Source organism: Netta rufina, assembly GCF_964035555.1.
Source record: "Netta rufina genome assembly, chromosome: 22".
In the NCBI taxonomy this organism is placed as follows: Eukaryota; Metazoa; Chordata; class Aves; order Anseriformes; family Anatidae; genus Netta; species Netta rufina.
In genome coordinates this window covers 8,940,643-9,072,400 of record NC_140146.1, presented here as the reverse complement: position 1 = coordinate 9,072,400, position 131,758 = coordinate 8,940,643, and the positions used below count along the sequence as shown (strand labels likewise).

Here is a 131,758-nt window from a genome sequence, read left to right as displayed (position 1 = left end):
TTTTTTGGTTCATAAACACCTCTGTCTCCTGCAAAAACACTTGCGAGGATACTTTTTAATATGGTTTGCTAAGTTTTGTTGCTTGACTTCATTGTTCCTGCAAATCAGCAAATGAATTCCATTTGCAGTTCAGGTTTTTTCTGAGACGAGGAATATTTATGCCAGATTGCTGCTCCTACCTTTACCCTTAAGAATCACATGCTACAGGAACTATGTCTCACAGAAATATGCAGCTGTAGCAAAGTGTAGTGTGCACGTGGAAAGATCTGGTAGGGCCAGGCTCTGACATACCATGCTCGTGTTACTCCATGAAGTAACTTCAGGCCTGCATCACTAGCATGTGCCCCGTATGTCACGTTCAACTGCTAATACATCAGCGGAGCTGTGAGCTGTATTTCACAGTCCTTTTGTCTCCACTTGGAATCACAGCCATTCTGATTGTTTTCCTGTGGCTGTTCGAGAGCTGATTTATCCCAAAATGTGGCAGATGAGGCTCTCCAATAGTGATTACAGTTGAACCATTCCAGTTTGATGCTGATGTAAGATGGAACTGGCCTTTAAAGTCAGATTTTTACCCTAGAGTAGGGAAGAGAAACTGTTCTCCTTAGCTAAGGCAGTTGGCAAAGTTTTTTGTTGTTGTTGTTTGATTTTTTTTGTTTGTTTTCTTGTTTATACAAAAGTTCATGGCTTGTTAGTATTCCCCAAAAAATCTGAACAGCCTCCAAGTATACCCAAGTTAGTATTCTGTAGAGAAGAGGGCAGTGCTGTTGCAAAGGACATAACAAAAATAAGAAACGTAGAGCAGAAAAAGTCTAAAAAATCAGAGAAGTCTATGGAGCTAGTGAGAAAATGAGAGGTGACATGAGAACAGGAAGGAAAGGGGAAGGTTATGTCATTAGAGACTGGAATTCAATGTTTTGATGAAACTCCATGGATACAGGAAGGAGCAGGGTGGGTAAAAATAGCTAAATGAAAATGGTATGAGTTCCAAGAAATGAACTCTCTGAAAAGAAAGAAATATATGTTCTTGCTTAAAAACAGGCAGAAGAAGTTACGTGTTTTTACGAACCATTAGAAGGAACGAAGGAGGAAAGAAAGGGGTGAAATTTGCGGACTGCAATCTCTTATTTTTTCTCCAAGCAAGCTCGAAACTTTGTGTTGTTATACGCATTTCATCCAAATTCTCAGTGGCTTGGTTCCCAAGAGAGAGAGAACACTTTTTCAGTAAAACCATCTCATCAGAAGACCTTGGAGGCGATTCAGAGTTTCTGGGCTGAGCACATGCATGCACACTTAGGCATACAGATATAAAATCCACTCCCTGACTGATACAAAACACGACTGGTGGTTGTTTGAGAAAATGGCCATAACATATAGAACAGTTTACTCTGCAGGATTTAAATGTGTCCAAAGCCAGCAAACAAAAAGGTTGAGGTCTCTCTCTTTTTTTTTTTTTTTTTAATGCTGAATTGTATATGCTTGTGTCCCTCCCACTGAGATTCATATCTTATCTATAAACCAGAAAGCTCTTACAACAAAAACAAGAAAGGAGAAAATCAAGCAATTGACTTGGATTTTTTGGTTGTTGTTGTTGATTTCAGAACAGATGGTAACATATCACAATGGAAGTTTTATAAAAATTTCCATCTTTTAACTTTGAGTGCAGGCCTTAAATTTTTCCCTGGTGAAAATGTGGAGTGTGAGTCATTAAGCATGCTATGTTCTGTCTGCATGGGATTTTCACTTACTGCATTCAGAAAAGTCAGAAAGCCGTTCCATTACAGCAACTGAGGTTTTTTTTCTTCTCCACCTGGGCAAACGGCCAATTCCATCATCTCGGGCTCAGCAGTAGGAACAAGGAAGGTACAGACTGAGGAAGGGTTGTAATGCACATACAATGGGAGAGTCCAAGAGCAGGAGTCGATTTCCAAAGCTCAGACAATTGTCAGAAGAAGTTGCCTGAGTTATGATTTCTCCAGTCCTGTCTGAATTCACTAACATAAGTGATGGCCTGGTTAAAGAAGCTTTGGGCCTGGTTTAGCAAATGAGAGGTTGCATTGCCAGCAGAGTGTTCAGCACCTACTGTCCCTAAATTATTGGTGTAGGGATGGACTGAACGTAATCCTTGTTGGGATGCCACTTGAAATTTGGCACTGATTGCTGTGGGATAAATAAGGTCCAGAGGTGCTGTGTGTTATTTTCTGCTTGGGGAGCTAGAGGAGTTCAGCCTCTCCAGTATGTAACAGTGCTCATCTTAATGAAATTATGGAACGTTGCTGGGAGGATATAAAGGGATTTTTACATTGAGGCTTCAAGATATTTGTAAAATCCTTTGGTCTCTCCAGGGCCCTGACAGCAGTCTCTGCTGCCTAGGCGTTAATATGCAGCATCTTCCTGAGGACTGCAGCGCTCATCAGTGGTATCACCCTGCTGTTTCTCCTCTTGGTGTTTGTAACACATGTAGAGCAAAATCAAATCAGCGTCTGAAACTTGCAGCTTGGAATTTCCTTTGTGGCATCTACACCCATTTGGGAGTGGGGATGTAGAAAAAGGCTGATATATGCTGCCCCTGAGTTACGCACATCCATGAGGGTGTTAGAAATGCAGAATGATGGATGGATGGATGGATGGATGGATGGATGGATGGATGGATGGATATCTCATCTTACAAGGTCCCTGTCAGATTAGTTAATTATTCTCAGCCTTTGTGATAGTTACTGACATCTAGAAGGGAGGTGAATGGACCATCTTGTTGGATGGCAAGAATAATATAGAACACAATTTCCCCTGAAGAAATAGCTTGCATACCTTATATAATGAATGAGCTCATTTTGCCTGTGTTTGCCAGAAACAATAAAAGTTAGAAAATGTCCCAGTAATTAAAATAAAGTGTTACCCAGATTTATGGTGAGAAATGTGAAATGTCAGGCAATTGAGTGCAGCTCCACACTCACAAATAAGCTTCACATTCGTTAGAACAGGTTGCATTCATTACTAGGAACAGTGTGGGTCCAGTGCTAGCCCCAGAAGGCAATGAATGGTTTCTCCTGCTCAGGGAAAGAAAGCAGAGGGGAAGGAAAGGTGCCAGCTGGCATGTTAGCTGATGGATTTGGGGTCCTCATGGTAATGCTGCAGTATGCACGGTACAGACATGATCATTGCTTCAGCATGGGTTTTGGATTACACAATGGATAGCAGGAAGGAGAGGGTGCCATTCTCAGGCCTGCTGCATGCAGAAAAGGAATCTAGCAGAAATTCTGGAAAAACTGAATATGAAAAAGGGAAATGTAAGCGAGGCCAGCCCTTCCTGCTACCCCTTCTCTCACAGTCGCTGGTTTTGAATACAAAAGCTATACATGCAAGTTTAGCAATATGAGTTCATTCCTTGCTTAAAATAATCTTAAACCCTAATTATTCCAGAGATGATTTTTTAGTTAGTTTGTTTGTCAAAGGCAACGTAAGACAAGATAATTGGGTCGGATCTATGGAGGCACTCTGCCTGTAGACACAGGGAATATTGAAAGGGGAGGGCTGTTGAAGACAGAAGTGAAATTCACTGAAAGGCTGCTGTGCCAGCCCTTTTGGGCAGTACCCTCGCAAGTCAGCCTCAGACATTGCAATTGCCTTTCTGCTGGGTGTAGCTACAAAGGGGCAGGTTGCTGAAACGTCCTTCTGCTGGGATACTGAGAGCTGCTGCCTGAACATCTCTTGTTGCTAGCCTCTGCACTCCTCTTCTCTGAGATAGCTAATTGAAAAAGGAAAAAATGTGAAATGAAAATGCTTTACATAAGAACTAGCCTGACAATTTAAGCCTAAAATGCCTGGAACCTAAAATGTAAACAACTTTTCCTGTAACAGAGAATGGGGCCATGTTAAGTCACAGACGCTTCAGCGAATGCTGGTGTTACGGAGGACTTTCGTTACCTGAGTTTACCACAGTGGAGGTGTCTGAGGTGTCTAATTGAAAAAAAACAAACAGCCTGTCTTGCTCACTAGAGCATGAAAGAGGTCTTGTGGACCAAAAAAAACAAACCAAAAACAGACACACAAAACTCAGACCATTTAGCACCGAATTCTCTTCTCGCATAAATTTCATTTAGGAATAGTTCTAGGAATATAAATGGAATTTTGTTAGGAAAAAAAACACTTATTAGATGAAAGCAGTCGATTTGAATGTGATAAAAGATTTGGGTTCTGATAAAGGTCTGTAGGGTGACCTTAAGCCAGTTGGATACCATCTCTGTACCTCAGTGCCACATCTGTAAAATGACTGTATGAATGTTTCTTTTTCAATATGTGCTTGTAAGGAAAATCTCATTATGCTAATGAGGTGTGCATATCCTTTAATCACAGGTTCATTCAGAAAGCCCATAAATAAAACAAATACGAGATGAACCCTTGAGAACTTGGGAAAGAGGTGTAGAAATTCCAGATTTTAGGACAGCGTGTTCTGAATCACTGAAGTGATGATGCAAGCACTTATGCCCATAGAGTGTCTAGTGCTGTGTGATATTTATAGGAGACATAGGCCTTTAAAATAAATCGCAGGTTCATATGTCAGACCAGCAGATAGAAGATCGCTTTTCAGCAGACAGTAGATAACATAACTTTCAAGCAGACCGTGGGGCTCGTTCCCATGATGGTTTTGGATCTTAAACTGTTGTAAGGTATGTACCAAAGCCCCTGAGAAGAGATGCTAAAACCAGCAGCCTTCATGAAAGCCCTACTTGCAGATAATAAGGTGTTACAGGGCCTTTCTAGGAAAGGTGCACTTAGTGATACCAATGTTATTTTCAGAATGCGGATACTGTGACGATGAGAAATTATCTTAAAGATGGAAGAGATTAGAGAAAAAGATACGCAAATGCCCCAAAGTCTGTGACAGGCTACTGGGGAAGGAAACGTTTGGCCTTAAAGTTGCATGTGGGCTTCAGGTGAAATGGAAATGAAGCAGTATTAATTGTGCTGTGGTGCAAGTTGATACATGCTAGTTGTAGAGCCCAGCTCTGTTGCCCTTTTACTCACCACAGCAGCTGCAGCAGATCAGATCGGTATTCCCACAGCTTCTCTGCATGATCGAGTGTGTGTGGGAGGGCAGGAGAGGGGTGTTAACCCAGTTTGTTTTGGTGAAGCTCAAAGCTGAGGCTTTGCTAAACAGCAGCTCCTGTAGTGCAAGGTTGGCACACTCATTTCCTTTGATACTGATTGCTTTGGGATAGACTAAATGAGATACTTTGCCCAAGTCTTAGATTTAACTTTGTCTGAAATGTGTTGATTTTTCTTTCCCAGAGTGGTGCTAGTGACTGTTTGGTGATATCCTGCCTGAGAACTGTACTGGGGAGAAATACTGAGGGTGAATACTAACAGCTCCATTACCTTTTCACAGGAATAAGGTTCTGTCTTGCTATCCTTCTCCTTTCCTCTGCTGGCTCTATGCTATGCCTTGTTTGCCTGTTCCTGGGCATGCTGAGCAGCTAAAGATCTGTGTTAATAGAAATGACAAAGCCTCTGGGTGATCTACCAGGGCTATCTTGTGAGCTCCTGTGGAAATCCCAAGAATTCCAGTTTGTGTGTCCCTCTGACTGTTTCCAGTAAATTATTCCTTTTATTGGCAGTAGAAAGCATGACTCTCTTTTAAAATGAGGTGTTTGGCAGCATCCACTGGGGCATGTAGGTACAGTGTGTGGGTAGGAGGGGCAGCCCTGGGCAACATACCAGGCAACTTGGCGCGAAAAAAATCTGAGAGATGGAGAGCTCTTTCATGTGTTTTTAACAACACCTTACCTCTCCTGTATTTCCTAGGATGTCTGATGGTTTCTTGCCATGTAAATGGGAATTACAGGTTGTGAGCAAGTCTTATTTTAACCAGGTCATCCATTCATTACGTGTATTAGCCATGGATGTATGCCCTTCAGTCAAACTTCATGAAGACTCAAGCCAGTTCTTAGGTTCAGTGGAGTCAGACAGCTTTTGTTCTGAATAGCCTTCTGAATCGTGTTAGCGTGCTAGCTGCTCTCCTGGCCAGCACGAGGGACTTCTGAAGAAAAAAAGAACAAACAAACCGTCAGTTGTCTTAACATGAGCTAAAAGGCTGAATCTTACACTAGATAATTTGTCCTCTAAGGATGCGAACTAGAGAGGAATATGAGCCATATGTGGGTTAGGAGGTTCTGTGCTTTGCAAAGATGTAAAAGATACAGGAGACAGGACGGAGAGCTGAGCTGGGACTGAGAATTGTGAATGGAGTTAGGACAATAACAAAAATGTCTTCTGAATCCATGGGATTCTCTGCTTAGTGGTGTCAGAACCTGCTATGAGCACAATGAAACATCATCAGTTAGCTGAACTAAGACCATAAAGTACAGCATGACTAGCTGCCATCACTGAAAAGATCAGATATTAAACCAACCTGTTTTGCAGAGAGAGGAGAAGCAAGACCCAAGAGTGGGGCAGTATTCTGGAGAGAGGCTGCTTTATTGTCTATGCCCAGGTCGCAGATACTAAAAGGGAGGAAGGTAAGAGCTCTTCTGTTTTCTGTACACCTACTTTGTACATGTGCCTCAGAGTATGTTTCTACCATTCTCAAATTCTGCCACTGTGTTTTTTTTTCTTCACTTTATTCCTTGATCTTGAGTTTCTCTCAAACTGTACAAGACTGTATGTGGCATAGTCAAGCTGGTCCTGCCTTCCAGGACTGAGGAGGTCAGTCTTGCAGCTCCCTAGCCTTTGTGGTTCAAAATATATAACCTCAGAGATCTGCTTCCAACGTGGATATTTTCACTGACACCACAGAGCAAGGCTGGAATGGGAATAACCTGTGACAGAGGAGGTCTGCTTTTCTGTCCTCCCTTCATTTGCACCCAACTAGATTTTCGAGCTGCTGAGCAACTAAAGTAGAGATGCTTTATGATTGCAGCCTTCCAATATGCATTGGATTATCCTTTTAAAAATGGTTGCCTTCAAAATTTGGCTTAAAGATACGAATAGCAGAGCCTAGATGGCTTTGTTACTATCCCATAGCACTTCTACATATCACATATCTCAAGCTGCATCTTTTTTTTTTTGATAAAAAAAAAATCTAATAGTTGCTTTTTCCAATAACTTTAAAAAAGAATATTTTTGTTGATGTGGGTTCATTTTTGACATCTTCAGTGAATATTTTGTTTGTTTCATCTTGAATATCACTGATTTATGAAATTTCTTTTTTCTTGTGACTTTCTAGATGTTTTTACGTTCACTTATTTCAGTGCAATTCTAAGAGAAATATGCTTAAAAGGTGGTTTATTTTTAAAAAGAAATGTTTAAACATTTTTTACAGCCAAAAAGGTAAGAAGTCGATACACATAAATAATTTTTTTGTGAGCTGAATTTGTATGTTGATTAAAAAAAAAAAAAAAAAAGAAATACTCGGTTGAAAAAGACTGCCCAACTCTCAGATCAGTCCTTTTCAGTGGAGAGTATGAACCCTTATTCTGTAGGTTCTGGATAGTTTGGCACTCCCAAGTTTCACTGTAAGGGAAGTATCAGGGAAAACACTGACCTTTCGCAGAAGATCTCTAAAGGAGGAGAGGGAAGGAAATATCCTAGCCATGCAGAAATGGTTCTACTTCAGTACCTGAGTGTCACAACTAGGAATTAATATATACAAGGCAGACATGGAGAAATTAGATGCTCGCTGCCGTAAGGAATTTACCATCTAATGGAAGCTACGGTAGGAATTTGGATGGGTCACATCTGCACTGTGCTTTCTTTTTTCACTTATTTTCCTTCTTTGCTATCGGCCCTTCCCAAACGTTTTGTCAAATAGCTTCAATACGCGGCACAGTCCCTGAGTCCCCAGGGCTTCCTGGCCAAGCAGGCATCTGAAACCAGAGGGGGACTGCAGTGAATTTGTTTAGAATATATTTTTCATAAGTGTATGGAAAAATATACATAAACATGCTACCTTCTGCTTGGGGAACACGTAAAGGGTGGGACTAGATACTTGCGAGATGCACCGAGATCCGCAAAATGAAGGCGATGTGGAGGTGTGGGGGGAAATGAATCGCCTGTTAAATATGGAAAATGGAGTCTGCTTTTTGTTCTGGGCCTTTGGAATCTGTGGGTGGATTGGAACTGGCAGGCAGGGAGCAAACACCCACCCACCACAGGGCTGTGTGGTTCAGAAGTTTACAAGAGTGTTTGTGTTCCAGGAGCTATTGGCCTTGAAGCCAATGGAGAGGGGGAGGAGAAAAGGGAGAGAGTGAGAAAAACACTGTGGTGTTGGGGCCCTTCCTCCGAGATATTTTTTCCCTTCTTGTTTCTCCAGCTAGAGGGCTTTGGAACGGGAGCAAGACAAACAGTTACTGGGGGAAAGATTAATAGGATTTTAAGATGCACGGCGCTCACAATCCATCATCAGGGGAGGCAGAGCCTCCAGAAACCACCGCCACCTTAATCCCCAGCGACAGTGCTCCTCGCTCCCCCTTCTCCTGCCTTTCTGCTGCCTAGTCCCACAAAGTCTGTGGGATAGAGACAAACGCAGGCTCTGCTGTATCGTTACTGCCCGAGCTGAAGACTGGTTTCTGTCACGCCGTGAGTTTAGGTTCAGAAGCTGCCCCTCTAATTGGTTGCCATCTGAGCACTGCAGATACAGAAACTGAGGCACGCAGGAACTAAACAACTTGCCCAAGGCAACAGGAAGTCTGTGGGAGATCTGGGAATAGACCCCAGATGTCCTGAGTTCTCTGCCTTAACCACAAGACCATCCTTCCTGTCGTTTTGGTAGTCCCCTCTGCTGCAGGAATTCCATTTCTGAATTGCACCCATGAGCGGTCTCTTGCACGACCCAGTGATTTACTGGCATAAGAGGCAGTCGGAAGGGAAAAAAATACCTCTCTTAAACTGACCTGCAGTTATCACTGTCCTTTCTTTACAAAAGGCAAAGGAGAAGGAGTTGGATGGGAAAAACAAAACAAAACACAACACACAACCAAAACTCCAGCAGCCAGAAGTAAGAGGCTTTCCCATTACTGAGCAGACTTCCTGCAAATGTTAATTTTGCTCTAACAAAATCAGGGGCTCCATGCATGACGGCCAAGTCTATCTGGGCATTTGTATTTCAGCGAGTTAAAAAAAAAAAAAAAAAAAAAAAAGACAATTAAATCCATCTAGGGAATTATTCTGCTGCTATCTGATGATGGTCAGCGTGTGCCTTACCCCTAATGGACTGAGGGGTGTCTGCTGCTTGACAGAGCTGGGGCTTTTTTAAGGTGAGGCTGGATGGTGGGAAGGGTTTCTTCATAATAAAGCACACCGCTTGGTTGATGAGCGATGGAATGGGTGGAATGTCGTGGATGTGCTCCATATTATTCCAGGTGATAGGCAGAGTTGTAGAGGATGTTACTGGCAGGGGTTTTTAACCAGGAGCTCTTTGGTACCCTGGGAGGGATGCTCCTGGCCCTGCTCTGGTCACCCTGCAGCAGCAGGGACCGCCTGGCCTGCAGCGTTAGGTGTGTGCAGTTTGGCTGTGGGGCTTCTCAAACTTTTCTCTGTAACCCCACGGGCCGCACGCTGTGAGCACAGCCCGGGGCTGCTCTGAGAGTCAGGCCGGGAGGCCACAAGCCATGGCTCAACCCCGCCTGGCTCCCCTTCTCTGGCCGGGACGTGGGGCGCGCCGCCTCTTCCCCTCACCAGAAGGGGTCTCCAGCAACCAGGACCACCAGCAACCCCGAGCGGCCCCCCCAAACCCCGTGTTTTTTTGGGGGGGCAGCAGGAGGGGCTGGGGCCAGGCCCCGGGGCCCCGCCAGGGGGCGCCGCTCCCCGCTCCTTTCCCCGCCGGGGCCCCCCCCGGCCCCGCAGCGCCCCCGGTGCCGCCCGGAGGGGGAGGGGGAACCCGTCTGAGGGGGGCGAGAAGCCGTCCCCGGTGCCCCCCCGGTGCTCCCCCCCCCGGCTCCGTGCCCCGTGCAGCCGCCGGGGCTGTGTGGGGGGGCGGCGTTCCCGGCAGAGCGCGGAGAGCTGGGCGCATTCCTGGCCAGGCTCGGCGGCGGAGGCAGCGGGGGGAGGAGGAGGAGGAGGAGAGGAGGAGGAGGAGGAGGAGGAGGAGGAGGCTGGGCCAGCCGCATGAGCTCAGCTCGCAGGCACTCGCAGTCCGCGCCGTGCCGGAGGAGGAGGAGGAGGAGGAGGAGGAGCGGCGGGGATGTGCCGGGCAGGCCGGCAGCCCTGAGGGGCCAGGCGCCCTCCTGCCCACCCAGCCGCCGCGCACTCGGGGCCGCCCCGCTTCCCTGAATCCCGCCGCCCCCCCCCCCCCCCCCCCCCAGGCTGGACCCAGCTTCCCTCCTCTTTGCTGCTGCTTTTTTTTTTTTTTTTTTTTTTAAATTCTCCTTTCCTCCCCCGCTCCTTTCCTTCCTTCCTCTGGGCGGCTATGGACAGGCGGGGGAGCGCCGCAGAGCAGCAGCCGCCAGCGCGCATCTGAGCGCGGCCCCGAGCCGGGGAGGGGGCCGGGGGGGCGCCGGGGGCCGCTCGGATGCAGGCCGGGCCGGGCCGGGTCGCCCTGCTCCGGCCCGCCAGCGCCGCAGCCTCGGGGGGGCCGAGATCGTGACGAACCCGGCGGGGAAAGAGAGAGAAGAAAAGAGGCACGAGTCCGCCGAGGAGCGACAGTGGATTGCTAAAGCCGCGTGGGAAGGAGAAAAGGCGAGGGTGGGTTGGTTTGTTTTGTTTAAAAAAAAATTATTTGGGAGGGGGGGGGGAAATCCCTCGAGTGGATTTGTACCGGCGTGGAAGATAACCAGGGATTTTTGTTGTTTGTTTTGGGAATAGAAACTAAAAAATGGAGACTGTAAGTAGAAGCAGCTTCCAGCCTCATCCAGGACTGCAGAAGACCTTGGAACAGTTTCATCTGAGCTCTATGAGCTCCCTGGGTGGCCCTGCTGCTTTCTCAGCACGATGGGCACAGGAGATGTACAAGAAAGACAATGGGAAAGACCCAGCGGAACCCGTGCTGCATCTGCCTCCCATCCAGCCGCCTCCGGTGATGCCTGGTCCCTTCTTCATGCCCTCGGACAGGTCCACGGAGAGGTGCGAGACCATCCTGGAAGGGGAAACCATCTCCTGCTTCGTGGTGGGTGGAGAAAAGCGGCTTTGCTTGCCCCAGATCCTGAACTCGGTGCTCAGGGACTTCTCCCTGCAGCAGATCAATTCGGTGTGTGACGAGCTGCATATTTACTGCTCCAGGTGCACTGCTGACCAGCTGGAGATCCTCAAAGTCATGGGCATCCTGCCCTTCTCCGCTCCCTCCTGCGGGCTCATCACTAAAACTGATGCCGAGAGGCTTTGTAACGCCTTGCTTTATGGTGGCACCTATCCTCCCCACTGCAAGAAGGAATTCTCTAGCACGATCGAGCTGGAGCTTACGGAGAAGAGCTTCAAGGTGTATCATGAGTGCTTTGGGAAGTGTAAGGGACTCCTGGTACCAGAGCTTTACAGTAACCCCAGCGCAGCCTGCATCCAGTGCTTGGACTGCAGGCTGATGTACCCACCTCACAAATTCGTGGTCCACTCGCACAAATCCCTGGAAAACAGGACTTGCCACTGGGGCTTTGACTCTGCAAACTGGAGGTCCTACATCCTCCTCAGCCAGGATTACACTGGGAAAGAGGAGAAGGCTAGGCTGGGCCAGCTCTTAGATGAAATGAAAGAAAAATTTGACTATAACAACAAATACAAGAGGAAAGCCCCCAGGGTAAGTCACGCCTTTAATTCTTGTTTTAAATAGGGGCAGGGGGGGAGAGAAAGAGAAAAGCAATCTTCTGTAATGTCGCTGACGTCGATGGGTGATGTGTTACCACTGGCTTTCCTTGTAGGGTCGGGGAGCGGTCTCATCGCCTTCCTCGATCTCGCCACGTGTGCTGGGGGGCCCCTGCCCTGCGCCTCTGGCAGGGGCTGCAGGGTGATGTGTGTTTTTTTTGGGGGGTTTGGATGTGGAGCCTGATCCCTGCAACCCCTTGCTCAAGCAGGAAGCGTGTGATTTCAGCTCGGAGGAGCTTCGGTAGGGGTCAGGACAAGGAAGGAGCCGGAGAAAAATCCCGCTGGGTCCTCCAGCCCCAACGGCGAGCTGTCTGCTGCGTGCCTCCAGGGAGGGAGGCAGGGGCTGGGCTGCCTGAATGCTGCTGCTGGAACACAAACGGGGCTGCTGCGAGAGATACTGGCCGTCACACAGGCTGCTGGTGTGCGATGCAGCGCAGGACGGGGATGGAGAAGCGTGTGCTTTTAGGGGAGCCCAGGGAGCCCCAGCTCCCATCAGCCGGGCTTTTTTTGCAGGTTGGGTTGTGGCAGGCTGGGTAAGCGGAGCTGCGCACGGCCAGCTGCAGCACCTGAGGGCACACCGTGCCGGCCCCAGGCCAGCCAGCCCCTGCGGATCGGCTTTTTTAGACGGCCTTTGTTTGCCTTTCGCTCCAAGCTGGATCCCAGAGGTGGGGGGCCAGGATCCTGTGGCTCTGGGGCCGCATCCCGGCTCCAACATCGCAGGCTGCAGGAGTTGTCCTCGGCGTGTGTCAGGAGTGGAAGGGCAGTGACACAACCCCTAACACAAGAAGCAGTGTTTAGAGCCCACGGAGAACGCTCGGTGAAATCCCTCAATTAACTTCATGAATATAATGTTAAACGTGCACACCCGCTTGGGCTCCGACACAGCTTGGAGTTGAAAACCAAACACACAGGAGGCTTGCCAGGCACCCAGGGCAGCAGCTTGGGCCCCCCAAAAAGGACCAGCCCCCCCAGCTGCATGCAGGTGCTCCCCAGGCCTGTCTCTTAGCCCCATTTCAGCCTTTTTCTCTCCTTCTCCTCCCTCCCGGGTGGCAGCAGCCAGAGGCTGTGCGGAGCCCCCTTCTCCCCGTGGCTGGAGGTAGATGTGTTTTTATGGCCTGGCTGCTTGCTGGCAGTCGTGCTAAAAGGGCTGGCAGGGCAGCTGCCTGCAGGTGTCTGCGAGGGGAGGAGAGGGCTCAGGACCTGGAGACGTTTCCCAGGTTGGGAAATGAATTGTCTAGGGCATGCTTTGTTTGGGGGGCAAAATAAAACGATCTCTGCTTTTTTATTTTCCTTCCGGTAGGGTCGCATGGCCCTGGCTTGGTCATTTCCCCAGTTTGATTAAAATGGATGTTGTTAGAGGGCTGAGTGCCTTTCCTTGCAAGGCTTCCGTGGCACTGCTCAGTTGTGTGATCTGATCTGTGCCCCAGGTGAGGGTGCAGGTGGAGAAGAGGAAAAGACTGCCAAGTTTGGGCACTGCCTTGCTCTTGGTGACCTTTTAACAGGTCTTAGCTCAGAGCATGTCAAGCGCTCCTAACCCACCCACCACAATGTGCACACAGCCCCTTGGAGGGTGGCCTCAAGGCACCTCACAGTGGACACCAAAAATGACATAAGAAAATCACAACCGTACATTTTTCCAAAAAAAAAAATGCAAAAGTTTGTCATAATAAAACATTAAAAGTCTCTGGATAGTTTCATTTGGGAGGAGTTTGATGGGGAAGATCCGGCTGGTACGTGCTCAGGGGTCAGGGCACAAATCCCGCATCCGTGCAGAATGGGCTCCCAGTTGCCAGGCTGCGGGGTTGTCCCCGCAGCTCTTATTCACGTGGCGCAGTCTTGAAGAAACCCTGACGTCGCTGCTGGGGCTTTGGATGCTTATCCTGCCTTTTTCTGTGGTCTTTGTCCATTGGCCTTAGCCAGCGGATATCATATGCTAAGGTCATTTGTGCTGGAGCCGTGTGCGCAGATAATTACGGCAAGATTTAATCTGGCTCACAGGCTGGCAGACTGTGGCCATGGGCAAGGAACAGCGGGGTGCCGTTTAGATTCCTCGTAAGGAAACGCAAGGATGATCCCGTGTCTGGGTGTTACGTTAGTCACCGCCGGCCTGTGGGGGGTTCGTGTGTCTGCTGGGCCCCGTGTCTGTCTGTGTCTGTCTGTCTGTCTCGGGGGATGAAAGTGTGAAGTGTGTGCCTTTGTGGTGGGCTTCCTCTCTGATGTAGATCTCTGCCTTGCTTTGTTCTGCTCCATACAGAGGTGGTGGTGTGGTGTGTGCCGTAATCTGCTGTGTCAGATGTTCAGTCTTCTACTTGCAAGAGTTTTTTTTTTTTTTTTTTTTTTTTTATCAGCTTCCTGATTATTTGTGTGTTTGTGTACACATCGGCTCGGGGCTCTGCTGGGATGCTGGTAGCTTGGGATGGATGGGACTGCTGGGCTGTAGAAGAAGCAGCAAGGTTTCTGACCTTTCCGTGCGTCTTTGTGAGGGTTGTGTGGGGAGGTCTGGAGGCTTCTGCCAGCACAGTTCTGCCTTTTAAGGCTCTGACTTCTAAATGGAGGAGCTGGGCTGGCACGAGCCCCCGCTGCAGATTGGACATACTGGCAAAACTGCCTTTTCCTCCTCCCTCCTGTTGGGTTGGTCCGAAAGCGGTGCTGCAAGGCAAAGCTTTGCCTAGATACTGAAGTCTCACCGTGTGCTCCTGTGCAGCATCTGCTGTGCCTATCTGTCCATCGCTGTACTCAGCCAGATAGGTTGGCTCAGCAGGGTTGCTTGAACGAGATGTGTGTTGCCCGGTCTTGCCACTGGCAGAAGCAGCTTCCATCTGCCTCTGGAGCTCTGAAGTCAGCAAAGGGTCCTCACCAAAAGCTGGCATGGGTCCTAACAGCTGGAGCCCCACCACAGCAGGAACCAGAGGTGTCTCAGCCCCATTCCTTACCCCCCTTCAACATTTTGATTTTTGTATCCTCCTCGTTAATCCTTGGATGAGCGGAAGATCCTTTCTTTTCCTGAGCCATATTATAACCTCTCCATCATCCTTTGTATCCTTTGCTGGGTTTTCCACCTTCTCACGAGCTCACACAGGTTTTTTTCTGCTGTGATTTCTGTCCGGTCTCAGAGTACCAGCACTGCTGTTACATGAGGGGGAGGCCCGTTTCCCTACCTGTCTTGCATGTGATCCATGGTTACCAGCATGGAGCCCAACCGATGTGTTCTGGGCTATTTCCAGAGATTCAAAATGTGAAGAACCTGACAGCATTTCAAAACGGGGTCCTAGGAATCCACCATCAGTGCCAAAGCCTTTTTCTTGAGCTCAGCAGCTGGTGCACGTTGTGTCCTCTTGCTGGTGTAGTTGTGGCCTTGGTTTGTCTTTGAGATCTTCTCTCCACCCCACATGGAGCAGCACCGTGCTCTGTACACAGGCATGTCTCTGATGGAGCTAGTTCAAACAAACACGCCCCAAGGCTTTCTGTTTGCTGTTTCCAGGAGAGGAGGGTGGCTTCGCCTCTGCCTATTTTCAACTTTTTTTTCTTTTTAACGTTGAACTGAGCAGAGTTTGGTGCTTCCACGTTTCCTAGCTGTGTGCCAGACATCTGTATGTTTAGTAAAACTGTCTGATCGGGCAGCGAGGGGGGATGAGAACTCTCCTTGCACGCGTGCGAGCACCCCCAATGCCAGCGGGGCCGTGTTCCCATAGCTCGGGGCCCAGCAGCACTCGGGTGAAGCAGCTGGGAGCTGGAAGCAGCCTTCTGGGTACTGACACACAAATGAGCACTTCATTTCTCAATGCCTCCCAAGCCCGGGCTGCCACAACACACGGCTTTCTCAGCTGGAGAGAGGTTTAGCCAGGTCAAGTGTGCGGCCAACTCGAAGAACAGACGCTGCCGAAAGTGGAAGAGCGTGGGGCTGCCGAGCACTGGGGTGGCTTGGGCCTTTCAGGTGCCGTGCAGCGGTGGCTGCGCTGTGTTTTGTGGCCACGTGAAACGTGATGGAGCTACAATGCGGATCTTTCTGTTCCCGTATCCCCAAGTCCTGCCTCCTGGCAGTAGCGAGTTTCTTGATCTGTTAATGGGGTATAGCAGGGAGATTCTCATTTTTGATTTCACAGGCATTGGTGTTCAGGCTGCTGGATGGATTTATTCTTCTCTGTACCAACTGGCTTGATGAATGCTCTTGAAAAACTTTGAGAGCTATGGGTTCAGGTGTTTCTCCATGGAGCACAGAAGTCATTTGCTCTCTTGCTTGCTGCTTAAGAATTCATTAGAAAATACCCAGTAAAAATGTTGAAGTCCCTAAAACACAAGTGTTGAAGCCTTGAAGGAGTACCCTAAGTTCACAAACACTTTACACCTTAGGAATAGGACCTGAAAAACCATGCCAAGCTTAAGTGAAATCCTGTGTACCTGAGGAGATGTCAGTGTTTAAGCAGACATCAGCATTTTTTTGCCAGGAGTGCAAACAGTTTTACAGATGTTGTAGGTCGAGAACAAAGAAGCAGGTACGTGCATGTGTGCGAGACACAGAGTATGCTGCAAATAATGAGCTAATGATGTTGAGTCACCTGTGGCTCTCTGTTACCCCAGAATTGTTCTATACTTCCTGAACTCAGCCCTTGTGAGTTAGGGAGGGAATTACACAAAATCTATACTTCAGACAATCACAGCCCAAAATATTAAAATATATGCCACTGCCTTCGTTGTCTGGGCAGTCTCCCTCGCCTCTCCATCTCAGTGGTTTGGGGCTCGGCCGTGTGTTCTGCCCCAAAGAGCAGCGCGCTTTGAAGGTGGCGTGAACACAGTGTGTCGGTCGGGGAGCCTGCAGCACCTGGCCTGGCCACTGGCAGCCGGGCACGGTTATTGGGCTGCCTGGCGAGGGTGTGTTTTCCTTTGCTGGGATGAGTGTTCACGTCGGCGTTGTAAAAGCATCTGGCGGTGTCTGCGTGAGGTTGCTCAGAGCATGTCTAGACAACGCAGCGGTGAAACTCCTGGCAGCCGCCAGTACCTTATCTGCACCTCGCTAGCAGCACTGCGGCTGCATCGAGGGGGCTGAGCCGAGCACGATTTGGGGACTCGACAAGGTCCATTGTCCATTCTTACTGAAAATCCGTGTCGTTTTTGCCTCCTAGCGAGGATATTGTGCCGAAGTTCAGGGTTTCGGTGGCACCGAGTACAGCAAGGAGTGGGCTGGCTCCCTGCTGCTGGTGATAACGAAGGACTGGAACTCACATTGCTGGCTTAGCCGGCCCAACTGCTTTGCCACTGCACCGAGTTGCATCTCCATGCAAAGTATCAGACACAAAAAACCTCATTACACTCTTGTGTTTTTTTTAAAGGCAGACTGAGTTCCTGAATTTCATGCTGTAATTCTTATTTAGAGGGAGCTCTCATGGAAGAGTTGCACTAAATCTGACGGGGTTCTTGGAAAGAAATTAAAGCATGGACAGAAGGAACTCCAGCTGGGCTGTAGGAAATCTATCAGTAGAGTACTGTCAGTTGCTAAGCTAACCTGTTTCATTTGAGTGGCCATAGAACACTTAAATCAAATTGATTTTCATGTAAAGGAAGCATTACTTTAATGCGTAGTAATATAACATGCCTTTATTTTAAACTTACCAATTATAATGTTAATAATACATTTTATTAGAGAATTGCTAATTTGCATCTGTTTTCTGCATTTTGGAAGTACAGATTAATAAGCGTGTATCTCCGTTTTTACTTTTAGTGCTGTTCCACTCAGTTTCTGCTATAGTTAGTGTGTGTCACTCTGGGGGTGGACAGAATTCATGGCATTATTATCTTCGTGCCCACCTTGGGTAGGCAGGTATGTCTTGTATGGTTCTTGTCTTCATTGCCACTGCAGATTCAGCCTCAGACTGTTACCAAAATCACCTGTTGAGATATTTTCTGGAGCATCCGAGGTTAATTTGAAAGTTTGGGGCTTGGGGCTCGTTCAGCAGTTCTCACTCAGGCAATCAGCAGGCGCACTAATTGGAACCAGTTTGCCCACAAACCACAGCAGACTTGTCTCTGTATCAGACTTCCTCCCGTGCGTGCTGGCGGTGCTTGCAGCCGTGGGGAAGAGGGGCAGATCCTGAACCGACATGCGCCAGGGTTAACACGGAGTGGCTGCAGTGAGCTTGTGGCCGTGCCCCCACCTTTACAGGACTGTGCCAAAGCCGGGAGTGGGCCTGTTTTGGCACTGCAGTGTTTTTGTTTTGCTCAATAACTAGGTTTTGGTCCCGTAGGTGTTTGGGGGTGCTGTGACCTGGGCAGGTCTTACTGAGCAGGGCATTGGCTCCTGCAGCTGGAGCTGCCTCTGGACAGGGAGGCCTTTGCCTGCTGGTTGCTCCATGCACCATTGGGGTTTCAGGTTGCTGTAGGTACCTAATGGTGATTTTGTTCTTTTATGTAGGATTTGTCAATCTCTATGTTTCAGCATTTTAGCTTATTTTTTTCTCCTGATGGGGAAATCTCTGCAGCTGGGACCAGGGCCAGCCTTGCTTTTCCCCAGTGCAAGCTGAAGGGCCATAAACTTAGCCTCAGAATTGCATCAGGTGCAGCTCTTTGAACATGCCTCGTGTGCCCGCGTTGGGCAAACCTGCTGGCAGGCAGCTGCCGGCCGCTGTGTGCCCGGCTCATCGTGCTGCTCTGACCTTTGCTTGGATGAGGTAACGAAAACAGATACAAATTGAAGCCCTGATCCTGCCAGCGTTTCATGGCCAGGGCTCTGGGAGAAGCCAATGGGAATTCCCCCGTGTGGGTCTCTTATCGCTGCCTCCATCTCTGGCTTGGTCGCTGTCACTTTTGTTTGGGTTTCTCCAGGCTGGGTGTGTATTAAAACAACCTGCTAAGCAACATAATGGCATTTTCTGTTAAATGCAGGTGTCCTGCCACCCTTACTTATATTAAGTAGTCTTTGAGTTGCTTAAGCAGTTATACTTAAAGTCAGGAGAGACGTCCACGAGGCCAGAGGTTGTGCAGAAACTGCAGCCTCGCTCTGCATGCTGGAGATAAGCAGCAAAGGAGCGAATCGATAGCCCGGGTTCTGGCTTTGTTGTTCATTGATTGATGTATAGTTACCTTTGCACATGCTTTGTAGAAAATGTGACATTTATTTATTTTTTAATTGAAACCCTTTCTGTTTTGGTGCGACCATCATTTGGACTGGAAGCACGAGAACTGCTGAGGTTTTACAGAGCAGCAGCGCCACAAAACAAAATCCTCAGGTGGAGCAAAGCACTTGGCTTAGTTCTCCTGGGGAAGATTTCAGGGATATGTGCAGAAGACCTGCACCCCTGAGCTTTGTTCCTCGCCCTCTGTTCCGTCAATGGTATCATTTTATAGAATAAGGTCATTGACTTGGATTGCTCATTGGTTTCTCAACCCTTTTCACCAGCCAGTTTGTGTAATGTCTGTCTGAAATGTTGAGTAAGGGCATTGAAAGAGCAGACAGGATATCAAGTGTTAGGAAGTCTGGGTTAAGTATAACAGACAGTGCTGGCTGCTGGAAGGGGAGCAGCCCCTTGAGCTCGGTTACAGATCGGTCTCTGTGGAAACAGCAGGCTCGGGGCTCTGCGTCGCTCTCCCAGCGCTTCCCCCCTACACCTATATAATTAATTGTGTGTGGGTGCACCTCTTTTCTAGAGATGTCTTCCTTGTTTCTTTGTGGCACTGAATTGTCTGTAATGTCTCTTTCTAAGGATTACATAAGTTTAAGATGATTTCTCCACTGGGAGAATTATGCAAGTTTAAACTGAAATGTATTTAGAGAGCTTTTATGGATGTGTTTTCTGACTTGCAATGCAGAGGGTGATTTATTTGCATCCTTAATTGGACAACATCTGCTGGGGTTGGGAGAAGAAACATTTCCTATCTTTCCACTGTCATAACCCGTGTTTTCATCAAGCTCCCTCCGCTTACTACGTGCTCATGGCTCTGACTCTTCATGCCCAGGTGGAATCAGCCAGGAGCTGAAGTTGGACACTTCTGGGGAGGAATCTGCAGAATTTGTAATTCATATCTGGAGACAAAAAAAAAAAAAAAGCGGTATGTGCCAGTGGCACTGATAAAATCAGGAATAGTAACACCTGTTTTCTATCTTTAGATTTTCTCCTTTTGTAAGATGTTGCCTTTATTGCCATTAAACAGAAAACATGGGTGGCGAAGCTGGCCAGCTCCGTCAGCGAAGACAAGGGTCTAAAATATTTCTGTAATGCTGCTCTTAGTGAGCTGTGACCATTGAGTAAAAACTTTCCTTCTGGTTTTCAGCACAGTTAAGCTGTTCTTTGACACCTAATGCAGGAGAAGAAAGCTACTGCACCCACGTGCGTTTACTGAATTTGAAGAGGCCAAAGTAACCTCGTTACTTTAACCTTGGTTAAATGGGAGCTGTGCGAAATCTGGCACCTGACCTGTGCCTGCAGCCCTGATCAGTTTCACTGGGGGAGCTGCACAGATTGAAAGAGCTGCCCATGCAGATCGGATTGCAGAAAGGAGATCCTGATAGTCGTTTTCTTTCTATTATTATGTAATGCAGAAGTGCTGAGTATCTTGGACCGCATACATAATGCTTGTAGATGATTTTTCCAGGATCTAGCTAACAAAATTAATTCCACTGTATTAAAATGTATAGGTTATGTGTGGAGCCGGCTGCTTACTAAAACAGATATTGTAGTAGTGCCAATTAGAAACAGTGAATTACTTCAAATAATTAAAAACCACACTCCTTTACATATTAACTTTTGCTGGGTCCAGTATTTTATTTGACAAGTATCTTTAAAAAACAAAATGGAAAAATCCTCTGGGTTATTCCAGAGGTTTTCATCTTTATAGCAGTAGAATAAATTTTGGAGCTTTTATACAGAATAATTGACCAGAAAAGCAGAAAATAGACAGTATTGTGGTCTGATTTCAGTAGCCTTCATTGATATTATGCATTTCAGATTTACGCTTCTGATATTAAGAATTTCTCATTGTTGTATGTTAAGCACACTTTTCTAAAATCCCTTTGCTCTAGAGTTGACAAACTCGCCTGAGTTCAAAGATAATGGAGTCTCGTGTAAGTTGGAGGGGAAAAAAATAAAAAATTTCACCATTCTTAACTCCCCCCTAGCAGTTTCAGTTTATTTGGTGGGTGTGAATTATCTCACCCATGCTGCTATGATTTAGAAATATGCTTTTGAAATAAATGGATTTAGAGTGGTGCAGAGCTGCTGTGAGAAGTAAATCAGACTCAAAAGAGCCCAGACTGCAGCATTAGGTCCATTATAGATATTTCTTTGTTCCCATTCATTCCCTAATAAGAAACATGCTGTGCAATGGGTTCCTGCACTAATACATCCAGAGATGTAGCTTTGTTTGGCTTTTTGCCTTTTTCTTTTTTGCTACACGGTGTATTTTTTTTTTTTTTTTTTTTTTTCAAAAAAAGGTGGAGGCCAATAAACAGAGGACTGAAGATGCAAGTGAGGAAATCTTTGTATTCAGCAGCAGATAGTGGTATGAGTGGTGTAATGTGCTCGATTATCCCATTCTGGGGGTATGCAGAGCTACTGCTCAGAGGACTTGGTGCATGCAGCATAGAAAATCAGGAGTTCCTTTGCTAAACCCTTGATTTCTAGATTCATATTTAGGTGAACATCTACTTTGTAATGGACTTTCTGATCTGTCTTTAGCCCTTTTGATTCTAGACCAAAGATCATGTGTGGTATTATTAAATTCTGACAAACAAAATAAATAAAATTACTGGAATACAAAGGAAAAAGGGATTTGGTGGGACAAGGGGGTGGAGGGAGTTGGCAGTGCTCTGCTTGTATTTACCACATGCCTTGGTCGTTCCTTATAGCTCTGTTTATCTTACCCATGTGTCTTTCAAGTAAATTAGGTCTTTTTGCAGTTTTTTTAACAATTAACCTAGCCATGATGAGGCTTGAATGAATCTCATCTGCACACCTGTTTAATATTAAAGTTCAAGCATTCAGTGCTTTGTGGCTTTAGCTTGAAATTCAAGTTGCTTTGAGTCATCCCTTTCGTCTTTTGTTTGGGTGGAAAAAAGGAGTGGCAGTAAACGGCCCGCAGCTAAGAAATGAAAGAGTTGAATTAGGTTTTAGAAATGTTAGTCTTGGCATTTGGGACATTTGCATTTGTACAGATTGTCACGCTTCCCTTTATTTGGGATACAGCAGTTCAGTGCTCAGGAGAAAAAATGTTCTGTATCTTTTTCCCAGTGGTGCGACACGCGGCCACTGCACTGGAAGAGTTGGAAGGAGCCGGAGCATGAGCTGTGGTTTCCTATTCTGCCCAGATTGCTGGTCACCCCAGCAGTGGGTTATTGCCCCACCTGTGTTCCCAAGCTGTGGTGCGCGGCTGAGGTTTTTCTGACAACAGCTTCTAATTCTGTGAACTGAGGAACAGCCTGGTCTTTAAAAACAAACAAAAAACCCCAGTCAATTAGACCTAGGTTGGGAAGAAATTGATTTTGGTGGAGTTGGTAAAGCTTCATCAGTTTGGGTGTAGCTATTGGGGAAGCTACACCGATGCCAACTGCAGGGACAGTAAATATGGAGTTCCTGGGGGCAGCAGCCCCTGCCTTACACCACTCAACTGCCAAGTTTAGAAGTGTGTGGACGAGTTTTAACTTTTGCTGGTATATAAAAGATAGTTAAATGATGCAGTGGTTGAGACCTTGGGGGTCTTTAATTGGTTTATTTTGTCTGCTGTCCATGAAGATTAGTCACGGCATCAGCGTCGTCATGCTGCCACGCAAACCATGCCAGGAACTGAATCAAGTAAGGGGAAGAAATAGGAGATGCTTCAAAAGAGACCCCGAAGTACAAATGTAACTGGCGTGCGGTGGTGCCGTGCTTCATGTCGGGGAAGGTCATTCTGGCAATGCTGTGTTTGGGGGTTTGACTCCAGTGAAGTCAGTGGGCTTGGCCCAAGTGCTTCCAATTGCATCTTTGTGTGGAAATCACTTGTCTTAGCTTCTGCCTGTGGCCAGTGTTTCCTCTGTGGTTATAAAGTGGTGGTCAAATTCTGCTGAGATTTTGCAAGGGGAAGTCCCGATCAATTCACGGGAGTTCAGTGGGATTTCTTTCCAGAATTCTATTCTGCATTCACATTCTGCTTTTACAAACGTACATGCAAATTTAACATTTAGGTTTTCTAAGAATGCATCAACTTTGCTCTTGTTAGCTGGACTAAGGCATCTCGATTTGATTTACGTGGATTCACAGTAATCAAACTTCATCTGTTTCTTTCTAAGAAAAGAAATTCTAAGAGGGATGTTCATTCATCTCCTGGCAGAGCAGCTGGATCCCATCTTGGCAGATGTGAAAACCCTTACATTTATGTTGCTCCCTTATTTAGGGGGGATTTTTTTCTTGAAATGAGCTCTTTTATTTATCAGCCCCCTCCTCAAACTTGTGATTCCCTTGGTTAAACCCATAATGTGCAGTCACGTTGGGATCGATCTCTGGGTGGACAGTTTGGGTGTCACCATGCGAGCATTGGGGCTCAGGGGAGAGAAACATGGAGACACATGGATGCTGTTTCCACCAAATTTCTTAACTAGGGGAAAAAAATGCACGTTTTTTGCTTTCCTTTTAAAAATTGCAACAAAATTTGCTTTAGATTATAATTGCAAAGCAACAATCGAGTTGCTCCAAATTCACTCTGCAGTCGACCTCAGTAGCCGTGCAGACGCTCCCCTGAGCCGGCATGCTGGCGTTCCTGTGGTGCCATTGCTGGGGCTGATGCTCCTTTCTGGGGATTACGTTTCTGTAGGACTGAGCTGAAATGCTACGCTGGAAAACTTCTTAAACGAGGGGCACGGCAGATCCGCGTCCTAAAGTAGCTGTTTGCAGAAGTGGATTCGCGATTGCAGCTCCGGGGCTGCTCTTCCTGCCGCCTTGGTGACTGGTTGTGGGGTGGGGGTTGGTTTTCTTCCCAGCTCCTTCAGCAGGCCCTTTGCCCGGGTGCATCTTGGGATTTCCCTTTTGCTGAATGGGCTGCTTGTTCGCCAGGGAGGAAGTGAGGTCCCCCTGGATGCGGCGGGGCAGCCGCCTGCTTCGCATGCAGGGCACACGGGTGGGGGGAATGCTCGGAACCGCTGCACCAAACCGGCCGTGCCTTCAGCCAGCATGGCAGCTGCCCCCTTCGTTGGGGAGAATGTTAGAGTAGGCTTAAATAACATTACAAGTGAAGTAAAGATGGATATATATATATATCAGATGAAGGTTTTTTTTTAAAAAAAGAAAATAAAAATTGTCCTTCTGGGTATGTGACAGGAAGGCGCTGCCGGTGGCTGCCAGCCCGACTTCCACGGCCCCCCTGAGCTCAGCGAGCTGCGTTGTGATGGGCTCTCCTCTCAGACTGGAGTTCAGAAGTGGCCACGGTTCTTGTGTCGCTCCCAGCAGCGTGAGCTCTGTGCAGCTTCATTGCAGTTCAGTTTCTCCTAGGTAGTGCAACAAGTGCCCTAGCAGAAGAGAGTAGCTCTTCCAGGCTTAATGTGGGGCTGCTTCAGCTGGGAGCAGCAAAGTCTGCACAAATGATGAGTGTTGAAAATGTTTTTTTTTTTTACATTGCTGATTGTTTGACAAGGATCAGATGGGCAAGTTGCAGGACCATTCAGAAATTACAGTGGGCAGCTGTGTTTAGCTCTGTCCGCAGTCCTCGTTCCCCTCCCTCAGCAAGGCAGCAGGAGATCAATTCAAAAACAATTTCAGGGTTTAAAAACCACCCAACCAAACCGCTTATGTGCGTCACGCTAAAGAGATCATCATAAGGACTTTTGATAAATCCACCTCAATGTCCATCTCGTCATATAAAAGCTCCATGCAGGGGAGGTGCAGCCCCCAGCTTTTGCTGTTTGAATACTCAGTTGTGGCAGCGAGCCCACTACTTGTTGTGGGTTCATGTACGTGTTCCAGGATGCGATTGTTTCCATTTCTGGTAGGGGCTGCTGGTAGGATAACAAGTTAGTTCTTAGTTTATTGGGTTAAGAAGCCTCACTTGAAAAAGTGGGCTACTCAGAGATAGCTCAGATCACCAACCTTTTTTTGGGATGTTTTACAAGTAGTAAATTTGGTGGTGGTCCTGCAGAATCCTGTTACAGTCACGGTGCAACTCGCTAGGCATCACAAGTGTCCTGATGTTGTTATCAGGGGCTACATAGCAAATCGTTTTGCCCTGAGATAAATGAGACAACTGGGTTTTGTTCTGCTTCTATTTTTTCTAATCCAGCAGATCAGAACTGAGAGAAGTTGATAGTGTACAACACCACTTTGTAGCCGTGGAAGTATCTCTGTTGTGCAAGTACAACATCCAGAGCTGGAAGGAAGTGCTGTCGTGCAGACAGCAGATACATCTGGGTTTCAGATATCTGAATTTGCTGGCGTGCACAGCGGGTTTGTATTCTACAGAGTCCCTTCATTTAAGAAGGGAAGTGTGTTAGCATCATTTCTACAGTAGTAACCTTCCAGGTGGGAGCAGGTACTAACTTTCCTGTGCTCCCAGCCCAAAACAAGGAGTCCGTTTGTGCTGCGAGGAGGTTGTGTTTCAACTCCAAATCCTGGTCCACTTAAACACAATTACAAAAGCATCAGCTGGCATCCTTGGAGCAGGGAAGTTCCATCCTGCATGCTGTCGGTCGTGTATAAGCACTGCAGCTGGCAGCTATGTGCCTGTTTTCCTTGACTCTAGTTGATCTCACAGTCCAAGGGTGCTTTTTTTCTCCCCCTACTATAGGCCTGAAAGTTTTTGCCTCTTGAAGTTCTCACTAAGTTTAGTGGCAGAGAGGGGCCAACATTGTTACTACTTCTTCCGTTGTTAACAAAATCAATATTTTTTTTTTAATGTAGGAATTGATTTTCTTGGGCATAAAACCAGTGCTGAGAGTAACTGAGAGCTGTGCACATGAGCAGACAGCGACGGCAGGTTGAAGTAGGGCAGGAGTTGGCGTGGCTGTAAAACATTTCCTGCACTTCTGGATGTTACGGTTGGAGTCAGCTATCGTGTGCTGATGTTTTAGAAAAAATGTTGAAAATCTGTTGAAAACTTCCCCTTCATTCAGAAACTGTCATTGCTTCTTATTACCCTTGGTTTATTCCTTAGCCTTCTGCAGCACAAGAAAGGGCTTGTGTAACGCCCGAGCCATTCCTGTTCCTCGCTGAATGATATGCAAATCTAGTCAATTAAGCAGGGGGGATTTAATTAGCAGTTTAAGTTCATGTGTGAAGTGTCTTGCCTTAATTACTTAACAGTTTTGTTGCAAATTTGCGAAGTTTTTTTTTTCCACCGAACTATCAAAACTGTGATTTTTGGGGGGGGGTGGGGAGGGGTAACGTTGAACGCTGGGTATTGCCCCGCGGGCCTGACCTCTGCACTGCCGCTGTGTGTGTGCCCCTTTGTTTGCAAAGCTCTTTTCAGAGCTGTGGCGAGAAGGCAGACTGTTTATTGTCTCGGAGTAGAACAATACCTTTTTTTCTTTTTTTTAAAAAAAAAAAAAAAAAAAAAAAGGATTTTTCTACTTAAAATGTGGAGTGAAAGGCCGTCTGTTTGTTCTGCTTTGGGAGCTGGGTGACACCAGAGTTGTGGTATCGGGGTGGCTGCCTCCTCGAGCTGCCCTGCCTTACGCTAACTCGTTGCCTTTGTTGCCAGTTCTGTCTGGGCAGGTCGTTTCTCTGCCCTGCTGCAGAAAGGCAGCGTGGTGCTGTGTCAGCTGCAGAGCTGGGGGAACCCGGCACGAAAACCCAAAATATGGCCATACTGGTGCAGAACTGCGGCTGGATTTTGTATCCCAGCTTCTCACTGGGGATGTGTGAGCGGCACCATTTCGTTCTGCGACACTTCAGGCTGTCCCTGCCATCCCGATCTCAGTACCAGGGCGCTGTTGGCTTGGGGTCTTGCATTTGCACCCTGCCTGAAGGAGCAGACACTTGGGAGCACGTCTGGAGCTGGGTGGCTTCACCAACAGCTTCTTAGGATGGTAGGTGTAGGGCTTTTATGGCAGGAGTGCCCTAGTGCAGCTGGACAGTATCACAGCGACGTGCTGATGGCGACTCCTTCTCCTGCCTGCAGCCTACAGCCGTGGCTCACCGCGTGTGTGTGCACGTTTGTGCCTAGAGGAGAGGCTAGGGAGGAACAAGAGCAACATTTTCACTTAGAGCCCTCTGCACCGCAGCCTTGCAGGTATTTGCCAGCAACTCTTCTAAAGAATTTCTTTAGACTCATAGATAAGCAACTCCTGCACTAGTTGTAGGGAGCAGTTCAGCACCCGTGCTGCTCGCATAGATCTTAAATAATTTACCAAGTGCCCAGATAGTGCCAGCAGTAGCAGTGTTGGTGAAATCACTGCAGTCAGCAGACATCCAGCCTGGGCAACAGGCTAGGAGGTTTGATTAAAGGACCCCGTTTAGAGACTTACGGTGGTACTGTATGATGAGAAGCTCACCCTATTAATAATTCTTTTTATAAAAATGGGGAAAACATTTCTAAACCAGTGCTCTTCGTTTCATGCATCTGCTTTTATGAAATGCCTTTGTGAAACAAAGCCACGTGAGAAATAAATAAACAAACAAATAAATAAATAAAGGTACGCTTCTGACGTGTAGTATTTCAGCCCTGCTGTGTCTGTCCCCCAGTAGTACAAATGGGAATATCAGGGCTTACTGTGGCACTGGGTGCTGCTCCCTTTCCGCAGAGAGCTGCAGGACGTTTTGTACAGTCCCATCTTGCTTGCTGATTGCAGTGTGGGCTGGTCAAGAAAGCAAAAGTTAACAAACATGGACTCTACTGGCTTGCTGGGTTTCCAAACAGAAGTGTAGATGCAGTGATTTAAAAGCTTCATTTTACCTTTAATCATCATCCCGTTTCTAAAAATGTGCTAACAAATAGCATCCAACTTGTAATGGGGAGTGTTAACTCCATATTTTTTTCTGTGGTTTTCTAAGCTAGATTCCAGGGACGTTTTCGTCCAGTTTATTATTATTAATCTCATTAAGGAGCTGTATTAGTGCCATTCTATTTTTAATAGAATCTCTTTCCAGTTTGGCCAGGGCAACCCTTTTGTTGAACCTTCTTTGGGACTGTGTTCCCATGTGCTGTGAAGGCGCTGACACATGACCTCGTTACACAGAGAAAATCCTAAATGACCTGCCCCTTGCCAAACCTATCACAAAGCTACCCATCACCCCCTTTTCAGGATCCCAGATGGTAAATAGCAGCAGGAGGTGAAAGGGGAGCTTTGTCTACATTCTGAGGCCTGTTTTAAGTATTCTGTGTCTGTCTGTTTCCCTCTGCTTTTCCCACTCTGCCCATAAATTAGCAAGCCAGCTTTTCTGACAAGGGAAGACAAAATGTCCACGAGCTGCAGTAACATCACCTACCCGGGAAGGGTTGTGAACATTCTGCGTTTCTGCTCTGGCTGCTTGGGATCTTCGTTTGGGCAGAACTTCTGCCTGGCCTGCTCGCCACAGCATTTAGGGAAATGCAGCATTCCCTAGGAACCAGGCAGCGGTTGCAATTGCTGTCGCACCTTCAGAAGAGGAGGCTTCCCTCACATTCACTCATGCTCCGCCCTGGGTGGCTGGGCTCCAACCATTTAAACATAAAAAATCCTGCAAAGATCTGCCTGTCTCGTTCTGTTGTTTCTGTAAAGCCAAAGTTGTAAGAGAAGCGGTGGTTTCTGCTCGATGGGGTGCTCTGGGAGCAGCGAGTAATGGGGTTTATCAGGAAGGGGACAGAGGGCAAAGCAGGAAACTTTGCCATTTTTTTTGCCATACCGTCGGCAGTTTTCATATTCTGGTGACCTAATGGTTCTGAGAAATGCTGAGATGCGTTAGCTGTGCGTGTACCTGTCTTCACTGGGACAGGTTGGTTGGTTTGCAGTAATTAAGACCCTGTGTTCCCTTTACTCCTTTCTAACTCCCAAACCACCCTGCATTCGTCCCCAGGCTCAGGTCTGGCAGCACTCTGCTCGGATTGGGGCTGCTGAGCCGAAGTGCCCAAGGCTGAACAGAGGCTGTGCATCCCCTGCCTTCCTGGGCATCTTTCTTTTAAACTAATGAATATTAACAAGGAAAGGGGAGTAGGAGTGCAAGGTCTGCTCACTGTCTGGTACCTTGGCTGTTACATTTTGTGTTTGCAGTGTTGTTGTGGAGGTCCTCCTGTAGGATTAGCAGGGCCCTGCCGAGCCTTTGGATGCCAAGTGGGTTTCAGCTGGGGAGCTGCTGGGAGAGAGTGAAAGCAGTAATGCTTCTTCTGCAAGTGCTGGGGCTCCAAAACCTAGAGGGACTTCAGCTTTGACCATTTATTAATAAACCTTCATTTTTAAGTGACGAGAAGGGTTACAAAAAAGCGAGGGAAGAGCTTGTGTGTCTTTTGGCTCTGTTTTCTGGGAAGAATACTCTGTTTTCCACGTTGGAAGTTAATTAGTACAGTGGTTTTTTTTTCTTTTTTCCTCCTCTGGGATCTCCTGTGTGTCTTCTGACCTGTAATTCTCTATATAGTCATCAAGTAAAATGGATGCGAAGGGCTCAGTTCTGACACGTTGTGTTTTGACAGCACATTTTGTTCATACTGAGTCAATACTTCTGAAGCCGTCGTTGCTTGGTCACTTTAATTTGACATGTACCTCGCTGCTGCCAAAACTCCTTTTGGCTTCTGCCCTAACACCAGTCTACTGCTCCTGTCACTTCCTCTGACTGTCAGCCCTGCTTTTATGGCTGCACAATGTGCAACAGCTCACTAGGGAATCGATCTGCCTGAAAATTAGTCATTCTATAAAGGAGAGTCGCAAAAATTAACCCAACAAATGTTCTGGTGAACCAACGGAGTGGGCAGGTCGGGGAGGGTTGGTTGCTTTGCTCCCTGGCATTGTTGAGATTGCCAAAGCAACAAACGTTAAGTGCTGGCCTATGGGCTGGTGCTGTATCATGCAGCCAAACAACACAAGGAGCAGAGCAGTGGTGGGAGGATAGCTTGGGTGGAACCAAACAGTGCTTCTTCAGCCCTAGCTCCTCTAATTTGTTAAAGCCCTGTATAGTAGATGGTAAAGATTAGCTCAGGATATTATTTTTTTACACCTTATTAGGCTGTTGCTCTAAACCAGGGGCTTCTTTGAATACATTTTCTCTCTCTCTTTTTTTTTTTTTTTTTAAGAAGGCTTTCTGGTGGCTGAAGCTCTGAAGCTCTAACATGAATAGAAATAGTGTCTCCCTCTTCCTTTTTCGTCCTACTCGAGGCTCGCACACAGCCAGCCCTGGGGTCTTTTTTTTCTGTGTGGTTGGCAGAACAGAGAGAGGGAGAGCCAGGGAGACCATCCGGGCCCCCGGTGCTGTCACGAGAAGAATAGCGGTGCTGTTACCGCTAAATCCAAGGGGACAAGCTTGTGTATGTGTGCTGCAGCAGCCAGCGGGCTGAATTAGTGGCATTTAGGCACTGCTAAGAGGCTAATTGAGTCACTGGTACTTGCTGATTAAACCAGCAAATCCAATAACATATGGATGTGCATGTTCATGGTTGGGTCTGTGCTCTATGAAAATTAAGCGTGCTGGGTTTTAACTCTTTCGCTTGAGCCCCTCAGTAGCTTACAGAATATCAGAGCGTTTAGATAAATGCCTTGGGGGGATCAGATTTATTTTATTCTTCTCATCGTCCTGCTCTGTGCAGTGGTGTCAGATGGGAGGGCATTAAAGCGGCTCCCTTGCCAGTTTCTCAGCTCTTCCAGTTTAAGAAATGCAGCCTTCACGTGGGACAGCCAGAACTGCGAGGTGACAGAAGGTGAGGAGCTGAGGCCATCCCCGAGGTGCACCCATGCCATGGCGGTGTGACAGAGGAAGCCTTTGTTGGCAGCCACCTTGCACCGCTCCGCCCTCCTCAGAAGTGTGGCAGTGCCATGCAGGAGGTGGGTGCACCACTGCCTCCGAACAGTTCCAGCAGAGGCACAAACAACTCTGCTGCCGTCTGTAACGAGGATTGCAGCATAAAGACAATCCCAACTTCACCTGGGTTGGACAGGGAGTACGGAGAGAACCTGCAGAGCTGACCTGAACTCGAATACACCCTTACAATCTATTTTGCAATGCCTTGTTGCTCCCGAAATCTGCCCACAGATGCAGGCCCAGCTTTGCTTTTGCTCACGGTGGTTTTCATAATGATTGTGGCTTGATTGACTTGAGTGGAGTTATCCCTAATTCACAGCACCATAACCGGAGAGCCGAAGGAGATCCGTGTGTTTTTCTTTGAAGTACGCAGCGCTCGAAGGGAGGCTGTTGTGCTGAGGGCACGTTGCTTTCAGTGCTTCTTTTTAATTTTGTTTTTAACTTTTCAGAAGAATAAGACGCCTCTCCATCTCAACCAGAAGGACGTGTATGAAAAAATAGTGCGACTCACAGAGGCGAGTGGTGGGTTCAGAACCTCGTGAGTCACTGCCGCGAGATTGACAGTTTGGGAACACGAGCGCGGAGGAGTGAGGACGGGATGCTCAGGGGCTGATGAGATAAGGGAATCTATAGAATGTCAGCAGAGGGGTCAGCAGCAGCGTGCGTCTCATTCCAGAGTTAAACTCAGGCATTGGGAAATGGCATTCCTTGATGGCAAACACGATCTGACAGTTCTCAGCTAGCTGCACCGCTCTCCTCCTCCTCCTCTTCCTCCCCCTCCTCCTCCTCCGGCCCCCTCCCTTCAGCTGCATATCAGCGGATGCTTTGGATATCGTGTCTGTTCTTGCCTTCAAAGCAGCAACAAGAAAATATTTAAAGCCACAAGCACACCTCAGAGGCTTTGCAGGGTAAGTCGGGTTAGCAAGAAATTTGGGTACCTGAAAAATCACGTCCCTGTTCAGACAACTCACTTGGTAGGGCTGCCGATCTGTTTCATCTCCCATTCAGAGATTATTAAGCTTTGCTCTAATTTTAGCACCTAAATGTTGTCTCTCTGTCTCCTTTCTTTTTTCCCCCCCATGCATGCGTATGTGAAAGAATTTCCTCCTGTTCGCGGGCAGGCCCAGGCTGGATCCGCTGGTGGAATTACCTCCATAGGAGTTCATTCATTCCTCCTCTCAAATTACTTGGCGTTTGCTAGGGAAAATTTGCTCATGGGTGGTGGGGAAGGAACTGTCCTCCCTTTGTTACCCAGGGTGCAAGGAGGCTGAGGCAAGAGAGCTTTTGTGGCCCCCGCTCCTGGCACCATGTCACTGGGTGACCTTGGGCGAGTTCCTTCACTCCTCCGTGAGACTGGCCCGGCAATGTTTTCCTCACTGCCCGACAGGGCTGTCGAGAGGATTTCTGTGAAGCGTTTTACATGCATGCAGGATTATATTATTATTGCTGAGTGTTGTTTTTTTATGAATATGTATGAAAGGTGCTAAGACATTGCCTCACCTTGGGCCTCACACGCAACTCATTACAGGCTGTGGTTGCTGTGAATTTATGTAATGGAGGAGATGGAAGAGATTAGGAGCGCTATCCCCAGAAACTGTTGACACTCTCAGAAGAGAAAGTGGCAAACCCCATTTCTCCCTCCCTAATTAGCACTGCATTAAAAGAAGAATGTATTTTTTCTGATTACGCAGTGTTTGGGGGATGGGGACTGGGAGGGCTCCCATCAAACTGAGTGCGTGTTACTTCCCCACAGACTTCTTGTGAGACCCTAACTGCAGCTCTTGCTGAGGGAGCAGGGAAGAAATGGTGAAACGTGGTGCTCAAGTTGTATTTCTGAGTCCCGACAGACCACCACAGCAGGGGAACAACCGCGCAGGAACCCGCGAGCAGGTTGCACAAGCGCCGTCTCCAGGGTGTCGCTGCAGCGGTGTCAAGGAAAACTTCCTCTTCCAGCCCGCGCTGCCGTGCAGCTGTGCTCAGCGCTGTGCCTGGGAGGTGGCTAGCCTGCAAGGGGAACAAGGGGTGAGCCCCGGCTCCTTTCGTGTCCTTCCAGAGGGGAGAAGGGGCGGGGCCGCTGCCAAGGTGACCGCAAAAGCCCCGTGGTGCTGAGGGAGCACTTCCTTGGACGAAAGCTGAAAGTCATGTCCACGAGCCTGCCGGAGGTGCTCTTCTCGCAAACTGTGGGGCTCCCGGGATGGGAGGAGGCTTGGAGAGACCTGGTGTGGCCGGCACCTGGGGCTGAGCACCTGGAGGGGCACTGGTGCTGCCATAGACAGCCAGGGCTTCTTTAACACATATATGCTCCAGGATGCCTCGTGAAGAATGAGTTTAAGTTTTCTTAAGGTCTTAGGTTACTCATCCCTGCCAGCATTTCACTCTTTTAGTTGTCCTGTCTACCTGACCCCAAAAACCCCAACCACTGAGCTGTTTTAGGACTTCCTGTTTGGGTTGCAGTCATTGAAAGAGGTGTGTGAGTACGAGGTGCTTTGTAACAACTGGTGTTATTCTGACGCTTTCACTGCAGGAAGATGGGAAGCAATTTGGGCTGTGCTCTTCTTGCTAATGGCTGCTCTGCACAAAATGCATCTCTGCTTCCTGGGCGCAAAGCAAACCGCTCCCATGCACATGCTGCCTACCGAAGAGGAAAGGCTGGCTGCCTTTCGCTAGAGACAGAGGTTGCTGGCTGAATTCACTTTGTTTTGCTGCTCGAGAGGGTTTTGTTACTTGACCCCTTCCTTTGCCTACCTACCCCTTTGGCTACCTCGCTCTCTGCTTTGTGCTGCAAGGAGAGGTTTGAGAAGCCGTAGTGCAACTAATTCACGTTAAGGTTGCACCAGCAGCAGAGCTCCAGGTTGGAGATTGGTGTAAATCAGAGCTTTCCACAAGAGTCTAAAAGTTTCACATAAAACAACTGCTGCATTTCCTTGTTTTGAGCCCGAGTGCACTGATTAGCACTTCCTCTCTGCATCTGTGGCTGCCTTTTCACGTTGTCACACTCATCCTTACAGCGAGACCCGCGTGTCACTTGGCACCTGATCCTTCCGTGCAGAAGGCTCGTTGCACAGCTCTCGTCCGAGGTGGCTTCCTGTGAAGTGGGTACGCTCCAGCGCGCCCCTCGCCATCTCATGGCACGTTTCCATTACCTCTCTGCTAGTGACAAAGGGATGAGAAATAAAAATGAAGATGAGCAATAATCTGAGCTTTGTTTAACAGGGGCACTGCTGCCTTGAAATCACCGCTCGGTTACTGGAAGGATCTCATAGCTGGATGTTGGATCCTTGCCTTTGGAAGTGAGTGGGGAATTTGAGTACGGGCAGTTATTCTGTATGAAATGGGCTTTCTTAATTTGTAAAGCACTTGAAGACACACTGGCCCAAATGGTGCTGTACCAGGGTAGGTTTGTGGCAATAAAAAAGGCATTTTGCAAATTCTTACGCTGCGAGAGGGCTACTTCGAATGTAGTCGAATTGTTTGGTGGAGACAGCTCTCGCTGGAGAATGAGAAAGGCTTCACTCCTGGCATAACAAAATTGGGTCACTGTCTTTTTTAAGTGGGTCACACGAGTTTCCAGCACGGGAGGTCCCTGCCACGTGTGAAGAGCTGAGGCGTGGGAGCAGTCCGGTCCCGCTAACCCTGGCTGCGAGGCTCTCTGTGTCCCCCTGAGGCAGGGTGAGCAGGGCAAGCTGCCAGTCCTGGGCACCCAGTGCCTGGCCAAGGATTCAGGCATCGCTGGAGGAGAGGAGAAATGCAAATATCTGGAGTTGCAGCTTCAGTGCTCATAATTCACTCCCTGATTTCAGTGAGCCCTGCTTTAAAAGGGGTTGTTGCAGTGGCGGCGTGGAGAAGGGGGCTCTCACCCTCCCAACACAGCCTCGGGAGGCTCGAGGAGGTGCTGAGCAACCCCCAGCTCTGCTGGGAAAGGAGTAGTCTCCCCTGTTCGTCTTCTCCCCGTGAAAAGAGTCGGTGTCTGCAAACCCAAACAACAAACCCCAGAGCACAACAACTGGCCACCTTCTATGACTGAGCCCGGTTTCCAGCCTGGCCTCCACAGTACCAGGGGCATGGGGCTGTCACTGAGAGGCTGCTCTTGTGCGCACAGAGAGCCTTGGGATTTGTGTTCGGGGAGCTCAGCTCTGCTGGAACAAAATGTTCGAGACAACGCTGGGGGATCCAGCTGGAGGTGCAGCAGTAACAAAGCATCAGCCAGATGGAAACGAGGTGCAGAGGGGTGGTGGGGGTGGGGAATTCCTCCTCTTTAAAGGGAAAAGAAAAAAACGGTGACTCCGAAATGCTCATGGTCATGTGCATAGCGTTAAACGCTCCTATGGCAGGGCTGCTCGCACTCAGCCCGGTGCCAGTGGGACAGCAGCTGCCCGCCTGTGCTTGGTGCAGTAACTAGGGCAGAGGCTGCTCAGTGAGATCTGGGATGTGCGCTGACAGAACTGGAGCATCGTTTGTGCCTTGCCTCTGATTTTCAAATGACCCTGGTGAGTTTGGGTGTACATCTGGACGTGCTTTGTGTCGGCCTGGTTTTCAGGAAACAAACGGATGCATCCCAAATCTCTGACTGTTGCTGATAGAAATAATTTTTTGAAGTCCTCAGGCTCGTTCCTAGATGGAACGTGAGGCTGGCAAGCAGTGACAGCCCCTGTTCTTTTATTCCTGCTGATGGGAATGGGCTTGCTTGTGGATAGCTGAGTGCAGAGCAAGGTCTGGCAGGCTTTTCAGCCTCTTTTTATGGGATTGTTTTGTTTTGTATAATGGCTGTAGTGTAATGCATCATCATCAGTTTAAATAAGAGGATAGTGAAATGAAGCTTCCAACCCTATTTGTGCGCGTTGATGCAGCTGAAATTTTAGAGAGCTTTTTGCCAAGCAAAATTTGGTATGGGAAATGTAATTTGACATTTGTAGTACCTTTGAAGAAAAATCTGTTCCACTTCTTCATCTCTTGCTTGCTGTACAGCACTGGAAACTGGAAACTCGCCCATGCCACTGAGCCTCTGTAGTCTTGTGAGCATGGAGAAACGGGGAATGATCAGACAGGGGTGGTCCTGCCCAGGAGAGTTGAAAGGAAAATAATAATAAAATAAAGGAAAAAAAGACAGTTTGAGAAGACAAGGTAACTTTCTTCTGTGCCATCTTTCTCAGACACACAGCCTTCTGCAGCTCTCCTGAGATAAAGGAAAATATTCAGCAGCCTGTGCTCTTTCACATCTTCCTTTAAAAGAGCCAGACAATGCGATGTTCATCTAAGGATGCTTTACAGAGCTTGGTAGGCAGATTTTTTCATGGCACTACCGAGGCTGTCCGTATTATTTGTGCCTCTCTTTTTCTACTGGTTTTCCATTTGAATGAGCAAAAGCAGAACTACCTGAATGTGCATTCTAAAAGCCAGTTCTGCTTTTGCCAAAAAAAAAAAAAAAAAGGATTTAGCAAGAAGGATTCTCTCGTAATTTATTGGCATATTTTGCTCTGTGTAGTGACCTAGGATTGAGAAGCAAGGGGAAGTGTCTCTCTCTCCTGGGATGTTTGTGGGTGATTCTCCAAGGGCCTGAAGAGTCCCAGAGCTGGCAGTGGTCACGTGCTGGGTGCTATTACTGAAGTTACCTGCAGCATAGAGCCCTGACCCAAGCCTTCAAAAGCATTCAGCACTCTTTCATCTGTGCCCTGGCATCTCCTGGGAGCAGCTCACAGTTCGGGTCAGATACTGGTGGAAACAGATGAGGTTCTCAGCCAGCGTGATATCAGCGGTGGTGATAAACCAGCGCACGGTGATTTACTGGTGGCGGCAGGCGCTGGGAAAGCCCGTGCCCCTCCTTTAAAAGTCCCTCTGTTCAAGTTCTCCCAGCCACGAGGTTCCCAGGCTCTCATTCACTGCTCATCTACAGAATGAATGTCTCTTTTCTCCTCCTGCATGTGTTCCCGTGGTCTGTGTGATCAGAAGTTGCGTTGCTCTGCTCCATTTTCCGCAGCCTGTGGCTTCCAGGCTTTTGTGCGGCTTCTCCAGAATTTCACAAGTACATCACAAGATGCTATTTTGGGCAGCTGCAGGATAAGGCGTGTTTGAGATCTTCAGGCTGCCCTTTGCCACTTTCCGGTTTGGCTGTGGAGGTACCTGGGAAACAAAACGAAGGCACCGAGCTCTTGGTCCATCTCAGCCCAGCCGGGATCAGGAGGTGTTACTGCACGTTTCTGCGGGGTTTGTTGTGAGCTGACCTACAGCTTTTTGGCTCTTTCACCCCTGAGTCAGGAGCATGTGGTTAAGTAGCCCCAAAACTTGAGCATGTCCATCAAATGATGGATCTTAAACAACTGTGCGTGGGCAAAGGGGCAGGGCCAAGCAGGAGTCAACCTGCTGGAGGTAATTTTTCTGTCTGGGGGCTTCCTGATAAACACAACTGAAGAATCCCGATATGCCTGCATGCTCAGAGGGCTGGATTTTGTGACCTGCATCTCACCTCTCTGACACAGAAGGGGCTGTACTCCCCTCCTTGGTGCCACCCGTGTCGTGCGGGTGGCCAGCCCCAAGTTAGGGTGGTTTAGAGGAGAGTTTTGTGCAGGGGTGCCCGCAAGCGACCGCAAGGAACCCACTGGCAAGCCAGCCCCTGCTTGGGGTGTGCTGCGTTCCTCCTGGCTCCACACAAAGCTTATACAACCCTCTGTGAGGCAGAGCAGGGGTCACTCGAGGCGGCTGTTGTGATCCAGCCGTGGCTCCTCTCCTCTCCAGTGCTGTCGGGAAGGATTTGTGAGATGTGTTTTTGCTCAGCATCCAGGTCGCTCTGACATCACGGGCTGTCAGTGCCACAGCTCCAGCAGCACCACCAGCAGCTCTGCCTTCCCCGGGTAGTTTGCCCGAGACTATTGGGATCATTTACATACGTTAAACAGCCATTGTGTGACCCTGCGACAAAGAGTTTTATTATTTCCTCCAAGGAATAGTAAACTGAGAGAGAGAGTGACCGGGGGCTTGGCTGTGGCCACACAAGGCGTTATTTGGGGGACCTGCAGTGAGAACCCCAGAGTCTGGGGGCTTGGTCAGCTCTTCCCCAGACATGCAGCCTCAGACCAGGGAGTCTTCACCTCCAGCCTTGTGTTGTGACCTCCCCATTGTGCCTCCAGCCCTGCAAACAAGCCTGGGTGTCGTGGCTAAGCAGCAGGCTGCAGTTCGGGTGCCCAGAGGGAACGGGGTGGTGGATGAGGACGCTGACATGCCACCTTCCGCCAAACCGCCGCAGCACTGGTGGCTGACCCGTGGCTCGTCTGCCTCCCTAGGCGCTGCTCGAGCCTTTTTGGCTGCTCTGATCAGTACTGCTCCAGTAAGGACAGGCGTTCTCTCTTCCTGCCCCCTGCCTCCCACCCTTCCCTTTCCCTTTTGGGGTTTTCAGCTTAGGGATACTCCTTAGGGTCTGATTTTCAGAAGGTGGCTGCCCTGCACCCTCAAAGTAAAGTCCTACTGAAACGTTCCAGGGAGAATATCCAAACCTAAAAGCCTTCTAAGATCACTTAGCATTTTAAGAAGTGTTTCCTGGACACTTCTGACATTCCTATCAGGCAATCATGTGCTCCTTGCATAGCTGGAAAGCTACCAAGTATCGTCAGAACAGGTACATTGATGTGTTGCATGGACGTGTCACCTGTATCGGGTGTTCCAGAGGAGCCTTGACGAATGGGCTGGCCATTTCAGACAGAGTACATTACAGGGGGAATACCGTTGAGGGTCTGACCCCTGTATGGATATGGCAATCAGTGGTAAAGCAGTCATCTGGGGTGAGGAAGAGGATAAGAAACCTAAAGAGGGGGCAAGAAACACCAGTACCCGGCTTCTGTCAAAAAGCTTTTCTCTTTAACCATAATTTTGATGCTTTTGAGCGGTTCTGTGCTGCATACAGTCTAGCTCTCAGCTCATCTCTGTATGGCTTTTTTGATAAGTGTATCTAAATAATTTAAAATTAGATCTTGATTTCCGTGTGCTAGGTTTGTATGGGTTCTTAGGAAATTACATTTTTGGTAGCAAATGAAATACACAAACACTTTAGAGGTTCCCAAAGATAAGAGAACCTGAGATGGTGTATAATATTTACGTTGTTTAGATAAATATACACTCTATTGAAAATTATGAGACCAGAGAAGCAAAACCAGATGTGTTTAAGAGGTGGTTTTGTAGTGCACAAGTAGATGCAGTTTCTTTTTCATCTTTGCTTCTTCCTCTCAGTCATTTCCCAGGGGTAAAAATAGATGTTACGCCATTTCACTTTGGAGATCCCAATTAACTGGCATATAAAGGAAGCTTTATATCGGAGATCTCATCTGGTGGGATGTAGGCTTTCCTCTTAATGGGCTCCAAACTTTGTTATTGCCCTTCCTCAGGAGGCTGCTGGGGCTGCTCTGAAGCTGGATGCGTGCAGCAGCTCAGGTTGTGGGAGCGACGTCTGGGCGCTGCCCAGCGAGCCCTGCTGTGGTTCTGGGCCAGATAGGCTGACACGTGGAAGTCCTCCTGATGACACCTGGAGTTCTGTGTAATTTTATTTATTTTTTAATGGCTGACAGTATTAATGAAATTCTAGGAGCACCTAGGGCAGGATCGGAAAGTCTCACCCTAAGAGCAGTGCTGTTCCACATGCTCCTTCACAGTGCTTTTGCCGTGGCTGACAAACTGTAAACTGCTAAGCAGATAGCAAAATTCTCCAGAAATTCCAGGATTTCATGAACACCATGAAATTATGAAAGCTTACCTTGTGTCTGGTTAGTTTTGAGCAATGCACAGCTCTGGCTTTGTGTTAAGAAATCTCTCCAATGAAGTTTCTCTCCCTTCTGTGTCGCGTTTGCTCTCTTGTCCCCAAGCCTGCCTTCGTTATTCCAGTGAGCGCCCGATTTGCGTGCCGCTCTCGGGGGTGGTTTGTTTGTTTTTCTTTTACCCATTTGAACAGCTGCAGATGGACTTGGGAAATGCTGCACTGTCGTGACAGGTGAGAGAGCAAATGCAGTGCTCCGAATTCCTCCTGCCCCCAGCGCCGCGACAGGCAGCCGGATCAAGGGCTGGCTTGAACGGAGCTGTTAGTTGGGAGCACAAGAAAGATAGACCTTAAAGAAAATCCATATGACACCTTTGGCCCGGTGAGGTCTTGGAAAGACTTATTGTTGCCCTCTGTACCCACAAAAAGATTGAGCAGGATCCTGTTTGGTAACATGGCGTCTCTTTAGAGAAGTAAAAAGCCCAGAAACCAGCCCTCAGTGTAGGAGACAGATAAAAGTTTGGATGGCTATCAAAATGCCCTGAGCTGCATTCAAAGCAGAGTTGCTTAGAAATGTAAATTACAGGGGGTAATTAAATAGCTCTAGACTGACAGGTCACAATACTCGCTCCCATATACAGTGTTTATTTGTAAAATGGAGGCTGTGCTTAGCGTTGGAGCTCTGGTTTCTCCCCAGATTTCATTTCAAGTTGGTGTGAGAAAAATATCTATGTGGCATTACATGTTGTGAGAGCTTTCCATGGAAACATGCTTTGCAAACTGGAATTTATTGTGGTGAAAGATGCTTACAGGATGGTACTTCCATAGAGAAGACACTGAAGGAAATACCTAAGTGGGCCTCTTAATTTTAGCAAGAATTGACAGTAAATACACTGAAACTTAACCTATCTTACCTGTAGGAAGCCTTGGATTCACATCCCTTTCCTCTCGTTCAGCTGCACATACTATGGCTGAGCAGTGTTCTTTCGAATTTGGACCGGATCCTGATGATCTGTCACTTTGCTGAAGAAAAATGAGGGGTGGGTGTGTAAGTGCCTAACTTGTTAAAGATGGAGAGGCCGCTGGTGCTCAGGCGCCGCTATAAAAGGTGGCCGCATTCCACATGCCCCTCTCTCCAAATGTTTCCCAGCACATTGTTAATTAATAAAAGGCTTTTTTTATTTTTCCATGGTGTTAACTTATTTATAGGCAGAGTACATGTTAAATTCAGTAAATAACTTCTACGTTTTTATAAGTATTTGAAAAGTATCAGACTTTTTGGCACTCTTGGGAGGACTCATGTGGTCTTTGTTTAGCGTTAGGATGTAAGTTACAGGCATGCAGTAAATAAGGGGGATGTATCAGCCCTTCTGCTAACCAGATGTCAGATTAAAAGAGAAAATACAAAATCCTATATGGAAAAAGACAAATAATTCAGAAAATCGGTGTGCTAAGAATTTACTTTCCAGCTCTGTCTAGGTTTTACAAAAAATAGCAAGAGAGCTCAGAATGGTCAAAATAACGGATCCTTTGGTACAGAGGGTAATGGAGAAAACAGGGGAACAGAATTAGAGCTTCAGGTCTCTGGGAGTGCGGAAAGGGTAAAAACACCCAGATAAAGCCGAATTTCCCAAAGAAGTGAAGACAAATCCTTAAGGCCAACAAATGTTCTCTTCCACAGCAACACACTCCCCAGGTAAAGCGATTAGCGAAGTTCCCAAACGGAACAGTTGGGAAAACTGTCTCATGTTCTTTGGTTGCGGTCATTTGTTCAACAGATCTCATTTTGGGACTCATTCAGGAGTTACTCACGGTTTAATTCAGTTGTACAACATCTACAGAAATCTGTAGAAGCTGTCTTTAGCGGACTGTGTTTGTATGTTTGTTTTCTTTGGTGTTGGTGGGTGTTGTTCGCAAAGGACTCCGATGCATTATTATGTGTTATCTTGAGGACACCTCTGACATTTGGGCTTGTTACTTAGCAGGGTTAAGACGAGGAGCACAAGGGAAGCAGGAGCAGTGAGCACTGCAATCTTCTGGGACAGTGCTGTGGGTAGAAAATTGTATCAGACCAGGATGAAGGCGTGCAAGGGAGCTAACATTGAAGCGATGATTGGACCTGAGCAAGTCTGCCTGTGAATAAGAGACTCTACCTACAGCAAGCTTGGGCGCTTGTTCCTCTGTGACTGTGAGGCTAACTGCTGGCTCTGGTGAGGCTGTGCTGCTGTGCCAGGACACGTACCTACTGCACTGAACAGAGAACTAAGGGACAAGAGAGTCCCTACAAGCACTAAAATCCAGCTGAAGGTACACGAGAGGGGAATCTGTCCCCTAATTAAACCTAGGTAGGCAAAATTAAGATACCTTTGGAGTTCCTGCACCTGTATTTCCTCGTAAAGTTCCCGAGAAGTTAAAGAAGTGGGTAATTGAGAGGAGCAAGGAGCTGTGGCTTTCTCTGGTTTTGAAAGGCCGAATTCTTTTCATTTTCTTCCTTTCTCTCCCTTCCCTTCTCTTTAAAAAGGTGCTATTTGTGGTCATTAGGAGGCACCCAGAGCAATTAGATCTAACTGACCTTCGTGATGGCTATTCAAGACAGAAGCTGAGGCAGGATTGTGCTGTAAACAACAACAGAAAGGGGGGCGCACTAAACTTTATGGCGTGTTGGTATGTTGGGGGGGAAATTAGAGGCTTATGCAGTCAGCGTCCCTGTAAATCTTATTTAGCACCGATGTGGGGGAGGACACCATATCTGAGGGGAATCCTCGGACAGCGAGGTTGTGAACTTTAGAGTTTTCTCAGTTAAAATGGCAGAGGGGGGAATGGACGGAGGGAATGTGGTGGCAGGAGGAGGTCAGGCACCTCGGCTCACCACACAAAGGCAGAATGGGGGCTGAGCGTGCAGCTGGGCTGGGCTCGTGGCTCCGGCAGCAGCGTTGTGCTGCATTTGCCAGCTGGTTACAGCAGTGGGGTAGAGCAAGAGGAGAAAAGGATTTGGGGAAAAGACAGCACAATGTTACAGCAAACCCAGCTGTGTGCAGGAGCAGTGCCCTCGGATCGGAGCCAGTCCGTGGGGGTCAGAGGGCTCACTGCCTCCTCTGCCTCGGTGTCCTCCTCTTAAAACCCATGACACGTTTGGTACAAGCAGGTTTTTATGAACCTGCTGCTAAATCCAGGCCTGAATTCGTCAAGCAATTGCAAGCGTGGAGATACAAACGGGGTCGGCTCAGGGGTTCGTGGGCCTCCGCATCCTGCAGCGGGGTGGGCACTGCAGGGTTCAGCCCGTCTCGGTTTTATGTGGGGTCAGGCAGTCACCGGGGATGGAGGGAGCTTCGCAGTCAGAGAGCCCACCATCTGGCAATCATAAAACAAGTCATCAACATTTTTTGGAGGAGGATGGTGAGGAAACAAGCTGCAGACGATTGTCATGAGCTCAGGGCCCTACATAGACACCTTTATGGCCGCTCTCTGTTCTGGTTGGGTGTCTGCACCACGGGTCAAAAGTTCAGGCCGTGCCCCCCCCACACTTATTTTTTCCTCCAAAAGATGGGATTTAGGCAGGGACTGAGACACCGAGGGGCCGTGTGGGGGCTGGTCCTGGGCAGCCCCTTTCCCCTTTCTCCCCCTCTGTCCATCGCTGCCTGCCTTACGAGCACGGCCTCGGGTGGCTGCAGCAATGGGGAGCAGAGGAGTTGGGCATGGCCTGAACTTTGTGAAACGCTGTACTTCGATGGAGCGGCCAGGCTGCCTCCCAAACAATGAACTGGCAAGTTCTGCTTTGCAGTTACATTTTTTTTCCCCCCTGAACACAATTAGTAGCTTATAAAAGATTGTTACGTGGCTGTAGCAGACCTCGGAGGGGAACAACCAGCTGAAGATCTCCAAGGCTGCTGGTTTGGGAAGGGGCCGAGGCATTGTCAGCACAGCCCTTGTGGGGAGCGCGATGGCAAAAGCAGGTGGCATTAAGGGGAAGGCAGGTCGGTGATTCAGCAGGTCTGCTGCTTCTTTGAGTTATACCATTGGAAAGTAAAAGTTGCAGTAAGTCTATAGTGCTGACTTGCGCGTAGGATACGATCCCACCTCCTCCTTGCAGCCACTCGGCAGCGGTGTGGGTGCCCTCGCTTGGAGGCCGACACGTCCCAGATGTGGCAGCACGCATCTGGCAGAGACTTTGCACACCCAGAGCACGCCGTGAGCAGCGGGCCCAATCCTCACCCTCACGCCTTGTTTTTGTTCCGAGCAGATGAGTGAGGACAGGAATGTGCACAGCTACGCCCACTGCCGAGCCAGTGGGCAGGCGGATGAGGTGCGAGGTATTGTTCTGACAGCAGCAGCTCAGAAACGGCTGAACCAGGAGCAAGTACAGGACACAAGGGAGGTTGCCGTGAGCTGAGCTTCAGCTGGGGATGGGGAAGGTTCCTCGGTGATGGAGGAGAACCCCTTTAGTTTCTTTTTCCGAGCAATGAGGGCCATTCTGAAGCAGTCGGACCCGGTTAATGTGAATCATCCCATAAGCTTTCTGCCCCCTCTCGCCGCAGAACCTCCCGGTTAACACACGCTCTGGAATGCAGAGCGCACATCTGGTCTGCGTTACTGCAGGCCCGCCTGTGATCACATGGAGAAAGCTACCTTGGGTTTTATGTAGAAATGTTTGTATTATACAAAACCCCCGTTGCCAAGCAATTTTTATTAAAACGGCCAGTTTATGCTCAATCTAGTGTCCTGCTGAGGAGCTCAAAATACCATAAAATCTACGCACAGCTTCCCTCCCATTGTTAAAGCTCCACGGGCTGAGCGTGAGCAGTGTGCTAGGGGATGGGTTGGGGCTGTCTGGGCTTTTGTCCACCCTCTTCTTGTTGGGATAGCCACTCGTTGCTGCCATCTTGAGAGCTTTTGCCAGGGGGCTGGTAGCTGGAACCATAACCACCAGTTGGCCTGAATGCTGCAGCAGATCTGAGCAACATGGAACTTAAAATATCCCTACCCAGACTAAGCTAGTAGTCAGGGTGGAGCTGGGCTCTGAAATCAGTGGTGGGGACTTAAACCAATAGATAGTCAAGGGGAGCATGGCAGGGGTCACTTTTGAGGGTTGAATGGTTTCTTAATGATATGTGGAAGATTGGAAATGCAGACTTTGAAATCCTAATTTGCAGGACATGGCTGTAGAAGTTGCCCAGGATAACTCTCTCAGAGCCTTAAAGGCAGTGAGATTTACAACATGCTTTAAAGGTGCTTCATGCTAGAACACTGGTCTGGCCTGGCGAGCGATGCTTTCCCCCATTTGGGTCTAAAAGTGGGAACTTGGGTCTAATATAGACAGAAATCTGGCTCAGCGAAACATGGATTAAAAAATAAAAGTGCAACTTCTCTACATGAAGATGCCTCTTCATGTAGACGTACTGGGGAGATGTCTAGCAGAAAGTTAGAAGTAACTGCTAGCGAAACTGTACTTCTATTAACCTCTTGCAAGAATTAAATGAGTTGTTTTGGTGGATGAGGAAAACTTCTGCAGCATTTTTCAAGAAGCAGTGCTTGAAGTAAGTGTGTTGAGCTTCCAATTAAAGCACGCTTCCTAGCTGCTTAGGTACAGTAAACCCTAAGAAGTGGCACTAAAGGTCATAAGACAGGAAGGGGAAGAAGGAGGGCTGATTTCTTAGCGTTGTGTCAGTCACAACTGTCTGCCGGAAAACCGCAGAAACCTTCCTTAATCTATGCAGACGTACAGTCACAACATACTTTGTTGGCCAAGTGGTTTTTTCCTGTCCAGCAGTTCTGCATGTCCTCATGCAAAGTGCTCTCCCTACTTACCCAGTGTTAATGGGGGAAATCAGGAGCTATTGCGGAATGTGCACGGGTTTATATCCTGCTCTGGCACAAACTGCCTCCTTTTAGTTTGTTTTAAAATGCTGTCGCACAGAGAAGCAGGGACTCGGAGAGGCAGAGAGGCTACATGCAGGTAGTTCATCTCCAGGACCTTTTCCTTTGTTTCACAGCAGAGACACATTTGCATGCAGATGAAGGAAAACTGACGCAGTTCCTGTCTGTCCTAGCCAGAAGAAACCCAATGTTTTTTTCAGTTCCCAGTGACTGTCCTTCATGGCTTTCCTTGCGGGAGTATTTCCTGCAGCTTTAGTACATAATGGGCTGCCTGATGCTGGGAATCAGTTCGATCTGGAGGGCAGCACGTGAGTACCGCACACACGTATGCAGAGAAATGAACTTGTCCCACTGTTACTCAGTTGTGCCATAGGGGAAATACCCCCCTGCCTCTTAGTGGCAGCCTGGTAGGTCACAGTCCCGCTCTGCATGTGAAACACGTGCTTTGACACCAAAGCCAGTGGAAAATGGCTGTGTTCTTCTTGTTTCAACAGTGGGTACCCAAAACTAGTTTGCTGGACTAGCTCGCAGGTTGATTTGGTGTAGTCTGTTTCTAAGAGCACTGAGGAAGGAGCACCAGCTATAGAATAACACAAAGGCAAACATCCAGAACCTTCCTCGCATATCCTTCCAAGGTACTGCCTGCAGATCCAGAAAGTCCTGACCCTTTTTATTACATCTCAGTGGATTTTTTCTTCCACAAATTTCTCTGATTACTTTTGTAGCTTTTAGAAGCTTTCGGCATCCGCTGTACCTCGTGGCAGTGAGTTCCCCAGCTGTGTGTGGTGTCTGAAAAACACCTCCCTTTGTTCCTTCCCCTTTTTCCCAGATGTCAGAGAACTTAGCAGTAAGGGAATTTCTGGTACCTTTGCCTTAAAACAAAACAAAAAACAAGCCACCCCCCTCATTTTTACTGTATTTTCTGTAAGAAGTAGCCTTTAGAAGCTGGTGCTTACTGTGCTTGTAAAAGCTGTGCTGCAGCCTGTGTTTCAGAGTGGCAGATGAAATATTTCATCTTACTAATTTTAATGCTTGTATGGGGTATAAGAAGTGCGAGCAAAGAAAAGAAAGAGAGCGTATTGTGTGCCATTAAGCACAACAGCTTGGGATAACAAGAACTCCTGTGAAGCCTGCCTTAAATAAAGTTTCAGATTTTTTTTATTTTTATTTTTTAGCTAAGAGGAGCAAACAGCATTGGTTAGCATCCCAGCTGACACCGAAGCTCAGAGTGGGCTCCGGATATCCATAAAGCGTTCAGCAGCGTGTGGAGTCAGGCCCTAAGATCCTACACATCTGGGATCCACAGCGTGCTGTGTCCATATGGAAAATTGGCGTAATTTTGAACCTAGTGGGTGAATTTAATCTCCTACTGCTAAGTCAGCGCAGCTGTACTTGGTATGTGCGCAACCAGGCCTGATAAGAATGGCCTTTTTGTTTAGGTTTGTCTGTTAGGAACATCTTAAAATCAAATATAAGCAACACAAACTGAGTCCACTGGAGCTGACACCAGTTTAGTTTGAAAGTAGTGCAGCTCTTCAGTGCAGTAGTGACGTCAGTGTCCTCTCCTCATGCACGATTTAATTGCTCTCCTTTAAAAAGGAAGTTTATATCTCCAGCTGAGTGGATGCCAGCCTCCTGACATGCATGACAATTGAACTGTCTTTTTCTGCTGGCTATTTAACAACACTATTGGCATACAAAATCACTTAATTTGAATGACTTGGCCTAGCTGAAAGTGATGTTAAGTGCAGAGATGAAAATACAGCTCTCTGAAGTTGCCTTGTTAGCGTAAAACTGCATTTTGCCCTGATACTCCTCCTACAGTGATTATTTAAAGAAAAAAAATTACCCCTCTCTTGTAAGCCTAGTTTGTATAGCTTACTAAATCCAATTACATCAATGCAGCGAGGTGCTACTTTCTCTTCTTCTGCACTGAACCTGCTCATTATATTTAAATTTTTTTTGTTGCTTCTGGAGCACTGGTAGAGCTTCAGATACACCACTTTTTTTTTTGAACACATTTTCCTGGCATAAATTGGTGTGTTTTCTTGGTCTGTCACATCAAGCAATATCCTTGTCAGTGCCAACTAATTGCTATCAATCAACTGCTGAGCATGAAAGGCTGGTCGGAATGTTTATTAAAGCACGTTAAAAAGTACAGGACGTATGATTTCTTGTAAAAGACGAGCCTGGAATGATGGCTCTGTGGGAAATAGGCTGACACATCCCCATTTTGCAGCTAGGAGCTGCTATGCAGGTGGGTAGATGAAGCAGGCGTGAGTGATTTATGTCAGGATTTTGTGCCTGTCGCTGGGGAGGGAGTGTGAAAGTGGTCAGGAAGGAGCCGTGCCTCCTCGATTGCTGCGGGGACCATCAGGTACCATCTGCTTGCTCACGAGCTCTGCCGGCGTCCTCGTAACTGAGGGGAGGATGGCACAGGGCAGGAGAGGGACGCAGGTGACACTTGGCATCACGTAGCTAGAATAACCCATGAGGTTATTTATGGATAATCCACTCCACTGTGAATGGTCCCTGTTAATGGACCCATTTGTGGGCTGTTGGTTATGCTGTGCGTCTGCACCCCTGGCTGTCTTGGCATCAGGACAGCCTTCCTGCCTGCCTTGCTCCCAGGTTTCAAACCCACCATCTCCTCCAGGACTCACAAGCGGCAGGAGCGAGGGCAGCGAGCTCGCAGGTAGCCTCTCCCAGCAGAGCTGTGGTGTCTGGTACCTTTGTGTAGCCCCCGAGCTCAAAAGGTCACAGCTCCTTTGTGTGCATGCGTTTATTGCCTTCGGTTCAGTTCTCAGGAGTCCCATTTCATGACCACCATCAGTCCTGGCCAGGGCATCAGACAGGTCAGGGGTGTTATCTCTTTCTTTATGACTCTTGGATGTTTTTTTTAGGAGTGGTAGTCATTCTTTCTCTTTCTTACAAGCTCATTTGAAAGTTCTATAAATAACCCTGGCTATCGACTTCTTAAACATTTTTATTCTTTAAGGAAAGCCGAGTATTTACCTTAACTTTAAAACAAGACAAAAAACTTTAAAACCCAAAGCAATTGAGAGACTTCACAGCTGCCTAGAATAACAGCCTAAGTGTAGGGGAAATAGCAGGGCTGAAAACAGGGGAGAAACAGCTATGCATCATTTTTGCCTTTCCTAACAATAGGAATCCTTCGTCCTCCCAGTGAAAGGTTCTGCTTACAGATGTCCAGTAAATTCATAAAGCATTTGAAGAGCTCTCAGGAGTTTGTTTTTTTTTCTTCATGGAAATTGGAAAGTTAATTCTGAGAATGGAACACAAAGAAAATACACCTAAATTCTGGTGAGAAGTGAACAGTCTTGGGGGGAAGGAGCAAGAACTGTGTGAAAAAAATAACATAGAAAGTTAAATCGGTGACCTGATTCCAAAAAAATAAATAAATTATACATCTATATATATACATATATATATATATAAGCTGAGAAACCAGCAGATTCCTGTTGATTTCAGTACCAATGGTGAAAATGGGATCACGTCGCAGTTTAGGAAAGTACATTCTGAAATTGCAATGCGTTGCCATTCGTGCAGTGCATTTTCAAGCATGTAATTTAAGGCAAAACCTTGCAAACCTTTCTTGTGGGAGTGGTGTTACCCATTTAAGTGAAATTACTGCTGGAAGGACCGGGGGCTGAACTTGCCCCTTCATTTTGTTGAATGCTGAAGCTGTGATTTCTTGGTGGTGCACTATAACACTGTTTGGTCTTGCCTCCTTTTGTTGCTCTGCCTCTACTGGATCATACAATATGTAAGTAAAGCATGTTTTGTGTCACCTTTACGTTGTGATGTTGGCTTTGAAAGCTCCTAGCCAGAAAGCAAGATGTTTACTGAGAAAGAAAACACGTTTTGTCCTTACTGTGACCTTTCAAAGGAGGAGCCGGTCTGCTCTGTTTAAGTATCAGTGGTGTGTTGTTGCATGGGGCACTCCTTGTGGGTTTCAGACCCTTATTTTGTACCAGAAAAAGGTTCGTTTTTTGTTTTTTTCCCCAGTGTATTTAAACAGAAAGGAAACAAATAACCACTGAAGCACTTGAACACCAGGGCTACATATTCCCGCTTGTTAAAGACATCCGTCTTGCCATTCCTATGCATTGTAATCAAATTATTTTAATTTTCTTGTAAATAGTATAGGAAAATATTTTCCAAATGGACTCTTGTGTTGATAAGAGGCAGTAACGGGTTGTTTTTCTGCAGAGGTACAGCAAAGCTGCTGGGCTCTATAGACAGAATTTGTTTCACTGGAGAAATAGCTAAGGGCACTGATAACTCTACCCAGGTGTTTGAGAAGTGCCTGCTACTGAATTGCTTACTAGCTTTTGTAATTCACTAGGATCTTTTCAAATCCATCAGTCACCTTCCAAGAAACACCCTGAAAAGGCAGCAGAAAGAGAATCTGGTCTTTCGCCGAGGTAGCCAGACTAAGTAAGTACATAACGAAAAATATCCTAAATGTTGGCACAGGCCTTAGTGTTTCACCTGCTACTTCAGAAACAGGTTAATGTTGAGTAAGAGCATTTTTACCTCAAAAGCTAAAAACCACAAGACCCAAAGAGAAACAGTCGCTCATCAGAGTGGGAAAGTATTACAGCTGTGAACAGGCAGAGGATGAAGGTGGGTTTAATTACAGCATAGATCTCCTGAGGGAAAGCAGCGGGTGTCCGCTGCTGGTGCAGTTTGGGTTTTTGCTTTGTCTTCTGATACTTCCAGGAAAACCTCCGTCTTGTTTATGAGATATGTTGCCTTTCTTGTTCAGTAACGTTGTGCTTTGCAGGTGGCAGTGCAAGAAAAGGCTTTGCTGAGGTGCTGTCAGAGCAGCGGTGTCCTGGAGAGGAGAAAGACGTGCCGAGTTAGTCCCTGTAGCGCTCCTGTTGTGGTATTTTGGGTTTTCGTAGTAACCCATCTTCTTGAGGAACACGGCTTTGAGACGGTCGACTTTAGGCCACAGGGCTTGTAATATGGGCTTTTCTGGGGTTTACCACTGCCAGATGGAGCTTTGTTTTCTGCATGCATGAATTTCGTATTTGTAGAGAGACTTCTTTGGAAGGCCTTAGAACATACTGGTTATTTCTGCCCAGCGAGAGCGGGGCCAGCTCCAAGCTCGTCGGACCCAGCCTTGCCTCTTGCCACCTCCTGTCCTCCTGCAGGTAGTGGCCGCAGGGCTCCAAGCTCAGCGGTCAGTGTTGAGCATCTTGACTGCTATTGAATTGTCCCCTTTGTGTCACCAAATGTGGAATTGCTCAGGCTGTGCTGGGACCAGGCCGACCTCCTCAGTGAAGCCCCACAGATGTCTTTCCTTCCGAGCAAGCCGAAGGTCTTTGGAAGCGGCTTTTCAGAAGGCTCACAGACTATATCTGTCTGTGGCTGTCCAAACCAAAACCACCTCAGAAGGGTTCCATTTCTGGGAAGCAGTGAGCACTTTGTGTATTTAGGTATTTCCACAAAACGTTATTTGAGCATTGCACATGGTTTTATTCACAGGTTATTACTGTAGAAACTGGAAGTCCCCTGGCCATGGTGTTAGCGTGAAGGGTAGACATTGCCTCTCTGGAGAAGTTCAGTGTATGTGACCAGAGCGAGCTGATGGATGTGTGGGATGGGTGGAGGAAGAAAAAGCAATTCCCCAACGTGTAGTGGTGTGTGTGTTGTAAAAACAACCCGAATGCTCTCCAGGTTCCCTTGGCTGGACTGCCAGACTAGAGCAGCTTTACCAGAGCGTTGGGAGCATGCTGCCATTGTGTCCAGCAGAATAATAACAGCGCAGCATTCAGATCACATCAGATCTGCCTGTCACTGCTTGAATACGGAACAGATCTCATCCCCAGCTGCACTTGCAGAGGAAATTTGAAAAATGAAGGGTCACAGGGAGATGTCCCTGTTGGCTGCCTAACTAGTTACCAGATTATTTGCTTGCTTTATTGTGGTGCACCCAGTGACAAGTGCCTGGTCTGGGTCTGTACACGACATGAAAGCGGAGAGATTTGCATTAGATAGCACAGACACACAAAAAGGAGGGCACATTGTTTTGAAGGAAGTGAGAATTGGTTTGTTTCTACAAGCTGGAGCATTTTTAAACGTCATCAATTTTTTTTCCAAAGCCACTCTTCCGACAAACAGTTCTGCGAGCGTGTGTTTAGGGGTTAATGGTACAGGCTGGAGGGAGCTGAGGCCGTAAGAACCCTTGGAATGTGTAAAGAGGGGAAGGATTCCATAGATAAGGCTGAACTCTGAACCCGGGGCACAATCCAGTTTATACCTTAATCTCCACCAATAAAAGCAGCATCAGCTGTCTGACGGAGCCAGGGCACTGCTCCTCCTGGTAGAGCTGCTCAGACAAAGCAAGGAGGCCGCTGCGCCTGAGAGGAGGGCCAAGAAGGGGCAGCGTGTTAGTCCTGTGCTGTGAGGCACGTAGAGCAGCAGTGTTAAAAAATAAAAATAAATTGAGGAAGTGCTCGTATGAAGGCTGTGTAGTCAGTTCAGGCATACAAAACTTGGATCTTTGGCAGGGAAGATTTGTTGGTGTAACTTTTTCATTAGACCCCTTCTCTGACACCTGACTCCTCCCCCCATTGCTCTTTATTTAGGTACTGCTGTTGGATCAGGAGTTGTGTTAAAAATTGTATGAAGGGAATAAAAAACATTTTTTTTAACTTGATGCTTGTGCCGAATGTCACGAGGGAATTCATTTTCTCAAAGGCAGCCAAAGAGACTCGTGCCACGGCTGCTGGATGGAAGGTGAGCTCCACCTTCCCGCTGCAGAATCGCATCTTTTGGTGCCATTGGGGTCAGGCCTGGGGACTCTCTGGCAGCTGTGGCAGCAGCTGATGAGGACCTGCCTGCTTCGGTGCAAGCCACAAAGAAGGGGAAGAGCGGCATTGAATGAAAGCCTGGTTCAATCGGAAATATTTTAATGTCAACATGGAAAATTCTGACTCAGTCGTGACTGCGGGTCTGATATTGTATCAGCAGAGGCCTGTTCCTGCGTTTGTGTCTTGACTTGCTTTCCTTTTCATGGTTGTTGTTGTTAGCTCTTTCTGAGTGTTCTTCCCAAGAAGTTGTCTGTGTAGAAAAACAGGGGAAGGGGCAGGGTTGTGTAAGTCTTGTGCAATTTTCTTGAACACATAACTTGGATCCTTTGAACATATGAACAAGACTGCTGGTTTTAGGTCTTTTATGTGAGAAATACCTCTTCAAGGAGACTTCAGAACGTAGAAAAGATGATTCTTGATTATAATACAGCAGTAGGATGAGACGTCTTCTTGGATTGTAATTATATCGTGAAAATAGTGGTCACTGAGTGAACCCCAGGGCATTTGAAATGTGGAATTGCTATATGAAAATCTGCAAGAAAAAAAAATGAAATTACAGTAACTTTCAATCCAGGAGCTTTCATTATTTTCTGAAAGTGCCTTTTGAATTTGGGCTGACTACATGAAGCCTGAGAACATTGATTTTCAAGAAAGTAAGGACCGGGCAACTGTTGGAAATCAGATTTCTCAGCCTTGACTTCTGGTAGTTGATTTTAGGTTAACTTCACTGTTGCCCCCCAGAAATGAAGGCACGTTGAAATCATCCTTTGTTCTTAACGTTTTGAACCAGCCCTACCAGCAGCCCTGACTGTTACGTGGTCAGTCTACTTGGAGCAACATCTCAACGACCTTATGAACATCGGGAGGCAGCTATGTCACTGCAATTCCCGTTCACTTGCTATCTGCCTTTTTTACATCATTCCAGCTGATTTTCTGACCTAGGACATCACTTATTTTCTTACGGTCAGAGTATATGATGATCTTAAGAACTGGGCACAGGCATGAAGGTCAGAACAATTGGTTTCTATTTCTGTCTGTTGCTGAGTGATGGACTCAGAATCCTTGCCTCTGTTAACCTATCTGCAAAAATGGAGATAATGCTGCTTATAGACTTATACGAAGCACTTAGAGGGTTATCTTTTTTGATAGGCTGCTTGTTAGAGAAGGATAAAATGACTTGAGTGCTTGTGCCAAAACTAGACTGCACTGAACATTTGGAGAAATTGATTTTAATTTAAATTTTCACTCTTGTTGCTAGTGAAAGCCAGAAGGGAAGCAGTACTTCAAAAAGCAAGTCTCACTCGCGTTTTTTTTTTTCTTGTAGGGCTCGTGGAAAGCAGTAGCAGCTCTCATGAAAGAGGTGCAACCCTTGTTTTTAATGAATAAGGCTGGAGAATCACCAACAAGACTGCATTCTTATTTAAACGAAGCTTTAGGCCCCAGCACTGATATTTAAGGACAGTCCTATGAGGTGCTAAAAATACCCTGTTCCTTTTCAGCCAGGGGCTGCTCAGCACCCTGCTAATCTGAGCTAAAGCTCTTGTTTAGGAGATTCCTAATGAAAGGGGTTGGGAGCGAAGGCAGGACCAGAAAAATATACTCAGGACCCTGAGCTCTGCAGCACCTTCCCGGTGGTGATGGCAGAGGTCGTTGGTGTCCAACAGCAGATTGATGGAGGGCGTTTCCATCGGGAGTGAGCTCTCGGGAGTCCCAAAGCAGGTCCAAATCACTGCCCCACTGGAAGCGATGCCCGTAGTGCCGGGGGATGTGTGAAGAAGGGAGGAGCTGGGGTCAGGAGAGGTGGCAGCTCCGGAGGGAGTGCCCGCTGGCTGCCGTACAGACCTGCCCTTATCGCCTGCCACCGCAGCTTGGCAAGTTGCTAAAGGTTTAAAGTTCTGGGTTTGAGCAACCAGTCTGGCGTAAGACGTGACAAAAGGAAACAAAGGCTGAATGCAGTGCCATAAACGCTGCCACTAAGGAAGTGGCCGGGCCTGCCTGAGTTTACAGCCTTCCCGAGACCATGCCAACCGCGCCGCTTAGAGCCTGCCTTCGAAAGAAGAGCGTCCCCTCAGCTGGGTTCTCAGCCCTGGTTCTTCTGCCCACCCCCTCCATTTTTTTCTGAAGCCACCATTTTCTTCCTATGCTTGTTCTCAAGGATTTTTTGTCATTATATCATGTTTCTCAGAGGAGTTGCCTTTTTTTTTTTTTTTTTTTTTTTTTTAAAGCAGCCTCTTGTCAGAGGAATGTGCAAGCGGAGTACATTTAAGAGCCACATTCTGTGCTGCCATGGCAACCAGAGTTTTAAAAATGATACCGTCGGTGTTCCAAAATGATGCAACCTACAATGAACATCAGGAATAATTAAGAAAAGTGGAGTGTGCTCTATGCTAGAGAGAAGTGGTGAGGGGGACCGTTTCTCTGTCGATAAGGGGACGTTTCGCTAATTTTTCTCCTTTCCCTCCTCTAAGTGACACCTCTGCTGCTCGGGGTTTGTTGTGTGTGCTGGTGGCGCTCCCTCCGTGGTCACCGGGAGGTTTGTTGGAGCCCGTGTCGTGTTGGCCCTGAGTGGTCCTGCCGACCCTGCTGCAGAATCAATTTCTTTCTTTTTTAATACCTTTGGTGTGGGGATGCAGCTCTGCGAGGCAATAAGGGCTTGACCCAAGGGCCCAATGCTCGCCTTCTTCCAAGGCATTGCCGGCCGTGCGGGTCTCGGCAGTGAGGTGTTTGTGCTGTAGCAGAACCTCTGCCCTGATGCCAAGGCCACGCGTGTGGCATCGCCGCTTCCCGGGCCGTGTCCCCAGCTCTCGTTGTGCTGCCAGCCGCGCAGAGGGAGCGGTAAAAAATGGAAGTCCCAGGGGCAGGTGATAGTGCGGGAGGGAGTTGAGAGGGCTTGAAAATGGCAAAGGTCACAGGTTAAGGCCCTGTAGTGGAGAGAACAGAAGCAGTCTGGACTTGTTAATGAAATGACTGGGATTCGTAGTGGTGGGGAGAGAAAGTGAGGAGGCTGGGGAAGGAGAGCAGCCCAAGCTTCCAGGAAAGGCTCATGAAGCTTAGTTGTGAATATTCCTGCTAATCCAATCAACCGGAGACCTCTTTCTGCCTTTTTGTTTTTTTTTGACCAAGCCAAAACCTAACGTTCTTTCTGGATAAACTGTTCAGTCTGTTTAGGAGACTAAGATTGAATCCTGCTGTTTCCAGGAAACCAAACAAGAAACCATATCTGCTAATTAAATTACTGAAATCCAAATAGCCACAGAACTTCCACCCAGGGCTGCTTGCTCTGGGGAAAGTTACCTCTTGGTTTGAGGATGAGCATTGCTTTACCGGGCAGTGCGAGGTTCTGCTTTTCTGCTGGTACATCAGGTGTGGTTACCAGCCAAATTGAGAGCCCTAAATATAGGTCCCTGTGTGTAGGTAAGACAACGTATCTGCCCCCAACCTAACTTCCCAAAAAGCAGTAGTTGGTGGGCCCGGTTCCTGCTCTGCACGTATTACAGTTTCTGTGCCCTAGCAGCCCAACATGAGAAGCCTTGAGAAACAGATTCTGTATTCTTTCGAGGTTGTGTGATGTATTTTAAGCAGCAGCAACAACAAACTAAACCAGCCAGAAGGGAATAGTGCAAGGACAGCTCCCCCCTCCTGGCAGGGACTCGGTGACACCAGCCAGCAGGGCAGGGGCCACCCACAGCAGCACCCCACCCGCAGAGTGAGACAAGCCTTCGAGTGGTAACGTGGCGTTTCTTGTGATTAACTCTTCGAGGTGAATCTGCAGGAGAACACGGAGTTCATGCCCCAACCGCTTCCCAAGAGGCTGGTATTATAAGAATCTGATTGCTTTTTTTTTTCTTTTGCTGATGAGACAGATTGAAAGTGTATTTTACGGGCACACCCTTTCAGGTTTCTGTATCTCCTAGCTTGCATTAATTTTTAATCACTTCCTCCAGTTGGCATGCAACAACGCCTCTGAGGACGGGCTGAATTTATTCTCAGGCAAGCACTACTCAGCCTTCTTTATCAAAAAATCTAAGGTGACATGACCTTAAAAACTTCAGAAAATGGATTCTAATTTCAGATACACTGGTATGCACTGGCTCCGGGGGAGCAATACAAGCCTCACTGAGATAGAATCTGCCTGCAAAAAAAACCTTACAGTGTAGAGCAAATTTGGGCTTCTGGATTTTCTGGACTGTTGTGTGCATCTGCTAGCGGAGGATTCGGTGTGCATAATTCTGGACTTGCTCTTTTCAGGCATGGGAGAAAAACCCTAGGGTTTCATTTAACCTATTGTTTTGAGGTTTAAATTCATGGTATTTCAGCAAGCAGAATGAATGCTTAGGAGGATGTGGATGGATGTATGTGGATGCGTATTCAAGATGTCTCTCTGAAACGCTCTGTGGGTGATTAAACATGCCATTTCGTTTCCCAGATGATGTGCCAAATTGATTCCAATTAGAAAGTGTAACTAGAAAAGTAGCTTGGTTTCAAAACTATTGAAGGTGAGTAACCTTCCGTGTGAAGTGGATATGCCCATGTTTGTTTGTTTTTAAGCAGCAGGCCCTACATTTACAGGATCCAAAAGCTCTTTTGATGCATTCCGTTCCCAGGCACGAGGCTGGCAGTTTTCAGGGCTAGAACCGTGCTACCAGCCTCTGCTGCTGAGCTGTAGGCTGGGAATTCAGGTCAGAAACCGAAAAGAAGCTCAAGGTAAAGTTTGGGGTGGAGCAGCTGTGTGCTTGCATGCAGAGAAATGCAGAAAGCCTCTTCCATGTAAATGCGCCTTTAAGCGGCTGGCAGGGGGTTGCCTGTCCTGAAGGCACAGGAGGAAGTCATGCGGGGCTGCTGAATGGGTTTGCCTTGGACCTCGTCCCAGCCAGGGAAATCGTGCGACAATTTTAGGGCAAAGGTTCCCCTTGGGTGACATTTTACTGTATTTCACAGGCACGGAGCGCGTTCCTGCACCCGCCTGCGTTCCTCCTCTGCCCTGAGACAGATGAGGCTTTGGAGAATCGATGTGCTCTGGGGATGGCTTGTTGCTGAATGACAAAGGCTCAGGTCTGCAGGCTGTGGCAGGGCAGCACTGCACGAGCAGCTCAGCAGATCTCGAGGCAGGCTTGCCCCCAAAGATCGCTGTTCCTTAACCAGGTACCCGCACTCAGAGCGACGCCGATGCCCGCGAACGCCCGGTGAAGGCCCTGTGACATGCGCCGTGCGTACCGGTGTGTCCTGCCGGAAAACCACCCAGGGATTTACCAGGCCACCGAGGCCGAGCTGCCTCTCGTTCCCGGGCCTCCCTCCTGTGGCTGGGAGGATGCCTGCGAAATGCGTCAGGCCTGGCGCGGCGGCGAGCCGGGCAGACGGGGCGGCCGCTCGCAGGACGGAACAGCCGCAGTCTGGGCTCCCAGCCTCCTGGCTAGACTGGAGAAACTTCTAATTGAGTTCCTGAGCCTCCCCTCCCCTCCCCTCCCTGCAGCTCGGCTGAAAAACACCCTGGCTCCCAGCCATGCCCTTTCGCAGTGACCTTGCCTGCAAATAGCGCGCAGGAATTTTTACAGGCGCTGTGCACTTGGAAAAAGGGCTGGGGGCGGCGGTGGGGAGCTGGGCCGGGGGCAAGCCCGTCCTCTGGGTTTAAAGGCTCAGCGGCTTCCCTCGTCCTCCGCCCCCACACCAAAAACCACCCAGCCTGTGAATTGCAAATTTCATTTCTTTGTGCTTGCTCTTTTTTTTTTTTTTTATAACGCTGTAGACTAATTTCTCTCTTCTGATGTCACGACAACTTACAAGTCTCTAAGGATTGCGAGAGCTGATTGGTTTAAGGGGAATCGTTTAAACGACGGGGAGGATGATATACCATATGCTTGGGCTCCTTGCACGTGTGATTATTCTCCAGCATATATGTTAAAATGCATAGATAAAATAGGGAGGGAGCGTGCGTATGTGTCTATCCGTGTGTATTTATATAAGGCCATATATCCAGTTATGCACGGGCACAGTGTAAAATGATCCTGGCAGTAGCTGGCTACTCAGTGTAGATATACATAAAAAGCAGCAGCAGCCATTGGTTAAAAATAACCCCAAATTCTTCTCTCGGATTACATCAATTAAACTTAGAACATTTGATGTAAAAATGTGGACCCTTCAGTTCTGTGTAAGAATTAATTATGGCTCCTTGGGATCCAGGCTGTAGCGGGCGCTGGCTTAGGGACACTGGAGCCATGCGTAGTTTTGTGGCTGGCCACCTGTGGGATGTTGAACTGAGCTGCCTCAACTCCTCCACCTTCTATCCACAAGATTACATCAAATTACAAGATTTTTGGGAGAATGAGCCTTGCACAGAGCAACCAGGGTAAGCACAGGTGGTCCCTGAGCTGCTGGTGGGCCCCTGAAGTGCTGCTGCAGTGGGGTCACCGCTCTTGCATTTCCATCTCGGGCTTTGAAGGCAAGGCTGAAATGCTCCTGGAGTCCTGTCGCTGGTGTCACTGGCTGAATTCCTCCCCCAGCTGCACTGAGCAGCCTCTCTGCTTTGAAGGTGTTCAGCACTTTGCAGGATCAGGCTTTTCACACTTTGCCACCTTGCTCTCAGTCACTGAAGCAGCTTGTGCAGTGTGTCAGTTGTATCAGGCTCTTCGGATGCATATTAGGACTTCATGATACAAAAAGGAAAATTGATTATGTAGAAGTGGCTTTAATTAAAACTTGTTTTTCTTGTCCGCTCTCCTGTGTTTATGTCTGTGGCAACCCACTCCCTGTAGTCAGCAAGCTTCTTTTCACTGCTCTCAAAAGTTCAGCTGTTGCAATCAAAGGTAATTCTGTTTGTGCAAGATACTCATCTGCAAAGGAAGGGCCAAGAAGAGGGGTGAAAGAGAGGACAGGAGGCAGATAACTTAAGTGTTTCTGCTAGGCCTTTCTGACAACCCCAAGGATTCTTTAATGGCTTCCTAATAAAGTTTAACATAATTATGTCTGAGAGTTTTTTTGGATCACTTTTCTACTCATTGGCTTAAAGGGTCTGAAAGGGAAGCAGTGAAAAGGAAGCTGCGTTGGTACCGTGCTACGGCAGGCTCTAGGTTTTTATCTTGTATACAGAAAGAGAGTAATGGACTAAATATCGCCACACGTACACTCAGCTATAAGGTTTGTCAATACATGTTACATTCCTGGCACCTTTTCCCTAAGAAACCCAGCGTCTCAGGGGTTTGATACCTAAAGAAAAAGGGATTCTTGTGTCACAGGGCAGAATTTGCTTAGCGTGACTTTCCCTGAGACATATGGCATGCCAGCACCTGTTTTCTGAGCATGATCTCGGTGCAGGGAGCGCAGCTCCTCAAGACGAGAGGAAATCTCATCTCTCCTTCCCCTGGTTCCACCTGGCTGCCACCTGCTCTGCGCCGAGCTGGCCCTGGGCCCACGCCTCGCTGGCCTCGGGAGGAAGTGGCGGCAGACAGCGGGAATGCAAAGTGTCCCAGGGAGGCAACAAGGGCTCCGAGAGAGCGGCCAGGAGCCAGGCTGCTCCGTGTCAGGTGGGTCAGTCACCCAGGGGTGCTGACTGGCCTAAGTGGCACCGGGTGTCCCTCGGGGTGAGGGCACGGCGGGGCTGCTCTGCTACCTGCACGTGGCAATCACGGTGACTGGTGTAACGTTGCCTGGCAGTTCATATCCGAAGAAAGATCCCTTGCTGTTTGATAACGGCCTGGCAGCTCGGAAGTTTCCATCCTTCCAGTTTCGTAGTGCAAAATAACGGTGATAACAGCTGGGAGTATCCAAGTGCAGTTGGCAGTGATGTTCACGCACCAGGGATAAACATCCTGACAAAGCTGAAGTGTTTATTTCCATGTGAATGTTGCTGCTTGGTAAATTCCAACACATCTGGTTATCACCACTGAGATTTGCCAGTAAAAAGGAGGGTATTTTGCCTCATTTTTCACAGAACAAAGTGAGCGTGGCTGCATATAAGGAAGGTTTGAGAAGGTACCAGACTATTCCTCCTTTTCTCCGCTCACCTCACCTCTCCCGAGTTTAACCACTTTTGTTCCACTTACTTGCTATGACCACAAATTTTTAACCACAGTTTCTTAACTTAATCTAACCACACTGGTAATCGTGGTAAAGACTAGCAACTTTGGAAGGAAAAGCTGCAGCAGCGTAATGAACCTGCGGGGACCTGCTTAGTTCGAAACTTGCCGCGTGACCTCGGGGTCGGTCGTGAGCAGTGCCTTCGGCTTCGTTGCTCCAAAGTGAGTTTAGAGGTATCAGAATGTCAGGCTCTGAAGCGAGTTCAAAAAGTCAGTTAATGATTTTTAAGCCTTGCCTGTTGCATGTCAGTTTTGCAGTGGCAGGTCTCTGTTACCCTATTTTTGCTCTGGGAAAACTGAGGCAGAGGGGAGCAGCCCGAGGCCCTTAATGAATTGATGTGGTGGGGAACCTCCAGCAGCTTTGTCCTCACACCACTTCTCCCTCTCTTCTGCCCATGGATGCTGGCCCTGGTGTGTACGTGACCAGTTATAAGGAACTGGAGTTGAAGGCTCAGGATGCTTCAACTCCTAGGTGGAGCGGCTCAAATTAATTCTTAGTGAAGGCAAGGCAGCATCAGCCTTGTGCTGTAGTGAGCAAGTGTCCCAGTTTCGAGTGAGGCCTCCAGTTTCTCACTGTCCGTAGCAGCTTTGTGGTGTCCTCCATCCATTTCTGTCCCTGAAAATGCACAGGTCTGAACTGTTCTGGGTTCCTGAATGCCAAAATTTCACCTGTACGCCTCAGGAGCAGCCTCTGACTTTGGGGTTAGTTGTCTTTTGCTGCGTAAGGGAGCTCTGCATTTCCACCTGGTTGGTGCTTTGTGGCTGGACACCTTCCCCCTCTAAACATGCAGGGAAGGGGAGGAGAAGGACATCCACAGGAAGAAAGTTACTTACATGTTCTTGGCGTGACTGCGACTGTCTGCAAAGAGTTTGCTTGAAAATACAGTGAGCTGGAGCCAAGAGAGCCAGCCAGCCAGTGTGGTGCAGCTCTTGTTGATCTGCAGCATTAATTTAAGCTTCTTTCCATGTTCCTGCATTTTCACTTCCTTTTCTAGAAAAACAGCAAAGCGTAGATAAATGCTGTTCTTGCTGCCGGTATGCCCCGCATGCGTGCTTTTAGAGCCAGGGCTGTGCTGCAGCACGGGGAGAGTCGGTGCGAGGGGGAGAGAAGTAAACCACCTCTGTTTAATGGGAGTGAATTACTTTTGCTTTCATTCCAAAATGTTCTTTTCCTATGCATAAAGCTCTAGTGGTTGCCTTGATATATGGAGGACCCTATGAAATTGCCTTTTATTCATGGTGGGTTTCCTTTTATATGCGAGGAGGCTTTGAATTGTCCTTAATGCATGCCTACAGAAGATGTCAGAAAAATACATAGAAAGCCGGCTTTACTGAGCTTTCATATAGCCTGTGCTATTTATATTAGGGAATATGCACACTGTCCTTCAGGTACAGGTCCCAGTGTGTGGGATGCTGTTGGATGTAGTGGAGGAAGAAGAGGCCAAGATGCCCCTTGTCAGTTGCTCTCCCTCAATGATCTAGCTTGTAGCTTTGGCCTCTCAACCTCCCCTGAATTGATCTTTAAGCATTATAAGCATTCAGAAAATGATGGATGTGGGGCTTCAGATGCCTGCATACATAGAGAAGTGGACATCCACCAGCAGTCTTGCCAATGTGAGCTGTTTTTCTTGGTAAGCCAGAACTTGAGAGCAGCCTGAGCAGCCTCGTCTCTCAGCATAGGCATACCCTGGGAGTGTGCAAGCCACCAGCACAGTGCACTGCTATACCTGTGGCGGGACTGAAGCAGAGCTCGCCCCATTATAGAAACCATTTGTTTAAGATCTATTCTTATGGGGCCCTTCTTGTTTACTTTGAGGCTCCTTTATGCTACTGTAAAGAGGTTTAATGCAATTTTAATGCAATTCAGAATGCACTGCGCAGTCCGTCACCAGCTCCCGAGCACACAAATGAGGGAATTAACAGCTGTTCGAGTGTGGCTAACTTCCTGAGGACCACCTCCCTCCCTCCCTAATGGAAGGCAGAGAAGATGGTGAAATGCCCCAGCAGAGCAGACAGGTAGGGGCTGACCCTCGGAGTCATCTCCAAGTCCAACAGTGTTAAACAGCTCCCGGCGCCGCCTGCCAAGCCCGTACTGCATTGTGTCTCCACAGATAAGGAGAGGTTAGTGCCCTTGCTGGTTACAAAGCTGTTGGTACCAATTTAGTGAGTCGTTACAGGAGCTATTTCTTTGCCTCTTTTCCAGCCCGGCTCCAGGTAGGGCACTTCTTGCGCTGAGCAGAGGCCGGCAGCATCCGCAGGTGGCCTGCACGTGGTGCTGGTATCTCCTGGCTCTTGCTGTATCTAGATGCCATCTGCGCGTGGTACTGGAGCACAGAGGAGAGTCACAGGCACTCCAGCAGAAGCTGGGACTCAGGATATATCCATTTTGCTCCTCTGCCACATAAATCCCCTCTGAGCATAATCCAGATCTGTAGAGAGGGGTCTGTCTTTTCTTCTTTGGATTGTAAACTCTTTGGGACAGAAGTTGCTTGTGTATGCGTGTATTTGTAACACTGTGCCCTTGTTTAAGATACGTGGAAACTTTTGCAGTGTTACTACAGGAAGAAGAGGATAAATTCAAAGTTTTTTGAGAGAGCAAGGTCTTGTCAGTGAACCGAGAATTCTTCCTCTCTGCCAAGGAGGAAGAAAGGGTATAGATATCCTCGGACTGCTAAGCGATGATTGCTGAACAAAGAAGGAAGTAATTAGGCCACACCCTTTATACGTTCCCTTGCCCTGCGTGGCTGTGGATTTCAGGCCGAAACTTAAAGAATCTCAAAGGTAGGGGTGTCCTCTAGAAATAACAGAGGTACCAAGCACATGGACAGTGTGCACCAACCCAGTCTGCTTTTCCTGCCATGTGAAACCAGAAGTCATGTACGATTCTGTTTTTCTCCTTCCCATATTTCTTTTTCCCATTAGCTTTAGAGGCAGTTAATGTTTATACAGCCTGAGTCACCCATCCCTACCCAGCCACCAAAGAATGCATTTAATTCACAGCTCAAGAAGCAAACTGAATGTTTAAATTGACTCAACCTTTGTGAAGGCTTTGATCCATTCTGGAGAAGAGTGACTAAGTGAAACCAGGGGAAGTCAGCTTGCAATGCCCCAGCTTAGGGCCCTTGCTGTAGGATCGGTTTCACAAAGCACACTGAGTGTTAGAGGCAGCTTGGGAGTGGCATCGTGAATTCTGGAGCCGGGACAATGGCTGCTTTTTGCAGCGCACAAAAGTGCAAAATGACTGGGCAGCAGCCAGTGTCCCAGCACATGTGGGGCTCCTCAGGCCGTTTCGAGAAGTGCCAGCCCCTCCGAGTGCTCGGATGTGGATAACTTAGAGGGATTTGATTTTCGTAAAGTGCTGAACGCACACATTCTGAAAAATGGGACGCATGAAACTTGTCATATGAAAAACCTCAGTTGTTGCCTTTTGAAAATGTTTGCTCTTTGGTTGGTTTCTCAAATGCCATAGCGATGATATAAAAAAAGGCACTCAGATATGGTCTCTGTAGCATTAAAACATGCCTTTTTCTCCCTCTTTTTTTTTTCCTGCATTATTTGTTATCCATTTGGACCGCTGAAGGGTTTTAATGCAGCTGGATTTCAGGTGTAGGTCACTGAGCTGCGTGTGGCTGGTCACGGGCCGTATCCTTGATCTCTCCTCTAGGGACTGCAGTATCTGTTAAGCCTCCTTTCCAGGGTGCGGTGCCACTCGTGTCCCTCACCACCACCCCATACCGAACCAGTGCCTCATCGACTGGCGTTCAGAGCCACGGAGAAAGGGGGTAAATTGGCTCTTTTGATTCGTGCGATTGCTGTTGTACATTTCTTGGGGAGCAGCCAGAAATCCCTCCACACTGCCTCTCTTTCTCCCGCGTATGCACACTGTCTCTTTAGCTTTTCCCTTCCCTTTTGTGCCAAGAATGTGGCAGGGGGAGGGGGAACCGCACAGGAAATGCCTCTTCTTTTCTCTAATGACATTTCCAGCTGCATTTGGATGGGAGAATTCGAGGAGGGGGAAAGCATCAAATCAGTGGAAAGTTGTGCAGCTGCCAAGTCAAACTGGTACATTTTCGCTCTGGAGACAGTAGAGCCTTTTCTCCTGAATTTTGGCCCATTTTGAAAGTTCCGTTTTTGGAAAAGCAGGGGGAAAAGAAGTTAGTGACATCAGTGCTCCTAGGTTTTATTTACATGCAGATTTCTTTGCTGGGCTAGATTGGAGCTCGACTTCTAAAAGTTGGGATTGAAGTCGGGCTGGGGAGGCTAAGGAGGGTGGTTTATAGCAAGGAGTGCCTGCCTGCCACACCGGCCTCTGCTTATCTGCAGCCACCTCCACGCCCTGCCACAGCCTCCTTCCCCTGCTGCTGTTATTTAACGACCTGCCCGTGGCACCTGGTGCGCACTGAAGCAACACCTTGTAACGTGGGATCAGCCCTGTGCCAAGGAGCTCTGGGGACTGATGGGTGCAAGGACAGCCTCACGATTTACGAGGTGCCGAGAGCGCAGGGGGATTAGTGGAGAAGCAGAGAAGTGGGAGAGATGGAGATAGGAAAGGAGATGAAAGGTGTCCTGAGCAGACTGCCTCATTTCTCGTCTCCGTCTCAGCCCCAGGAGGAGGAGGAGCTCTCCCCAAATTGGCCAAGTGTTTCAGGAGGAGATGGGCTTTGCCTGTAGGATGCTAAATTTGGACTTTAGCTGGTGTTGGTTCAGTGCCCAGCATCCTGAGAGCTTTTGTCCGCTTGATGTTCCAACAGAACAGGCTTGCGAGAGGGAAACGTGTGGTGGACCTCATCGAAGTGGCAAGCGAGGAGTACAATCTTTGTGGAGTGAACATTACAGCCTTCACCGCTCGAGTGCTGTAAATTTTGCAGTTGTTTGCCACCTGAACTGTGCTCCTTTGGGTAAGGTGCAGCAAGGCATCAAAGCTCTGCAGCAGCTTTACCTTGTGAAAAAAAAAAAAAAAAGAAAAAAAAAAGATTTAAAAAGGAGGAGGAAAGGGGAAAAAAAAAAAAAAAGCTTGTCATTAGCAGCCTGGTTGTCTGCGTTTAGAAAACCTATTAAAAATGCATCATGCTGAGGAGACAGTCTGCGCAGTGTGTAAAAAAGACGGGTTGCAATAACTCTGTCTGGGTGTTGGAACCGCAGTCTCAGACAAAATACACAGGACAGGGAAGGGGGGGTGTGGAATAAAATCCTGAGACGAGTTGTTTATTGCTGGTGCGATTGCATGCTGGACTCCAACCAAATGTGTGACTGTGCAAGGGTCATGGCAGCAGCGGGCAAGAGGGAAAATGGGAGCAGAATGGAGATGGCACAGGAGGGGACCTCTCTTGGTGTTGGGGTGAAATATCAGTGGTGTTACCGAGGGAGGGCCACTCTTCACTCGGCTGGATTGATCCTGAGCTCTCTCGAGCTAGGGTAAATAAAGGCAGCTTGCTGGAAGTCACATGGCAGAGCGCTGATGGGAATCTCCGCTGTGACCTGAGCGAGACACCGGGGTTGTTTGGTGCTTCTGCTCCTCGCAGCTGCTGGGTTAAAGGAGCGCAGAGGTGGCGGTGTCTTGAGAGGCACGGGGGGCACGGGGAGTCTTTGATTCAAGTGAGTCTGCACCTCTGCTTCGCCCAGCGCATCGTGGCATAAAGTCGCAGCTGGCCACCAACACGGGAAAATCAGCAGCAGAAAACAAAATAACCAAATCTGGGACTTGTACCAGGATGCGGTCAGAGCCCACTCTGGGCTGTTTCACTCTTCAGGGAGTTCCCTTGGCTTGATCCTGTGCGGCGCTGAATTGGTCACCGGCGTCACCACATTGTCACAACGGTGTCCTTGATTTGGTGCTCATGCCACCAGGAGCCCGCTTCGTGTTCCTGCTGCGTGCAGCTGCAGCTGGGTTGCCCAAGTGCCGGGCACGGCGCGCAGCAGCTCGCAGGGTTCAGCTGGTAGTCCCAGGGCTTTGAAATCCCCCAGATCTGCACTTGCTGCATTTACCTCTTACCTGTGTATTTCTCAAGCAGCATGGACGAGCAGATGGGGTCCAGTGGGACGCCAGCTTCCCCGGCGGGGCTCTGCAGCCTCCCCTTGCAGCAAGGATGGGGCTGGAGCTCCCTCCTTCCCATCTGCCCTGGAGGAGCCCACAAAAGCAGCAGCCACCAAACTTGTCTGAAACACGCTGTTTTCACAGCCTGCAGGATACCGTGGTTGGCTGTGAGCAGTCCCAGCCCCTTTCTGTGCTCTCCCAAGAGCTGGATTCCTTGAGCTTTGTGCCTGCGAGCCTCCCGTGGCCTCTTCTGTCCTCCCTGTTCTGCTTCCCGTGGCCTGGGGGGGAAGCAGCACGGAGGGAGCTGTGAGCCTGCCTCTGAGTGCAGGAATGGATTGCGCTTGGCGTTTCCATACTGCCTGGCCCTCTTGGTTTTCTTACCTGTCGTTGCAAAGGAATCACTGTAACGCTGCGAGGCTGGGAGCTCGCTCACTGTGACCTCTCCGAAATCTTCCACTTCAAAGCTTTGAGGCTTCTTGTGTTGAAAGGCAAACCAAAAATACTACAGGAGCCTTAAACTGCGACAGAACACTTCTCCACTTACTGCTTCTTTGTCCTCCCCTCTTGCCTCACCCTGTTGGATGCAGATCATTGACTGCGGTGCTGTACAGCGGTGCACTTCTGTGCACTTCATTCTTTCTGTCGTGTTTGGATTTGTTTTTAATTACCTATGCTAGGTAGTTTCATGATATTACTACGCTCATTTTATATATGGAAAAAAACATGCTAGGCAGGTTCAGGACTGTCCAACAGCAGGGTGGAAACAAGCTCAGAGGTCTGGTTCCCAGTTTTGTGGGGTTGGAGGCAGCAGGATGTGCCACCTGCTGCCCTGGGCACCCCTGGGTTCTGCCCATAAGGCACTGTTTGAAGGGGGAAGCCTCCCATGTCCCATCCCCCCCTTCCATTATTTGCTAGCTGCAGCCAGTGACTCACTCTAAGCTGTATTAGAAGGCTGTGACCCAAATAAAACAGCAATTTAAGGTCAGTTGGTGATTTACAGTGTCCTTTTGGATACTTAGTGTAAAGAGATTTGTTGCAGCAGGACAGCGTGTGGCACACAGGGCGCGGAGCTGCCAGCAGAGCTGCAGAAATGCTTCAAAGGCAACCGAGTGCCGGCGTCGGTGGGAGATGCTGTGAGGTTCACCGTGGGCCAGCGAGCGCTGAAGAGCTAAAATGGAGACTCCAAGAAGCCTTCGGTTTACTGCGCCTTCAGTTTTCTTCCACATTGTCTGTGTTTTGGAGCGAGCTTTTATTTTTATTGGCACATGTGGCTCTAGAAGCAGGAGTGCAGGAATCATGTGAAGAGGTGCTGGAGGAATTTTTCTTCTGCGTGCAAAAGTGATCTCAGTCTAAGGATGGCTTGAGGTAGAAAAAGCTGCAGAATCAGGTAGTCTGCACATAGTGGTGGAGCACAATGCACATAAAAACCTTTGACCTCTCACTCCACTCACCTCTACCTTGGTACCGTAAGGGAAAGTGGGAAGGGAAAGGAACAGAGACCACTGACTGTCGGGACAAACATTTACTGTGTCTGGGGTGGCTCGTGGTGGTGCTGGAGTCCAGAAAGAACCTGCAGAAATGTGTGAGCACCTTCCAGGGCATGGGCAGGGCCAGCAAGCATCTTCCATTGCTTATGAGTACAAAAAACCCCGAAGAAATGTCCCATGTACAAGAACAAGCACATCAAGAGCGTTACATGAACACAACTAGATGAACCCTAAGTTTCCCTACAGGGCAGAGGGAGTCACCTTGTCCTACCTACGGACATTACCAGGGTGTCCCAGAGCGATCCCATCGGGGCAGCGCTGCCAGAAGCCTACAGGACTGAAGTCTGGGCTCGTGGATGCCCCTGTGCAGGTACCCCAGGCTGTGGGGTTTGTTTCCCTTACCAGTGGGCAGGCAGCACCCACACACTGTGTGCTCCCAGAGGCTGTCCCGTGGGGGAAGGGAGGAGCGGGGCTTCTTCTGGGCCAACTTCATGCTGGAAATCTGTGCCCGTCTACCATGGCCTCTACTTTTTGTTCTCTTTGGAAACCAGCATAGCCTTTTTGAGAGTTGTTTTTGTATTTATCCCATGCCACAGATGCCTTTTTAATAGGGAACAGAATGTATTTACGTCCATTTTTTGTGCAAATCCTATTTGCAAAGGAAAGTGAATGGGCTGTTTGCTTTTCATGGGGGGGGTTTATGATGCTGTGGTCTGCTTGTTTGGACGACCCTCCAAGCCTGCTGCAGGCCACGTGTGGATCCCTGATCCCCCTCTCCTTTTGGAAGAGCTCATTCTGCTGGAGAAAACCAAAAAGGCAAGTAAAAAGCAACAAGTTAGACCATTTGGGCTGAAAAATGGCGTGGCATGGAGGGCACCGCATGCTGCTGCTCGCAGGCCTGCTGCCTTCGTCCCGAGCAGCCCAGAACAATACCTTGACGGAGCCCATGTGCTTGGCAGCCCCTGGCTCTCCTGGACATTTCTTTCCATGTCTTCGTGTTTCTCTTGAGTCTGCCTCAGGCCAGGCTGTGTTTGTGGAGCTGGAGGCTGGCTCGGGCTCGCTGTTATGGCGGTTTCTATGGAGGAAAAAAAACACACGGGTTGCCAGACCTGAGCGAGTATTAAAAAAGGAGAAGGAGAGAGTGGGGGGAGGACGGGGTGGAGAAGAAATGTGATCCTGGCGTGCCGGGAAGGTGAAGGCTTGATCCTTCCCTCTCCTCCCGGCAGGGGATTGTACCTGCTGGCTTTTGTCTTCTCAGGCTGGCGAAGTCGAACCAAAAGGCGTGTCTGTACCGGAGGTGTGCTCGGCACAGCTCATTTCTGACCCCGCAGCCACTGCAGGGCTGGCCGAACCCTGCTGGTGCACGCAGCGATGTGGGAAGGAGCAGGGCCCGGCCCTACAGATCACAGGGAAGCTCGGTGCCTGCTCCTGCCAAAGCTGCGGATGGGCTGCACAATTAGAGGTTAGTGGAGCTCGTGTTCCACCCACGTGGCTTCCGAACCATCCCTTACTTTTCTTAGGCTCTGAGTCCATCTCAGCCAGCCCTGTGTTCCCCTCCTGCAGGAGCAGTTTCGGGCTACTGTCCCCCTCCCTCACCTACACTTGTTCCCATCAGCGTTCCCAGTTCCATCTCAGCAGATACGTTTCAAGTGTTTCAGTAGCATCCTCTGGCATCAGATAAAAGCCCCTGCAAGTTCTCTGCTAATGGCAGCGAATGGTCTTTAGAGCACTGCTCCCCATCTGCCTGGTTCAGAAGATGTCTCTTGAGACCCCGGCTCTGAGGAGTTGTTGTAGCTTCCTGTAATGTGCTCGAGCATTACGTGCTCTGCTCAGGATGCAGGAGGAAGCAAAACGAATCAAGAAGAAATTCTCTGCCCTCAGAGTAATGCTCTGGCCTCTGTCCCCTGGAGAGTTGTCACCTTTTAAATACATGATTTCGCGGCTGTGTGTTGGGATGGTTTCTGAAACTGCATTTCTGGTCTTCCTAAGGCAGAACAACTGCAGCCATCCATCGATACCTGTCCTGCAAACCCTTGTCTTCTTAATTCAGGGGCATCCTTCACGATTTAGCTTTGGGCTACTCTGTGGCTAGAGGTGAGATGGACAGACAGACAGACACCGGTGACAGAACCTGGAGCAGTCCCAGCTAAGAGCTGCTGTTCCCCCTCTCCATGCCCCAGCCCCAGAGCAGAAGCAGCCTGGGGGGGCCTCGGGTGCCACGATAAAATCTGAACTTGGGCCGAGGTCACTGCGGTTTGGGAACTTGTTTTCTGAGCAGACCTGGAGCTAGGTTTCAGGGAAGCCTGGGAGCAATTTATGGTTTTGTGTAGAAACCAGACAGAATTTATGTTTTATTTTGTACTGTATTGTTTTTTTTTTTTTTTTTTTTTTTTTACCAAGTTTTGGTTTTGTTGCCTTCAGAAATAGTCAGAGGGCGTATACGAGCATACATAGCTGAAGTGAAAACCCAGAACTTCAGAATTCCTTGCAGCAGAGTACTGGTGTTCCTCACTATAAGGAATTTCCCTCCTTTGAAGACCTAAAGGTATACGTCTCTCAGAAATGCTGAGTCACAAAAGTTTGGAAGCTTTGCCTTTAAAAGAAATGGGTGCTTCTGGGTACAAACTTCCCTGTGCTGATTTATCACGTTTTGGGCTCTTATTGCTTCCACATTTTGTGTCAGAAATCAAGAGAATTCAAGGAACAAATTTTTTATGCTGTAAGCATACATATTTGCATAATGTATTCTCAGAAATAGTCACAAAACATGCTCCATTTTATATATTGTTTTTGCAGAGAAAGGGTTGCTTAACAAAAAAGAAAAGCCTACCAGAAAGATGTCAAAGACAATCTCAAGACATAAGTGTGCTTGCTTCAGGCAGTCCAGTGGATCTTTTCCTTTTTAACCAAATAGTTGGGTTTTTCTTCACAAACAATGCTACGTCCGTGTGTTGTGTGCTGGTAGCCTTACCCGGGGATAGGCGAGGTGAAAGTACGGGACAGTGCATGGACCCAGCAGATCAGCATCTGGCTCACCAGCAGTGGAAGGTAATTTTGGGGTAGGAAAAAGATGGACTGGCTCACAGGGGATTTTGTTGGTGTTGGTTTTAATTGCCCACAGATAGCTTATTTAGAATCTGCTCCTGCCCTAAGAGCTGTAGGATGCCCTGATGGGGCATGACGTTTCTGAACACCGTCAATCTGAATAGTTTTTTAGCCAGACCACAGCTCAGCATGAAAAAGAACCTAGGAAACGAGGATTTTCTCCCAGCAGTAGTTGGTTTCAGAACAAAGCCTAGAATACTCACTAGTAAACGGAACCACATTTGCCCTTGCATTTTGACAGTTCAGACACTGGCTGCACCAAGGGCAGTTTCAAATATCTTAATTGCAACATGATCTGGAGGGTGAGACATTTCTGTTGTAATCCTCCTCATTTCAACAGCCCAGCCCTGGCCGAGGAAGGCGTAGTGACCTTGTGCCGTTACACGCTGGTGGGTGAGCGGCAGCGATGGGGTGCTCAGGGCTGAGCTCTGCCATCTGAGTAGTGCCTGGCACAGCCAGGAGGCTGTATCCTCGGATATTAGCGCAGTAAACATGATTATTTGTAACTATTCCACTAATAACGGGTGGCTGGAAAAGTCTGATGGAGAGAAAAGAGGTGCGGGGTCCAAGCTCCTTGCTTGGGTACGTGGGGGGGGCACCAGGCAGCCTGCTGAGACTTGGCCACCCTAAAATCTCCTCGCTTCCTTGCGCTCCCCTCGGTAAACATTGGCCTCAGCTGGCAGCTAAAGCAGGACAAGAGTTTATTTTTATTTCTTGGAATTCAGTAGACCTGAAATCTCTGTTAAATGTTAACTTTCAAAAGGCACATGCATCAGCATTCTGAGCCACAGCTGCTATGAAGAACGAAGAGATTATAGAGAACGTAAATTGAGCTCGATTTTGTCCTTTCCCAGACTTGTGTCTCTTCTTGCTCTCCCAGGCGTTTCTGTATGACCTGCAGAAGAATGTGCAGACAACTGTGCCCCATCTAGTTACCAGGATTTGTTATTTTTAATTTGATCGTAGAAGAAACTGAGCTGGCAAAGATTTAATCCCATTCCCCCCTTTTCTTTCTTTTTTTTTTTTTTTTTTTTAAGAATGTTTTCATTTAAATGATTATGGTGGTTGCCATAGGAGAAAAACAGCAGCTTGGAGAGTCAGTGTGCTGAAGTGTTGACTCATAGATTGAGTGCTAAATAGGTGTTTAAGTCTTTGCTGAACTGTTATCAAAAATGGCACAAAATGTCTCCCTTGACTCAGTTTGTAAACTGCATATGCGTATATAATTAACAAAGAGACCTTGTTAAACAGACAGTTTTGACCTCAAAAGGGAAAAAAAATGATCCTGAATTTGTTTCTCATACAGATTAAGCCTCATTCTGCAAAGACCTGAGAGAAGTGTGGACCAGCATTCATCCAATTGCATTACTTAATTTGTCACTTTTAAGTTTCAGCTAGTCATTTTAATTATTTTTTTTTTCTTCCCAACAAGAGTTTGGAATTACTCCAGGTTTATGTCAAACTAGGACGGTGGTGAGACAGTTGAAAGAATTGAACTTAATTTGAATCCTTTCCCACTTCTGGGTATTTGTGGATCAGGAGGATAATCTGTGCAAGTGAACGGTCTGATTTTCTTCCCCAAGTTTCAGATGTTATTCTCTATGATAGGTCTGCAAATCTGGAACGTCTCCATTGACATCATCTTGGCATTCATTTGTTGACATTTGTTTCTTTCTGTGCTAATAGTAGTATGTCCCTTTCTGATCTTCTGTTGCAATTATAGGTTGCATTTCACAGCAATACCAAGACCAACTTTGTTCTTATTGGGATGTAGGAGAGGCTGGAAGGCACAATCATAGCCTTCTGTGCTTAGTGCTCTTTAAATGCATAGAGGCAAAGTGTTCCTGAAATTTAATTTAACAGAAAATGAAGCGAAGTAGGTGTAGCAGTAGTCAAGATAGCTGATTGTTTCTCACTGTACTAAATGTAAGTATATAAATGTAAACCATACCAACTCCCTGCACCCTGTACAGTCATGTAGGTGTGAGAGCAGAAGCGCATTCTATATAGAGGTTTCATGAGTAAACTCGAGCAGGAAAATTCCATCTAATGAAAGCTTTTCTTGTATGCAGAGATGGCATGTCCATACATCAGTATGCACATACCGATCCTGTCGTCTTCCGCAAAGGTTCTTCCACAGGTTGGGAGATGATGCCCCAAACTTTTTCTATAAGAGTTCATGGAATAAATTTGTGTCTAGGGAAGAACAGCAGTGATGGGAAAGTCAAAGTATTTGGAGTTTGGGTTGGATTTTTTTTTGCTGCTGCTGCTGTTTGTTTTAAAGATGAATTCCAAAGCACATCAGTTACGTAGTAAAAATAATAACACCTACTTTGCTCTCTTTCGCTTCCCATGTAATCTGTGCATTCGATCATTCCAGCTGTTCGCATTGAACTGGGGAAAAAACATTTGTTTCTCCAAAAGATTGTTTATAATAAAAGCATTTGCTACCTTACTGTAAGTCTGAACAGCAATGGTAAACTATATTGACAGAGTATAAACGTGTAACAGCTGTCTCACAGTTAGCACAGGCTCCAGGAATACTGCTTTGAGTGTTTATAGTGCATCCTGAGATCTCAAATAAGGCTCCTCTGGCTGTAAGTATCCTTTTAATTTACACAGATGTTTCTTCATCATCTATTCTTTTCAGGCTGTTGGAATGATCAACAATTTAGTCTAATTGTGCTGGATGTTTGGGTTGTAAGGCTGTTTATTTTGTCTGTATGTCTGGAATATTCACTCTTTCAAGGACTTGACTCGTCTCCACAGACCGCACATGACTGAGGGAGGAATGGGTTGTGTGTTTGTTAAAACCTTGAGGATGATGTTACCAAGCTTGGTTTCAAGCAGCATTCTTCTATTCCTGACTGTGCCACGTGGCAGGTTGCTTCACTCATCTACATGCTGCCTGTGTAAAGTGCTAGTGATGATAATAATTACCTGTTAGGATAATGGCTTGAGATCTATGGATAATAAAGTGCTATTATTCTGCTCATAGAGAATAATTTCCTTTTTCTGGAGACTAGGACGAGTGTAGTCAGTTCCTACATGACTGTCTTCTGGGTCTGGTTTTCTTAAAGCCCAAATTTGGCCAAAAAAAAAGAACTGAGCATGCTTTGCCAAGCTATGATCATCTTCGTCATTGAATAAATAATGGAGGAATTCAGGCATTTTATTGGCCCAGCCCAGCACTTAAACCACGAGTCGCAGAGTTTGAAGTTTATTTGGTGGCAGATCTTGCATAGGAACACTCTTGCATAGGAACGCTCTGAAGTCCTTCCTTAAGGGCTGTCATGGGATGGTTTTCCCATTGCCTGATGAGTTTATAGTACGTTAACTCTCTAAGAGCACAATTCCTAGAACGTTTTGTCTACCCGTATTGCATTTATTTTTCACATTAATTAGTTTCCATGCTAATAAATACATCCTGTATACAATGCAAATACCAGGAAGTTGCTGTCCTTAATGTATTTGACTTCTGTGTTGTTCCTGAATCTCTTTACAAGTGGGAAATCATTGTAGAGTCTAGAATCTGTATGTCTCTTTGGAACAGCACTTGCAGATGTTATATACCAGGCCGTCCAGTACAAGCAGCCCCTGTTCCCATTTTAACCTTGACTTTGTGCCTGTTGCATTTCGGGGAGCTCCGTTCAAGTGCATTAGCTGCTGTTTCTTAGTTGAATTTGTATTGTCTGGTAATAAGAGGTAGGTTTTGTTGGGGTTTTGTTTTGGTTTGTTTGTTGGTTTGAAAAAGGGGGGCAGTGTTCATGGAAATTCAGCCTGGCACGCTGCAGTCAGTGAAGTCAGCTGCAGGTGATCCTGTCTTGCGCCTGTTATTCCGGATAAAAACGGGCTTCTCTTCTCATCGAGGAAGGAAAATTGAAGAGAAACTCAAGAAGCAATGGAGTAATTATTGACTTTATAATAAATCCAATGGATCTTTAATGGCTCTAGTCAAACAAGCCTTTTTCACCTTCCTTGATCATGGTAAAAAATAGATTTTACAGGACAACTGATGCATAATAGCACCCCAGTCAGCACAGGGAAACCCAACAAGTGGAGAAGCAAAGAACCTTTAATGGCTGTAGGACCTCTGTTTGAGCCCAGTGTGTTCCTTGGAGAGTTCCTGAGTTTACAGAACCCTCTCAGTCCCCAATATATTAGGTTTGTAATTAACAGCTGTTTTTCACTGATTAAAAGTATTTTTAAAGCATCTCAAGACTTACTTTTGAAGACAAGTAAGTTTAGTTAGGGTGTGTGTGGCATCTGGAGTTTATAAATAAGGGCAGTGGTTTTTGCCATGGAGTTATTAGTGTCTGTGGTGTACGTACAGCTGCACTGGTGGGGTTGGGACAGAAGTGAGCAAAATGTACTTTCTTTTTTTAGGGGTGCAGTCTTAAAATTCTCCTCTAGACACTATGACTTTATTCAGCAAGTGTTAGTTTTCCTTATTAACAAGAATAATGATCAGAAACTTCAAAGCTCGTGCTGTGGGCCGTTTGTGAAGTTAGATTTGAAGTATTTGGGGTGGCGGGGTGGTTGTCACACAGGGAATTTTTCCACTGTGATCTGTGGGACTCAGGGAGCGGCTGGCAGGTCGCAGGATGGCCTGTGTGCTGCTCCCCGCACCTTCCATCACCAAGCTGGTCACATGCAGACATTTCCCTACCCATTTCCAGTGTAAATGTGTCACATGGGTTTGTGTGTGCCTTCAGACCACTACTATGAGGAGCTGTTCTCGGTGAGCTCATGGCACTGCCAGGCAGGCCTGCAGGCCGCGGGTAGGCCCCGCGGCAGGAGTATGAGAGACCAGCAGCGAGACTCGGCCCTCTCAGGAACAGGGCAGCCGTGAGGCACTGCTAGCACCCAAACTTGGTGTCCTGCAGCACGGGAATGTGGGCAGTGAGAAACCAAAGCATGTCTGTGTTCCTGTGTGAGAGCAGCAGCCTGTAGTGCGAGCACAGGCGGCGCTTTTCCAGTGCTTGGTGGCACACCCTCTCCCTGTAATTGTCAGTTGTAGGTCTTGTGAAATGACAGCTGCTATTAGCTCTTCTCATTACATCAACTTCTGTGAATAGACCTGTTTCTGAGGTAAAATCCCATTTGAACAAAAGCACTAAGAAGCTGTTTTGAAGGAGGCCTGTAAAAATGAGATCACTGCTTTCTGCCTTGCTCCGCTCCGAGGGCGAAGGAGACGAGGCAACACTGTGCTAGGGTATCCTACACCCTGAGTCACTGCCTTCCTTGTGCTCACTGTTGCCTGAGGCTTGTGGTTCTGGCAAATAAAATGGTTAAAATTGGGCTGCCAAACAGTGAAAAGGTGAGGGGAAGCTTCAGAGGGGAGGTGAGTGGGAGGGAGAGCCATAAGCGTGCCAGGGGCTGCGCTGTACCTCTCGCTCTCCTCGTACACGAGGCCCCTACAGCCGAGACACACGCCTTTTATTCCAGCTGCCTTGTACAGCAAATAGTGATTATGGAGAAGGAAAGAGTTCAGTGCTGTAACTGGGATTTTCTTCTCCCATCGCAGATAACTTAGGTTTGCAGCTAGCAGTTTGGTCACGGCGTTACCGCAGCTCCTTCCCCAGGACATACAGCTCCAAAACAGGCGCTGCTCCCGAGTGAGCCGGGTGGGATTTCTCCCTGCCAAATGCTGGGTAACCTGCAGGGTGAGCAGCGCTCTGGGGGCATTTCAGTGTGTAACTTCAGGCTAGTATTGTACATCTCCAAATTCCTTCGTTCCCTATTCTGTTTTGTTTGGCTTTTGTTCTAAAACTGTGAGCAGCAGCACGTCCTACCCTTTCTCAGCTTTCCAAAAGCTGCTCGAGTTCCTCTCTTTTTTTCTTTTTACTTTGCCCAGCCTCCTCTTCCTTCCTTCTTTCCTTCCTTCCTTCCCCCCTCGGATTTTGATCCCTCCTTTGCGCATTGATTGAACTGTAATGTATAATTCAACCACAATTTTTTTGTGTGGAAAGAGAGATAGAGTTGGAGAAATTTGAACAAATAAAAGGTTTTATTTTGCATGGAAACTTGGCAGGCTTTCACGTGCCAGCTTCCAGACACAACTAATACTGGGCTTATTTTGCACAGAGGGATGATTTAAAGAATTACAACTCTTGCTAGAAATGCTAGAACTTCTCTTCTCAGTACTCCTTCTGGCTCTTTCTGTTACCACCTTTATAGTTGGGTATTTTGCAAGAGTTAGATCACTTTTACTCACATTCTTGTATGTCTTTAAGGACAGTAGCCAGTGGAAAGAGATCATTCCTGTTGCTCTTTTTTATGTTGGTGCAAATAGCGATAGTGCTCCGCAGTTCTGCCGGAGGAGCCCAGAACACTTTGCAGATACGTGTTAATTACGGACTCCTGGTGGGTGGCCTTAAAATGTTACTGCAACGAGCTGAAAAATAGCGATTAATGGGTAACGCCATCCTGTGCCTGACTCTCCTCTCACTTTTAAGCCCTCTTCATGCTACAGCGTCGGCTGTGATATACTGCTCAGAAGCTGTCCTCTTCCCCTGCTGAATAGCTTTGTGAGCCGGGGCTGTTAGCCCTGCCGCAGCTGGATGTGCTACATCTGGAGGCTCTCCACTGCCTGTCAGCCTTAGCGCTCTGTGCGAGTGTGGGCAGCTGTCCTGAGCTATAACAACAGCGAATCTCAGGAGGAACAGCATCTTAAAATTCGTAATGTTGCTTTCCTGCTTCATCAGGCGCTGTAGGATAAGAGTGCAATGCGTTGTGGTTTCAGATCTTTCTGCTTTTCTCCCCCGCTCCCCTGTAACTCTGAAATGGGTTGGTTTAAAAGTGCTTTGCAGGCCCCTTTTGTATTGCCTTTCACTGAAGGTGGGAAAATGTCCAGGCAGTGAGTGATGCGGGTTTGGAACTTGTTCAGACATTTGACTTCGCTGGGATGGGGGAGTCTTGCATTTGGATCGGATCCAGCATTCCCTGTGCTGCAAAGCTCCTGCTGGCTTCTTACTGACTTTTCACTCTTAAATTTAAAATCAAAACAAACAAACAGAACCAACAAAAAGCAGCAAAAAGCACAGCAGACGTGAAATATTTCGGTTGATTCCAGGTTGAAATTGACATTTAAAACTTCAGGTGGCTTTCCAAATGCCCTTTTTTGTTTGTCCCACTGTCTTGTGGCACTGCCTGGATCCTTGTGTGTTCCCTGAGCTTTTCCTCTGCAGCGCAGCACGAACCGCTCAGGTGATTTCAGTTTGGGCAGACATCAGTGGACAGTCTCTTCTGTGAAGTTTTCAGTGAAAGTTAGAAAACTTCCCAGGCTAAGGATTTCTGATGACCCTGTCAAGCCATATTCCAAAGCTTGTGTTGAATACTAAGCCCGTGCTTTATTTTTAACTGAATTTTTCCTCATTCTGGTGGAAGGAGATGTGAACATCCCTGAGGCTGAGGGAGCCTGGGGCAGGTGTGTCCCAGAAGAAGCAGATTTTCACCAGCGGTAACAAAAATCACAGCAGAAGCAGTGCCGGTATCTTTGCAGAGTGGGGTTGGAAAACAACTTAGAATGCAGGCCTGGTTGCATCCTTAGCGCTGGAGCAGCTTTCAAGCAGCTCTGTAATTTGGAATGTGAGTGACGTCAGTTCTCCTGGCCATCTGGTTAGAAAATCTAGTTGTAACTGAAAATATCCAGCCCTTTTTTCTCCATTGCTAGGTGGTGACTACACACTTATGTAATTTAACAGCTCAAATTCTTTTCCATTCTGGTGAGCTCTTCACAAAGGCATACCAGCGTGGATGCTACCGAAAGGATATCAGCAACCTGTTCGGTTTGCATGAGCAATTTGCCGGCTAAAGGGAACTTCAATTCAGAAGAAAGTACATGGCTGGGGGTTGGCAGATGCCATTCTGTTGTTGCAGTACGACCTCAGTGTGCGGCCTTGGACAAATACATCCCCATTTCTCTACCTCGGTTTCCCCACTTATTACACAGCGGCAGCAACACTTCCTATCTCCGAGGCATTGTTAGGGGCTGAGTCACACTGGAGTGCTCAGAAAGGCAGTGAGGTGTTGTTGTAATTACTGCCCGCAGAGCTCTGCTCATTCCCTACTTTTTGATTTTCCCTTTTTTTGGGGGGTGGCACATCCAACACCCCCCCACCCCAACCCCATTCTTTAAGGACTTTCAGAGCCTGCTCCTCCTGCAGAGGTCGTGCGCTGTGAAATCCTAAGATTTGTGTTGCTGAAAAATATGCATGAAAATGCACTCACTGTTAGCATATGAAAAATAAAGGGAGGAAAAGCTGTCAGCCACGTTGTAAAGCCTTTTTAACAGCAAAACTCAAAAGAGCCCAAGAACAGGTTGTAAACAAAGAGACTGTAGGCATAGCCATGCTACCTTAATATTCCTACAAATCATTCCTTTTTCACATACTCAGGATCCTAATGAATAAACTTCCCAAGCAGAATAACACCACAGCCCATGTTGTATTTCTACGTTCAGTGTTTCCTCTAATTCTTGATGGAAAAGAGAAGTCCTCTTGTATTATTGATCCCTGATGGCAGCAGAGAACCCGGCATCCCCTTCTTCCCCCCCAGGCCCAGCCCAGCCATCTAGCTGAAATGCCAGATGCTTGGTAGTGACCATGGGAAGAGAACTGATATCACAGGGGAAAAGAGTGATAGAGAATTTGCCGAAGAGAAGCTGAAGGTTTAGGATCTGAGGGAAAAAAAATGGGCTTTTTGTTTTTTGTGTATTCTTTTCATATTTCCAATTTTAGTTGGGAAGGAAGGAACTACTCCGTTTTATTATTCCAAAGCAGTGTGAGAAGGGGACAGCATTAATCAACAAACGATAAATAAAATACAAACCAACTTGCTCGGTAGAAGCGAGAAATGACCACACTGTTCCACCCCCTCCCCTTGTTTAAAAGCACCAAACCCACCCTGTTCAGGTGGAAGGATCTTGCGAGGAAGAGCGAGCGGTGTGTAGAAGCTGGCAGCAGACCTGGGCAGTCGCCAGATCTACCGAGGAGCAGCAGGCACAAATACATTAAAGCAGATGAAGGGCGTTTGAACTTGCCATACATGTAAAAGGCTTCGCTCCAGTGGTGAAGGGAAAGCTGCAGCCCTGAAGGGAGAGCTACTCAAAGTTTCCTGTGGCTTTACAGGAATATTGGATCTGTTGCTCCCTGCCATCCTTGCGTATGTGCCAGCACCCCGCTGCTCCTAACAAATAAATTAGAAGGCTCCATTGTCAGTGCATAAACAACAAAAACTCGTGGTCTTAAGGAATATTAGGGTAGGTATGAAATGCCTCATTTGTGTAATATTAAAAACATTAGCTACCCAGTAATCATTTTTTCCCTCCTGAAAGCTTTTCCCCATGTCACACACAGAAGAAAACCCTAAATAACTGTTCAGCTGGCCACAGCGCCTTGTGCATGGAACAATCAACCTTTGCATTGCACCTCTTGTTACAGCGCTCCATTTCTGTGCATTAATACTGAGCTGCAACTCCGAGCTCACATTTGTTCTCCTAAAGCACTTCAGTACCACACTAGAAAGAGTGATTTCATATCAGGGGGAAAAAAAGGAGTGGGAATTACTCAGTGGTTAGGTTTAATTGTTCTGAATCCTTACAGCGTTTCATGAGAGAATGTACCAAGGAGATGTGCAATGGCGGGAAATGTGATGGAAAGGTATAATTTGACCACCTACCACTAGCAGCTGAAAAGTAATTCTAAGGGCTGCATGCCTATCAGGATTAATCACTAGTTCATTATTGAAAATACCTTATTTTTCACTCCTGCAATCCTTCCTGACGGGCGCTAGGCATCCAGAGGTGTTTGCTAGAGGTAAATAGGAGTTACAGCCCCGCTCTGCCTGTGACACGCAGAAGAGCACCTTTTGTTTGGTGCAATTTTGGGGTCTTTTGCTGTGGAAATTGGCTTTGTAGGAGAAAGGGGAAAAGGGCTGAAGGGCGAGCCCCACCCATGGCAGAGCAGTGCTGCATCCCGAGACGGTTTATGGCCCCGTGTCTGGTCATTTACCTCCAGCTGAACTCTGCCGATGGACGTGGCCAAGTGTTTCATTTGGAAAGAAAAAAGGAGCATTATTGAAAGGGACTGACCTTTCCATCACCCTTCGCTGTCGTCATGGTGCTTTTATAGCATTTCTCTCTACCAGCCCCTTCCCTTTTCTAAACCACAATAATTCCCCTCCTCCTCGCAGTCCCTCCTCCCAGGAGACTTGGTGGTTTCTCTTTATTTTCACAGACACCTGCACTGCTGCATGTTTTTTTTTTTATTTTCCCCCTAAAATCCTGCGAGCCTCTGGCAGGAGCTAAAATAATCAGCTTTGGTCTATCAGCAAGGCTCGGAGACGCCGGCTTCCCCTTTCTGCTGGGTTTATACGGAGGGCTTAGGGGAGAGCAGGACCCGATGAGCCTGGGAGTTGATGTCTTTGCTCCTGGAGCAGAGCCCCGGCGGCTGCCTTGGTGGCACTGGTGCTGCTGCAGGAGCATTTGCTTTAGGGGCAGAGTGGCTTCCAGGTCGTGGAGCAGGGAGCCAGGAACCCCTGCTCTGATCTCATCCCCGTTTGGTAGCGAGAAGTAATGCTGTTGGGCCCAGCAATCCTTTCCGAATTGGCTGTGAGCTGCACGGAGGCTCGAGGCTGTCGGCACAGCTGCAGGGATTTGGGCAAAGCAGAGCCGCGAGCAAGGGGGGGGACAGCGTGTGGCCAGGGGAAATGCAATCGTTACCCAGAGTGAAGAGCCCGAGCTGAAAATGAGATCGCTTCTTCTCCTTAAGTAACAGATGGATTTTTGTCAATAACAGTGAAAAATGCAATTTGCTATATTTCATTTTTCTTTACAAAAATTCCCAGCCAATCAAGAAATGGAATAACTGCTGTTTAAAATTACAGATTTTCAACATATTTTGAAAGAGTGTGTGTTTCTGTGAGTTTGTATTGATGTGCACAAACTGCACGAACGGTGCAGGGCAGCTTGTTTGCCATCTGCAGGGGAAACAGAGGTGTGCGGGGCGGGATGCCCTGCCTCGGGGAGGTGCTGGGGGTTGTTCTGTGATCTGTGTGCAGCCATTTAACCTGTCCTGCTGCACTGCTTGATGCAAGTCAGGAGTGTCTGTGCCTCTCTGCTCTACCTGGGTCTGCTCACCTTCCCTCCCTAGTTTAACATGGACACAACAGGAAGGTGTGCACACCCAGAGGCTTTGCGTCCTGCTTTTTATCCATGTCCATCGAGAGTTCACAGCACAGGTAGCAGATTGTGGAGAGCTAGTCTTCCTTCATGCAGCCTTCTCAGGTTGAACTGGCTCTTCTGCCAGCCATGGTGCCCAGTCCAGGCGAGCAGGGTGCTGGGCGAGCCCAGGACGTGGGAGCTCAATCTCAGCCTGGCTTTGCTGTGGTGTGGGCAGCGCGGCACGTCCCTGCTGGACCCTCGGGTCAGTTCAGGGTGGAATTGGAACTTGTGGTTCACGCAGGGCTCAGAGCGGTGGACCCTTAAATACTGATCAAATATTTCTGCCTGTGAACATGGCATAGCTGTGGTGAAGGAAAACGTGCAATGAAAGCATCATTCCTGCGGGATGAAGCCATCGCTCCCGTGCATTCCTTGCACAGATCCATCCCTGCGTGCCTGGAGATGTGAAAACCAGATTTTGCCCCCAGCTTCTAGTGAACATGAGAAGTCATTAGGATACTGCTGGTATTGTCAATACTCAGCTGACAGCCCTGCATAGTGCCTGCCTGAGCATTTGAAACATCTTTATTTAAAGCCAAGTACGATGCTGGAGCGGTAAGAAGGGGTTAATTTTGTTTAGTCTCTCGGGTTAAACCTTGCCTGGTTGGACAGCCATGTCCTTGCCCAGGCTGTGTGTCTGCTATTTTTATTTTGCACCTCTGCAAATTTTAATCTTTGTAGTAATCATACTTAGCAGGTGTGAGGCTTGAATATAAGCCAATAAAAAGAAGAAGGAAGACACACTGCTGCCAGGTTATTCCACCAGCCATGTCGCTGGCTTATTGATGAATGTTGGGCTGCAAGCCAAGTTTCCCTTGCCTCTGAAAAACTTGGGGGGAAGAGAGGTGGTGCTTGCACGGCGCGAGAGAGAGACAGACAGAGAAATTGATTGTTACTTTAATGTGATCTGACATAAGGGAAAGTGGAAATAGAGGACAGAGCAAAACTGCAGCCTCAGCACTGCACTGGAAGTGCTCTGACTCTACAGAGCACGGTGGTGCTCCTTTCTCTCCCGGAGAGTGATCTGCAGAATCCTTTCTGGGGAGACGGGGAACAAGGCAGTGTGTGTGTGTGTACGGCTGCGCGGTGTCCTCGTGCCAGACAGCCCTGCTGGGGTTGTCTGTGCAGAGGTGACGTGAGGCGGGCTGCTGAGCTGCAGCCTCCTGTGTAAACATGCTGCAGGCTGGCCAAAAGCACAGCTCGAGCAGGGAAAATGAGGCAGGCGTGTAGCTGGAGTGGTAAAAGCCTTCAGAGCCGGGTACCTTGCCTGTGACTGCTAAACCGCATCTGCATGTGGATAACTTGCTCTAGTTGTGGTCTGCATGTTGGGGGCAGTTCCAGGCATTCACAGGTAACACCTTTCTGCCCCAGGAAGGGGTTGCCGCTCACCGTGTGGTTGCTGCCCCAAGGGCTTCCTGTATCTGGGGAAAAGTGTGCATCGTTTTCTTTGCTGTTCTGAGCCAGAAGGTTATTTGTGTCAGAGTTAAAAAAGAAATGGCAAGAAGAGAGCCAGTCATTCAAGTCCTTCTTGTAGCTTCAGTGTTTCATATGGAACAGAAAGTACTGCAAAAAATATACCAGATGTGAGGTGTTGCCTCAGTAAGATGTTATCAAATCTCTGCTCTCCAGTTTAATACTATTCCTCCCTTGTCCTATCACTATCTGCCCATACAAAAAGTCACTTTCTATCTTTTTTTAAAAGCCTCTTTCAAGTACTGCAAGGCCACAACGAGGTCTCCCGGAGCCTTCTCTTCTCCAGGCTGAGCATCCCCAGTTCGCAGCCGTTCTGCAGAGGTTCAGCCAGCAGTTCTGCCCTTTGTAACCATTAGGGTGCTCTTCTTGCCGTCCTCCCAACATCAGAAGTGGGAAGGGGTGTCTCTTCCTTCAAATTCATGAGTTTCTCTGTGAAAACAAGAAATGGTAATTGGAGCTCTCCACGGGAAGGGTACGTGTTGTTTGCATTAACTGGGATGAGATGGAAATAGTTAGAACCAGAGAATTTTGTACAAAACCCAGGTGTGTGATCCCAGATTTAAACAACAAGCATGACTGCTTTAATTCATTGAATCTTTAAATTAAGCAGTGTGCACTTCCATATTCAGTGTCCCTACTCCATCCTAGCCATGCTTGGAGACCACTCTGTCAGCCCTTGTTAGGAAGTTTGGGCTTAGACTGATGTAAAAAGTAAAGAAATAGACTATAAAAAGAGTAAAGGTGAGGTTTCTATTTTTTTTTCCAGCTTTAATGCTAAATATAATTTAAAAGGGGAAGAAAGAAAACACCCATGCGAATGCCTTCCCACCCATCTTAAGGCTGCCCCCACTTGCATCCTACCTGGGTACCGATAGCTCTTAGGATACTGCCAACAGCACATGATTTTAGTATCGGATCCTATTAGTCATGACCCAAATCAGCTCTAAAATGGTTAACCACATAGAAGGGGAGTGGGAGTAGAGTGTCAGGAATAGCTTGGAAGAAGATGTTATCCCACATACCAAGCAGGAGTTGGTATCTCAAAGGTGTCACAGTGATGGAAGTGAGGAGAGGACTGAGCCGCCAAGCAGGCTCACCAGACAAACACTGACTGCCAGCGGGGCGCGCGCTCCCCATCGATGCTTTTGGAAACGTCCCTTGTATGCCCGATGCGGGTCTTCCACCAAGCCCAGGAGAAGCTGGTGGTGCTCTGCCTCTTTTATAATACACCCACCGAGCCTGCAGTCATTTCTGGTGGTTGGAGCACAGCCTCAGGAGCCAGAATGCAGCAGCCTTCATCCCGAGCTCTGGCGTTCACCGGAGTGAGTCACTTGGCCTGCTTTTGTTGTGCAGAGTGAGGCTGGGAGCAGGGCTGGTGTGCAAGGTGGCAAAGCTTGTTGGCTCTCCGTGCAGGTCATGCCTGAAGCTGCTGTCAAGTCAGGTGTAATTTCTGACATTAGTTGCCACTAAAAAAAAAACATTTTTGGCCTTAATGTTTGCTCTGTGCAGGGCTGTGGAAACGCTGCTCCATTTACATGTTTTATTCTGTTTCTCACCACTCTGAACATGCTGTCGTGCTGTCTTTGGATGGATGGAAAGAACCACAGACCTACAATGTAGCAAGTGGAAAACCGTAGGAAAGAATGTCAGGAGCCCTGACGGGCTGAGGTAGCTGTGCTGGGAGCTCGCAGTGGATGTGTTGGAGTAAAGTGAGTGTCAGAAAACCCACCTTCAGGGACGTCTTGATGGTGCTAATGCATTCACATTAAGTACAGCCCTTAATTCATTTGCATATTTTAGTCTCTTGGTACTTACCCATAGTTTTACAGCTTATCCAGGGCAACACAGAAGGTAGCAAATCGGAGATATTTTTTACATTTCCGACAGATAGATACTACATCACTTTGGATTTTAAAGGGGAGTGGGGGAAAGCTTAATGTTACAGCGATCCCTTTAAGGGTTGTGGTTATAGTCCAGGCTTTAATCGCTACTTTGACCTGATTAAATCCTCAGCCATGGAGAAATCAGCTTAGAGAAACATGTCTTCTGTTGAATAGCAGCAGTTCAAAAAAAAACAAGCCAAGCCAAATACCATTAGAAAAAAAAAAAAAAAAGGTTTAGCTCTCAGTATGGTGATGTTGTAAATCACATAGCACTGCTCTGCAACAGGATATTTCAAGTTTATTGATGGTGAATATCCAGGATGGAAATCACCTAACTGTAATGTGGTTTCATCTCCTGCGCAACCAGATCAAGCCTGTCCCAAGGATAAAATGAAAACTTCTGGGTTTTGTTGGGCTTTTATTCTCGTGCCTTCTGCCTCTTAATATCGTGTCAGGAATCAGGTACGTGTAGGGGAGGAGTTACTTGCCTGGGAGTTGGGGATCAAATGAATTTTTAATCTTTCAATCCATCTGCCCTCTTATTAAACTCTCAGTCTTCTTCCAAGATGTTATTCAAATCCATGCGTGAGTCTCTTTACCAACATTTGAACACAAGAAGCATCCCATTAAACAATTCTGATGGCACCCAACAAAAACCCTTAATCTGTGGTTCAACATTAAAGCTGTATGGAGGAGGAGGAAAAAGGGGAGGGGGAGGGGAAGCACTTCAAAACCAGAAATCTTTTTTCTCTGATCATAGTTTTACCCTAGTACTGCTTGCAGTGTAACATTCAGCAGGGTTGGTGTTCATCCTTACATCCATAGGCAAAGAGCTTCTACCACTGACTGCTAATCCTAAATTAAAGTGGATTATTATTATTATTATTATTATTATTATTATTATTATTATTATTATTATTATTATTTTGTTTCACCCAATCTTGTGAGTCTCTCCTGTGAGAGACAGGATGAGGACCACGTTTTGCCACAGCACCCCAAACGAACTGGGTTTGGGCCATTTTTGTTCACTGACTGCTATGAACGAGGAACGCCATCAGCCCCCAGGATCTGTCCAGCGGAATTTCGCGGTGTACAGCCAGGTGACCGGCTGCACTTGCCTTTCCCTCCCCTCTGAAGTTTCTCTGAGGTAACTGGTGCCACAGCAGTGATTTGGGTGGCTTCGCTGACTGTCACCTGCAGCTCAGCATTTGCTCGTGCGTAGGAGAGAAACTCAACAAAGCCGGGGGCTGAGAAAGCCAAATTTCAAGGGGGTCTCACTTTTTTAGTTATGAAGTTGCAGGGAGAAAAGGCACGGACAAAGCCAAAGCCCAGACCTGCCTAGAACGCAGCTTGCCAGTTATTCTGGGAAGACAACAGCTAACAAAGGACATGAGAAAGGCAAGCAGACAGAGGGCCCCAACCTATTGTTTTCCTTCTTCATTCCAAATAATCATGACTTCCCTGACCTCCTGGCTTGTTCCCTCCAATGAGGATTTCAGGACAGCTGCTACCCTGAACAGCTGAGCCAGACATTATTTGCCTGGCTTCCCGCAGTTCCTTCCTCCCACTTCAGCAGCAGCAGTGGAAATGATAAACTTCTCTCCCACAAAATTAATCCGTATTCCTTGATAAAAGTTGTGGTTTCTGTTCTGTATTTTAAATAATTTTCCTTCCCACTTCCTGAAATTTGCTGCTTTCTCTCTGTTATGCTCAGGTTTTGTTCCATTTGCAGGATTTTGCTTCTGTACAGTAACGGCTCAGCCTGGGGAAGTTAGCTGAACTTGGCCTTGCAGAGAACAGGGTTAGCAGGTCGCTGCAGAGAGCTTTGCGGAGGTGGTGAATTCGCAGCCTCGTTCAGTTCTGTTCCCCCTTAAGCAGAAGTCTCACCATGGTGGTTAGGAGAACCTGAGCAAAATTCCTTGGAAAGCAACCCCCAAGCCCCATGCACGGGAGAGTTTAGATGTCTAGGAATTATTGTTGCCCTGATGTGATTGAGGCCTTTGAAGCTTTTGGCTGTTGCAGTGGTAAGTTTAGTTTTATGTCTACTTGCAGGTGATGATTTTTGTTCCCATTGTTGGCCAGGAAGGTTCTCCTGGAGATGAACTTCTATATTTCTCAGCATCGGTAGCGTTTCTGTAGGTGAAATGTCAACTTCCCTCTGATGCACACTCTCTAAGCTGAATTTACACCGTGGGCAGCACCGTGCATTTATCCCAGCAGGCTGTTACTTTGTTCCTTGTGGAGACAAAAACCTGCCCTGTCTGCAGCCAGCCCTCCCCCAGAGCCATCTCGTCTGCTTGTGCTCAGTCTCTGGGTGGCATTTTACCTCCTCAGGCCTGATCCTGCCATGTTGGTGCCTAGCACCAGGTGACAAATCTCAGCCAGCCAGCCACACACCTTGCCCCATGCAAGCGAGTGGTGTAAGGGTGCATTGCTCTGCTCCAGGGCGGGCTGTGGGCTCTAACATAGGGGCATCCTGGTGAACCTCCAGGGGAACCTGCTCTGGTGTTAGGTTCCTTCTTGTGAATGGGGAGCAGAGGGGTCCTTAATACAGGGTAAAGATTTGGCATTGGAACTGGTGGTGTAGTTTCTTGGTTAACTAGGGAATAAAATCGATACAAAGCCTTTGCTTGCATCTGAACTTTGTCTACTGGTCTACTTGGTCTACTCTATGACTTGGTCTACTCGAACTCCTTTTTTTATGCTGGGCTGCCCAAGTGAAAGGGCGGCCAATCTAGCTTCATCGTCATTGTCTTTCATGTTCAGGTTGTGCTTTTTTTCTTTTGGTGTTTGACTGCAGCAGGTGTGTAACTGAGCAGTTTCACTCCCAGCACACGGGAGTCTGATCATCCTTGTACTGGCGGTACTCTGCCTGCTTTCACAGAGCGAGGGCCAGATTCAGTCTTCCCCACGACCCAAGACTTCTGGGTCAGGTATTTATTGCTAATTTATACCATGACTTTGACACAAATGTAGCACGCTTCTACTCAGCCCAGAATGTAGCAGGCCACAAATGGGAGCTTACCTAAGGTTTTGCTTCTCTTTGGCTAGGCTGCAAGGCTGGATTGAGGCTTCCAAGTTTCAGACAAAAGAAAAAAATAAAGCCTGAGACTTTGAAGCTGTCACGGTACCAGGGCTGAATTTCAATTCTGTGTTGATTCCCATGATGTGTTTGATGACATGTCAGAGACTTGTGATAGCATTATTCCCCAAGAAGGGCAGACTTAGACAGTTACCTTGGAAATCTTGCTTACTTCGCAGTTTGTAAGTCAGTTCTGTTGGTGATAGGAGAGAAAATTCCATCCCATGGCTAAGAAAAGGAAAATGGGGGAAGGGAGGTTGGTGTTTGTAGCTCCAAACCTTCTCTTAACTCCTTTTTTTGTGTTTCTGGTCTCAGGCTGCAGTCCAGGCTCTGTGGTGGTTTGTAATTAAACCCAAATTTTGGAGGTTCTGTGGAGTCCTCGATGCCTACCAGGTCAAACTGAGTCTGGTTTCTATCACGGAATATTTTGGTTCAGTTGCCCCTTGAGGAAGTATGGGAACAGACAGTCCATTCATATTGAACAGATGACCGAGGTTTAAAAACCCTTTTTGTCCATTAAGCTACGGCTAAGATATTATGAAAACTGCTTAATAATGTTCCCTAACATTTATACCACACTATTTTCTTACTTTAATTTTCCAGGCAATTAAAAATAATTGAAAGTTAGTGCCAAAGCCCCTGAAGATATACTTTTTGTTTCAAATAAGCTTATTTTCATACTCGTGAGGTCACCAGATATTTATTTGACCGTCTTTATAGGGGTCGGGCCCATTACGCACGCAGAAGAGGGATGTGGAATAGAACTCACATTGTAACACTGAAGTGAGAAGTAAGAGGGAAAAAACGTGCTTGTCGTGCCCGGTGGGTGTTCACGTTTAGTATTTCTGTGCAACAAGCCCAGCTCATTATACGCGTACCAACTGAGCCCTAAATTCTACAATTCACTTAAACACTTAAAATTAAATTCGTGTTTACAGTCCGTTAAACTGAAGTAGATATAAACAGAAGCCTGGATGTGTTGTGGGATCTGGGGGATGAGTCAGGCCGGCAACCCCTTCGCTCCGCTACGGGAAGCCCAAGCCGGCGGCAGCATGGCCAGCGGCCCCGTCGGGGTGCACGTCCTGTTGGAACGCCCCTGCGAGCCTCTGCGGTGAGACAGCAGGGACAGAAAGCAGGAATCGCCCTGGTGGATGCAGCCCATCCGGAGTCAGACCTCTCTAATCTCCCGTCCTATTAATAGAGTTGCAGCAGACACAACCCATGTGGCTGCGCAGTCACGCTGCACTGCAATATTGCTTAGCCAGTTCTCCCCCTAAAGGCTTAAAATCTGTCACGTTACACAAGAGCTGAAAGCCTTCTTGTGCTGCCCCAGATTCTCCCCTCCTGTCCATCCCGTTCCCCTTCCATTTTTCCCGTCTAATTATCTTCTACTGCCTCATTTGGTTATACAAAATTAGTGTTTTGAGATGAGGTGTATCCAGCTGTATATATTTGCATATGGGCTGGGGGTGTTTCCTGTTAGATCTTTTATCTGAAGTCAAAAGGTGAGTTTATCTTGGGATAGACTGAAAATGGGTGGGTTTTTTGTCTCTCTGTTGCGTCCTGAAGGAGACAATTTGCTCACGGCTTCCCCTGCCTCACCAGTGAGCGTGTCAGGTGTCCGGAGCATTTTGCTCAGTTACTCCACTTGGTGGTGGTTGGTACCAGCCCTGGTAAAGGACAGAAGTCTTTTCCAACGCATATGCATGGTGAACATCCCAGCTGAAACAAGGCCTGTTGAGGTCTGGCATCCACTGGAACAGGGCAGGTTCTCCTGAACCAAGCCCTCCTGGCCGGGGAGGAGCCACATGCGGCAGGGATTTGCCAAACGAGGACAGGTCTCGTCGCCCCAGCCCTCCTGTCCTGTCTCTCCCCTCCTAACTTGCCCCCCGACTCTGCATCTGGAGCAAAGAGCGCGTGATGCTCATTTCTCAAGGCAGCCAAAGCAGCTTTGGAAGCCTAACGCTGTAATTGGTTCTCTGCCTTCATCCGCGGCGCTCTGGGGAGGTTTCAGAAGTAATAACAGTTACTTAAAGTGGATGAGCTTCTTGTGGCTTTCCTAGAATTGTAGAACACGTTATTGTCGGGGACTTAAGGAAGCATCTGCCTGTCTGGAGCTTTCAAAACATTTTGTAAGTAAAGAATTAAGTTTTTTCCTATCTTCTATATATGGCTGGTAAGAGGATACTCCTCAGAAACGGTGTTTTTATAGCAATGGCCTGTCTTGACAGCAAAGATACGAGGAGAAGAACCTCTCTTTGATGATACTGAATGCACTCAGTGTCTAACGCACCTAAACCCATCTGCACCCAAAACATCTCTAGTTGTATGGTCACTGCTGAGCTCCTTCAGCCAAGTCTGTACATCTTCTTCTGGTGAAGACTGCAGGTAGCAGTCCCTACGGGAACCAGCGAGCTAATGGGGGCCTCGCACCACTTGTTCATCAGCACCAGGGGCTTCCATTGCACTTTGCCTTAACCTGCATCAGATCTGGAAACATCAGTCCCTGATCTGGGAGCGTTTGATCCCCTTGCACTTGTTACCCTTGGCCTTGCTGTGCTGGTTACCGAGATGGCCCCAGAACCCGAGTACATCTGCTGACAAACGGTGTTTTCCTGAGGTCGCAGAAGGGTGGGGATGCGGAGCAGGTTGTCGGAGGGGCCCTATAAATAACCCCGAGGAAGCGTGGGTCGCAGTGCAGACAAGTGGGGTTGTATTTGCCACGCTCTGCTGGCTCTTCTGCCTTTGAAGTAATTCATCGTGACGTGTCAGACTGCCGGCCCTGGCGCAGGCTGGCGAATGGCCCGGCTCTGCTGCCCTCTCCCCTGGGCGTCACGTGCCGGCGCACATGTGCCAGGCTTTGCCACGGGCCAGGAGGAGGAGCAGCCTGCCGTGAGTCCCTGCTGAGGTGGTGGGATGCGAGGGCCTGATCCTGCCCCTGGATTGTGAGAGCGTGCTGTAGAATACGCGCTTCCTACTGACTCTGCCATTATGATTATTTTTCTTTCCCTCCCGTAATTATTCTGATTTAAGACTAAACACAGACCTTAGAGCTTTGCCTCAGAACGCACACAGGCAGTTAAAAATACAAAATGATTAAGGAGCTGTAGTTCTGGCAGCTCTCCATAAAGTTGATCCTTACAATCCTGCCTTATTTCTGCCTGATGCTCAGTGCTATACGAGGGGGTTTCAGCTCACGCCCGAGCGCCTGGTGAAGTTCTGGCACAGAAGGCTATGGGGGACCCAGCTGGAGCATAACAGAGCGGTGAAACGCTGTGCCATGGGCCTGGCCGTGAACCCCGTGAGCACGGCCTGTGCTCAGGAAGGGTGGTGAAGGGGGAGAGGTGAGTGAAGGGCAGATGAACCCAAGAGGAAGGAGTGCTGAAGAGCAAGGAGGTCTCTGCAGACAAATACCGTCCTTGTAATTAACTAAAAGGAGGAATGCGAACTGTGGGGTGCTGGGAGCTTTGTGGGGGCGTCACCACGTTGAGTCAGAGGCCAGTTGTGTGCCGCAGGGAGCTCTGCAGGCCCCACGGGAGCTGGGGAGGAACCCAAACCAGGGCACCCTGGAGCTGCAGCTGCTGGTCTCGTACCTGGGGAGAGCTCGGCCCCATGCAGAGCCCTCCCTCCCCTCTGTGGGGTTCCCAAACCACCCCATCGCTGAGAGCCTTGGTGTATCAGTTGGTGTTGGAGGAAGAACACCGCGCCTGGTAGAGCCGATACTAGTGGAAACCGCAAGGGGAATATTTGCCCTTTTATGTAACGTTTGAAATTAAAATGAGATTCTTGGCTGGCAGAGTGGACATGTCTCCACAGTACAGGAACCGAAGCCTTGGAGAGAGTGTGCAGCTGGAACTTACGTGCAGTTACGGCAAGAGCTCCTGGGTTCGTTTCAAAGAAAATGTGAGGAGAAAATATCCACAGAGGGCTTTTTAACGTCCAGAACCATGACCCCACAAACAATTCAGCGAGGATCAGGCAAAGCAGATCTGTTCGCAGAGGAAATTTTGATTTTCCTTGATGAATCTGATGGCAGAACTTCCCTCCGCTCCCCTTGCAGCGGGGGCCGAGCCCTCAGTTCCCTCCAGCTGCCAAACCTGCCTTGTTTGCCTCGCGCCCCCGTGCCTGTGTGTGCGCAGGCACACATGCCTGCTTAATTTGTTTTTCTCAGTCAGTCGCACCCCCCTTCCTTCGGCCTGCCACAGCATCGCAGAGTTCCCAGCCAGCCGCTGCCAACACAAACGGCCAGGGGAAGAGGGGCCCTTTTCCTTCGCCGTCCCCTGACCTGCTTTGCGCTGGGCTCCACCACTGGCTCGACTCAACCAGTGGGAAGCGGGAGCTGTTTTTTTTGTTTTGTTTTGTTTTGTTTTGTTTTGTTTTGTTTTGTTTTGTTTGAAACCACAGGGCAGGGAATTCGTTTCAAGCCATAACTTTTAGTTTCCACAGGAAGGGCAAAACAAACTTGTAGCCAGTGGAAAAGAGGCTCCCAGTTGCTTCACGAGGAGCCAAATCCCAAGTACATCACTTAGAAAATAAGCAGCTATCTTTTCAGATGTCTCTTAAAGAAAGAAGGAAGGAAAATCAGAGGAGAGCTTTATTCAGGGGCTAACTGCTGCCGTGCGGATAGGAGGCAGCTGCAGCCACACCTGGCGTTGATGTTGCTGATGGCCCCGTGTCACGCGTCGGCTCCCCGTCCTCGCCCCTTGCGGAGGGGTCCCAGCGAGAGCAGCCGGAGATGCAAGATCACTTGGGGTGGGAGATCCTGCTGTTGTTGAGCAACTCCCGAAAGTTCCTAGAGTTTTGAGACTAAAGGAATAGGTGTTAAAAACGTGGTATTTGGAGAGTTGGCAACTTCTAAGGTTGAACAACCCATGCGGTCCTTACAGCCATGGTGCAGGGAGCTGTGCTTTCTGAACACGGTTCTGTGGCACAGAGGATGTCCTCTGTTTTTTTCTTCTCTGCCTTCCTACCACCCAAAACTCCCTTTCCACCTGTCGGTCAGTTACACAGAATTTGCCTCCTACTTTGTTTGACTGTCAGGCCTGAGATACTTGATGTTTTCCCATCAAACCGTAAAAAGCAGAAAATGAAGAGAAACTGCCAATTTTGTGGGGTGCCTGTCCTGTGGCTTCTGAGTAACAGTCCAAGGGTACTCAGCTTAATTTACAGGGACACAAATGATGCAGGCCACAGAGCCTAGAACACAACAGAGCTCATTGTTGGAGCCTCCAATGGAGCATATTGTTTGTGGACTGTGCGCAGCGGTGTTGTCATCGTGGCCGCATGTTGCTGGGACGAGGGGGTGGTGCAGAGCTGGCTCCGAGTGCACCGTGAGCTGCGGCGCTGCGGCTGTGGGGTTTGGGGTGCTGGGAGGCTGGGGTTGGCAGCCGGGTTTAGGTTAGGTGGATCTGTATCTAAGAATAATTTTATCTGATAGATTTACAGGGGGAGCAGTGAAATCAGAGAGTAATTGTTGCAATCGGGAATTAAGCAGCTAATCAAAGTGGCTCAGCATTTTCTCAGCACAAGTTTCCAGTAGCACTAGCTGTGTCCTCCCGCTCCCCTTCCTGCCTCCCTGACACTGCAGACAGGGAAAAGTTGGCGAGGTGCAGAAAAGTGCACAGTGGCCTGAAAGAATCCCAGAAGGCTCACTGATCCTTCTGAGGTAGAGAAGTGGTGACGTTATTTGCATTCTCTCCCTCCATTTCAACTTTGAGTTTCTGGATTTGGTGTTTTCTTGGGGCATTGTTTCTGTTTGTTTTTTTTTAATACCATGAATTATAGAAATGCATTAATGTTTGCTCCTTCTTAGGGTAAGTGCAGTCATCGAATGGCACCTGAACCAACTTTTATAGTAAGATAAATACAAGGGGAGAAATCTTGAAATAAAAGAGAAGACAAGAATCCCTGAAAATGGCTGGTGACTTAAGCCAGGAGCTATGTAGAAGCGTTGTAGAGAATACTAACCTCCTATACCACCATATGTCTATAAGGCCACCTCCTGCCATAGCACTCTTTGTATCAGATGGCGCAGCAGTCGCCTTCACCTGGCTGTTGTGCAGTAAAAGCTGCACTTCGCACGAGCAGGACATCTCCCTCCAGGAGAGACACGGCGAGGCCCCAAGGGCTCGGTGATGGGAGTGGGAGCAGGTTGGTTGCAGCCGGGGGGTTCCCAGCAGGGTCCCCCGCACAGAGCTGGTCTGAAGGCAGCGTCTGCTCCGAAGGCAGGAACAAAAGCAAATGCTTCCCGTGGGTGTGCGCTCGCCGATGATGGGGTAAAATGGGTGCTTGTGCTTCCACCAGAGCAGTTAAACATGGGAAGATGGAAAGCTCCCTGGTCTTGCTGCCTGGGCTGCTGCCCAGCAAAACCACAGCTGGGGAAAAAAAAAGGAGAATAAAACAAACGCTACATACACTTCTAGGACTGACACTGCAGCAGGGTAGGCTTTTTCTGTCTTAAAAACATGCAGTAGACAAGCAGTAAATCTTACGGCTCCACAGAACAGCATTATTTTTAGCTTGTATTATTGAGACAGCTATCAGTCTGTAGCTGATTTTCCTTTAATCCATGTGAAAATGCAGTCCTGCTAAAGGCGTCTGATACGTTAGGAATCATTTCTGGGCCAAGTCACAAAGAGGCTTTGGGAGGCAGGTGTTCTCACCACATGGTGGTGTGCCCATGGAGGCTTAAAGGATGCAGATCAAGGGCTCTTCTCCATATTTCAGATACCTCTGGTTTTGTTTTTTAGTTTGATTTTGACTAGAAATCTGAAAGAAGTCTCAGGACAAACGAGATAAGCACAGAGCTCTTGTAGCTCTGCGTGATTCAGCCTCTTCCTAGGTAGACCCAGGCCTGCAGTTCACAGAAGCTGCACGTGGAGAATTCCAGCGGCAGTTCCCAAGCTCAGGATTTGTCATCTCAGCAGCCTGTAGAAGCACCTTTGAATACTCATCACTGGTAAAGGTTTCTTCTGAAATGGCATGTCACAAGGCTGTGCAACTTACAATCATCGCCCTGTGCTTACGAGCAGACTTTGCAGCCTTTTCTTCCAAGTCAGAGCAGAAGAAAAACCTCCTGGCCCCCTGTAAGATGGCTGAGTAACAGCACCCGTGTTATTCCTGGGGGTCAGCTGAGTGTAAGCAACTGGTCCATGGTCACATCAGTGACCAAGTAAAGCCACTTAGAATAGCACCTGAAAGTCCTGCCTTTCAGTTCCCGTTTTGTTACCCAGTGCACTCCTCATGGAGCAGGAACAGAGCTCAGATACTCTGATTTCTCAGCAGTGATCTAAGCAAGTGTTATCCGGAGACTTTGCTAGGGCTCTGCAGGCATTACCAGAAGCATGAACTGGAGAGATCGGGCTAAGTGCTTGGGTTCACTTCCATTGCTGGGTGAGGAAAGCCACGGTCTTGCATCTGCCTTACCACCGGCTGTAGGACGGGTGCTGTGCCAGGCATTTGCCAAACACCAAGCTCCTGTGGGGAAAAATGTGAGCTGAGGTGGTCCAGGGCTAGTTTGTAACAGGAAAAACACATTAAATAATTCTTAACCAAAGGCTCACAAAATCAGTGGGGAGACCTGGCCCACCCAGCAAACCTGAAATGAACCTCAAATGCAGATCAGGTCAGTGGGGTGCTGAGCCACTGCAGCACCAGCTGGGTTGCTGCTTCAGCACCGAGTGCCAGCGTGGGCATTAGATGCTGGTGGTGAAATGTGCTCACCACCAGCTCCTCTCTTTCATTTCTCGTGTATTTTTATCTTGGGATGTCTGACACGTTTTGAACCCGAGCAGTCTATCTCTGGGGTTTCTCCATGCTCGTATCAGACGGGCGTCTGGTCTTGTGGTTTGTGCCCCTAATGAGAAAGCTGCTTAATTTTCACACCCAGACGGAGTATTAGCTGAGACAGGAAGCCCCACCCTTTCTCATGGTATAACTGAACTCAGCTGTTTGCATGAGCTAGCAGCAAAAAGATAGCTTGAGCAAAACGCTGCTATGCTGTCTGTAGATTCAGAGCCCATTTTTTATTTTGCCTGTTCTGGTTTTACATGCTTTTTTAGCTGCAGTTTTCAATGGAGACACATCTGATTTACACCAGAGGATGAAATTGAGTTCTTCAGCTTCCCACTACTTCCAAAATGTGTTTGTGGAGACAGAAATAGGTATCGGGGTAGCTTGGAGGACATTAAACCAATTGGGAGGAGAAACAAAATTTTCTAAGGATGCCACTTAGGACGCTGTGACTTGTGCTGGTGTGGGAACCACCTTTCCAGCCCCTTTCTAAACAGAGGGGACTGGGCCAGGGCACAGGTCCCAGCCTTCACCCCGCACTGTCACGGAGCACACTCGGTGTCTGCAGGGAGGAATTGCGGCGGCGCTGTGCGGGGCTCAGCACCTGCTCCTGGTCCCCAGGGCACAGCAGCGCTGAATTCAGAGAGCAGAAGCCTGGCCTCCTTCTTCTCCCAACTCGTTCCCATCACCACACGCAGCAGAAATGCGTTCACACCTAGCCTGGGAAAGGTTACACACACAGATAAACATGCGCCGTTCCTCCCTGTCCTCACAGCTCTGTGTTTTCAATTAGGTTCTGGAATTTGATGCCAAATTTATTCCCAGCTCTGGTGAGGTTTTATCCCCAGAGGACAGATCAGAAGGTGGAGCACAGACTTCTTGTCTGAAGTTACGTTTCTAAGCTAAGTTCCCTAGGCAAGTCTTCACCTCCTATTTTCCCCCCTTTAACAAGGCAGAAGCTTCCCCACCGCAGTGCCCATGGTGTTCTGTGAGCGGTCCCATTGGCTTCACCATTTTGCAGGACTGGGCCTGTGCTTGGCCTCCTTCCCAGAGGAGCACTGTCCTGCTTGTAGTGGTCTTAGCTTATCCCCTGGTGGATACCTGCTCACATCACAGAGTGCCCCAGAGGTGCGGCAGGCGCTGGGTGGGTGCAGCGGAGCGGAGAGGAAGGAGCGAAGGGCTCAAGCCACCTCATCAGCCCAGCGTAGCAGTGGAAATAAGGTAGGGAAAAGAGGCAAATTGTTTCAGGAAGCATAGTTTGGTAGATCCTCAGGCTTCAAGGATATTCTCCATGATCAGTCCCAAATCACAAAATTAAAGGATTTCTTCTGGGCTCATCTTCTGTCCTCTGCCATGAGAAGCAACTCTCACCCCCCTTCCCCATGCTGGCCTGGTGCTGTGGGGCCGGGCTGTGTGAGAAGTAGAGGGCCAAAAATCCTTTCCACTGGTCTTGTGCTCTGTTACTCCACTGCTGAACTGAGCCGGGAAATTTGATCTGACATGTCAAATGTGGCCCTGCTTGGCTAGAGGCCAAATTAGGCTGCTTAGTCTCAGTTTGTCTTAAAAGGGCTGACATGAAAGTTCACGTGCCAAAATTTCCCTTTGGAACGTACTTTGAGATTCCTTTTCAAGGAACGTTATAAATCTTTCTATGTATGTTTTTTCCCTCAAATATCAATTGCTTTAGAAAACAACGGTCCAAAAGCTTAAGTAAATGCTTTGCATAATATTTCTGGGCCCACTTTGTGTCATGAAGTTTCTTACATCTGTGGATTTGAGAAAATGTGTATTAACAAACCGCTTTGCCAAGTGCAAAGCCTATTTGATAACAAGTCATTAAGTTGCTGCAGTGGAAGAAAAACTGAGGAAGAAATGAGGAAATATTTATTCCAGTCTTGTAGGGTTTGGGTTGAAGTTTTTGATAAGTCATGCATGAAGAGATGGCAAAAAAAGTTGCATCAGATTTTCTGTATTTCTTTTGTGACTTCATATATTCCAATATTTGTCAAAGAGAGAAAATGAAAGAAAATCATCCACACTGGAGCCAGTACCGAGGTTTCCTGGGGCTGGGGCTGGGATGGAAGTGTCAGAGCAGGGTTTGCTGTTTGTTGCTGCCTGGGATCTAACCCGGATGGGATATAATCGGTGAGTCGCAAGAGACGTGATCTTGTGCCTCCCCTCAGTATCTCCTACAGCCAACTTAATTCTGTCTTTTCCAGGAGTGCAGTACAGTACAGCTCTGACCTGCTTTTGGTGTTCGTAGGTGGAGTTTTTGATGAGTTCATGACACAGCCACAACATTTTGGGGGAGAGGGACAGAAGCGTTTTCAGCGGGAGGGGGATATCCAAGCGGACAGGAACACACCAGAGTGATGACTCGCCAGATGATTACAGGCTCTAGCCAGACCCCTTCCAATTCAGGAGTTTCTGGGATATCCTCCCCTTTTTGACACATAATGACATGTATTCTCTGAATGTTTTCCACCAGGTGGGAAAACTGGTGGAAGTGCTGCATGTCTGCATAAAATGGGACCCAAAAGTTGTTTCTTATGTAGGGGTGTTGCTGAGCACGTAGGAAGAGGCAATCCGTGCTGTAAGCAGCAGAGATCTGTATAAACAAAATGGGAGAGGGATGGAAAGAAAGCTGGCCAAGGTCATCCCAGCAGTTCATGAATTATGCTGGTAGAAGTCCTTTAAGTCCAGCTGAAGTGCCTTACCCCTGTAGACAGCACCGACCCATTAGGAATGCTGGAGTGCTGTGGTGGGAGATGACTTGAAGGTACAAAACCTGCATCCGCAGTCAGCACCTGTTCCCTCTCCCCCTTTTTTCACCTTCTTCCCATCTCTTTGTGGGGAAGGAAAAACCATTTTCCCCCCATGCACACACCTTGTTTACTGCGTGTTTTCTTGCAGCATCTCATGTTTTCAGGTCAATCCTGGCTCCTGGCAATGAAAGGTCGAGCATCTTTCCCTTGTCTGCTGATGGGCTTTGTGCTCAGAGCCCTCCTGCGCCTGGGATGTCGGCCTCGACTTCAGGGAAAAGAAGGGGGACAGTGGAGGAAGCTGGAGAGGAGACTTGATTTCTTTAAAGTGCAAATGAGATCTTTCTCGTTAAACCTCTCCCCCAGCCCTTTCAGAACCGGGCACTTTGCTCTCCTCTCCCAAGGCTGCTCGGATTTGCACTTGCCCCGGGGTGTGGGTCCAGCTCACGCTGGGCGCATGGCGCTGGAGGGGCAGTGTCGGGGCGGCTGCTCCGCGGGCAGTGGTGCTCGGGGCAGGAAGGGGTCTCCGCACTGAGCCTTGCCACCTGCTGCCTTTTTCATTCCAAGCCCCTTCCTCCCCACCCTCCGCCCAGGCTCCCCTCCCCACACTGCTCACCATCCCCAGTGGATAGGGCTGGGATCAGGAGTCACTTGCCAAATACTTCTCTCATGCTGTCACTAATTCTGCACAGACAGCATCTCTGAAAGCAAAACCAAACCTTTTCCAATGCATTGTCCTGTGATTTCTACAAAAAGTGTTTTGGAATGCCTCGTCTTAGCTGGGTCAGACGGGAGGTACCACGCCATAGCCAGTACCAGCGTCAACCCCAAGAAAGCCCGAGGCTGTGCCGGAGGAATCCTCTGCAAATCCACCGAGGCTGGCATTTGGCACTGCTACGGGCTAATTTTGTACTTGCAGTTACACATACACACACCCATGTCATACTATTTCATCTGCTACATATGGAAAGCTGTCCCAAGCTCCAGAGTGCCAGGGAATGTTTTACTAAAGCCTCCAGCCTTGGTTTGATTCTGTTACTATGCACATGGGGCTGGAGGAGCCCTAAAAGCACCGCGTGCTGCCAGAGGAGCTCGCGTTGGCTGGGTATTTGTACTCGTACCCTGCCTCCATGTGAGCAGCAGGCTGTTCTTGGACAGGTCATCATTTCCTGCTAATTAAGGTGTGCAGAAGGGATGGTGTTGCTCTAGTTACCTAGATGTTGGCTTTGCCTGGAAGTCAGCTGGGAGTCTGGACAAGCGCAATTTAGCAATGCTGCTTTCAGTCCCTCGCATATGCTTCAGGTAAAGTCACTGGGATCACGACTTTCAGAAGTGAAAAACCATTCGCAGAAACAGTCTCTGAGTTCCCAGTTCAGATGCCCTAAAGGGGGCTGATTTTCAGAACACAAGCTACAGGCAAGTAAGATCCTTTCTTTCACTGACAGATTACACCTCTTTTTGAAGCATTTCAGCTCTCAAAATGTTGCCATTCAGGTGTGTCTGCAAAACAGGCATAAATACTTGCCCACCAAACCACAGTGAGCTGTGGGGTTGTACAATCAAGCGCGGAGTCAAGCTGTTCCTGGTACTCGCAGCGTGGTTCTGCCACCTTCCTTAGAACCAGGCTGATGGAAACAGAGCGAGCTCAGAACTGCAAAAAAGGCAGGAGAAGGAAGAGGAACGGAGGTGGTATGTTGCTCTTGTTGGCAGAGTAAGGTCCAGAACCTTCTCCCTCCCTGCCGACAGACGTGTTTGTACTGGCAGGGCTTCAAGCTGGTATCCCCAGCACACCAGTTAAACCAGTAGTTACCAATTTTTTTGTAAGCCACGCTGGGACTATAGGAATTTTATTCCTTCACAGTGTTGAAGGAAAGGCGTTTTGCTTGCCAAAGGGCTTTCTTATGCTTGGGGATGATTTATGGGCCAAGCTGAGCCACTTGTGGAAAAGGCAAAGCAGCTCTTGGCAGCACCCCCAGAATCCACTGCAGCTGTGGGGTAGTGAAGTCATCGGCATAACAACCACTGCAAACAGAATAACAAAGTCTGTTCTGTTCTCGTTTAAAATAATCTTTCCAGTTCAGCAACCACATTAAAACTTACCTTTCTGCATACAAAAATAATAAAAGTCAGATACTTCCCTGCAACATGGTGTGAATGTCTCACTTATGTTTCTCCCTGTCACTCCTGCACCACCTACACTTTATCTGGGTGTTCCAAACGAAGGAATGAAACCACGTTGTGTCGTAGTTTGTGCCTCTCCCATGTCTTCACTCTTTTGTTGTTCCTTAGGTTTAAAAATGCGGAAAAAAGTGCAGTGATTTTTACTTTTAAATATAAATTTTGCTTTTGCTTTATAACCTGGTTCTAAGCTGATTGCAAAATGAGTAATTACATTTGACTCTTTTTGTTTCAGGTCCCTTCAGATCCTCCTGCTTCCAAAAAAAACAAAATAGATGACTCTGCTTCCCAAACTCCAGCTTCTACTGAGAAGGAGAAACAGTCCAGTTGGTTACGGTCCTTATCCAGTTCATCTAATAAGGTGATTGCTGAGTATTTTGTAATCAAAAGAGAGATCAAATTCCCATATAACATCCCTCTACTAAAACCATAAGAGAAAATGTGAGAAAGACCTCGCCCAGCTTTTATAAATTAATAACATTTCTGTCCTTTTCCTGGTAAGCATAGAGTTAGGCGGTCCTCCCAATTTCCTTGCCATCTTCCAGCGTTCACTGCCCTTGATTGTGTTGACAAAGTAAGCAATTCCTCCATGCCCGTAAGGTACAAGAATCCTGAAAGACTCAGGAGCCTTGTGTGGTCTCTGGAAAGCAAAGAAAAAAAAGTGGGGTTTGACATTGGTACAGTCACCTCTTCAGTGGAGCCTGCTAAGCAAGTAGGTCCTAGCCAGTGGGGGAGCAGTTTTAGGGGTAATGAAATGTGGCCTTAATAATAACAACTAATGCCCCTTTGTGATTAATACTTTTAAAAGAATATTTGTATTTACTCATTTTTCTTTCCCCTCCTTCTCTCAGAGCATTGGCTGTGTCCACCCCCGTCAGCGTCTCTCAGCTTTCCGGCCCTGGTCCCCTGCTGTATCAGCAAATGAGAAAGAGCTTTCGAGCCATCTTCCTGCGTTGATCCGAGACAGGTAAGGAGAGGTGAACTGAAGGAGAGATGGGGCTAGCAACTGTGGAGGTTTATTTGAGAGCAAGTTGCTTTGTGTTTGGTGCCTCGCACTGTTACCACTGGCTTCGTAATTCAGTCAGTCCACTGGTATCAGAATAAAAAGCATTTGCAGCTGCAGTGTTCTAATTAGCAGAAGGGAAGGAAACAAAAATAGGAATTGGTATTCTGTGCATTTATTAAATAGGTTTTCTGTGGTGAAATGTGCCATGAAGGTCTGAAACAAAGGTTGCTTCTATGAACTTTTGATAATTTTGATAATGGGGTTGTCATCAGAATTTCTCGGGCCTTGCTATTTACAGGAAGATTGAGTTATTCTCTTGGGGCAGGTGGCCAGGGACCAGGCAGCCATTTCCAGGCAACTGCTGCCTGGTAGCTGTAGCAGCTCTGCAGCACGGGCCTGGCAGCACGCCGCCAGCAGAGCCATGGCTGGGCCCTCAACTGTGTCTGCAATAGCAGAGGAGGGCAGGGGACTGAAGGGACAGCGGGCTACCCCTGCCCTCCTGGTGGGAAGTGGTCCTGGGGGTCACGGCACAGCAGTGGAAAAGTCCTCGGGCTGCAGAACCCATCAAAGAGCTGATGCTGTTAGCCAGATTCTGGTCTTCAGTAGCAACATGATTAAACCGGTACAGGAATGAGTCACTGCCCCCATAGGTGGGGCTGCTGGTGTCACAGAGCGGAAAGTGTCAGGGCAATCTGTTCGGCTTGAAAAATCTTCCTGCCAGGTTTCTGCCTGAGGGTAGTGGTTTCTTTGGAAAGTTTGACTGAAGTGGCCAGGTGTTTTAGTGGGTGTTAGGGAGAACATGTTCTGCTGCCCCGATGAACAAGTTTCTTAGAAGTTACGGGGACTGACTTTTCTTATTTGTTGTTGTTGTTGTTTGTTTGGTTGTTTTTTTTTTTTGTTGTTGTTTTGTTTAGTTTAGTTTTGTTTTGTTTTTTTAAAAAAGCTTCCCATCATATCCTTGCTTTTAAACAGATTTTTTAAAGTAGGTCAGGAGAGAAGGGTGAGAAGGGTTAAACTGGTGTAAGAGTGTGCCTTTGGCCAACCTAAGTCTTGGGATAAAAACTCCTTCAACAGATCCGGAGAAGTTTTAATGTATGACTGAGGATACATCATACTGTGGATGCTGAATTAAAGTTGCAAAGGCAGTCTTTGATCTGTACTTTGTAAAATTCTGTGTATTTGACAATACAAATTGCTTTTCTTTAACATAGTTGTTTTTAAGTGCGACTTTACGTACGTGCACTCAGATGCATTCTGTGTCAAGAAATTACAGATACTCAAGAACATGCTTTTTGCACTCCTGTGGCCTTTCTTAAGGAAGTACTGTTTCCAAGTTTACAAAATATTTGTGGACAGACAGAACTAAAGAAGTCTGACTAGGAAAATCAATAATGCTTGAAGATCATGAGGAAACAGCATAATAACTTTCAGACTCGGGATCTAATCTGTTTGGTGCCCTTAGAATACGTGGTACTTCAAATACGATCCCTCCTGAATTGGATGGAAATTAGCAGTATAAATCATTTCTACAGTTAAGTGAGTGCATAACGCTTAAGAAATACATAGCCAGATTCTTAGCTGGTGCAAATGGATGGAACCTCACTGTCACCTGTAAGTGTCTTGTGTCTTGCAGTTTCAGTGTAGCACATGGACTGGGAGGTGTTTTAAAGCCAAGAATATGACTCTATTTTCCTTCCTTTTGCCTCCCCCTCTCCAACAGTTTTTACTCCTACAAAAGCTTTGAGAATGCTGTGGCCCCCAATGTGGCACTTGCACCTCCAGCCCAACAGAAAATCGTGAGCAACCCCCCCTGTGCCACAGTAGTGTCGCGGAGCAGTGAGCCGTTGAGCAGCACCGTCCAGCCGCGGAAAAGAAAACTTGCTGCAGAGAACCAGACTATCCCAGAACCAGTGGCCACTGTTACTGCCCCTGAAGAGGATAAGGAATCAGAAGCAGAAATTGAAGTAGAAACCAGGGAAGAATGTAAGTGACAGTTACACCTCCTTTTATTTTGTTTTATTTGTGCTGGATTTTCGTTAGTAATCCACCGGAGTTATATACTAAATTTAGGTTGTGTTTAAACAGAATGCAGGAAGCCTAGTGCCTCCACAGCATGTACAAACGGTCTGTAGTAATAATGAAAAATAAGATTGGGACATATGTTGAGGGGGTGTTTTCTTGGGAGAGGAACAGAGGTGCCTCAACAAAAAGAAGTACCTGAACCACAAGTGTCTACAAACCTGGAGGCTTTCACTAAAGCAGATAGCCTTTCGTTAGAGCAGGTAAGTGTTGTGCAGAGGCGGACATAATGGGTTGTTGTTCATAGAAAAATAGTGATGCTTTGCTATCTGATCAAGAGCTCTCTATAAAGGCCTTTGTGGGATATGCACGAGTAGCCCGTAACAATTCCAGAATGCACATACTCACACACAGTTTTCCGTCAGGCAGAGGACGTGCTCGGTTTCAGTACTGCATCCATGGAGCTGTATACACAAAGCAGAGATCAAGAGTCAGTTTGTTCTTAGAAAGCATTCACACCTTGGGCTCCTCAGCGAAAGATGAAGATATTGCCGTCACCTCATTATTAAGTCACTTAGAAACTGCTGCTGCTGGCTTCCTCACTTGCTACGTGCCGTTTATGCAAAAGAAGAAATTTTACCCACTGAAAACATCAGGCTCACGCAGGTTTCCATGAAGGAACCGGTTTCTTTATACACACAGAGAAAACACTGTTTGTGACAAAAATCCCAAAGTGCACAACTCAGGCAAATTGTAAGTTGGTCCCATAAGTTAATCGGGTTTGCATTGTCATCACATTCCAGGTGTCAAAATATAAAATTAGAGTTTTCTTTCTTCCATTTTTTCATTAATTATTGAATGTCTCTTCTTTAGAAAAGGGCCTCAGCATATTTTAAGTTATATTTGTTTTATACATTTTTTGATTAATTTTAGATATTTCTATTTTTCAGTCACCTCCTCCTTATCCTCGCTCTCCTCCCCATCCTTTACTTCATCCAGCTCTGCAAAGGACATGAGCTCACCTGGGATGCAAGCCCCAGTCACAGTCAACAGTTCATATGAGGTTGCAACACATTCTGACTCTCACAACAGTGGGTTGGAAGCTGAGCTGGAGCACCTAAGGCAGGCCCTGGACAGTGGCCTAGATACAAAAGAAGCCAAAGAAAAATTCCTTCATGAAGTTGTTAAAATGAGAGTGAAGCAGGAAGAGAAGCTAAATGCTGCCTTGCAAGCCAAACGCAGCCTACATCAGGTAAAGTTGCAGAATAGCTTTGTTATCACTGTCTGTAGATACGCTTCCAGATAGAAACCATTAGGTAGTCTCACGGTTAAAAAAATGCCTTATTTTTCCCAAATAGCAACAGCCTTTACTGGAGAACTGTTGGTAAATTCATCTGGGAAACTGAAGTATGCAGGAATCATTCTTACATTTTTTTTAAGCTTGTCACCTGTTTTTACTTTAGGGTCTAAGTCCATGGTTACCAAAATCAACATCTATTACTGAGAAAAAATCTTCTATTCCAGTACAGTTTATTTTATTTTAATTTCACTGAACAAGAAACATTCCTGTCATTATGGAGGCTTTATTTGTAGTTTAAAAGATTTTTAAAAATCCTGGTATTGCCCAGCTGCTGGAGGGAAGGTATCCTTGGGACAGAGACGCTTGCAGAAGCTCTGGTGAAGAGTGTACAAGTCCTGCTAAGCTTTCCAGTGACCTTGCCTCACTGAACGTTTCCTGTTCCATTGAGTAGAGAAGCTCCTTATTTCTCTAAATCCTTGATATGTCACATCAAAGAAAGAGAAGTTGGACAAAAAAGCTGCAAATATGTGCTGCTGCTGGCTGTTAGCAAGTCACGGTGGCTGAACAGAATGGCAGGGGAACTTCTGCTTCACTTGACACAGGGCAAAATTACTGCACAGCAATGGCAGACAGCGCCAGTTCAGGAGATTTGCCTTTGAACACTGTACGTGGAACTGTAACCAAGGGAGAAGTGTGGGCCTTGAGATGGACCTGGGGTGCCCACAGGACAAGAAGGGCCCGGCTTCATCGAGCCTGGAGACAGAACACTGCTACTTGTGCAGCTGGGCAGAGGCAGGGGTGTGCAGACTGCCTGGTCCTGGGGAACAGAGTAAAGGGCAGGGGCTCAGGGATGGGATTTGTGTGCCCCCAGTCCCAGAGAATGGCAGCTGAGAGCTGTCTTCAACTGAGCTGCGCTTTTTGTCATCTCGAGGAAATTGCTTCTCTCTCATATTTCAGTAAATTTGTTTAATTTCGTGTATTTAAAAGTACAGCTAAACATTTAGATGTAGTGTATATACGTAAAGCTAATTGTCAAACTTGTTAACTAAGTCAACAGCACATACTCAAAGTAAAATAGGAATGATAGGAGGTAGGTGGTGAAGCAGCAGAACTGAGCACTGGGGCATTAAATCCAGCAACATGGCACAAAGAGAGGGAATGTGGTATTGCTGTCAGTTTCCAGTTGGGCAGCTGTGGGTTTCCAGTTGCACGGCCAGAGAAAGTACATGTGTGCAGGCTTCCAGAGGCAGGGCTGAGCTAACAATGGCCTGGCTAGGAAGTGAGATTGTCAAAAGAGTGAATTTCCCATGACCCGACTGCAGTGTTACTTAACAGAAACATGCTGCCATGAGGGTTTGTGTCTGACAGAGAGGAAATGCTGCTTCTGGAAAAAAAAAAAAAAGAAAAAAAAAAAAAAAAAGAGAAAGAACTTTAGTTTCTAGTTTAACCATTTAGGAGACAGGCCTTTAGTCAGCCACATTTTTCAAAGTATAGTGTTGAACCTGTCTTTTCACATCAACTTTTTAACAACTTAGGGGTTTCTTCCTTTGTCCCGTTAGTCTCCCTGTCATTATCACTCCCACTAATGGCTCCCCCGGGGATGGGATTTCACGGCAGCAGTTCCTATTAAGAACCTGGACAGTGAGAGGCAGCACTTTCCAGAGCAAAGCATGGTTTCGATTTAGCTTAAGGTTTTAGCCTGCAGTTTCCCAAATGTCACAGAGCAGCGTGCTGGCTGGCTGGCTGCCAGGAGACCTAGGACTATGCACCACTTACCTACAGCAGAACAAGTTTCCTTAGAAAGAACATATACAGGTGGTGATTTCTCATACTTGCCTTAAGTGTTCTTTTGGGGAGCTTCGTAAGATGGAGTTGCTTATTGATTTCTTCAGCAACTAATAACCTGTCCCGTTCAGCTTTGCTGTGCACAAAGGGCATCCACCAATGGCATCTGTCTTCACATGGTACATCTCCAGTTCAAGAAGCGCAGGCATTGCAGTTGGGTTGTTTGAAACCTCAAACTAGTGTGCAGCAGCATGTTGCTGGTAGCTGTCTCCAACTCCAGTTCATCTTTATTCAGTCACAGATGGTCACAGCTATTTTGCTTGACAAAGCAAAATGTGAATGCAGCACAGCTTTTTATTATCCAAGAATTCAGGGTATGTATCTTGGGCGTAGGATCTCCTGTTGATTTACAGGAGAAAAGCTTGCAGAAAGTTTAGAACGAGGTTTAGACGTGAGCCATGGTGTTAACCAGAAGGGAGGGCTTCAGTTGGGATCGCTTCCTTTTGCGGTTCTGTGCCCTTGCACCGATGTGGTCCCTGCGCCTCCGTTCTCACACGTTTACTGCTTGTGTCTTCTAGGAGCTGGAGTTCCTACGAGTGGCTAAGAAGGAGAAACTGAGAGAAGCAACAGAGGCGAAGCGCAACTTAAGGAAAGAGATTGAACGTCTGAGAGCTGAGAACGAGAAGAAAATGAAGGAAGCCAACGAGTCTCGGATACGGCTAAAGAGGGAACTGGAACAAGCCAGGCAGATCCGAGTTTGTGACAAGGGCTGTGAAGCAGGCAGGCTTCGGGCCAAGTACTCTGCCCAGGTAAGACCTGAACGCGGAAAGCTATTGGCATGTCAGCTTACTGCTGCGGCAGTTCTCAGGGGTACTTCCAGTGTCTGTTTTGCCTTGGTTGCCAGTGGTCTCATTTTGTCTAATTTGATGAAGTCCAACTCCTCTCCATAGAATTTCTGTGCCTCCATTGTGTCGGTTTACAGCCCTAGTCCTAATTGCAGGGTTTACTAACATGCCTGCACTTCGGCAGCTGTGGCAGTCCCCCAGCTCTGCCCAGAACTTCACACGTCTGTCAGTTGAAAGTCACCATTTACAGGGAACTAAGACAAGTGCCAGACGTGATTTCTGTTCCACTAATACTCTGTTGGCCATGCCAGTGTATGGGGATCCATTTCAATACTATAAATAATAGGCAGAGTCACTTTACCTGACAGTGTTTTTCGTAAAGGTCAAGCCAGACATGCAGGATCTATTCAAGACAGGAGGAGGTGGCAGGGCCCATCAGTAAGCAAGCTGCAGCCAGGCCAGAGTGCTGTTAGGGCCGTACAGCCCAAGAAGACCAAGTGTCAGGTCTAGGAAACCCTCCAGTGTGAGCCCAGTGACAAAGTTCTAGGAATGCAGGAACATGTCATCACATGCGACATGGGTACTTTAGGCTTTCAAACTAAAAAATCCGTCCCCACCCTCTCTGCATCAGGTTCTCATGTAAGATTTTTAAGCTTATTTAAACTAACCAAAGCCGAGTGACCCCAGGGCTCAGGCTGCGTGTCCTTAAGCTGCCTTGCTTTGCCCTGGTGTTGCAGGGCACGTGGGTGCAAGGCATCCACTGCTGCAAGCCTCTGAAATGACCCAGCGTAACAGGCTGAGCTGAGAGCAGGATGGCAGCCTCCTGGCTTTCCATGAGAAACAGCCCTGAGGAGCAATCCATCGCATGCCCTGCCTTCCCCTTCCTCCGATAAAACGGTCCCAGCTGCCCAGTAATGCATTTCCTATAAAAGGGCACAGTCCCATACCCATTGTTAACCCCTGAAACCAGACCTCCTCTGTGGAGGGGGGCTCCTAAGCAGCCTTCCTTGCTTTCCTCCTTTCCTAAGCCTCCTAAGCTTTCCTCCTCCTAAGCCTCCTTTCCTTGCTGTATCAGCCTCCCCAGTAGTCTTGCTCTGACCTGTTCCCACCTAAATAGCCCTCTGTCAGACCACTGGTTCCCCATCAGTGGTTCCCGAACTGAAAGCTTGGCTGAGAAATGCGTAATATAAGGCATGGGCCAGAGTTAGCAACAGGTCTCTGAAAAATGGGGCTTGCTTGCTTAAATTTAAACTCCTGCAGGCAGAGATGCAAATGCCACAGAGGTATCGTGCATTTGCAAGGGAACTAACCTGCCTGGTGTAACCACCTGAATTAATGTTAAAGGGAATTCTTGTAGCCTGCACTCACTACAGCAGCTGCTCTGCCACGTGTGCTGCTACGTACACATGTGTTAGGAGCTGCTACACCTAGAGCATAAGCTGCAAACACTTGATGTGGTTACTTTAAGGAAGGAGGAAAAAGGAAAAGCAATAGAAATCAGAAATCCTTCTAACCCCAGGCTCTCAATAACGGGAAGGGGAGTGGTCCGCTTGTTACCACTATGAGACATGGCTAACCAGGAGACCAGAAGCAGGAAATGATGTGGGCTTCCTCTCTAGCATCACAGGATGTCTCACTGATAAGAGGTGTCCAGACTAAACATAACCAAAGTGAGAGCTGCTGTACTGGGCGTTACCTGCAGTTGACTTCCACTTTAGCTTAAAAAAAAAAAAAAAAAAGGCAACAACAAGTGCAGATAAAAGTGAACTCCATACACTCTGAATAGAGCGTCACAACCCTGCAGGTGTGTCCCCCCTTGCTGAATGAAAGAGGCATGAAATAGGCATGGAAGCTGTGACAGTGGGGCTGTTCAATCCCCTACTACATTACCTTCCTTGGGTGGGAGTAAATGCTAAAAGTAAAGTAAAAGGCTAAAACCAGAATTCAAGGAGCTGACTGTGCAGCAGTTTTGTCTTTCCTAAGGACCAGGCATATTTGCAGTATTGCCTGCAGGGTCCTGTTGGATGTCTGTCACTGCCTGTCCTAGCACCAGAGTACAGTGCAGGCAGGCAAGATAAAGCAGTGCTGTGCTTGAGCATAATATTAGAGGGCACCTAATGGTTCAGGGTCTGGAATAAACACATTACTGAGCAGCTTCCTCAGAGAGTTCTGCATGGCTCTTCATAGAAAAGTAACCAACTGCAACAACTGAATTTTACCAGAAGTCAGTATGACTTCCAAAGTTGTGTTAGAAATTTTAAAATAAGGCTTTGTACATCAGTTTCTCTTAACTCTACTTTGGCAAATGCATACAGGAAGTTTGTCACTTAGTTGTATTGTGCTTGTCACTTGTTGGTACTTTTGAGGAAACCACAATTCTTCACACAGGCTTAGTCTGGGACACACAGCATCAGGCAGGCGAGGAAATAAGGCATTAAATTCAGACTTTGTGCAAGCTGAACCTGTTAGCTGGTGACCTGTAATTGAGCAGCACTGTGGGTTAGGCCTCGTGCTCATTTTGTCTTGACACTAAGATCCAAATAGGGATGGAGGGGGTAGGGAAGCCTTCATTTTAGCCCAAAACACAAGAGTTTTCCTTTCTTTTGTTAAATGGCAGCTCCTGGTAACTGCCCATCTTACCTGTTGGTGGCCTAAAATTGTGTATTTCAAAAAGGTGCCTTTTTTTCTTTGTGTTTATTCATCCCTCAGTACTGGGGCTTTTCTCTGCTTTTGTTATCAATAAGCAACAACCGAGAAGCTTTCCTTCTGAGGCCTGTGGGGAGGCTGAGGGTGTCTGCATGTCCTGTTGTGAGCTGGAACAGGGCTGTGAGAGCTCACCAACGACCCCGTCTAAGGGTCTTGGGAACAGGGAGTTCTTCGAGGCCTTGTCTGTGTGAAGTTACTGCACGTTAGGACGCGTTCTACCCCATGCCTACCCTAAAAGTCCAGCTTTGTATGGCTGAACTGAAACAGTGCAAATTTTAGTCAAAATTAGTAAGGTGCTATGCATGGGGCCATCTTGCCTCATTGCAGTCCCTCACATTTACTGTGGGAGATGGGAGGGGTCCTGGTCGCGGGAGGACATAACACTTGTTTTTGTTGGACATTACAGGGCTGATGCAAGGGTCTTTTACATAGGCAGCCAAGAATGTTTTGGTCACTTGTATTAAGCATTATAAAATAGCTGAAAGTAAGTCACTGCCTGGGCAAATTTAGCTTCTACTTTACTTTGCTGAATTGGTGTCTGATAAAGAAATAAGAGTAATGGTTGAAGACATGTATCGATTAGACTTCTAGGAAACTAAGGTACTCTTAAATGTGTTTGCATCTTAAACCCCTCTCCTTCCTTTCTGGAGTTAGCCACCAGAAATATTTCAGCATTTCTAAGGTAAATGGTTCATGTAATGCACATGGCTAATGGTACAGTCCTGCATGGAAATAACATGGGGAAAAGAGAATCCCCTTCTCACCTCAGTGCTGATAGTCTTCTGTCTGGCAGACACTACAGGGCTTTATTATTCTTTTGGCCTTGTTTAAGCTACTAGTCTCTGTTTAAGTCTACAAAATCACAATTGAACTGAAATGCTGGAGTCATTCATTATGTTTCTTCATATGCTTTTCCCTAGATTGAGGACCTACAGGTTAAGCTTCAGCATGCAGAGGCGGACAGGGAGCAGCTCCGAGCTGACCTGATGCATGAGAGGGAGGCTCGAGAACACTTGGAAAAAGTAGTCAAGGAACTTCAGGAACAGCTGTGGCCTAAATCAAGCAGTCAACCCACCAGTGAAAACACAACGAGCAACATTGAGAACTAACTAGACAGAGCATCGTCTATTTCCTCTACAGAATGACATATATGCACAGTAAGGGAGGATGTGTGGGTACGTGTGTAAGTGCATGTGTGAGTAGTTGTGTCTTAGCACACGGAGCTATGAATATGGATTCTTATTAGTTGGAAGGCAAACGTTACTCTTTATAACAGAAGCACTGAATTACACCTCTTTTTTTTTTTTTTCCAATCCATATAGCACAACATCTTACTGTGCCTATAAAACACAAAGTGTTTATAAACAAAATACTTTTAAGTCCACAACAAATTTTCTACTGGCAAACTCCAAGCAAGCAGCATCGTCCAACTAAAATCAGAGTGAAAGGCAAGCATGGCAGTGTTTTTATGTTGCCCTTCTGCCTGTTGGAACATTTTGGAATTTAAAAACAAACTTTTGTTATAAGCTATTTAAAATAATTCATTACACAGACTTGGTATTAAAAAATTAACAAGATTTTTTATAATGAACCTTTGAAAGCAAAACAAAAAACCTTCGATGCACAATTTTTAATGACTTGTTAAAGGCTTTGGGATTCTTCATGTAGAAGCCCTCTGGTGATGATGCCATTTCATTAGCAGTTTTCCAGCCATCTAGGAAGCCATCACAGTTTTAATCCTGTCCTGTGCTTGTATGAGAACTTCAGAGTGCTTTTCCGAGTTGATATTTTTCCTTAGAAACAATTACCTTCATTTCCTGTCCTGAACACAAGAAGAAAGGAAGATGCAGGATTGTAAGGGTGGGGGGGGGAGGGCGGGAAGAGAAGATGTATGCTTTAGAATTACAAACCCAGCCTTACAGACTTCAGTGTTTGCAAATCATGCCATATTTTCTAAAGACATCTTCATTAATTGATGTGTTCAAAGACTCACTTCATCCAAGAGCCACTTCAGCTTTAGGAAAAGAAAGAAGGAAATAAAGGAAGGAAATGGATGATCTGTTAAGTCGGTTAAGAAATAAAGCAGAAGACACGTGTTTTGAAGTCATTCTGGAATCTTTACTTCAGCTTTCAGTTTTCTGGAAAACTCATCTTTGTTGCACCATCTTACCATAAAATTCAGTATTTACCTGCTTTTATTCTGAACTGTTTGTCAGGATTTCTGTGCCCAAGGAGAGTGCAACATTGCATTATTGGATACTACAGAAAAGAGAAACAACATTTTTGCTGCTGTGAATAAGCCTACATCTTTTTTAAAAGAAAAACTTTTGTTTTTAAAAAAAGAAATTACTTTAATTTTGGGATCCAAGCCGCAGCCCCGGAATAAAAATGCAGCATGCCATCACTTTGTCTTATTATTATTGTTATTATTGTCGTTGTTGTTAATATTTTTTTTAAACTGCACTTTGTCAGAATCTTACTCTGCATTTTATTCCATATTTTGAAAGTTTACAAGTTAAGCATTCTAGATTCTACCCTGCAGATGTTAACATCATCCACACGATTTTCCAGCACGTGACACCTCGCATCATCATTTACATTTATGCAAAGCGCGTGCTCAGCAGGTCCGGAATGCCACCAAATAAAAAACCACCAGACCAGTGCACTACTGGTTGCATTTTAAACCTGTTTTGCATGGCCGTGTTACAGGAGTTGGGAAGCAGCAGAGATGCTCCCAGAAGTGCTTATCAAATAAAGTTGGTGCTTTACCGAACAAGAGACAAGTTATTTTCACCCATAAACACTCACCTCTTACATACTCGAGCTTATCAGCATAAAGTGAAAATTTGATCTGGGGCTGCAGATGTGCCTTCCAGTTCATTTTTCCTCTCAGCATCTTATATAGGCAATGCTGACACTTTTTTTTTTTTTTTTTAACCTTAAGGAATAAAAAGAAAAACAAAAAAAATATAAAACCCTATGCATCATCATACCCAGAAGTTATTCTAAACAAATAAATGTATTTCCAGTAATCTTTATTTGCTTTTGGACATTAATACAAACTATGTAAGCTTAAAAATTATTTCCCAGTAGACAGGAAGCGGCTTCCAATCCTAAAATTACAGTATTTACTTACAGTACATTAGAGGTGTTTTTTTTTTTTTAAACAAGAGCTGTTTGCTTGAAACCATTATAATAACCATTATAATAACTGTGAGCATTAACAAAGAAGTTCATATATATGTTTTAGGTACAAAAAGACAAAATACAAAAGGCGTAGGATTACTGGGACAATGTAGAACTGTCGGGAGCAAGAAACAGTTACACCAAGTAAATTACGTGAACCTGTCCGTTTATACAGGGCTTGCCCTGTGTGTTTGCGATGCTGGAGACTGAGGCTAGATGCAGATCTCCTCCTCTAAAGTGCAATGCAAAAGGATTTTTGATTATGCTTAGGCAGTGTTGTTTTTTTTAAATGTGGGATTTTTTTTCTTTTTTGGTTCTTTGTATGTTTTTTTTTTTTCTGCGATTATTAAATCATATGCATGGAATTAAAATCTCTGCCATACGTATATTCATTAATGGGCATTATTACTGTCTTATGTAAAGGGTTTATTTTGTTATGCAGTATGCATAAAAAATGTTCTCAGCCTTATGATTTCCAGATTTGTATTATTCACTTATTTCTTCAAGGGAAACTAAACAATTTTAGCTTTAGTTGATCATTGTGCATTTCAAGTCTCCTATTTGCTACGTTTTACTGCCATGTTAAGAAATTACACACAGAACAAATCTATTCCCACACGCACTGTCAGCTTCCTTGAAACCTGTCTTTTTTAATAGTGTTCATTTTTCCCCTGACCTTTGATTGCGTCTCTCCCCTTACAACTCAACAAACAATGGCAGCACGTCCAGCTCCATTTGTTGTTGATTTTTAACAGATGCAGCCCCCTTACCTGTGGCACAACGTAGTTGTTCTTTCATGTGGCTGAGGGAGCGTACTTACTCAATGTCTCAGTTTCTTCTGTGCATATGATGCTTTTATCCTCCAAAATGAATTCTGCATTTTTTTTTCAATAAGAAAATAGAACTGCTAAGACTATTTACTGTTCTTTAACTGTCAAACAACCACCACCTCTGTGTCACACATAAATGGGGTGAGACATTTAAGGAAAGATTTTTCCAAAATGAAGTTACTTACCGTTGTTATAAAAATGTTTTTTCTTCTTTTGCCATGCATTGTGATAATTCTACTAAGTACAACAGATGAGTGGAAACATCCTAGTAAAACATGTCTCTGTAAATTAAGGCTTAATAATCAATGTGATTAAAAAAGGTGCAAGAAAACTGGTTAAAACCTTCTACACCAGCAGTGAATTGACAGGAGAGTTTCACAGGATAGGAATCCATCTTAAATGATTTTGTGACTTTCCTAAGTATATGTTAACAACAAAATCTTTATTATTTCTGCAGAATATATAATTTATTTTTAATTCAGAATTTCTGTGCACATAATTTATTTTAAAATAATTTTCCCAGCATAAAGCCATAGAGACACTAATTCTAGAAAATATCTGTCGAAAAGGTGGGAATCTTTAGAGGAAAAATTCTGTGAAGGTGCTTGAGGTGAGGGAGTTCTGTGTGTAATTTCTGTGTCTGCTACACTTCAGTAAAACACTTGTTAGCCCTTTCAGATGGAATTGCTCTTCTTTCGACTTACTGTTGAGTCCCTGCTGCATTCCAGTTGCACTCCAACCTGTGAGTGTAGGAATTGTAAAGTCATATCTTCTCATTTCATTTGCTCTTTAGTTTCCTTTAAGAAGTTAAAAGGGAGAAGAGGTGTTTCATACAGGCTGTTGACTCTCCCTGTACTTAAAAAATATATTACTTGTATATTCAGTTTAATTACTCATTGTTTCTATTACTGAAAGAAGACTTAACGAAGGGAAAAAAAAAAACAACAGCAATAACATTCATATCTATGGAGCAGCTAACTAGTATAACATAATATTCTGCTTTTCAAACAGAACTAGCCAATGTAAAAAAAAAAAAGTTAACAGTAAATTCAACATGTAAATACTTTTTTTCATTTTACACTGTTGTATTATAAGTGTATATGGTGTTTACTTTTTCAAAACTCTTTCTTACCTGGTAGTTGTCTTGTTTTATGAGTTGTGTTTTTAACTAAGACGAATCTTTGCTGTCTGTTAGGAAAAACAAAACAAAAAAATCTTTTTGCAAGTTTTAAATGTGGGTTAACCTTTCTCCATCATTTGCATTTTATTTGTCCATATTTTCACTGTAAAGTATTTTATTACCAAAAGGCTGATTTTTCTTTCCATTCTGCCCTCTCATCAGTCCAGGTGTTTTAGAGAGAAGTTTTTTGTTGGTTTGTTTTTTTGTTGTTTTTCTTTTTGTTGTTCATTTTTTAATCAAAAGAAATCACAGAAATGACATTTTTTCAATTGAAGAAAAATAAATCTTTACATTTATAATAGCCAATAGCATTTCAGCACATTTTTGTTATCCTGGTCTCTCCTATGCTGCTGCTAATGACAATATTATGACTTACTCTACTATTCTAGAACTATTTTTATGTAAGTAATGTATGCTTTCTTGTTTATAAATGCCTGATTTAAAAAAAATAAGAAAAAAGCTTGGCATATTTATCTATTTCGCTGTGTACCTTGATAGTCCTTTTCCACTCCCTTTTCCACATCCCCTCCCCTTGAAGCAGATAATATTGTAAAATAAAGGACTTTATGAGATTATGTATGAAAATAGCTATGCTTATATACCACAGTGACTGAATGTACAGTGTATAGACGCATTACCTAAAATAAAATTGTTTGTCCAGAAAAAATAAATAGATATGCTACGGTTTTTGAGTTTTCTGTGCTTGCAGCTGTGCCCTAATTGTTCAGGACAGGCAAATGCCAGAGACCTCACAGGTATATGAAAAGGTGCTCAGTGCCTCTGTTTGAAAAGTCAAGACTTCTCAAAGTATTTGAATTTAAACACCGCAAGCTAACAGAAACTCTGCTCTGCATGTGCACACAGGTAGTTAATTTGTACTCATTTCCCTTGAGTTAATTTCCCAGGTGACATGAGTGTATTTACCTAAAGCACCAACAGAGGAAACAGCACTAATACCAAACCCTGCCTTGCTTCGCTGCTGGGAAGCTGCCAGTGCCAGCTTCCAAGAACAGCTTAAACCCCGCAGAGGAAAAAGGTGCTCGGCATGTGCAATGCCATCGGTGATGGCAACTGACCACGAGGCCACGGGTGGTGGACTCGGGACACTGGGACCTCCTCGAGACCTCTAAGGCTGGGCACTTGGCTCTGCCAGCTGCAGCCTGGTGGTGACGGAGGCGTGGAAGCGCTCGGGGCTGAGCTACCGCAGCCGCCCTCTGCTTTTCCTCCGCAGGCTTCCCTCTGGGGGTGTTGCGTGGGGCCACTCTTACATAGCTATGTAGGAACAGAGAGAAACCTTGTGACTAACATCGGCCAGATGTCGCCACGTGGCATGTGCCACCTCTCAAGTCTGATGACAGAACACTTTATTATTACGTGCTAATAATACTCTATGTATATTTGCTGCCTGCATGTAGTCATATCCTATAAAATATAGCTAACCCATTTTAGCACGCAAGCCAAGTTCCTACATTCCAGTTTTGAGATCATGCAACTTAGCCACGTATTCATCTGCTAAATGCACACCCACACACCCCCTAAAACCAACAAAAAACATTTTGCCTATAGGTGGAAGTAGTATTAAATTGTCTTAGATGTTGGAAGGAAGTTCACATTTCCTGCCATGGTTTATCTCTTCTGGCACACCAAAAAAAATCCAACTTTTACTGCCTTCAACATTCTCAGGCACACAACCAACCTGCGGCTGGGCATTAAAAACATGGCGCCTTCTTCACGTTGTTTCCCAGCCAGCCTAGTAATGAGGCTTCTTAAGGCATCATTTAAACAGACAATTGTTTTCAGGTCTGCATGTGACTATTGTAAGGCGAAAGGAATTTAATTGGAAATGATGCGTACCTCTCCGTGGGGAAATTTTAACAATGAATTAAGTCAAATTTCTTTTGAACAGTGAGACATGTAAGCATATAAAAGTTTGTACCAGGTCAAAGAAAAAGAAATACAACAGGGGAAAAATGCAAAAAGCAGGAGATGGAAACATATGTTAAAGTAATTCTCTCATGGTTTTCTGAGAAATGGCTGCAGAATTTCCACAGCTCTGGTACATTTCTTAATGTGCCCTTGTAAAACAGTGGAAAAGCCAGAGAATGATCAAACAGAGCTTTAAAAAATCTACTTATTTCTGACTCATCCAGCCTTGTTTTCTAAGGTGTTGGTTTATTTCCTGTTTCTACCACCTGGATATTAGCAGTGGGCATACCCAGCAATCATACTCCCAGCTCCTTATAGAGCTCACCAGCTCATTTTCTTCACAAGAAATAATAGTAAAATTCCTTCCTTTAGGAACACGGTGACAAACTTCAGCCTCATTTACCATCGTATTGCAAATCAGTAGATTAACCTAAATTCACATAGCCACAGATTAAAAGGATTCTACTACACTGCTAAAGAACACTTCAAAATGATCATGCGAGTCAATAAAGTCAAGACTCAGCATTTTCCAAACCAAGAAAATGGCTTCAAGCTCACCTAACACCCAGTGCTAAAGCAGTTTTGCTGTGGGGCAATGTTTTGGACCACAGAAGTCCTTGCTGGTGGGAGAATGATTCCCCTATGAGAACAGGTTGTATTTTTGTTACTATAGACAGAACTGCATCTGTACCAGTCCTGGGTTAGTGCTAGGTTGCCAACGCAGATAAGGCATAGCATTTACTTAACACAGTTTTCAAATGAACTTGGGAGCAAACCTTGTTTGTTTTAGTTTCTTTTTGAAGTTAGCTGAGGCTAACTTGGAAAAAAGGCTTGGCCTCACATACGGAAATCTCAGATGTCTGTCTCCAGCCCTATTGGACACCTTCCTTATTCTTGGACTGTCCCTGTGCAGCTCTCCCAAATTTATCTGGCTACTCTGTATTCTAGGAGTTTTCATTTTACTGACCTAGATTACAGGCACAAACACATGAAGCAAAAACCTGCATATTTCATTTGCCTCCTCCACTCTCCTGTGCTCAAGTCTTTTGGATGGAAGATGGATACTTAAGACGACTATGACATGCCCACAGAGCTAAAGGTGAATTTTGGCACTCGACCCAGCCCAAAAAACAAACAAACACACAAAACCACAATTATTCTTTTTTTTTTTCTTTTCTTTTTTTTTCTCTTTTTTACTAACTTGCTTATATATAGAAATGAAAATCATAGGAAAAAACAAAAACTTCTATTTGCCAGCTACAGCTGTGTATCAAGGATGCCAGTTTAATTTGACATTGTAAATTAGGTGTTCAGAAGTGGTTTGGGTCTGAACAGACAACTGGGAACATACTGAGAAGAATCATATTTTCCAAAGCCATTAAGTTAGGTGCCTGTCAGAGTTTCTTGCTGGGCAGCAAGAAACTGAGGTGTTCAAAATGCTCACTGTCACTCCTGAAAAGCTTTTATTTTACTCCATTTTCCTTGCATATTCCTTTTGGCAATGTGCCCCTATCCATGCAACAGTTCAAGGGGTAGCAAGGACCTTTGCAACATTTCATCAACACATCGCTTGAGATAAGAACCAGCTTACACGCTTACACTTGCACATAAGAACCAGAGCAAGACTGGTCTCTACAATACAGGGCAAAATACAGATAGTGAGAAAGGGAAAATGAAGCAAATTCATTGGGATTGCTTGTTCAATAACAATATGAGTTAATGGAAAATGACTTAGTCTGTTTCATGGAGGTAGTTCTGTAGTAGATCTTATTATCTAACATGTTTTATTAAGTCACAGAGCACTTGTTACCATTCAAGGAACCTGGCTGCCTGAAGCAGAGCTACACACCGACGAGATCAGCCATCTCTCCTGGTGTTACTTGTCAAAGCAACTGATTTTCCTGCTACTCCATTACAGAAACAAAGTATAAACCCAGATTTGGATTGATAATTCTGAACAGCAGGCTGAAAAGATTATTATATGTTCTGTCACCAAGGAACTCTGAGTGCAGCAACACCTATTGGTAGCAGAGACCAGTCAAACTGTCTTGGTTTTTTGATTAAGAGAATAATTGGGTTTTGAAAATTCTTAATATAAGAACCAAAATACTGGGAGCCAAGTAGATACGAATCTAGTGCCTCCACAAACATGCACTCACCTTGTCACTGCAGTGGTGCATTGCGTGTCAATACATTTTCTCTTTCTACACTCCCTGTGTAAGCTACACAGAAGGACCAACAGAGGAGGCAATGTTTTTGCATATGATGGCTGTTAGACTGTTATGATTAGATATATTTTCTGCATTGCAAGAAGCCCTGCAGGTACGTGCACTGCTGACTGGTTGGAAGTGACCGATACGCCCAGACCCACCTGCCAGCCCCGCTGTTCACACGGCAGCACAAGGTCACCCAGCCTGGGCCCCGCAGGTCTCTGGAGTTCTCAATGGGAGGCTAAGAGCACAGCTGGCACCTCAGGCCAGCTCCCACAGGGAATCTGCAGGGTTGAAGAAGGAGCATGGTGAAGAAAGAGCTTTCATTCAAGCAGGGACAGCAATGAGGAGAGTGGGGGAAAAAAACAGCCGCGAAGTGAGATGAACCAACATCTAGCACCAACTAGTTGCTAGAGATCAGAAATTAAAAAAATATAATTTCCTGGGTCCTGAAACAAAAAAGTCTTCATGTCTTATTCAACAGGTTGTGCCATTCGGCCACCAGAAAAAACAAAGACCTCAGATCGGCCACAGTACACATCCTCAATTAACACCCTTGTGTGGAGAACAACTGAAAAAATGGCTCCAGAATATCAAAACCAGGATCAAACTACAGCTTAGTACCATGGCTCAGTCATTTCCATTTCACTGGAAGCAGCACCCCTTATTTATACCTTGCATGGAGCAAAGGGAAACCTTAATGTGTGCATAGCGGGGTGGAAGTTTGATACAGAGTTTGGTAGAAATGATGAGAGCCCTCGTTACTGCCCGTGCTATCCAAGCCACACTTTTTATGTGCTCCCATGTTCATTTGCTGAAAAGATATTAAAGAAATACATCTTGGCACATCTGCAAGGAAGGGATAAAACTTGCAGAAGATGATAGGAACCAGGGAAGCAGTAAAAACCCAGGAGTGTCACAGTTAATGATGATATGTGAGTAATCCAGTTATAAAGGCACTGTCAGTGGGAAGAGAGCACAAATATAATAAAACCCAGATGTATGACGTACACTCCAGTGGAATTTTTATTAGATGGCTTATGTGCACTTTAAGTATACCTGACTGCAATGCAAATTCCCACAGACTTGTATTTGGGAGGAAAAAAAGTTTCCACAGCTCCCTGCACTGAACTGATTTAGTTGAATTGTTCTGTACAGTATCTGTGGGTTATCTGGCTCATCTTTTTGGATTTACTTTTGTATTTGTTGTCTGCTGAGTCAGTCCTTAATCTGCAAACTTGAGAATTTTGTGCTTTTAAATACTTCCCCTGAGCCTGTTCTGACCCAGCCACCTCAGTCCTCTGGCCCTTCTATCACAAAGCACTTATCACAAAGCTCTAGTCTTGTATGTCCCATAGGTATGAACCTTTAAAAAAAAACAACACCAAAACAACAACAATGTGCAGGGCAAGAGGAAACCACAGAAAAGGTAGCTAACCTACATGGATCAAAGGAAAAAATAGGTTTTATGGCTGCAAAGGTCAGATTTGTTAAAAAATCTGCTTATTTCTATAAATGCCTTAAGAACTATGAGTCCAAGTGATCGTTACCTCAGGAAAAACGTTGACGTTGTTAAGCACTCCTCAGTCTGTGTCTTGGACTTCAACACTGCTTTGCAAAACAGGGAACCAGTACGACGTTCTGTGAAGACACACAGAATTCATTTCAGTTACCTTCCCAACCCATAAGGTAAGTGAAGTGACAAACTAATGAACGCAGAACACCAGAGCCCACAACAATGCGTGGCATTTCCTTTCACACCAAAAACAAACAAACAAACAAACAACAAGCAAGCAACCGAGCACAAAGAATAAAGCACCATCTGTAGGCTGCGTCCTTGCCCTTGAACTCAAGACCTGTTGACTTTCAGTAAATACCAGTCCTGGACTACGTTCTCTGTTGCATCAGTGCACTGCCAGAAGGCTCACCACACACGTCTGTAGGCAGTGGAGCTTTGCTCGTACTGCCACTGAAGTGTGCAGCTGCTGCACCTCTGCTTCCATCGCTGGAGTTGCTTTCCCTACAATACTCCACACGTGAAAATCAGAACACGATGAGCGATGGGATACTTTGTGCTACACATAAAAAGAGAAGGAGCATGAAACAACACGTTAAGACCCCAGAAGACACAAGGTTCACAACTGGAACTGGTGCTATGAGGTTAAGTGTTCTGTACGTTATGTTCTGGATTCCTTCTGCCCACCCGAGCCCCACAGACGTTACTGGGTGTTCGGGCTGCCCAAGAAATTGCAGGTCAGCAGAAGCCAAGTGTGGCTCCCTCACCTGCCCTGCCCACAATCCGAGCTTGCTGTAAACAGATTCTTTAAGCTCTGACTCTCATCGTGTACAAAGCCGGGATCCCATGCTGCTTAATTCAATTTGGCAGATAACATTGGTGAAAGGCATTGATTTCTTCCCTCACTGCCTCTTTCCCTTCCATCAATTTTCCCAGATAAGAGGCCTGTGGCTCAGACCCTGCTGGTGACGGATGCCTTGTAATTGCTTTGAATGGATTATCACCAGACATCTAGCAGGCATTTACAGTGCTATAGCTGTAATCAGAAACAGTCTCACCCAGCACAAGGATTGTGAGGAACAGACAGCTGTTCCTATTGCCTCTGTCCTGTCTCTCTGGTCTTACATCAAGCCTAACGACATTTATTTTTATTGTTATCACAGCACTACCTAGGACATCCAGCTGAAACCAGGGTGCAGACAGGCTCAGACCCCAAGAACCTCTCCTTGCTTCTGACAACGTATGGGGCAGCTTGGGCTGCAAGACGACTGCCCTCCCATCTTGTCCATCAACAAAGTTGTTGTCAGTTAGTGCCACGCCGCGCTGCCAGCCCTGGTTTTAACTGAGACCCTTCACACAGCACCACGGCTCGGTCAATCTGTGTGGAACACTTCCATGGAAATGGCACCTCGATCGGAGAGGTCTGTGTATTGAGTACAAACAGTGCGAGCTTCACACCTCCAGCCTTTAATTCTAACCAAAAATCAATCCTACTTTGAAGCAAGTTTCATCTGAAATGATGTTCCAGCTCAAAGCTCCCCCTGCTATCTTTGAAAACAACATGAAGTCTTTCCTGGAGCAAATTAAGAGTTACTGACAGTCTGGTGCTTGCATCATCAGTGAAAACCCTTCCTGCACACCCCACACCTCCGTGTCTAGCGAAGGGTGGACGGGCCTCGTTTTACGTGATGCTAATTTCCCAGAACTCAAGTGAAGGATCCCTTCTAACGCTTCACACGGGCTTGTCAAATGTGTAGAAGTTGACTAATGTAAAAAAAGACAGCTTTTAAAAAATATTATGTGATACAACAAAAATTAAGAAAATCCTTCACAATTTTTGCACCTTGAAAACCCGAATGAAGGCGGGGAAGAGGGGGCAGTGGATTTGCTAGCATACATGTACAAGCTGACTGTAGGGCTTGTGCAGCTGGGAGATAATGTGCTTTGCAGGTCATTGGCTCTTAAACACTGCGTTATCTCTCTGTAACATACACCTTGTTGTGTCTTATTGCTTAATTGCACCTGATATGCAAGCCATAATATTGCTTATCATTAGCCAGAGGATGGCAATTACCATTTAAGATTAAACTATTTTCTTTTTTTCTTCAGCCAAGTCTCTGTATGACTCTTCCTTAGCCCAAGAAAAGATTTGCACATGCAGAACAAATCCATATACTAATTGGTTATGTGCCCCTCATAATGATGTATAATTTCGGAAGCACACATCGTGAACACCATGAGCAGTGACCAAGACTGCACAGAGACTCTCTGCCTGAACTCAGAGGGTCAGCTGGCTAGCCAGGGTTGCCTGAAAAAAAAGCAGACAGCAAGAAAGGCAATGAAGTACTGTGATCTCCTACACAGGCCAGGCTACAGCCTGCTGATTAACAAGAGCAGTGCCTCAGCTTGCGTTTAGCTCAGTCCTTTCCTTTCGACATCGCTTTTCAATGCACTTTCCATGGCATCAGCTTCACCCCTCTTCTTCACTCACACCTGTTTTCCAAAAAGGCTTGATAACGTACTGGATGCCACCTGTCTCACAGGCAGAGGAGCAGCTGGATGCATCCATCCTCCCGTTCTCCCGCATCGTGATGCACTGCAGAAGTGGGGGTTTAGCTCAGCAGAACACTGAAGCATATACATAATTTGGAAGCAGCGTTTGATATATCCCAGAGCTTTTTGCTTTATCAGGGTTTTTGTTTCAGAAATGGACATATTTAACAGAGATCCCAGTGTGGGGAAGTAGTTTGAAAGACTGGACGATTGCTCAGCTTAAAATAGTGAGGCTGCTCAAGCTGACACTAAGTAGCTACACCTTTTTCAAGAAAAAGGGATGTGTTATTGTGCACACAAAGACTTGAAATTGCTCACAAATACTCTGCACTAAAATCCGCAATGGCCTGAAAGGAGATTTAACTACTGATCACCACAATAAAGCTTAAAGACTGAATAAGAACTGTGTTCCTATACCTCTACTAAGCATTTATGAGATTCCCTTAGAGCGAAGCCTTTAGCTCCTGAACATAAATGTGGTAACATACAGTTGCGAGGACTCCTTATGTCAGAGGTCAATGGTTTAAATCTCCTGTCCTGCAGTTTGTCAGCTCCTGTTTATCCTATCCAGCACGGTGCAAGGGTACAGCATATAAATCTTCCAAAAATGTGTTTTGATCTTTCACCTACAGTACATTAAAAATAGCCCAGAGCAAGAGCTTTTAGCATTTTGTCATAGCAATTTCTCTGTCAAAAATGATAGATGGCCAGCTACATGGAAGGCGAATGAACCAACCCAGAGATAGGTAATGAAAAGGCCTGAATTATACCTCCAAGAAGGAAGAGTTTTACTCATGGTGGAAATCCCCACTTAGCTCACCCCTCCGAGCCTATGTGTTGCAGCACAGAACATGTTGTAATACTCATCCAGCAAGACACTTCTTCCCTCCCTGCACATGTTGCTTTTAAACCTCATAGCAGTTTTGATAGCTCAGGCAAGAGTCTTGAGTTGTTTTGTTTCACAATATCCTAGCCTGATCTTCAGCAGGATGCCCATTTTAATTTTATTTTAAAAAAATATTATTTAAAGACAGGCGCTAATTTTCCCTATCCAACATTATAAGAGCTTCAGCCACTCAGCTTTCCTGAAAACCATCTCCCCAGCGTGTCTCAGGTTATAAGCCAGAAAGTGAAAACACTGAACAACACATCTTCCTCTACTAACCGTACGGAGTTAGTCTGATAACAAACTTTGCAGCTCTGAATTCCAAGGATCTTCTGGTGCCCTTGCTGCAGTCAGAAGATGTATATCACGATTAGTAGAGCATGTAACACTTCATCACTACCAGTAAACAGAGAATCTTGACAGCAAACTAGTCTGATCTATTACTGCTAGGTTATGGTTTCCCTCTTAGAAGAAAAATCAGGCAGATTTATACACATTAATTTTCCCTAAGCTAATTTCAGATGTTTTTGACAATGTGTTTAATACTGATTTTACTGGAAGTTTCTGGATTTTGTCTCATCAACACTTCGATGAAACCCTCCCAAGAAGACTTCTATTGTTGTTTACCATCATGCTTTTTAAAGGAGCTGAACTAGTAAGAAAATGCTACAACATGTACCCAACTGTCATAAACCTGCACAAAGATTCCCTCTGCATTACGTACATTCATTAGCCAGGTGCATAGTTGAGAAAGTATTAATAGATCATCTGAAGAAGGACTTACCTGGCTGAAAGTTAATCTATTTTTCCAATATTATCAGTTGGTTTAATAAAAGATAGTGTCTATTACTGTAAGCTATGCTTCACTTGTATCTGTAGATTACCAAGCCACAATTACCAAAGTGGAATAGGTCTCTGAAGTATTTGTTCAGGAAATTAAAGCTTCCAAAGCTGCAGCTGCTTCTATATTTGTTCAGAATGATGCACACCTTCCTAGCAGCTTATAAAGAATGTAACATCTGTTTACCAGACACCTTTATGACATTCTACCTCTCTGAGTAGTGTGCTAAGATTTAAAGAGTTATCACGTTAAATCTTGCAGAGGTGCTAAATAAACTGCACCCAAAAAGAGTTCAGAATTGCTAATAACCCTTTCTTCCTTCTTCGTCTCCATTCTCCAATGACTCAGCAGCACAACAATCCAGGTATTTATCAAAAATAAAGCAACCAGTTCAAACAGATACCGCATCATTTTGTCAGCTCTCTACTTCTCAGAGATTCTCCTATGCCTGTGATGCAGCACAAGACATCCATTTGAGCTCACACAAGTTACTTAGACTGAAAGATGGAGAAGTTGGCCCTGTGAGAAAACAAAAGAAAACAAAACAAACAAAACACAAAAACAAGAAGCCAAACAAACCCAACAATGTTTTGTACCTAAGGTCTCTAGAAGTGCTTGAGAAGCTATGATTTTTTTATATTCTGTCCAATAATTAGGTCCTAACTCAAGTTTTCCAGAGAGCCTGCCCTTTTATTTCAGACTGAACTCAGATCCCATATTGTTAGAATCTAAGTAGATACAACATTGTGTAGCTTAGCAGAAAAACAGGAAACCAGTTTGGGAAGCCCTTAAAACAGCACCCATATGTAGCTCACCACTTACTCATGCCAGTTACCAATAGCTGTACTTTACAGAATCGGGTAAGATTATAAATTGATCCAAAAGGTTATTCACTGTAGCTGTAAAACTGGAGTTTTATGTATGAATCAGAGTGGAGTAAAGTCCACAGACTTTTACACATTATTTTTAGTTGGTTTCCTTTTTTCAAGATACACTATCACTTCGATCAGACGTTACCTTTGGACCAGGAAGCTAGGACAGTCTGCTTTGTCTACCACCAAACAGCCAGTAACAATCCATGACATCAGGAACTTCCACACTTTTCTAGCAGGGCACTCATCAAGAAGAGAGACTTCACCTTGCTCTCTCTCAAAAGACAGCTCTTGGACTGGGGAAGAAGACATAAGACTGTCTTACTCAAGGAAAAAAGTATTTCTAATATTTGTGTTTATATTTTTCCATTTTTATATACCTCAGGGAGCCATTTGCAGGGACAAGATAACATTGGCTTCACCTGATCATGTACTGGGTTCTTCTTGTTTTTGATGCCTCGATCAAGAGAAGAGAGTCTGATTTTTATACCAATGTTTTCCTTTTGTTAGTTTAGGCCCATGACTGGGCCTGTGGAAGGAAAAGACCCCATGAAAAACCAACACGATGGCAGGATGCAAAAGTTAATTCAGATTTAACTGAACACTACAGTATCCATACCCCTCAGAGCCTAGGGATTTGGACGGATGGGGCATAGGTCCTTCTAGCCTCAGATAATAGCAGCCCAGATTTCTATCTGGGATTGCCGTGTTTTCTGGCTAATGCAGCCACGTAAGAAACCGTCTGTCATACAGAAAGCTGCAATTTCACATACAGCAGCAGCGAGAGAGAACACATGAAAAAAAAGGTACAGATGCTAAACTTCACACCAGAAGCCAATCCAAACGGAGGGAACGTGGGTGCTCCAAGCCAGACACAAAAGCATCATTAAATGAAAGAGGAAGGAGAAAATAAAGTAAAACATGTTTATCGCAATTATTCTTTAAAATATTTGTGATTTTTATTATTCATATTTTAGTATATTGTTGATTATTTACATTTGGGTAGAATTCGGAGGCTCAGGCTGGGTATGAGATTCAGACCCAGCCTCCAATGATTTATGGGCTATATAGTTAGGTCAAAGTGGTTGGAAAAAGAACGGCACTGAGAAAGGAGGGAACTGACTCTTCCAACACCACACAAACCTGCGAAGGAAACGTAACACATCCCCGCTGAGAACCATGCAGTGCCTTCGAGCACTGAAACCGGCAGCATTTCCCCCTTCCCCTCCGGCTGCCAGTCATAATAATAGCTACTCATCTGTACTAACAAGATAAATCCCATGTGTATTAGCGACCAAAGGGCTCTGACAAGTTCTAGATAACGTACACCAAATAGCCCAAGTGCAAAGGGAGACAATTTCCTGCCTCTACTCACAGAGCTACAGCGTCCTCGGATCCCCACTGTGTCGTGAGCACTGGGTGGATCAGGGTAACAGCGGCCAACCCCCGGCCTCTGCTTTTCTGTTCTGCACTCAGTCACACGTCATCCAAAGTTTCCATTTATAAGCACTTTATATGGAGGCAATAAACTATTCACAGATGTTATAAACATTTTACAGGTCAGGGTACTACACATGCTAGGGTTAACAATTATTTACTAAAACAGCTATTAATCATTTACAAAACGTCTACGAATTGAAACTCGGCATAATTCATTACGATGTATGATGGCTGTTATCTTCATGGCCACACTGGAGATCGGTCCAAGGATCTCTGCAGATCAAAGATTAAACCTACTCATAAGGCAGAAACAAAGATTCCCCACATGAACTGTGGCGGGCTCACACCTACCACGAGCTGGACCCACCAAACTGCAGCCCCCAGTGGGGCATTAGTTCTGACTCCTTACTGAACAAAGCAGAGCATTGCTCCTCCAAGAACATATCCCATTTCTTAGGCCTGATTTTTCATTATCTCCAGTTCGTGTGATCAAAGCAAGTCAGCTACTCACCACTAATTTGTACAGACACAAATGACTGCATTGAAACGCATGGAAGAAAGGCAGGGATATGTTAAGACTCAAGTTTCAGGCATGCTTGTACAATTGGTGCTTTTCTTGATGAACATCCGAGAGTATTTCCTGCCCACTTTGGGAGGATACAAAGGAATAGCTTCACTCCTTTGGGACTTTTAGGGGCGAGAGTAAGAAAGTCACATGTGAACTGGACCTGCTGAACATACTGGTACCTTCAGACACCTCAGAGACCATGAGTGATACCTTTTAAAGCCAGGGTACAAAAAGAGATGCATTATCATCTCTTTTCAGCCAATGCTATTTATCTGAGACTCGTGTCCCAACCAACCCTGAAAAGGTACCCTACCCAGGGAAATGGTTCCGAAAACACAGATTCTCCTCCCTTTTTAGCAAAGACCTGTTTTTATCTTTTGCACACAGCTGAAATTCTGGAGAGCCAAAGCCCTAAGTTATCTTGCAGAAATCACCAGGGCATGGTTTTGTCTCAGTGTCACAGGTCATGACCCACAACCGTAGCCAATGTTCCAGGGCTTTTTTTCTCTTCCCTTTGTCCTCCCCAAAGCAACCTCAATTGCAAATTGGGAAAGTCCCGCAGCCAAACTTTCCCCTTGGGGGGCTGAACTCCTGTCACCTCTGTAAGCACACACTGTAGGAACTGCACAGTTCTTGGTCACCCGTCAATCTCAGCTACATCAGTGATTGGAGAGCTGCTGAGCAGTTCAGGTTGGAGGGCAGGAGAACAGGTGACCTATTGTTCTTTCCCCTAAATCCATGTCTCGACTGCCAACTGTGCAGGCGGTGCTAGCAGGAGGCATTGGTGTCCTCTGCATTTCTACACCCCAAGAGAATCACAAAGTATAAAATGTCTCTGTATTCTGAAAGCAACATCGCTTGGTCCTGGCCGCAGCCTGCGTTGATAAGGTTTTTCTGTGAATTTTTGCTGCTCAGTGTGAATTCAAATCATGTGTGTTTCTGCCACATTTCAGTTAACCACTGTATCCATTACAGAAGTGGTCTTCTTGCATTAAATCTGATTTAGCTGGAGTTTACAATTCAGTGCATCTGTGCAACAGTGCTTTCTTCAGCACAACTGTTTCCTTTGCCAAAATTTTTCATGCTTCAGAACTCCTTGTGTACTATCAGGAAAAACTGATACTTCCTCTTCCAACAATACCACTTACAATAGGCGCTTACATTTCACATTTATCTATGCAACATCAGAACCTATTTCCATCTTGACAATTACATCCTTTCTGTTCCTGTACAGACGCATACTTCCATGACTAGCCAGCCAACCTCGAGCTCTAATCTGAGGAAATGTTTAGGCATATCCTTAACAAAGCACAGAGTAACTGTGCTACCTCTAAACAGGACTGCTCACGTACTGAAGCATGTGCTTAAATGCTTTCCTTAATGGAGACTGTGTTAGCCTACAGGACACACCAGTCTGTTAACGTAATTCTGGAGATACAAGAATAGTGTCCTGGCTGCATTTGTGCAGTCTGATAAGTGCTAATCTGATAAAGACTTAACCACCCAGGCTATATGCGTCAATGAAGACAGTGTAGTGAGTGGATATTATAAAGATACTGCTTATCTGTCCAAGAACAAATGAAAATTGGTTCAAAGAACTTGGTATTTGGAGATAAAAGCTGAAGAGGTCTTGTAGGGTAGATGCTAGGAGATGAGGTTATCAGAACAACAGGCAGGCTTAAAAACACCCTGCCTCTTTATCTTTTAATTGCCACTATAATAAAGTCACAGACCTTCAAAAGATGTACAGGTGTCTTGTTCCAATTTACATAATTGGACAGTAAAGAGCTTCAGAGTCTCTGAGAATCTGGATCCTAGTGGCATTGATTTTAAAGTGCAATCAAATTTATTATAAATGACCAGTGCTTGAAACGACCCTTTTCTTTTTTTAGCCTGCATTATAGCTGAATGGGAATACAACGCGTCCATTTTCTGTATCTCACTAACTTGTAATTCTCTGTGTTCTGACACAGGACTTCCTTCAAAGCCTTAAGAGATCTGATCTGATAACAACTGCTTCTAAAGACCTCATAATAACATACACACCTCTATGTACATATATAACAATCAAATGTAATTATTATCCGGTGCTGAAACTCCTTTCTGTGCTGATTCCTAGTTTACAGTCTTGTTCACAAAAATGTATTTTAAGTTTTCTGTTTCACTGTTTTCCAGAGACCACGTTTCAGGCTTTTTTTTTCCACCCCAGTATCCCCTAGTTTCACTGACAGATATGAAAAGCCTGTATGTACTTCTGCTTCTCTGATAGAATGTCAGTTTCAAGAAGGACCAAAGTTTGGAGGGGCACAAAAACTAAGCCATCTTTGTTCCCTCACCATATGATGAATATCCATGTCTCTCCTGCTGACTCAGTAGCAGCTACAGGGACCCAATGCTTTCAGAAATAATGCTCAAGGTCTCTCTAAATTAAGCTACTGATGGTTAGTTCTGAAATTTTAAACAAAAATATTTCCCTTCTCAGATGTGTCAGTGCTAGAGGAAATTTAAATTAACTGTTTCTTCTTTCTGTATCTTGAAAATTTGTCTGTAATAAAGTCCAAGCCATACAGAAAGGCTGCATTTGCACCTAGTGAAATAGGGCATGGGTCAGTTTCATTTCCCCAACACTGAAACGCTTAAATTCCCTGCTTTATAGAAGATTGCAACTCTGAGCTAGACTCAGAGGTTTCAGTTCTCAGGGGGTTTGTTTCCCACAGCTGCTCTTCAGCCAAGCTGTGAACGAAGCTGAAAATTCATTTGAAAAACCCTCTATGGTTTCTCATGCTTTCACAATTACATTATAGCTCTTTCCTCAACATTTACCACCCCCTGCAGGGAATTCCCCCAACACATGGGTAAAATTTACCAGGGAGGCTTATAAACGTTGATAAG

At 46.5% G+C, this 131,758-nt stretch overlaps 1 protein-coding gene across 2 annotated transcripts; it reads left to right on the top strand.

Moving 5' to 3' along the window:
- Window positions 1–10,163: 10,163 nt before the first annotated feature.
- On the top strand, window positions 10,164–112,692 carry SKI (SKI proto-oncogene). Of its 2 annotated transcripts, XM_084300318.1 has the most exons (9): window positions 10,164–10,677; window positions 10,798–11,055; window positions 11,212–11,719; window positions 101,433–101,558; window positions 102,049–102,164; window positions 103,924–104,186; window positions 105,173–105,474; window positions 107,886–108,116; window positions 111,779–112,692. In XM_084300318.1, exons 2-9 carry the CDS (start codon window positions 10,808–10,810, stop codon window positions 111,965–111,967), a joined length of 1,983 nt encoding a protein of 660 aa, XP_084156444.1. In that variant the 5' UTR covers window positions 10,164–10,677; window positions 10,798–10,807; the 3' UTR covers window positions 111,968–112,692. The 2 variants fall into 2 exon arrangements, with proteins under 2 accessions (XP_084156444.1, XP_084156443.1); XM_084300317.1 differs by having other exon boundaries at window positions 10,798–11,719.
- The last annotated feature ends 19,066 nt before the right edge of the window (window positions 112,693–131,758 follow it).

Bases quoted from the DNA above. Each gene is read 5' to 3' on its own strand.
- SKI (XM_084300317.1), top strand. From the start codon at position 10,808: ATGGAGACTGTAAGTAGAAGCAGCTTCCAGCCTCATCCAGGACTGCAG. The intron at 101,559-102,048 runs GTGATTGCTGAG...TCCTTCTCTCAG, and splicing joins TATCCAGTTCATCTAATAAG to AGCATTGGCTGTGTCCACCC. The intron at 104,187-105,172 runs GTAAGTGACAGT...TCTATTTTTCAG, and splicing joins AGTAGAAACCAGGGAAGAAT to TCACCTCCTCCTTATCCTCG.